The sequence below is a fragment of the Monodelphis domestica genome, chromosome 3 (genome assembly GCF_027887165.1).
Source record: "Monodelphis domestica isolate mMonDom1 chromosome 3, mMonDom1.pri, whole genome shotgun sequence".
Lineage (NCBI taxonomy): Eukaryota > Metazoa > Chordata > Mammalia > Didelphimorphia > Didelphidae > Monodelphis > Monodelphis domestica.
In genome coordinates, this window is record NC_077229.1 from 537,511,416 (window position 1) to 537,633,311 (window position 121,896).

General features: G+C 36.2%; 2 protein-coding genes across 2 annotated transcripts; both read right to left on the minus strand.

The window, feature by feature from the left end:
- Positions 1-56,749: 56,749 nt before the first annotated feature.
- On the minus strand, positions 56,750-70,818 carry LOC100016464 (proteasome subunit beta type-2-like). Its single transcript, XM_056825045.1, has one exon. It carries the CDS (start codon positions 57,433-57,435, stop codon positions 56,884-56,886), a length of 552 nt encoding a protein of 183 aa, XP_056681023.1. The 5' UTR covers positions 57,436-70,818; the 3' UTR covers positions 56,750-56,883.
- Positions 70,819-72,703: 1,885 nt separating this feature from the next.
- FEM1C (fem-1 homolog C) lies at positions 72,704-121,068 on the minus strand. The gene is made up of 3 exons (XM_001364306.4): positions 120,625-121,068; positions 119,085-119,802; positions 72,704-74,261 (listed from the first exon to the last, which is right to left on the minus strand). Exons 2-3 carry the CDS (start codon positions 119,626-119,628, stop codon positions 72,952-72,954), a joined length of 1,854 nt encoding a protein of 617 aa, XP_001364343.1. The 5' UTR covers positions 119,629-119,802; positions 120,625-121,068; the 3' UTR covers positions 72,704-72,951.
- Between the last annotated feature and the right edge of the window lie 828 nt (positions 121,069-121,896).

Genomic DNA, 121,896 nt, shown 5'->3' on the forward strand with positions numbered 1-121,896 from the left:
CAATGCTGGATCAGATGATCAACAAGCATTTCTTAAACTTTTACTATGTGCAAGGCACAGTGTCAAATACTGGAATACAAATACAAGCAGAAAAAAAGGCAGTCCCAACCCTTAAAAAGCTTACATTCTACCACATTAGTCCAAATATGGGGCAATCGTTTTTTTCCCCAATATGTACCTTTGAAAGTCACATTCACACTATATTCAAGCATTTCTAGCTTTGAAGCCATAAGTTGTGTATTGTGCACCTCAGCATATGTATAAAGCATGGCTATCTTCTGGGACAGATGGGAAATGCTGGTCAAACACCTATTTGTTTTGATAGTCTATCAAATGTCACTGTTAATACTAAAGGTGCCCAAACTCCTGGAAATGAGAAAACTAAAATGACTGTGATGCTTGCAGTCACAGCTGTCAGGTGAAGATTGACTCCTTACATATTTTAAGGCATAAAACATTATCTAAGTAAAAGTTACCATCAGGACTGATCTTTTGTGTGCAGGAAAAGGAATGGATGACAAGGGCAACCTGTCCATGTCCAGGGTTTTCAAAACTCTACCACAACATTTTGGTTCCCTAAACCTGGGAATCCTGAGAAGGCTGCTTCTTGACCTAGGATTCATGAAAATCTTTTAGAAATCTGTGTTTGGGCCTCCCGCTATCTCTCCCATCTGGAGCCTAAGGTTGGACTCCACGTCCAGATCATTTCCCTTGCATAGTCAGAAGATGTTTTGACTTGGGAAACATGCCTCAAAGTCAGAAATCAATCTGATTGGTGAGACTAGTTGCCAGGCACCCCCCTTGGATGCAAAGTTGGTGACCCTCAATAAGGTAATTGGCCATTCCTTATCCAAACCATGTGATAGAAGCAGAGAGCAGCAAGAGATTCCCCACTGAGGTGTATAGTTGACAACTGGAAAAATTGGGCCTAGACAGTTTGTATACCCATTTGGGTAGAGGCTGCATTGGACTATCTCCCTATCATGAATTAATCCACCATGAATTTTCAGTGGGAAGACAGAGGGGAAAAGCATTTCACATGCTCTCCTATTGGGATTGGATCAGACCTAGACAACCTGAACAAAATTTCAAATGGGCTTTTTTTTTTCCATGTTGAATGACTCAATAACATCCTGGAAAATGAGAAAATTGGCTTCTTAATGGCACCCTAAATTCTCACATCATGTGGCAATTGGATGCATTTTGCAGGGAAGAGGGCATATGGACAGAAGGCCCTTACATTTTAGGTTTTTAATACCCCTACGCCAGAATCTGAAGTTATTGTACTTCAGCTATAGGCGCCTCATAAAGACACCACTCTCTCCTGTTTCTTTGCCCTGTCCCTAGACTGATTCTCCAAACGCTAACCTTTACTGGGTCTTTTAAGGCAGGGCCCACTCGAAATCCAGAGCAAGATATAGGGAGTTTGGAAATCAAGCAAGACAGAATGGAATTGGAAAGCAGGGCATCTATCATATACCAAAAGAATCTATTTATTCAAGGGGAAAAAAAGATCTGTCCAAATCTCCTTTTCTCTTCTGCTGGCCAGGGGAAAGGAGGGTAGAGTTTGAACAGAAAGAGATATTTTATCTTCTCTCAATTAGATTCTCTCTAACTGATGTTTATTTCAAAGTTAGAACATGTGTGCATGTGGGTTTTGAAAGATAACATCCTAATTTTTAAATTATGCTTGTTGGACTCAGTGAAATTTTAATCTCTATTGAAGCAGAGAAAAACCCACAATTCCAGGCATGCCCAGGAAGCCTGCAGGGAAGGAGACAAAAACCATATTCCCAGGCAGCACCTGCAAGTCTCCTCTGGAAGCTGAAGCTTCCCCAGGGACTCAGACACAGTCCATCCTAGGGTTAAATTTATGACAGGACATGTGCCTCCACTGATAACACTGGAATCCTGAGAAACTGCTAACAGTATAAACAGTCTACCTTTTTGAGTTGTTTGCTACACCTGCAGAATCCCTATATGGACACACTCTCCTGGACACATCCTTCAGATTTCCAAGTCTTCAGGTCCTCAGCTACTAGGACCCAGGCATTCACTGAGGACACACCTGTATGCCCACAGCCCCTCTCTCTCCACCCCCTCTCTCCCTCAGTTATAGCTCTACATCCATTACCAGCTTTGAAGAAGCTACAGAAGATGGCAAATGCCCTTCTCTCCCATAGAATTTAAAGAGGGGAATGAGATGAGGGTATAGGCTTCCCCTAGATAACCCAAAACCTCAGTTTGTGTTCCAGGTCAGAAAGTGACAAAAAGCCTCATTCTTCCTTGTGTATTCCTACAGTGCTAAAGGAAGGCAACTCTGAGCTAGGATGAAGATCACCTCTGGCCTCTCCCCTCATTCTTTTTTTTAAAAAACATTATTTTATTAGGTCATTTCCAAGCATTATTCATTGGAGACAAATATCATTTTCTTCCCCCAACCCCCCCACCTATCCCATAGCCGACGTGCGATTCCACTGGGTATCACAAGTGTTCTTGATTCGAACCCATTTCCATGTTGTTGGTGTTTGCACCAGAGTGTTCATTTAGAGTCTCTCCTCAGTCATATCCCCTCATCCCCTGTAGTCTAGCAGTTGGTTTTCCTCGGTGTTTTTACTTGCACAGTTTGTCCTCTGCTTGTGGATAGTGTTTTTTCTCCTAGATCCCTGCAGATTGTTCAGGGACATTGCATTGACCCTAATGGAGAAGTCCATTACTTTCAATTGTAACACAGTGTATCAGACTCTGTGTACAATGTTTTCCTGGTTCTGCTCCTTTCGCTCTGCATCACTTCCTGGAGGTCGTTCCAGTCTCCATGGAATTCCATCACTTTATTATTCCTTTTAGCATAATAGTATTCCATCACCAACATATACCACAATTTGTTCAGCCATTCCCCAATTGCAGGGCATCCCCTCATTTTCCAATTTTTGGCCACCACAAAGAGCGCTGCTATGAATATTCTTGTACAAGTCTTTTTCCTTATTATCTCTTTGGGGTACAAGCCTAGCAGTGCTATGGCTGGATCATAGGGCAGACAGTCTTTTATTGCCCTTTGGGTATAGTTCCAAATTGCCCTCCAGAATGGTTGGATCATTTCATAACCCCACCAGCAGTGAATTAGTGTCCCTACTTTGCCACATACCCTCCAGCATTCATTACTTTCCTTTGCTGTCATGTTAGCCAATCTGCTAGATGTGAGGTGATATCTCAGAATTGTTTTAATTTGCATCTCTCTGATTATAAGAGATTGAGAACACTTTCTCATTTGCTTATTAATAGTTTTGATTTCTTTATCTGAAAACTGCCTATTCATGTCCCTTACCCATTTTTCAATTGGAGAATGGCTTGAGTTTTTGTACAATTGATTTAGCTCTTTGTAAATTTGAGTAATTAAACCTTTGTCTGAGGTTTTTATGAGGATTCTTTTCCAATTTGTTGCTTTCCTTCTGATTTTAGTTACATTGGTTTTGTTCATACAAAAGCTTTTTAATTTGATGTAGTCCAAATTATTTATTTTGTATTTTGTGACTCTTTCTAAGTCTTGCTTGGTTTAAAATATTTCCCTTCCCAAAGGTCTGACATGTATACTATTTTGTATTCTCCTAATTTACTTCTAGTTTCCTTCTTTATGTTCAAGTCATTCACCCATTTTGATGTTGATCTAAACCTAATCTCTCCCACACTGTCCTCCAATTTTCCCAGCAGTTTTTATGAAATAGTGGATTTTTGTCCCAAAAGCTGGGATCTTTGGGTTTGTCATATACTGTCTTGCTGAGGTCACTTATCCCGAGTCTATTCCACTGATCCTCCTTTCTGTCTCTTAGCCAGTACCAATTTGTTTTGATGACCTCTGCTTTATAATACAATCTGAGATCTGGGACTGCAAGGCCCCCTTCCTTTGTATTTTTTTTTCATTATTTCCCTGGATATCCTTGGTCCTTTGTTCTTCCAAATGAACTTTGTTATGGATTTTTCTAAATCAGTAAAAAATATTTTTTGGAAGTTCCATGGGTATGGCACTAAGTAGATAGATAAGTTTGGGTTGGATGGTCAATTTTATCATATTGGCTCGTCCTATCCATGAGCAGTTAATGTTTTTCTAATTGTTCAAGTCTAGTTTTAGTTGTGTGGAGAGTGTTTTGTAGTTGTGTTCATATAGTTCCTGTGTTTGTCTCGGGAGATAGATTCCTAAGTATTTTATTTTGTCTAATATGATTTTGAATGGGATTTCTCTTTCTAGCTCTTGCTGCTGAGCTGTGTTGGAAATAGATAGAAATGCTGATGACTTATGCGGGTTTATTTTGTATCCTGCAACTTTGCTAAAGTTGTTGATGATTTCAATTAGCTTTTTGGTTGAATCTCTAGGATTCTTTAAGTAGACCATCATGTCATCCGCAAAGAGTGATAACTTGGTCTCCTCCTTGCCTATTTTGATGCCTTCAATTTCTTTTTCTTCTCTAATTGCTACTGCTAGTGTTTCTAGTACAATGTTGAATAATAGAGGTGATAATGGGCATCCTTGTTTCACTCCTGATCTTATTAGGAATGCTTCTAGTTTATCCCCATTGCAGATGATATTAGTTTGATGGTTTCAGATATCTACTGTTTATTATTTTTAGGAATGACCCTTCTATTCCTATGCTTTCTAGTGTTTTTAATAGGAATGGATGTTGTATTTTATCAAAGGCTTTTTCTGTGTTACTGGGTCCAGAGACACAGTAACATGCCATCTTCATCCCATCTCTAGTCACATAGACCCTGTTGTCAAAAGAGTATATAAATCCCAGAACACATCTCCTCCAGGAGGCATCATTCCACCCATTCTGCCTCCCTCAGCCTTCCCATATGACTTAACCATTTGACTTACATTCAAATTAATAAATCTCTTTTATTTTTAAGCTAACTACTGGAAGCTGTCATTCTTGACAAGGACAACCTGTCCAGGTCCACGGTTTTTTCTTAAAGCTCTTCCACAACAGAAGGATATTCAAAGATGTGAATTCCAGAGCTGAAGTGATCTTCTAAGATGAAGAGGTTTCTAGGACATTATGGAGAATTCTGTTGTGTGGTCCAGTGCAAAATGCAAGAGTTGAGGTGAAATGCAAATTGTCTATTCAATAGTGCTCCTCAAAATGGTTTTTGGTTTTTAATGGTTTTGAGGCTCCACCTCCCAATAGAGAATAATAAAAGTTATGTTACTGGTCCTGTTTAAAACCTTTCTGTCAGTGAATGCACATTTTATTTGTATGAATAGCAGTCCCATACCTGATTCATATTCAGTATTTCAACATTTATAAAGCTCTTGATATTTACCAGTCACTGTGCAAAGTTATGCAAATGGATACAAAGAAGTTCAAAAGACAGTTCCTGCCCTCAAGGAGATCACATCCAATGTGGGAGAGGAAATTTAATATTTATTGGCACCCCATTTTGGCAATACAATATAACTTTCCCTTGTAAATCTGAATACAACATGCCCATCCTGCCTGTTAAAAAAACAAAAAGGGGGCCTGATGGCAAGCACCTCTATAGATTCATACAGGATTTGAGGGCTGTGAACAATCACGTTATAAAGAGACACTCCATAGTTTCCAACATCAATACTATTATTTCCAATCCTAAATTGGCCTCTGCCCTGACCAGACCCTGATCACTGTTGCTGCCCCTGCTGGACTAATTGCTGCCACAGAGAAGCTAGGAGTCCTTGGAGTTGCTCCTCAGGGCAGATGGTAAAAAAAACAACCTGGAGTATCTTTTTCCTCAGGCAACAATTAGCCTCCTAACTTCCTCTGGGGAAACTAGCATTTTACCTCAGGAGGGACAAGGAGAAGGAAGAGACTCTTCCAAACAGGAAGTTGATTACAATCATGGCATATTCTATGAAAAAGCACTGCATTACCTATTTCAAACAGCTTCCAGCTTTAGGATGTCTTTTTTTTTTCTTTCTAGCACTGATCCTTTCAATTATCTTGCCTGAGATTCGGGGGAGAAATTCATCCCCCTACAACCCTTTGCCATTTGTGCCCGCCCTGTCTCTAAGATTCATCCAGTTTGAGATTCCTCAAATCCATGTTCTCCCTCCCTATGGGAGATCCCACAGTGCTGACAATAGGGATCTGAATTTTAGAAAAAGGAACATTAAAGGATCTGGAAGTGAAATTTTAAGCCTTTTCAGACTCCATTGTATTATGAAAGTCTCTGTATTTTATTGCATTTTGCTGATTCTTTTGCTTAAAGATTTAATTTTTTTGTTTTGAGTTCATATGTTAATGTATTTGATACTGTTCTGTTACACTGAATCATTTTAATCTACTGTGTTTTAACTATTAGATATATTTTGTTACCTTTTCCTTATGACTACTGAACAAAATATTGTAAAATATTGTTAAGGCCCATAAACAGCCTTTCCCCTCCGCATTTTGCATTTGTTAATTGTCACATAGATGATGGATGGACTCAACCTGGCTAACGACCTTTAGAGAATTTAATAAGCTAAGAATTTAATTGTAACATTAAGGGGTCTTTAGAAATAATTTTAATTAACTAGTGGTTTCTGAATGGATGAGTTTTTTTATATTTATATTTTAAAGAATGTTGTATTAAAGGTAGAGAAACAAAGAAATGTTCCTACCAAGGTATTTCTATGAAGCAGGAAGCCAGAAAGAGCTCCTGCAAAATTCTTCAATGTAATTTACTTTCACCAGAACAATCTAGATTTCTTGGTGATGTTCTAGACCCAAATAAGTCTTACTTAAAAAATATATTTGCCAAGGTTGAAAGATTTGCTACATCTGTAAAAATTGTGACAAATATCCATCAGTTCATACTTGGTTTTTTGTCATAGAGCAACTTATATGAAATATGGTATTGGCTTTGTTTTCTATTATAATTAAATGGGCTATTATAACTCTGGGGATATTGATACTTTTTGAATGTGCATTACATTTTGTACTATTGTTCTTTATAAAAAAAAACTGTTACTTTGTGAAAATCATTTGCTTTGCACTCACAGTGAATCATGGCCAGGTATGAAGAAGAAACGGATCTCATTTTTGGTGAGAAACCTTGTATTCCACATTACTTTAGCTGATACAGTGTGTCAATAATTTTAAGTTATATATTTTTTATTTTAAAACTCTTTTATTATTATTTTTATACTCACCTGCTCTAGCAGCTGTGCTTTGAAGTTAAGTTAGCTGTTTAAAAGACTGACTGACTCGAGCAAGTAATAAAGAGAGAAAGGAAAGAGATTTCACAGAATTTTGAGGGTCCTCATCACACCCTTCGTGGATTAGCCAGACTGTAAGGATAATTTAGGGCCATGACATAATCTAAATTTAATTTTTGGTCGCCAGGGGATATCCCAAATGAAAATACCCAAGTCAGTTTGGAAATATATGGTGGTTTAATCAATATATAGGGAAGAAATCAAGGAGAAAAGAGAGGTAGAGGGATTTCTCCTGCCTGGCCTGTGCCAGGGGGAGTTCAAAATCCTCCACCACAAGATTTCTGAAGATTAGAAACTTCTAAGTGGATAATGTTTGGAAGGTAAAATAAGAAAGAATCAGCCTAAAACTCCGAGAGATCTCAGAGAAGACGCCTCACCGAACTAGTTTACCAGGCTTCCTCCAGTATAGTATCAATGGAAACTCACCACTAAAAACCAGATAATAGCAGCTTCCATACCAAGATGCCAACATGCCCAGCCAGCTGCCGCCAGCCACCTCTCCATCTTCCAAGAGGCCGGAGAGAGGAAGTGATTTGAAATATATAGACAATTTTACATCACTTACCTGCATCTCACATGTACCAATGATATCTTAGGCTTGACGTAGGACAGCCCAGGGGTCTGTCAGTTGCTTCTGATTTGTCATTTGCTAGCACATGTCTGTCTTAGGCCATCCTCTAAAATACTCAATCCTTAAGTAAGGGTATAGACATTCCTGATTTTGTTAAACTAAGTAGGATGGAGTAATCTAAAGTTCACAATTTCCTGATTTTTGTTAGACTAAGTAGGGTAGAATAATCTAAAGTTCACAGATATGGACATGTTCATATGAAAATGTAGGAAATGAACCAGGAGAGAGAGAAAGATTGGATAAACGTGAAAGATTGGGATTACAGATGGGGTAATCCATGGGAGGAGATGAGATGGAATAGGATCCCTTGAACAAATAGAGGGTTTAGGCTTGGTAAGAAGTAAGGCCACTTCATCATGTGAAACAGGAGAAAAGGAGGAGTGATAGGAGATGAGGGAGAGAGGAGAAGAGTGAGTTCATAATGAATGGCCTCAATTTTTTTTCTGTAAGTTCTGAGGCAAGGGTCTCAACTAAGAGAATATGGCAAGGGGGAACCTTGGGAAGTTTAAGAAGGGATAAAAAGGTTTGGAAGAACAGTTGTCGAAATTTGGAAAGTGAATTGATAGGGGAAGTATAGTTGAATTACTTAGTAGCAGTAAGGATCCACTTATGATTATGTATCCGAAATTTGTAGAATTCTTGTCAGAATTGCTGCCTGATTTTTTCCTACCTTCATTCAGCAGCATTTGTCAAGGAGGTAAGGCAATGAATGATGGCAATGATATAGGCAAAGCTTTGGCTGGCAATATCAGCAATATGATAAGGCAGGTAGCGATTCAAAAGAAGAGGTCAATATAGAATTGAATTGGTTCATCAAAAAGTTAAGATGGGGAGAAAAGGAGAGAACAGCTAGTGCAGGGGAGATAGCCTGGGAGAGAATGAGAGGCTTGGATTGGAAGTCATGATATAAATAAAGTGCAGGTTTTATTTAAGGGAAGGCAAAGGGAGTGGTAAAAAGCCAAAAGAATATGATTAAATAAGAGGATTTCTGGATTTTTGAACATTGAGGTGGTACATTTGTGGGTACTGGGCAAGATCAAGCAAGGTTATATTGAAAGCCTTCCAGTAGTCTCTCAAAATGGAGGGTCCCTTCTGGCTAGGTGTAACAATTTAGACAAATGATGAGATGGGAGATGACTTAGTGCTCAGACCTTTATGCTCAGGTGTCACCAAGCTGTTCCACCAGGCACAGAGCTCATGTTTATTATATAGCTTCAGTGAGTACATGCTTTTCTGGCACACAATCGTTTTTCAACATACATAATTTCTAGCAGGTAACTGGATGTGTCACACATTAACAAACTGCCTAATCAGCATTCTGTGGTTACATACCATGTTGCTACAACAGAGATGAATGACATAGCTAGGGTAATCAGGAGTTGGTTCCCTCTGACCTTTGGAATGACCAGCTAAGAGAATCATTGTTGCTTTTGATCAGCTTTCACAATCAATCAGAATTACTTAGAAGGGTAACAAAACATTTCATAGCTAGGAAATTTAATACAGATCATAATCAGGTATCTTTCTAATTTCTAAGTTGCATTTTTCTTTATGTTACTTTCAAGAACTTGGTATTGTTGCTCTGGTTATCGTACACAAATGGATCCAGTGAAGTGTGTTGTAGCAAAGGAGTGATTGATGTGCCTGTGTGTTTGACTTGCAGTGGGTATGGGGAAATTGAGTGTAACTTTGCTAAGAGAGAGAAGGGAGGGGTAGTGGGTAATGATCTTTAGGTTTTATTTCTGTGAATATGGTTTTTGGGGTAAATCTGGGGGGATTAAAGTGGGACATATTGTGTTGACCCTGTAAGTATTTGCTCTCATATTATTTCTCCTGTAGTGGGGAGGGAACAATAGTCATAACAATTCCATTTGTAAAGGAGGTTAGTGGGAGAAGTCACACAGAGGGGAACTGAGTGGGTGCCTCATTTTCTGAAGGCTGCTCTGTAGCCTTCATTTCCCAAACTGCAACTCTGGCTCACCACAAGGGTACAACTATTTTGTGCGTGGTTGAGGTAGGGCAGAGGAATAGTTCATTGGAAATGGGTAAATAGAGGGACTTAGTGGTTAGTGTATTTGAAGAAGAATTCATAGGTATGTTGAAGTCCCTTAGTATGAGGGCAGGAATTGAGGAGGAGAAAAAAATTGTAAGCCAAGTATCAAATTCATTTAGTAAGGAAGAGGAATAACCTAGGAGTCCATAGACAGGATTTTAATTGGGTGATAGATCTGAATAACATGAGCCTTAATGGAAGAGAGACTACTGAATAATGGAGGAAAGGGGTGGCAATGGGGAGCAAGAAGTGGTTCAGCTCCCATTCCCCAACAAGTTAGGCGAAGACAATGAGTGACGCTACAATTAGTATTGGAAAGAGAGGTAAGGTAGGCTGTATAATTAGAAAGAAGTCATGTTTTAGTAAGAGTTAGTAGATGGAGGAGTGGCGAGGAATAGATTTAAGATGAAAGTTTGTTGCCTATGGAACAAACATTCTAGAAGGCACAGTGGAAGGGCTGAGCAGAGTTAGGATGAAACTTTGGAGTAGGAGGATTGCGGGGAATGGGAATGAAGAATTGAGTGTTAGGGGGTGAGGAAAGAGGTTCAAATGATGATCTATAGGAGTTCTGAGTCATGGAATGTGATAGAAATGATCAGGTATAAGAATATTTATCATTGAGTAGAGGACACTATACATGTGCTCTTAAAGGACAAAAGCAACAGGAGATAGGAGGCTTGAAATCAAAGAGAGGGTTGTTCTTTGAACAGAAGACTTTCCACATTTCATTTGAGAGACTGGGCTAGCAGCAAGACGTAGTAGTTTTATGGAAGTGGTTGCATTGGGGTATATGTGAGATGCTCCAATTGGCCCCTACCATCTTTTCCTCAGGGAACACTCTGCACCCAATAAGAGATGAAACAATGAGGGAGTTAGTGAAGGCAGGATCATAGGTTTTCTCACTTGAGGACGCTAGCTATAATTAAGCAGCATAAGTACTGAGAGCTTTCCTCCACAAGTGGAAGATGCCCAACTTGTCCCCTAGAGTCTTTCCTCTAGGGACACACTACACCCTGCAGGAGATTGAAGACTTAGGGTACTAGCACAATCAAACAACTAAGAGACCATTAGTTACTTTGGAGAGAAAGGTTTACATGAAATGATATGATCAGAAGCTAGATTTAAGGATTTAAGAAGAGAGTAAAGAAGAGAAAATGTAGATATAACAATAGTTAGCAGGAAGGATCAAGTGAGAATTTTTACAGAATAAGGGAGACGTAAGCATGTTTTCAGGCAGTAAGGGCTAAGTTGGCAGACAGGAAGAGATTGAAAGTAAGTGGGAGGGTCAACTTCTAGTGGTGAAGCCAAGATGCAGGGGTAGAGCTGAGGTCTCCCAACATTCCTCTCCAAACAACTTTATGTTTCAATGCTTCAAATTGAATTCTGGGGTGGCAAAGCCAAAAGAAAAAAAAAGGTAAAGATGAGCATTTTTTGAGCCTGGGGCAATTTAGGAGATTGGAAGGAGAGGTCTAGTGTTATCAGGGACGGGCCTGACCCAGAACATTTGTGGTGGCAACACAAGCTCTGGGATTTGGTTGGCAACAATAGCAGCAGCAGTTTCAGGAAGTCTCAGCCCCAGAGATGGTAAGGAGATTGAGTAATTGATCAAGTGTAGGATCTGGCACTATTTGGCAACATTTCCCATATCCATTTTCAATCCACAGTTCCAGAGCAGAGAGGTATACTTTAAGTCATAAACAAGCAGGAGCCCTTAAAAAAGTATCATTTATGATCACAAAAGATCAAGGACCCAAAGAAACAGTAGCATTTGAAGTTGCAAAAGATCAGGGGAGGGGCAGAGCTCAGTGGATTGAGAACCAGGCCTAGAGATGAAAGGTTCTAGGTTCAAATCTGGACTCAGACTCTTCCTAGCTGTGTGACCCTGGGCATAACCCCCATTGCCTAGTACTTCCCACTCTTCTGCCTTGGAACCAATACATAGTATTGATAATTCTAAGGTGGAAGGTAAAGGTTTAAAAAAAAAAGATCAGAGGTCCTCCCTGGGGAAGGACCAAAGCCTAGAACAGATGGGCTTTCATTGAATCTCTCCTAAGATCATACCACCTTGAAAGCACTGAAAATTCCCAAACCCACAGAATAAAATCTAAAAATAGGATTATGAAAAAGTTGGAAGCCCCCACTTTCATGCCAGGAATAGGGTCCAATTGTAACATAAAGTAACAACAACAACAAAAAAACAACAACAAGAAATAGTTTGGAAACAAGAACAAACAATTTTTAAAAAGCACTTGACTAGAATAACTACTGTGGTGAGAGAGAAGAACAAAATCAGACTTAGAAGACAGCAATGTTAAAATAGCTACAAGAAAAATATGAAAGGAAAAAATGTGGTTATACATAACTTCAGCAAGAATTCATGGAAGAGTTGAAAAATTGTTTTCAAAATCAAAAAAGCATGGTAAAGGAAAATTGGGAGAAGGAATGAGTATTGTAAGGATAATTTTACAGTTTGACTTGAAAATCTAAATTAATTTGGTCGCCAGGGAAAATCCCAAATGATAAAATACCCAAGTCAGCTGGAAATTATGGTGATTTTAATTAATAGAGAGAGAGGGAATTAAGGAGGAGAGAGAGAGAGTTAATTTAAACTGCTTTGGCTCAGGCTGAGCCAGGCAGTAGTTAAAGGCCTTAGCCAAAGTAGCCTCCCTGAGCCCAAGAGAAAGGGAGTCAGTCTTATCACTCACCACGAGACCACCTCAAGAAAGCTATCTGAGGAAGATCCTCCAGGCTTAGTTCCTCCTCTGAACTGACTCAACTGCTCATCTAGACCTCCTTTTAAAGAACTTTTCTCTTGTGTCACCTCCCCTAAATTTTCATGTCTACCAATCACAGCAGTCACTTTTTTCTCCAGGACTGCCCATTCTTTCGTTCTCACCTTCTTTGATTAGATTTTCTCCAGGACTGTTCACTCTTTAGTTCTCACCTTCTCTGGTTAGATTATATCTTTTGAGCTACTTCACACTTCTTTGTTAAGTTCACCTTTTGTTAGTTACTTGACTTTTTGTGATTAATTTAACCTTTTTAGGTACTTAACATCTTTTTGTATTAAGATAATAAAAATAGACTTAGCTTAAAGTTCTAGCTTCACTATAAGGTATGAGTTAAGTACCTTCATTGTTCAATCAAGAGTTTATAACTTTATCTTCCCCTAAAGTACTGTCTGAGTAGAGGGGAATAATTTTTAAAATTCACAGTATGAGGGAAGTAAACAATGAAAATACAATTAACAGCTTAGTAAAAGAGAGACAAAAAATATTGAAGAAAATAGCATCTTAAAAAACAGAATTGACCAAATGGAAAAAGAAGTACAAAAGCTCATTGAAGAAAATATTTTTTTAATTAAAATTGGGCAAGCAGAAGCTATGAGACATTAAGAAAGGAAGTGTGAACCATCTAATAAAAAAACTAACCTAAGAAATAGATCAAGCACAGATAATTTAAATATTACTGGCCTATCTGAAATCCATGAGCAAAGAAAGAGTCTATATATATTTCAAGAAATTATAAAGAAAAACAACTCATATATCCTAGAACAAAAAAGTAAAATCAAGATTGAAAGCATCTGATTACTATCTGAAACATCTCAATATGAAAACTCCCAGAAATATCATAGTCAAATTTCAGAATTTCCAGGTCAAAGAGAAAATACATCAAGCAGTCAGAAAAATCCATTACAATGCCATTGAACCAGTCAAGATCAAGCAAGATTTAGCAGCTACTGCATTAAAAAACAGTGGAGGCCTTGGAATTAAATATTCCAGAAGGCCAAGAATAATTTACCAAAAAAAAAAAAACTGAATATGATCCTTGGAAGTGGCAGGGAGGGAGCAGCATAGACATTTAAAGAAATTATACAAGCTATTAATGAATTCTTTAAAGGAAAAAAAATCCCCAGAATCAGATGAATTTACAAGTCAAGTCTACCAAGCAATTGCTTTTATGGTACAAATGTGGTTTTAAAATATAAATGAAGGAAAGCAAAAACAGGTAAAGAAAAATATAGACCAATTTTCCTAATGAATATTGATATAACCAAGTGAGATTTATACCAGGAATGAAATACTGGTTCAATATGGGGAGGACAGCTATGATGGCTCAGTGTATAGAATGTTGGTCTTGGACTCTGGAAGACCTGACTTTAAATCTGGCCTCAGACACTCATTAGCTATGTAACCTTGGGCAAGTCACTTAACCTTTATTTGTAACTAGAGAAGGAAGTAGCAAACTACTATAGTATCTTTACAAAGAAAATCTCATGGACAATGTAGTCCACAGGGTCATAAAGAGTTGGACACAATTGAACAACAATCAACATCAGAAAAGCCATCATCATGATTGACCATATCAATGACAAAAAGAATCACATAATTATATCAAAAGGTGCAGAAAATACTTTTGACAAAATACAATGCTCATTCATATTAAAAATGCTAGAAAACATAGGAATCAATGGAGCCTTTCTTAAAATTATAAGCACTATCTAAAACTAAGAGCAAACATTCTCAGTAAGAGAGATAAACTAGAAACCTTCCCAATAAGATTAGAAGTAAGAAAAGATTCTTATTATCACCACTACTATTCAATATTGGATTAGAAATGCTAGCAATAACAATAATATAAGAAAAACAAATGGAAGAAATACAAATAGGGAATAAGGAAATAAAATTATCTTTGCAGAGTATATAGTGGTCTGCTTAGGAAATAAACTAAAAACTAGTTGAAATGATAATTTTAGCAAAGTTGTAGGTTACAAAATAAATCCACATCTGTCAACAGAATTTTTATATATTACCAAAAAATGTTTTTCAAGAATACATAAATTCCACTTAAAATATTTGCCAAGACAAACCTAGGGACCAAATGAACACAATTACAACATACCTTTTCAAACAGATCTGAAGAACTGGAAAAATATGAATTGCTCTTGTATAGACCAAGCCAATATAATAAAAATGACAATTCTTCTTAAGTTAATTTTCTTATTCAGTGACATTCTAGTAAAACTACCAAAGAATTGTTGGGATCACAATACATTTATACGCAATATGCAACAAAACTGTAATATTTATTGGGAAGGAAATTGAGGATTGGAAAAATGGGGGATAAATGGGAGGTGTGTATGGGGTATGGAAGAGAGAGGGGAGAGAGGGTATATTGCTTGGTGATGCAAGGGAGGGAGATGCCCCCTGCTGAAAGGAAGCAGCAGGGGTCAGATAAGGACTGTTTGTATTGGATGACTGAACTGAAGTTCAGCTCCCTCTATGACCAGAAAAGATAATCCACTTATCTGACTGCGAATTCAAATAATATAAAGTTTAATAACCAGTTGGAATTGGAGTTCCATTAGTAAGTGATGATAGTAATATTGTGTTTGATAAACCCAAAGACCCAAGTTTGGCGCAAGAACTAATCATTATTGAACAGGAATTGCTTGGGAAAATGGAAATCAGTTTGACAAAAACTTTCACATTGTATTTTACATTGTATATACTATGATAAAATCAAAATGGGTACATGATTAAGCAGAAAGGGTGATACATAAACAAATTAGGGGAGCATGGAAATATTCATCTGTCAGATCTATGGATAAAGGAAAAGTTTACAATCAAACAAGAGATAGAGAGGATCACAGGGAATAAAATGAATAATTTTTATTATATGAAATAAAAAAACTTGAGTAAACAAAATCAATACTGCCAAAATTAGATGGAAAGAAGGAAACAGGGAAGGGGAAAGTTTTACAGCAAATTACTCTTTATTAAGGGATCATTTCTCAAATATATAGGGAACTGAGTCAAATTTATAAAAGTAGGTGCTATTCCCCAGTTGATGAGTAGCCAAAGGTTATAAATAGGCAGTTTTCAGAAGATGAAATCAAAACCCTCAAAGAACAAAGAAAAAATGTTCTAAATCATTATAGATTATAGAAATGTACATTAAAACAACTCTGAGGTACCACCTCACACCTATCAGATTGGTTAACTTGATAGAAAAGAAAATTGCAAATACTGGAGGAGATGTGGTAAAATAGATACATTAATGCCCTGTTGGTGGAATTATGAACTGATCCAACCATTCTAGAGAAGAAAACAGTTTATACCCTTTGACTCAGCAATTCAACTCGAAGGTCCATATCCCAAAGAAACCAAAGAAAAGAGAATAAAATCTATAAGTACAATAATATTTACAGTTTTACTTTTTCTAAGAGTTGGAGTAAGAATATATTTGCTGGATTTTATTAGGATCTCAGATCTTTTTAATTTCTTATATTAAAATCACAATCACAATAGTGAAATAGATGGGCTTATCATAAGGGCAAGTAGAACTACTGAGGCACAGATGGTGATTTTCCTCCTTTGATGGCAATAAAAATTAAGATTACTGATTTAAGTAACACATTGGTTAGAGGGTTTGCCCAGAACTCATTAGCAAGAAATCAAGCATTAAGAGACTTTTTATCCTGGGCAATTTTTCATTACAATATTCACTTAATAGATCAATGAATAATGGAGTTAGCAAGTTTTTATGAAGCAAATTAACAATAATAGTAATAATGTGTGGCATAACAATTCTCAATTTACCCAAAAAAACCTTTACCCAAAAGATTAACAGAAGATTGAGACATCCATAAAAAGAACTGCATAATTGTAATAGAGCAAATATTGACCTCAAGTGAAAACTGTAGAAGGGTTAATTGATCTATCCTTCTACCCAACCATAGCATTCTCTTCACTATAGTTTCTTTAACTTTGGGAATACTTTTTAAAATAGACAGTGAGACTTCAATCTCAATTAAACAAGCAGATTTCAAAATAAAGATCAAAATTAGGTAAGTATCAATGGGCAAGGCAGGTGAAATCTCAATGGCAATTTCAAAGCCTGTCTGGGATCCTGGCCCTCTCTTGCCCCATCAGGCTTAAGCCACATCCTTAATTTAGGGGTTTCAATTTTTAGCCTGAGTCTTGACCCATGTTACTACATACTTTTCCTCAAAATTCTTTTCTTCAAGATCTTCTTTTTCTTGCAAAAGTATTGGGCATTATGTCCTCTGATTCTGCAATAGTATCCATATCCTGTCAACTATAATCTTGGGGTATTTGTTGGACAGAGGCTAAAACTGTTTTACTTTTAATGATTGCCTTAATTTCCTCTTCATTAGAGGTAAGGTTTCCATTTTCATCTTGGATACTGTCAATTTGGTTTTCTTCTTTCCTTTTTTTAATTAGATTGACCAGTACTTTATCTATTTTATTTATTTTTTCAAAGTACCAGCTTCTAGTCTTATTTATTAAATCAATAGTTCTTTGACTTTCAATTTTTTAAATTTCTCCTTTCATTTTTAGGATCTCTAATTTAGTCTTCATCTGAGGATTTTAAATTTGTTCACTTTCTAGTTTTTTAATATGCATGCCCAATTTATTGACCTCTTCCCTCTCTGATTTGTTAATATATTAACTCAAGGATACAAATTTCTCTAAGTACTGTTTTGGCTGCATCCCATAGATTTTGAAAGGATGACTCACCATTGTCATTTTCTTCAATGAAATTATTAATTCTTTCTATGGCTTGTTCTTTAACTAACTGATTTTGGAGAATCATATTGTTTAATTTACAATTAATTTTTTATTTGCCTCTCCATGTACCCTTACTAATTATTATTTTCATTACATAGTGATCTGAGAAGGTTGCAATTTTTATTTCTGCTCTTTTACACTTGTTTGCAATGTTTTTATGCCCCAGTACATGGTCAATCTTTGTGAATGTACCATGTGCTCCTGAAAAGAAGGTGTATTCTTTTTTGTCCCTATTTATTTTTCTCCACATATCTACTAAATCTAATTTTTCTAAGATTTCATTCACTTCTCTTACCTCTTTATTATTTTTTTTGTTTGATTTATCTAGTTCAGATAGAGAAAGGTTCAGATCTCCCACTAGTATAGTTTTTCTATCTATTTCATCCTTGAGCTCCTCTAGTTTCTCCTTTAGAAATTTGGATGCTATGCCATTTGGTGCATTCATATTGAATACAGATATTTCCTCATTGTCTATACTGCCTTTTATCAGGATGTAATTACCTTCCCTATCTCTTTTAACTAGATCTATTTTTACTTTGACTTTGACAGATATCATGATTGTGACTCCTGCCTTCTTTTTATCAGTTTATGCCCAATAGATTTGGCTCCATCCACTTACTTTTACCCTACGAGTATCTACCTTCCTCATGTGTGTTTTTTGTAGACAGTATATGGTAGGGTTTTGGTTTCTAATCCACTCTGCTATTCACTTGCATTTTATGGGTGAGTTCATTCCATTCACATTCAGAGTCATGATTACTAGCTGTGTATTTCCCAGCATTTTGATTTCTACTCCTAGTCCTGCCTTTTCTTCTTTCACTATTTCCTTCTACACCAAGTTTTGTTTTTAATCAGTCCCCCTAATTCCCATCCTTATTTTATTTCCCTTTCTACCCCCTCCCTTCTTATTCACCTCTTATTTTCTTTACAGTCATTTTATACTACTCCCTACCCTCTCCCTCCCTTGTACTGCTTCCCTCCCCACCTATTCTTTTGTTACCCTTCTACTTCCCTATAGGGCACAAATCAATTCTCTGCCCCAATGTATTTGATTGTTCTTCCCTCTTATTTTTCTGACCCAACTTCATGGTTACTTCCTTCTTTTTCTCCTCATTATCTTTCTCTTCAAATACATACAAGGCAATTACCTTCAATTCACCAATAGGTAAAGCAGAGAGGAGCTAGCTTCTGTTCCTCTTTTTGCTCTTTGCTCTGCTCTTGTCTTGGTTCCTCTTTTCTCTCTTTGCCTGGCTCTCCCGCAGCCTCAAAATAAGAAGAATGGGCTATTGGGGCTGTGGAGGACACAGGCAAAGGATCAGGTAACACTAGATAGATTCCAGTCTTTTCTTGCTTATTTTCTTGGTCAGCTAATCAGCTAATGACAAGGGGAATGGTTTTAGAAAAACCTGGAAACCCTACACCAAGATAAACTCAGACCCTACACCAAGATAAACTCAGAATGGGTCTGAGAAATCCTACACCAAGATAAACTCAGAATGGATCTGAACATAAAGAAGGAAACTATAAGCAAATTAGGCAAACACAGAATAGCATACTTGTCAGATCTTTGGGAAAGAAAGAATTTAAAACCAAGCAAGAGCTAGAAAAAAATCACAAAAAGTAAAATCAATAATTTTGATTACATCAAATTAAAAAGTTTTTGTACAAACAAAATGAATGCATTCAAAATTAGAAGGGAAGCAACAAATTGGGAAACAATCTTCATTACAAAAACATCTGACAAAGGTCTAATTACTCAAATTTATAAAGAGCTAAACCAGTTGTACAAAAAATCAAGCCATTCTCCAATTGAAAAATGGGCAAGGGACATGAATAGGCAGTTTTCAGTTAAAGAAATCAAAACTATTAATAAGCACATGAAAAAGTGCTCTACATCTCTTATAATCAGAGAAATGCAAATCAAAACAATTCTGAGGTATCACCTCACATCTAGCAGATTGGCTAACATGACAGCAAAGGAAAGTAATGAATGTTGGAGAGGATGTGGCAAAGTTGGGACATTAATGAATTGCTGGTGGAGTTGTGAATTGATCCAACCATTCTGGAGGGCAATTTGGAACTATTCCCAAAGGGTGGTAAAAGACTGTCTGCCCTTTGATCCAGACATAGCACTGCTAGGTTTCTACCCCAAAGAGATAATGAGAAAAAAGACATGTAGAAAAATATTCATAGCTACACTCTTTGTGGTGGCAAAAAATTGAAAAATGAGGAGATTCCCTTCAATTGGGGAATGGCTGAACAAATTGTGGTATCTGTTTGTGATGGAATACTATTGTCCTCAAAGGAATAATAAAGTGGAGGAATTCCATGGGGACTGGAACAACCTCCAGGAATTGATGCAGAGTGAAAGGAGCAGAACCAGGAAAACATTGTACACAGAAACTGATACACTGTGGTACAATTGAATGTAATGGACTTCTCCATTAGTGGCAATGCAATGACCCTGAACAACTCGGAGGAACCTACTAGAAAAGCCACTATCCACATCCAGAGGAAACACTGTGGGAATAAAAATACCGAAGAAAAACAACTGCTTGAATACATGGGTTGAAGGCATATTTTTGTGTTTGTAGACTCTAAATGAACATCCTAGTGTAAACAACAACATGGAAATGGGTTTTGATCAAGGATACATGTAATACCCAATGAAATTGCATGTTGGCTGTGGGAAGAATGGGTGAAGGGGAAGGAGGGAAATATTGTGATTATTGTAACCAAGGAATAATGTTCTAAATTGACTAAATAAACTTATTCAAATGGAAAAAAATAAATTAAAAAAAAAGAAAAACCTGGAAAGACTTATATGAACTGATACAACTTAAGGTGAGCAAAACCAGAAAAATACTGTATACATATTGTTATGATGATCAACTGTGACAGATTTAGCTACTCTAGTCAAGACAATGATCCAAGAATTCCAAAGGACCCATGAAATATTCTATTCTCCTCCAGATAGAGAACTGATGAACTCAAAGTATAGATTGATGAACACTATTTTCACTTCATTTTTCTTGCTTTTTTTTTGCAATATGACTAATATGAAAATGTTTTACATAACTTCACATTTAAAATTGTTATCAAACTGCGAAGGGCTGGAGGGAGGGAGTTCATTTTTTTAATGAACATTAAAAATAAGCAAAATTTCAAAAAAAAGAAAGTGTGGTAGTGACAGGGAAAGCAATCTGTTGGAGAGGATGGGATCATCTGAGGAGGCAGAGGAGAACTTCAGATTATTAGATTAGGAAATATAGCTTCAGCATTAGATGTTTGCATAAATTGAAATGTAGTCTAACATTTTTTTTAAGAATTAGAAGGTTCCTTAGAAATTAGTAGGATGTCAGAGAATCTGACTCTAATGCTTAATTTTTTTATTTCAAATTTTAAAATTATATACTTAGTAACCACCACCATCACCACCAAAAAATTTAAATAAGCAAATGCATTAAAAATTATATGCAAAACCAAAAACTTTACATTGTTCACAATTTGTTTTAAAATATGTGAATTATGGTTCTGAGTTCTCTTTGAATTTGTTTTACTTTGATACTTTTTCTCTTGATTTTGTGGCTTTTTTAAAGAAGCCATGGTATATATTATTCTCATTTTCTTTTCATCTCTTCATATATTTCCTTTATTTTCCTTATATTTCCATTATTTGTCATTTTAAATAATATAATATAATCCATTACATTCAAATATCACAATCCATTTAGTAATTTCTCTCAAATACTGCATTTGTGCTATTTTCAGTTATTTTGCTATTATAAAGTTTCCATGAATATTTTCATGCATACACAGCTTTTTATACTCTCAATAATTCTCCTAGGGTCTAATTTTAGTAATGGGATCCCTAGGTCAATGAGCATGAGCAGTTTTATAGTTTTTTGTTTGGTTGGTTTTGTTTTCTTTTTTAGAAACCCTTTTCTTCTATCATATTGGCTCCAAGGCAGAAGACTGGTAAGGGCTAGGCAATGGGGGGGGGTAAAATGACTTGTCCAGGGTCACATAGCTGGGAAAGTCTGAGGCCAGATTTGAACCTAGGATCTCCCATCTCTAGACTTGGCTCTCAACCACTGAGCTATCCAGCTTCGCTCTTAATTATATTTCCATCCCATTTTCTAAAAGACAATTTACAGTTGCTCTAGCAATGTAATATCAGGCCTGTTTCTATCAGCATTTAATTTGGCCAATTTAACCCATCTAGTCCTCAGTTAACATACATAGGGCCTTATTTAACTAGATTGATCCTTAGGCAGCAGACATAATCTGTTGATGGAATCATACTCTTTCCAAAACCAAGTCTTTCTAGCTTAGTCATACCCAGGGGAACTTTTTGCTGCTATTCCATTGCCACAGTCCTTCAAAATGATATATTGCTGCATTTTGTTAAGTTAGTTATGTTAAGTGTTAAAGTAAGACATTTTCAGAATATTTATGCTCTCAAAACCATTGTTGTCCTACCAAAAACTATGTTTGGATTATGTGTATGCTTAGGCTTAGACGGACTACTAGCCTCGTGTAAGTGTGTGTGGGCTCTCCAGATATCTGTCATATTTAATATATCCAAGATCCTTAACTTCTTTCTTATTTATTTTTTGGTTAGATTTGTCCAGTTCTGAGAGGGAAAAATTAATGTTTAATTTTCTATGATTACCTCCCCATTTCTCAGCTTCTTTTAAAATGAAACTGTAGCTTATCTTTTGAGTCCTTTCCAGTTCTAGATGTATCATCCTGTTATCTAATAAAATCCCTTTATTTGACAGATTAGGAGGAAACTGGGACTCAGAAAGGTGAAGTAAATCATTTGAAGCATAACAGGTGATAAATGGCAGAGTCAGGTTTGAAACATTTGTCTTCTAACTCTATAATCTTTGTGTACTCCCATTTGTAACACAGTATTCATCCCCAGATGTAATTAGTAACAAAAGAGCTGTGCTTTCATAGTATTACAAATCTAAGAACCTTGTTAAGGTAGAATTAGTTTTTCCTTGCAAAGTGAAGAATGAACAAAAAGCATTGGCTTATTTCAAATTACTTCCATGAAATGAAAGATTTCTGACAGAGGCATCCTGTTTTTAAATTATGTATTGAACTGCAAATTATTTTTTTAAAGCTGAGCTCCCAAATATTGAAAAAGCTAGAATATACTATTAAATGAGGTATCAAATTATTACTATAAGAATGAGATTACAAAAGATATAGTTTGAAGATAAGCTTTATAGGTTGAGGACTTGGAATGTTGTCTCCAGGAATGCAAAGAGGTACATGCAGGGAATTCTGTGGAAGGCTTAGAATAAAAGGAGAAGGGGGAGGTGTGAGTGGAGCAATGGCAGTTAATCCCTGACTGGAGTTGGGGTTAGCGAGCCTTTTCCATCTCTCTTGGTTTTGAGGAGAAATGAAGAGAAAACTTGAACTATCTTGGTTATTTTCCTTTTGTCCACTTTGGGAAACAACAGGAAGGAAACCAGTTTCTATCTGCTGTTGTGATAACATTTTGTTTAGAAGAAGAATCACAGAAGATCCTGCTTGCTTAGACTCTGAGTCTCATGTCAGAGCCACATTCAGCTCAGTGAGCCTCTGCCATTTTGCTCACTATCTTTACTTACTTGGAGACAACTTTAATATGGAGATAATTGAACTTATATATATATATATAAGAATTTAGTCAGTATATTCAGATAGTGTTTGGGGGGATTTTAGTTACTGAAAATGAGATTTATAGAGAAGCTTAGGTGAATTCCCAAAACCAGAAGAATTTTGTTTTGCGATGAAAGAGGAGTGGTTGGAAATCTAGTTCCCTTAGTTGTTAAGACATCCTTATATTTAACCTTTATAATACAAATAAATATATTTTTTATTATATATAACTGCGCCCAGTGAAGAAAGTTTCACTTTTGGACTTTCCTTCAAGGAGGAGAACTGGGATATTTTGTAGACACAAGGCAAAGTACCTAGTCAGTGTCCATCCTAACACCACATTTTATAATCTTATTATTATATTACCAAAAAAACAAAAGAATACTGTTTTATAACCAATTATGTATCTTGTGTTTTCACTGAACTGAATTGCTGCTATTTTGAGCCCTGCTTTAAACAGCATACCTAATTAATCTGGCTATATTTAAATGGAAAATTAAAAAGGAAAAATTATCTCACTGAATAGTGATGCAAAGATCTGAAGCACAAGACTGAAGACATACTTACTATTTTAAGGACTAGAACTTGAAAGTAACTTGAAGAGCTGGAAATTGTATACTCTGGCACAGCTACAAAAATTTATACTGTGGCACCTTGGGATTAATAGATCAATTTTTCCTTAGAGAGGAAAAAGGAAAATCTTTTTTTTCATTAAAATTTTTATTTATTTTTATTCTGAATTTAAACACCAAATAAATTGAGCATTTCAACAGAAATGTTTTTTAAAATGATTAGACATGAAACTATGATTTCTGTTATATAGAACTTGTATGAAACATTTTTCCTTTATTAAAGTTAATTTAATTAATTAATTAATTAAGAATATTTTTCCATGATTACATGATTCATGTTCTTTCCCTTCCTTCCTCTCACCCCACCCCCACCCCTGCATAGCCAACAAGGAATTCCACTGGATTTTACATGTATCATTGATCAAGACCTATTTTCATATTATTAATATTTGCAATAGAGTGATTATTTAGAGTCTATATCCCCAATCATATCCCCATCAAACCATTTGATCAAGGAGTTGTTTAGGAAAATAATTTTTAATGCATTAAATTTTATATTATCTCTAAGGCAGAAGAGTGGTAAGTGCTAAGCAATGGGGGTTAAGTGACTTTCCCAGTGTCACATAGCTAGGAAGTGTCTGAGGCCAGATCTGAACCTCCCATCTTTGGGCCTGGCTCTCAATCCACTGAGCTACCCAGCTGCCCCCTTCAACCTCCTTCTTGATTCTCTGGTAGCTGATGATGTTTATATGGCAGCTCTGAAGTTTCCCTACATGTATAGTATAAAGAGCTTTGCACTTGGAATCTAAAAATGTAACTCTGAGACTAGATCTGCCATTTTAGTAGCTGCAGGTCCTCAAGAAAGTCATTCAACTTCTTTGAGATTCAGTTTCTTAATTTATGAAATCAATATAATAATACTTGCATTTCCTACTTCACTAGGCTGGCATAAGAAATAAAAGCAGTAATTTATTTAAATAGCTTCACAAAGTGCCATAGAAAATATAAGCGTTTATTATTTTCCAATTTATTTTTGGTCACAACAAAACTGAATTTTCCAGAATACACTCTCTATTCAGCTGCAGATTCCCAGGTATTAGAGGTAAAATAGATTTTGGGTTTTAATTAAGAGTTTGCTAACTGAATCCTAAACAGACTGTCAGACTACCTGGGATGGAACCTTGAGCCCAGTTCCTGTTGGAATTCTGTGGGTCTGTAAAGAGTTGGTTTTTTTCCAACTGTCACTTGGTCTCTGGTGCTGAATAAGGTCCTGGAGGCTGCTTTTCCTGACTCTCTCTGGCAATTCCCTTTGCAAACCTTGCGAATACCAGATTTACAGTTTGAGAAGAGAGAAGTGGTAGTTTGGCAGTGGTTGGAGTAAAGAAGACTGACCGAAAAGAAGCAAGATTTTTTGTCTTTATATCTGTAAGACAGCAGAGTGAAGACAAGGCTTTGGCCTTGCAGGCTGCAATTCTGGTTGACCTGACTCAACTTTGACTAGGCTCAGAGCATAGCAGTGACTGAAGGACTTTGCAGAGCCAGTACATATATAAATTAATAAGGATATTAGAAATGGGTTATTTAGTTAGTATTTTGGGAACTAGATAGTGTAAGGACAGTGAGAGCAGGTCTGGTTTTTACCAGATGGAAGCAGATTCCATGAGGGACCTTGAGTTGGATGTGGTTGAGTTAGTCCCCTTCTTTTTAGACTTAAGGAATCCCTTATCTTTGAATCCTATCAACTATCCTTTAATTCCTTTCCCTTTAAACTATTAAATAGTTTAGAATATATACATCTGTCTCCCAGATCCTTACTGTCAGCCAGGTTTTATTAGGCCCTAAAATCTATCAACTGCTCATCTCTATTCACAAGACCCAATTTCAACAGACAACCAGCTGGCCTTTTTACCAACAAAAATTATCATAACAGTCTGGCGAGCCAGCCAGGAGATCCAGTATATATTAAAAACTTTAACCAGGCTAGTGCAATACAGCCAGCTTGGTAGGGGCCTTACCACACTCTAATGACAACACCTTCAGTAATCAGAGTACAGGAAAAGGCATTGTGGGTCCACTGTTCCCACATGAAGAAAATGACTACAGGTGAAGAGGCTTCTGACAACATGTCTGCAGGTGAAGATTGTAAACCTTAAAATTTCTTAGACTTATGAATGTTGGAAATTTCCCCATTGGGAAATCTCATACTTGAAAAATTTCCTACTGATAGTAAGAACTCTATTGGAATGTGAAAACCCTTGGCATGGGAGGGTCCTTCTCCTCCCTATCTAAGACTACTTTAGGACAGAAACCTTTTGCTGAACAATGGAAAGGGCTTTGACCTATGCTTAAGCATAGAACAGGAAGTTCTTTGAGTCATGATTGATTTTAGAATTGATACAATAGAGATACTTGGAGTGACAGAACCAGGTCTTGAAAATACAATCTTCACCCTACTCAGAGTAAAAGGATTTAGGAAGGGCTGCAGCAAGGATCAAGATTTAATTATTTGAGAATATGACCTTCAACAGACATGTGCAAAGCCACAGACCTCTGGGAGGTCCTGGGTTAAACTAGAGCCACCATTGGCACAGGGGAGACATTGATAGTGATTGGTAGATGTGAGAACTGAGGGGAGGGAACTTAGATGGTTTCCTTAAAGATAGCGGGGTCTGAGGACTGGGGGGAGGTTCAAGAGGTTTTGCTCTGAGACGTTGTGCTCTGAGAAGTTTTGCTCTGAAGGAGGCTGGAGGTGGAGGCTGCTGAGACTGTTTCTCCATTTTGGTCACATGAGTGATAGGGACTGATCTCTTTTCTTTGCCTCAGCTATCTAAGGGCTTGGGCCTTTTGGCCCAGCCTAAAAGAGGGGGTATTTAAGCCCTATTCCCTTCTCTCCCCTTTCTCTCTCTCTCTCTCTCTCTCTCTCTAATACCTTTCTTCTTCCTGTTTGTAATTAAACTCAATAAAAGGTTGACTGCTGACATGAGTTTTCATTTAGGAATTACATAGCTGAATTCCTTGGCAACCTTAAATTAATATATATCAGTCTTTTAAAGTGATTTCCTTGTTACAAGATGTTAATCAAGGGTGAGGAGACAAGGATGAATATACATGTAGGGAAACTTCAGAGCTGCCATCTAAACATCATCAGCTACCAGAGAATCAAGAAGGATGTTGAAGGGGGCAGCTGGGTAGCTCAGTGGATTGAGAGCCAGGCCCAAAGATGGGAGGTTCAGATCTGGCCTCAGACACTTCCCAGCTATGTGACACTGGGAAAGTCACTTAACCCCCATTGCTTAGCACTTACCACTCTTCTGCCTTAGAGATAATATAAAATTAAATGCATTAAAAATTATTTTCCTAAACAATTCCTTGATCAAATGGTTTGATGGGGATATGATTGGGGATATAGACTCTAAATAATCACTCTATTGCAAATATTAATAATATGAAAATAGGTCTTGATCAATGATATATGTAAAATCCAGTGGAATTCCTTGTTGGCTATGCAGGGGTGGGGGTGGGGTGAGAGGAAGGAAGGGAAAGAACATGAATCATGTAACCATGGAAAAATATTCTTAATTAATTAATTAATTAAATTAACTTTAATAAAGGAAAAATGTTTCATACAAGTTCTATATAACAGAAATCATAGTTTCATGTCTAATCATTTTTAAAAACATTTAAGAAAGTGGAGGAATCCAATGGGAACTGGAACAACCTCCAGGAATTGATGCAGAGTAAGAGGAGCAGAACCAGGAGAACATTGTACACAGAGACTGATACTGTGGTACAATCGAATGTAATGAACTTCTCCATTAGTGGCAATGCAATGATCCTGAACAACCTTGAGGGGTCTATGAGAAAGAACACTATCCACATACAGAGGAAAAACTGTGGGAGCAAAAACACAGAAGAAAAACAATTGCTTGATTACATGGGTTGAGGGGGATATGATTGGGAATATACACACTAAAGGAACATCCTAGTGCAAATATCAACAGAATGTAAATAGGTTCTGATCAAGGACACATGTAATACCCAGTGGAATTGTGAGTAGGAAATGGGAAAAGTGGGGGGAGGAGAGGGAGGGAATAGAATATGATTTTTGTAACCAAGGAATAACATTAGAAACTGATCAAATTTAAAAAAATTTAATTGTTATTATAACATGGGTAGCTAGAAGAATTATACTTAGAGGGAACAGTGACACACTGTATAGGATGAAATGCCAAGACATAAATATGTATATAGATATATGTATGCATATATATATATACGTATATATATATAACTAGATGTAAAAAAAGAGGTTAATTCTAAAAGAAATGGGAAAAGAAACAAAATGGGGTAAATTTATATGTCATAAAGAAGTGCATGGCAGGAGAGGGGGAGAACACCAATACCTTGGAATGGTAAAGAGGTTGGAAATACTCCATTCTTACATGCATTGAAATTGAATCAAAGAGGGAAGAACAATCAGATCCATTGGGGCAGAGAACTGATTTGTACCCTACAGAGAAGTAAAAGTGTAACAAATGGGCTGGTGGGGAAGGAAGCAATACAAGGAAGGGAGAGGGTGGGGGGGGGATAAATAAGAGGGGAATAAGAAGGGAGGGGGAGGTAGAAAGGGAAGTAAAATATGGGTAGGAATTAGGAGGACTGATTAAAAACAAAACACTGGTGTAGAAAGAAACAGCGAAAGAAGAAAAGGCAAGACTAGGAGTGGAAATCAAAATGTTGGGAAATACACAGCTAGAAATCATAACTCTGAATGTGAATGGAATGAACTCATCCATAAAATGTAATAAAATAGCAGAGTGGATTAGAAATCCTACCATATGTTTTCTATAAGAAACACATATGAGGAAGGTAGACACTTGTAGGGTAAAAGTAAGTGGATGGAGCCAAATCTATTGGGCATAAACTGATAAAAAGAAGGCAGGAGTCACAATCATGATATCTGACAAAGACAAAGTAAAAATAGATTTAGTCAAGAGATAGGGAAGAGATACATCCTGATAAAAGGCAGTATAGACAATGAGGAAATATCAGTACTCAACATGTATGCACCGAATGGCATAGCATCCATATTTCTAAAAGAGAAACTAGTGGAGTTCAAGGATGAAATAGATAGAAAAACCATACTAGTGGTAGACCTGAACCTTCCTCTATCTGAACTAGATAAATCAAACCAAAAAATAAATAAGACAGAGGTAAGGGAAGTGAATGAAATCTTAGAAAAATTAGAGTTAGTAGATATGTGGAGAAAAATAAATAGGGGAAAAAAAGGAATACACCTTCTTTTCAGCAGCGCATGGTATATTCATAAAGACTGGTCATGCACATGGGCATAAAATCTTTGCAAACAAGTACAAAAGAGCAGAAATAATAAATGCAACCTTTTCAGATTACAATACAATGAAAATAATATTTAGTAAGGGTACATGGAGAGGCAAATACAAAATTAAAAATTAATTGGAAATTAAATAATATGATTCTACAAAATCAGTTACTCAAAGAACAATTCATAGAAACAATAATTTCATTAAAGAAAATGACAATGATGAGACATCCTTTCAAAATCTATGGGATGCAGCCAAAGCAGTACTTAGGGGGAAATTTATATACTTGAGTTCATATATTAAGAAATTAGGGAGGGCAGAGTTCAATGAATTGGGCATGCAAATTTAAAAAAAAACACTAGTAAGGGAACAAATGAAAAATCCTCAAATGAAAACTAAATTAGAGATCCTAACAATCAAAGGAGAAATTAACAAAATTGAAAGACAAAGAACTATTGCCTTAATAAATAAGACTAGAAGCTGGTACTTTGAAAAAACAAATATAATAGACAAAGTACTGGTCAATCTAATTAAAAAAAGGAAAGAAGAAAACCAAATTAACAGTATCAAAGATAAAAAGGGAGACCTCGCCTCTAATGAAGAGGAAATTAAAACAATCATTAAAAACTGTTATGCCCAATTATACAGCAATACATATGGCAATCTAAGTGATATAGATGAATATTTACAAAAAATATAAATTGCCTAGACTAACAAGAAGAAATAGAATACCTAAATAACCCCATATCAGAAAAAGAAACTGAACAAGCCATCAAAGAACTCCCTAAGAAAAAATCCCCAGGACCAGATGGATTCACAAATGAATTCTATTAAATATTCAAAGAACAGCTAATCCCAATATTCTACAAACTATTTGACAGAATAAGCAAAGAAGGATTTCTACCAAATTCCTTTTATGATGCAAATATGGTACTGATACAAAAGGTCAAAAATAGAGAAATAAAACTACAGACCAATCTCCTTAATGAATATAGATGCAAAAATCTTAAATAAAATACTAGCAAAAAGACTCCAGCAAGTGAATGAGGGTTATTAATTATGACCAGGTGGGGTTTATATCAGGAAGGCAAGGATGGTTCAATATTAGGAAAACCATCCAAATAATTGACCATATTAACAGCAAACCAACAAAAATCACATGATTATTTTAATAGATGCAGAAAAAGCCTTTTGACAAAATACAACTCATTCCTATTGAAAACATTAGAAAGCATAGGAATAGAAGGGACTTCCCTAAAAATAATAAATAGTATCTATCTAAAACCATCAGCTAACATCATCTGCAATGGGGATAAACTAGAAGCCTTTCCAATAAAATCAGGTGTAAAACAAGGATGCCCATTATCACCTCTATTATTTAACATTGTACTAGAGACACCAGCAGTAGCAATTAGAGAAGAAAAAGAAATTGAAGGTTTTAAAATAGGCAATGTGGAGACCAAGCTATCACTCTTTGCAGATTATATGATGGTCTACTTAAAGAATTGTAGAGAATCAACTAAAAAGTTAGTCAAAATAATCAACAACTTTAGCAAAGTTGCAGGATACAAAATAAACCCACATAAGTCATCAGCATTTCTATACATTTCCAACACATCACAGCAGCAAGAGTTAGAAAGAGAAATTCCATTTAAAATCACCCTAGACAATATAAAATACTTGGAAGATCTATCTGCCAAGACAAACACAGGAACTATATGAACACAACTACAAAACACTCCACACAATTAAAACTAGATCTAAACAATTAGAAATACATTGATTGCTCATGGGTAGCTAACATAATAAAAATGACAATCCTACCTAAATTAATTTACTTATTTTTTGCCATACACACTAACAAAAAACTTTTTTACTTAATTAGAAAAAAACACAACAAAGTTCATTTGGAAGAATAAAAAAGATCAAGGATATCCAGGGAAATCATGGGGAAAAAAATGTGAAGGAAGGTGGCCTTGCAGTACCACATCTCAAACTATACTATAAAGCAGTGGTCATCAAAACAATATGGTACCGGCTAAGAGACAGAAAGGAGTATCAGTGGAATGGACTTGGGCTAAGTGACCTCAGCAGGATAGTCTATGATAAACCCAAAGATCCCAGCTTTTGGGACAAAAATCCATTATTTGACAAAAACTACTGGGAAAATTGGAAAACAGTATGGGAGAGATTAGGTTTAGATGAACATCTCACACCCTACACCAAAATAAGACTCAGAATGGGTGAATAACTTGAATTTAAACAAGGAAACTATAATTAAATTAGGTGAACACAGAATAACATACATGTCAGATCTTTAAGAAAGGAAAGATTTTAAGACCAAGCAAAAGGTAGAAAAAAATTACAAAATGTAAAATAAAAAATTTTGATTACATTAAATTAAAAAGTTTTTGTACAAACAAAACCAATGGAACCAAAATTAGAAGAAAAACAACAAATTTGGAAAAATCTTCATAACAGAAACCTCTGACAAAGGTCTAATTACTCAAATTTATAAAAAGCTAAACCAATTATACAAAAAATCAATCCATTCTCCAATTGATAAATAGGCAAGGGACACAAATAGGCAATTTTCAAATAAAGAAATTAAAACTATTAATAAGCATATGAAAAAGTTCTAAATCTCTTATTATCAGAGAGATGCAAATCAAAACAACTCTGAGGCATCACCTTACACCTAGCGGATTGGCTAACATGACAGCAAAGGAAAGTAATGAATGCTGGAGGGGATGTGGCAAAGTTGGGACATTAATGAATTGCTGGTGGAGTTGTGAATTGATCCAACCATTCTGGAGGGCAATTTGGAACTATGCCCTTATGCCCAAAGGGTGCTAAAAGTCTGTCTGCCCTTTGATCCATCCATATCTCTGCTGGGTTTATACCTCAAAGGGATAATAAGGAAAAAGACCTGTACAAGAATATTGATAGCTGTGCTCTTTGTGGTGGCAAAAAATTGGAAAATGAGGGGATGCTCTCCAATTGAGGAATGGCTGAAAAAATTATGGCATATGTTGGTGATGAAATACTATTGTGCTCAAAGGAATAATGAACTGGAATAATTCCATGTGAACTGGAATGACCTCCAGGAATTGATGCAGAGTGAGAGGAGCAGAACCAGGAGAACATTATACACCAACACTGTAGTACAATCAAATGGAATGGACTTCTCCATTAGTGGCAATGCAGTGATCCTGAACAATTCAGAGGGATTTACTAGAAAGAACACTATCCTTATTCAGTGGAAAAACTGTGGGAGTAGAAACACAGAAGAAAAACAACTGCTTGATTACAATACAAGGGTTAATGGGGTTATGATTGGGGATGTAGACTCTAAATGATCGTCTTAGTATAAACATCAACAACATGGAAATAGGTTCTGATCAAGGACACATGTAAAACTCAGTGGAATTGCGCATCAACTACGGGAAGGGGGAGGGGGAGGGGAGGGGGAAAATATGATTCTTGTAACCAAGCAGTAATGTTCTAAATTGACTAATTAAATAAAATTTTTTTTTTTAAATAGTGAGTTCTTATCCTGAAAGCTGGGATCTTTGGGTTTATCTAACACCAGAGTGCTAGTCATTTACCCCTAATCTATTCCATTGTTCTACCCTTCTATTTCTTAGTCAGGACCAGATTATTTTTACTGATTATTGCTTTTAAAGTACGGTTTAAGATATGGTACTGTTAGGCTACCAATTCTTCACATTTTTTTATTAATTCCCTTGAATTTTTTATTATTTGTTCTTTCAGATAAATTTTTATTATTTTTTCCTAGTTCTAAAAAAGTTTTTTGGTAGTTTGATTGAAATAGCACTAAATAAGTAAATTAATTTAGGTAGAATTGTCACTTTTATATTAACTCAGCCTGCCCAGGAGAAATTACTGGGGTTTTTTTCTACCTTTATTTTGTAAAGTGTTTTTTAGTTGTGTTTATAAAATTCCCATGTTTGTCTTGGCAAATAGATTCCCAAATATTTTATATTGTCTAATGGGGTTTTAAATGGAATTTCTCTTTCTAACTCTTGCTACTGGGCTTTGTTGAAATCATATAGAAATGCTGATGATTTATGTGGGTTTATTTTGTATCATGCAACTGTGCTAAAATTATTATTACTTTTTTTTTAAACCCTTACCTTCCATCTTGAAATCAATAGGATATATTGATTCCAAGGCAGAAGAGCGGTAAGGGCTAGGCAATGGGGATTAAGTGATTTGCCCAGAGTCACATAGCTGGGAAATGTCTGAGGCCTAGATTTGAACCTAGGACCTCCTGTCTTTAGGCCTGGCTTTCAATCCACTGAGCTACCCAGCTGCCCCCTAAAATTATTTCAACTGGTTTTTAAGTTGATTCTCTAGGATTCTCTAAGTATACCATCAGATCATCCATAAAAAATGATAGTATAATTTCCTCATTGCCTACTTTAACTCCTTCAACTTCACTTATAGCTAAAGCAATTATTTCTAGTAAAATATTAAATAAAAGAGGTGATGATGGGCATCCTAGCTTCATTCCTGATCTTATTAAGAAGTCTTCTAACTCATGCAGATGACACTTGCTGATGGTATTAGATAAATGCTACTTATTATCTTAAGAAAAGGCCTATGAATGGCTTTTAAATTCTGAAAATGGATTGTTTTTTATCCAAGAGGCAAGGAGTTACAAGAACTTCCTGTGCAGGAAAATGAAATGGCACAGACTGTGCTTTAAGAATATCAATGTTATAATAACCACCCTTGACCCTAAAGAAGGGATAAGAAATTTGTTTTCTTTCCCTCTTTGAAGACTACAGATGGATTGGTTGATCTGCAGAACTTATCCCCACCCCCACCCCCCTTCTTTATCGTTTGTTTTTTGTTGTTGTTAACCAAGGATCTAGGGAGGAAACTGAACTCCAAATTCAGGCTGGCTACTGCCCGGAAACTTGGTCCTCCTTTTCCAAAACCACTTGCTGTTGCTCAGTGAGCCAGCTACAGGCAGGGCTGGGATGGAGGAAACCTCCCTGGTATTCCAGGGCTCATCAACGAATCATCTACCCCAACCCTAGTGGTTTTAGATAATGAATATGTATAATTTTAAGAAAAACTCCATTTGTTTTCTCTCTTATATTTTAAAGAGGATGTTACATTTTGTCAAAAGCTTTTTCTGCATCAATTGAGATAATCATGTTTTCTGTTGGTTTTATTATTGATATGGTCAATTATGGTGATCCTTGTGATATATCGTTGTAATTTCCTTCCTAGTATTTTATTTAATATTTTTGCATCAATATTCATTAGGGAAATTGAAGTATATGTTTTTTTATTCTTTTTTCTTCTTTTTTTCCCTTTTACTTCTTTTTCTCTCTTTCTGGTCTAGGTATCAGCACCATATTTTTAAAATAAAATGAATTTGATAAAGCACTCCTTCTTTGGCTATTTTTCAAAATAGTTTATATGATGTTGAGATTAATTGTTCTTTAAATGTCTGGTAGAATTCACTTGTGATTCAGCATAGCCTTGGAGATTTTTTCTTAGGGAGTTCTTTGATAGCTTATTCAAATTCCTTTTATGAGGTGGGGTTATTTAGTTCTAGTTCTTCTTCTGTTAATCTGGGCAATTTAAATATTTTAAATATTCATCCATTTCACATAAGCTGTCAGATTTATTGGCATAATCAATTGAGGAAAATAATTAATGATTACTTTAATTTACTCTTCATGGGTGGTTAATTTTCCTTTTTCATTTTGCCACTAATAATTTGGTTTTCTTTCTTTTTTGTAAAATCCAAATTAAGCAATGGATTATTTTTTTTTTATCATAAAACCAATTCTTAGTCTGATTAGTTAAATGGTTTTCTTATTTTCCATTTCATTAAACTCTACTTTGATTTTAAGGAAGTTTTGGAGTCTAATTGGAAAATTTTAATTTGTTCTCTAAGTTTGTTGTTGTTGTTGCATGCCCAATTCATCAATCTGCACTTCTTCTATTTTGTTGTTGTAACTTTTTCCCTAAAGTACTGCTTTACCGGCATTCCATAAATTTTGTATGTTGTTTTGTTGTCATTCTCTTTAATGAAATTATTATTTCCATGATCTGTTCATTATCCCACTCATCCTTTAGATTAATTTCCAATACATTTTTAGTCTCTTTCCAAAGCCCTTTACTGAATATAATTTTGATTGGATTATGAAAATACATTCAATATTTCTGCTTTTCTGCATTTGGCCTTGAAACTTTTGTCCTAAAATACAGTTAATGTGTGTGTAGGTGTATATATCACTGGGGAAAATGTATATTTCTTTCTATTCCAATTCACTTTTCTCCAGAGAACTACTTTATCTAACTTTTCTAAAATTGTATTCATTTTCTTAACTCCTGTCTTGTTTATTTATTTATTTGGTTAGATATATCTAGTTCTTAGAGAGTCAAGCTAAAGTCCCCTACTAATAGAATTTTACTATTTCCTCCTTAACTCATTTAACTTCTTTAAAAATTTGGATGCAATACCATTTGGTACATATATTTAGTACTTCATTGTCTATGGTACCTTTTTTTCAAGATATAGTTTCCAGCCTTATCTCTTTTAATTAGATCTATTTTGGTCTTTTCTTTGTCTGAGATTATGATTGCTACCTCTGCTTTTTTATTGTTTTATCTTTATTTCAATAAACTTCCATATGAATTTTCCAAGGTTATATGATTCATGTTGTCTTCCTCTCTTCTTTTCTCTTGCCTCCTGAAGCTGACAAGCAATTCAATCTGGGTTATATGTGTATTATCATGCAAAACATATTCTCATATTATTCATTTTTATAAGTGAATAATCTTATAAAACCAAGAGCCCAAGTCATATAACCAAATAAACAAGCAATAAATTATATGTTCTCATTCTCTGGATGTGGATAGCATTCTTTTTCATAAGTCCCTCAGAATTGTCCTGAGTCATTGTATTGCTGTAAGTAGCAAAATCTATCACATTTCACCATTCCACAATATTTTAGTTACTGTGTAAAATATTCTCCTGCTTTTGCTTATTTCATTTTGCATTGGATCACATAGATCTTTCTAGTTCTTTCGGAAATCATCCAGTTCATCATTCCTTATACATCACCATCATATATCAAACTTTGCTCAGACATTCCCCAATTGGACAGCTCTCAATATTTTGATATAAACAGGTCCTTTCCCATTTAAAAAAAAATCTCTTTGGAATACAGTCCTAATAATGGTATTGATGGATTAAAAGATATACATTCTTTTATAGATATTTGAGCATAATTCCAAATTGCCCTCCTGGATGGTTGAATGAATTCACAACTCCACCAGCAATGCATTAGTGTCCCAATTTTGCCACATTCCCTCAAACATTTATTGTTCTCCTTTACTGTCATATTGGCTAATCTGATAGGTATGAGGTGGAATATATATCACTCTCTTCATGTTTAAATCATATATCCACTTTCACCTTATCTTGGCATAGGGTGTTAATACTGATTTAAACCTAATTTTTGCCATACTATTTTCTCATTTTCCAAGCAGTTTTTATCAAATAGTGAGTTCTTTACCCTTGCCTTTTTTTTTAGTACAACTAAAGCAAAATAGATTCTGCTCCTGATCCATACCTTTATTCTATGTGTGTTTCCCTTGTTTAAATGCATTTTTCGTACACAACACATTGTAAGATTCTGGTTTTTAATTCACTTTGTTATCCACTTATGTTTTGTGGGTGTTTATCCCATTCACTTTTACAGTTTTTATTTCCCTCCATCCTACTTTCTCTCACCTTCTCTTTCTCCCTTTTCAGTTTTGCTTTTGACTACCACCTCCCCCAATTCTCCCTCCCTTTTATCTGTCCTTCTCCAACTTCTCTTTTCTCTCTTCCCTCCTTACTTCCCTAAAAGATAAGTGTCTATACTCAACTGAATACAGATATAATTTTCTCTTTGAGTCAATTCTGAAGAAAATAAGTGCCCAAATACTGCCCATCAGACACTCATCTTCCCTTCCACTGCAGTAACTCTTTCATGCCTTTTTGTGTAAGATAATTTACTGCATTCTACCTCTCCTTTCCTCTTCTCCCAAAGCTATCCTCTTCTCACCCTCTAAGGTTTTTTTGGGTATATTATGCCATCATATTCAACTTACTCCTGTGACTTGTCTGTGTATACTCCTTCTAACTGCCCTGAGAGTGATAAACTTCATAATAGTTACTATCAACTTCCCATGTAGGAATATAAAAAGTTTTGTCCACTTGACTCCCTTAAGTTTTCTCTTTCCTATTTATCTTTTTATGCTTTTCTTGAGCATTATATTTGAAAATCAAATTTTCTGTTCAGCTCGTCTTTTCATTAGGAATGCTTGAAATTCTTTTATTTCATTCAATGTTCATTTTTTTCCTTAAATACACTCAGTTCCATTAGGTAAGAAATTCTTGGTTGTAAATTGTAGCTCCTTTGGCTTCTGAATATCATAGTCCAAACTCTCTGGGCCTTTAATGTAGAAGCTGCCACATCCTATGTAATCCTAACTGTGGCTCCACAGTATTTGAATTGTTTCTTGCTGATTGAAGTATTTTTTCCTTGACCTTATAGCTCTGGAACTTGTTTATAATATTCCTGGGAGTTTTTTTTGCAGGGGGAATCTTTTAGGAGATGATTGGTGGATTCTTTCAAGTCTATTTCCCCCTTTTGTTTTCCTTAATCATTTTTTGTAATATGATGTACAGGCTTGCTTTTGGTTCATGGATTTCATAGTCTAATAATTCATAATTATTTCTCTCAGATCTTTTTTTTCCAGTCAGTTCCTTTTTGTTTTGATCTTGTTGACTCATTAGCTTCCACTTGCCCAATTTTATGGTATTATTTTCTTCATTGAACTTTTGTATCTTTTTCCATTTAGCCAGTTCTACTTTTTTAAGACTTTGTTTTCTTTAGTAAGTTTTTGTGTATTTTCTCCATTTTTTCTTTTTCCTTTACCAACCTATTCTTTTTTCATGATTCTCTTGCATTATTCTAATTTCTTTTCCCAGGCTTTCTCCTACTTCTTATTTAATTTTTAAAATTTTTTCAGGTGTCCAGATGTTGGGGCCTGACACCATTCCACATTTTCCTTGAGGAAAATGTTGTCTTCTTGGGTGGTGTTTTGATCTTCCTTGTCACCATAGTAACTTTGTATGGTAAAATTCTTGATTTTGTTTTTTGATCATTTTCCCAAATTTTATGACTTTTAAAGTTGGGCTCTGCTCCTGGGGTGGAGGAGGCACTGGCCTGGTTCTTATTCTGGGGCCTGGATTTGGGGAATGGGGGCATCCAACTGCCATAGAGACCTATACTGGGTAGAAGGTGGCCTGACTGCCTTGGGGTCCTGCACCACAATTTAGGAACAGTCTGGTTACTTTGTGGGCCTGTGTACATGGAAGGTTTAGTTAGTTGCCTTGGTGTGGAAGGATTTGCTGTTGGCTTGTCCAAACAGGTCTGTACTGAATAGTAACCCTCTCTTACTCTGAGACTGATTTTTCCTGCCAACCTTCTATGTTGTATTAAATTAGAAATTTCTTTCAATCCATTCTTTTGGACAATTTGCCACTCTAGACTTTGTTTTGAGGCTTTTAAAAAATAGCTTTGCTAGAAACTAGATGACTTTGTATTGTTAAGAGAAAATGCCTTTTGAAAGGAGGTCCCTCCCAGCTTTAAGGGAGTCGTAGAAGTATGTGCAGTACAAAAGAATTCTGATTTTGAATGATTTCTTGGAAATGACAAGGTGAAAAAACAGAGGGGTAGTATGAGGGACCTCAACAGTAAGAAAATACAACCTGAGACAGGTCTCTGGAATTTCAGAACTGAGTAACAATGTGACTGAAGGAACCATTTGAGGTATAGATGTGGGTGGGTGGGTGTTTTTTTTTTTTAAGGCATTTAAAAAGCAACTGGAACCGTAGCACTTATGGGCTTTTGTAATGATTCTTTGGTATAAATCATTATGGGAAGCACTAGAAAAGACAATGCTAAATTCTCTCTATGGGCCCAGAGACATTTTCAGAATTGTGGATATGAGTAAATGTGTCTGCTGCTCCCATTTAATTAAGTGAAGACAAATCAAGGTGCTGATCAGCTTAAGTTTTATTCTTACTTCAATGAACTGTGAACTGTTTGTTGTTTCCAGTGAGTCAAACCCTTATACTTGTAAAAATGCAACAGAGATGCCTAGAGGAGTCTGTCTTTTTGTACTGTCTTTCTCTCAACATAGACAGGAAATTCTGAGCTGGATATTCTTAGGTTTAATAGCAGCCTTGTGAGTTCTAGACATTAGGACCTCCTGGATCCTTCATTTGGGGCCAACAAGGAAGGATGTCCTAAATTGGAAAGGAATGTTACTAAGAGGAAATGGAACCCAAGCCCTGGTATAATTAGCCAGAATTCTTGGGAGTTGCTTGAGCCATATCATGTGGTAGTTCCTGATGTCATCATCTGTGGTGGTCCAATAAAGGCAATAACACTAGCCTGCAACACTTGTCCCCAGCATAGGAGGTCAGAGTCAGGGCCCAGGTGTAGTAGTACCCATAGCATTCATGCTGAGAACATGAAGGTGGTGGTAGCCCAGATCCACAGCAATATCCTAAAGCCCTATTCCATGTAGGTGAAGTTAGTAATATGTTCCTCAGGATTAAGGCTCAGACTTGTTATAATTTCTTGATCACCCAAGTATAAAGAAAAAAAAGCACAGCCAGGACATTCAGGCCTTTTACTATATATAGACCTTTAACATCTCTGCAAAATTAGAATGCAGTGGGTTTAGATGATTAACTTTTACCCTGCTACCTCAGTGATGCAAACCTGATCACATCTTTCTAAACAGAAAACATCAAATATTTATTACCAAAAGATGAGCATTCCAGTAGCCTCTCTAAATATAGACTAGCTATCAGTTTATGTACCTTATGCAAAGTGTTTATAGCTTGTATTTTTTTAACTTTATACATTTAAAAGGTTATATATTAAATAAAGAGGGCATAAGGCATATGATAAAAAAAAAAAACCTAATGGTATACAAATGATGAAAAGTGATTACTGAACAAGTCACCAGAAAGTGTCATAAAATCTATACCAGAAACCTTTTGACTCAGTTTTGCACTCATGAATTGGTCAAATAATACAAGTACATAAAATAGATCCAACTATAGTTCTAGAGTACTTGATATCTACAATGTTTAGTGAAGCACATCTAAGATCATTCTCCCCCAGAGCCAAACCTGTTATATCTGCCTCTCAGTATTGGAGGGTATAATTCAGAGGAATTGAGAGGTCTATTTTCTATTGTCATCAGTTTTGAGCCTCACAAGCTATATCCTCCCCATTGTTAGGTGCCAATTGTAAGCACCCAAATTTCAGTAAATGATTTAACATAAGTTAACTTATACAAAGTGATATTTATTTCAAATATAAAGCAAGAACAAAGCACACAGTCCCCATTATCATGGGAATAACAATGCTGGGACATCATGTTCCCATTTAAGATATATCTGAGTTCTTTTTCCTAAAACCCCCAAAAAACTTGAATAAGACTAAAATTATTACTGTAATTGACTAAAAGCTATCACATCCAAGACCATTTTTTTTAAAATTTGGGGATCAAAATGCAATTTAATACAAGAAATATTTAAGTCCCACTGTGTGCAGTGCCACATTCAAGGTTCTAGGGGAAAGATAACAGTTTGGATAAAACATGCATGGTCCCTTCCTTCATCGACCTACTAGGGAAACTTACTCTTCCTTGCATACTGATCACCCTTAAACTCTAAAAAGTAAATAAGTCAACAGAAAATGTCATTAGGTTTTCCTAACTCTCTACCCTACCTCCCAGATACAATGCTGGGAATGCAATAGGTGCTGTATGCTTTAAAATTAAATTGAATTTAAATGAAATGAACTTTGAGTCATTCTCATGATGGTGCCTGAGGCCCACCTTTTAAGTAATCAGAGTAAAGTGGTAGATGGTGTCAGGAATGTTAGGACTCTCAAATTAATCCCTTGCTAATATCTCTCATTTATTCCTTAGTTGTCATATTCCCCAAGCCAAGGCCTAGCAGCTGAACATATCTTACCCAATCAAGCTGTACCGAGAGTATGGCAGAACAGTCCTTTGTGCATGTTCACTCGGGCTGAATTCTGCTATCAGTCTGTTACTGTCAAAATTGCTGAACTAGCTCAAATCAAACAGTCCCTAAGGTTGAGCAAACTCAAACTCAAAGCACCTGCAGAACCCACATCTGGATCAAGCAGTCCCGATGTGAATAGACTCTTGGATACTGGGCAAATTCTGTTTTGTCATTGTTACGGCTATACCCTATTGTCTTTTTCTTTGTCTTGTCATAATTACATGTATCAAGAATTCACCTCACTACCTTGGGCTTGGTCATAAACCAAAACCTAACACAGTCATATCTGGCTTTACTTGCTCCAAAGGAATAAAGAAGCTTCTTGCTTATAACCTTTTGTAAGTTCTGTTAATTTATTTTCTAGAGTTCAATAATGGAAAGATGTCAAAAGGCCCACCTGCTCCCAACCTGCCAAGTGCCTTTGCCAATTGTTCCTTTTTGGTTATGCTAAAATCATATACCACAAGATCAATACTTCATAAATCAACATGACAAATTCTCATGATATAAATAAAACCTCCCAAATATACCTTGAGAATTCAGCAAGTAAGCAGTACTAAAATTGATGTATCATTACAGATAAAATTGTTGTCTATAAAGGATAGGACATGATATTGCACAAGAAAAGTCTGAGTCCTTTGTTAGCACCATCTTTAAATGAAACCCAAAGAATGAAACTCACCTAGAATTCAAAAACATTCAAATTTAGGACATTAAAAAGGACTTTAACACTTTGAATTAACATTATAATGGCTAAAAAAATTAACACAGTAGAGTGTGGCCATTCATCCCAACTGTTTTTTCATCTATTCGACCAGTTTCTGAATGGATTATGAATGAATAGATGTATATATTATAGACAAAAACTTAAAATGGGAAGGAAGAAAGGACTTCCCTTTAAAAACAGACACCCTCTAGTATCACATAGAAACCCTGAAAAAACTTACATCATCCTTGGAACCCCACCCCAATACGCACACACACATACACACACACACCTATAACTCAGTATGACATGTAAACTTTGATTAAATATTAAACTGTTATCTTCCAGAAATAAACCAGAGATAAAAGGGAAGGGGAGAGGGAGTTTTATTGTAATATATAAATTTATTCTGTAGGCAAATTCCTCATTATTTTAATTTGGATTTGAAAGAAATCTTAAGATTAAAATGAACTCAAACAATCCAGCTAGTCAAGGAAGGCTAAAGCTATCTAATTTTAATTTACTAGCTGGTAATCAAATGCAAATATACAGGGTAGTCTAAAAGTCTTAGTGCAGTTTTAGGCTTGGGCATGTTAGCAATCATTCATTCACCCTAAGGATTTTTTATATTCATCTAAACATGATATTCATTCTGTCATTTTAATATGCTCAAAACTCTATGACTTCACTGCTTAAAATACCTATATGTAAAAAAGAAAATGTTCAGGCTGGTCCATGTTTCTACAATAGCACCAAATACTAGGACAAGACTAGAAGCCACATTAAGTCGATATTCTTGCATGAGGAATGTATTTTTGTATTTCATCAAGGGAAAAGGTAAATGAGTGAAATTCATTACCCAAAGGAGAGTCAAACAAAACAAGACTTAAATGACCAAAATTCTAACTGGCATTTTAAAAAAGTTAATCTTATTTGCTATGTAAATTTTGCTATTCAGTCATTTTGGACAGGGATGGATGAACCTAAATATGCTAGTTCAGACTTCTGTTGTCAATTTCTTAAAATTAAGAGGAAATCTTGCCATATATACTTAACATCAAGAAATTAAGGAAAGTTTAAACAAAAAACTGAATTTTTTTAAGTCTGAATAATCTCTCTATTCCTCTCCTCTTTGGGAACTGGAATTAGTTTCACTGCAAGTTTTCCTCTGTTCTGATTCACCTTCTTTTATAAAAAGTGAATAAAAATATTAATATGCTGTAACATATATTTTGAGTAAAAGCATGAAAAGATGCTGAATGAAAAAAGCAAAGCCATTGTCACTATGACAATATAAATGGAAAGAAAAACTGTTGCAAACAAAATGAACATAAGTTATAAAATTAAAATGAGCATGACCCCAAAAGTTGTAAGACAACTAACTCCACTCTTTTGTAAAGGTCCACAAGTGTGGAACACTGCATATAAAATATATAAGTTTTAATATGTAAGTTTTTTTATATATTGATAAGTTCCTACTTTTTAAATATATTGATCAGTTTTGCTGATTTTTTTGGTATTATTTTCCCCACTTAGATGTAAAAATATTTTCCCTAACATTTTGAGATTCTTATTCTCTCCATCCCTTCTTCCTGACCCCTCCCTGATGAAGTAAGCAGTTTACTAATAGTTATACAAAAGCATATTGTGGAAGGAGACGTAAAAAAAATGAAAACAGTGAAGAGTGGACTGCTTTATTCAGCATTCAAACTTGCAGTTCTTTTTTTGGAGGTGGATAGCATTTTTCATCAAAAGTCCAGGATTGTCTTCAGCCATTACATTGCTGAAAGTAGCTAAGCCCTTCATAGTACATAGTTCATTGTACTCTTGATATTATTGTGTTCAATGATCTGGTTCTAACTTCCCTTTGCATCAGTTCATTTGTCTTCTTACATTTTTCTGAAATGCTCCTGCTCATCATTTCTAATAGCACAGTAGTATTCTATTACAATACTTTTTCACACATTCCCCAATTGGTGGGCATTCCATCTGTTTACAATTCTTTGTTACCACAGAGGTGCTATAATTATTATTGTACACATAAGTCCTCTCGCCCTGCCCCCTTTTTGAAATTTCTATGGGATTCAGATTTAGTAGTGGATCAAAGGGTATGGGTATGTGTGATTTTATAGTTTGGGGAGCATAGTTCCAAGTTATTCTCCAAGATGGTTAGATCAGTTCACAACATCACCATGTATCTCCATTTCCCCACATGCCCACTAATATTTATCAGTTTCCTTTTCTGTTCTATTAAGCAATCTGCTAGGTGTGAGGTGGTACCTTAGAGTTGTTTTAATTTGCAGCTCAATACTGACTTGAGCCAATTCAGATGAAACTAAGGTCCAAGCTCTGCTTGCAAACCTCCTCCCCACACCAACTTGCCCTCTACTGTATTCTTTTGTGGTTCCTTATGTGAGATATTTATCCTCTTCTATCTCTCCTTCCTTCCCCACCCCCCCCACCCGCATTCCTTTTTCTCACCACTAAATTTTGCTTTTTTTGATATAATCTCATCATATTCAACTTACTCTTGTCCCCTCTGCCTATATATACTCATTCTAGCCACCCTAATAGTGATAATGTTCTTAAGAGTTACAAGTATCGGACTTCCGGTTAAGATGGTGGCTTAGAGAAAGCTGAAGTTCAGATCTCCGGAAAACCCTTCCCGACCGATCTCAAACTAGAAGCTCCTAAGGCGCCGAAATTCAAAACAATCAACAGCACAGACCCTGGGAACCCTCCTCCTGGACCTGGACCCGGTTCAAAAGGTACGGCTCCCCTTAAAAGCCAGAACCCGAGATCCCTCGGACCTCAGGGGTAGGAGCGCAGAGTCCAAGGCTCCCGGAAGCGGCAGCCGTGCTGGGCTCAGAGAGCAGGGTCTGAGGAACAACAACCCTCAGGGTCTTCTACCCAAGTCCCAGTCCGGGTGAAAGTTACTGCCTGGGGCTTCCGCTGCAAAGAGCCGGTAGGTCAAAGAGCCGGTCGGTCCGGGTGAAAGTTACTGCCTGGGGCCTCCGCTGCAGAGAGCTGGTCAAAACAACAGCAACCCTCAGGGCGGGCAAGACAGCCTCACGGGCTGGATCCTGCTATCCAAGTCTCAGTGAAAGTCTGTGCTCTCGGAGCTTGGGGAAGCGGCAGCCCATCCCCCCGCAGGCCGACGAAACAGCCTCACGGCCAGGGATTCTGAAGGCAACTTCCGGAAATCGAGCCAGGGGGAGAGTGTGGCCTCGTGGTCCGACCCTTCCATTCCAGTTCCAGTGAGGCATATTCAGTTTAACCCAGGGAACGCTCATAGAACCAACATCTGCCCAGGACTAAAGCCTCTGATCACCAGACAAAGACAAGAAAAGCCAATCCTCCACGTTCAGAGATGACAAACTCCACAGAAGCACAGAAGCCCCAAAATACCAAGAAAAATAAGAAGAAAGGGGCGACTCTGGACACATTCTATGGAGCCAAAATACAAAATACAGAGCAGATAGAAGAAGATATACAAGAAAATTCTCCAAAATCTTCCAAAGGAAATAGAAACTCTCCACAAACCCATGAAGAATTTGAATCAGAAAGGACCAAAAAGATGGAAGCCCTCTGGGAGGAAAAGTGGGAAATGATGCAAAAGAAATTCACGCATCTACAAAACCAGTTTGACCAAACTGTAAAAGAAAACCAGGCTTTAAAGCAAGAACTAATAAAGCAAAGCCAAAACACCAAGAAATTAGAAGAGAACATAAAATATCTCACCGACAAGGTGATAGATCTGGAAAACAGGGGGAGAAGAGAAAATTTAAGAATAATTGGACTCCCAGAAAAGCCAGAAATAAACACCAAACTGGACATGGTGATACAAGATATAATCAAAGAAAATTGCCCAGAGATTCTAGAACAAGGGGGCAATACAGCCACTGACAGAGCTCACAGAACACCTTCTACACTAAACCCCCAAAAGACAACTCCCAGGAATGTAATTGCCAAATTCCAAAGCTATCAAACAAAAGAAAAAATCCTACAGGAAGCCAGAAAAAGACAATTTAGATATAAAGGAATGCCAATCAGGGTCACACAAGACCTTGCAAGTTCTACGCTGAATGATCGTAAGGCATGGAACATGATCTTCAGAAAGGCAAGAGAGCTGGGTCTCCAACCAAGAATCAGCTACCCAGCAAAACTGACTATATACTTCCAAGGGAAAGTATGGGCATTCAACAAAATAGAAGACTTCCAACTTTTTGCAAAGAAAAGACCAGAGCTCTGTGGAAAGTTTGATACCGAAAATCAAAGAGCAAGGAATACCTGAAAAGGTAAATATTAAGGAAAGGGGAAAAATGTTATCTTCTTTTACTCAAACTCTCTTCTATAAGGACTACATTTATATCAACCTATGTATACTAATATGTGGGGAAAATGTAATGTATAAATAGGGGGTAAAGAAAGACCAAATAGAATAATGGTTCTCACACAAAGATTCACAGGGGAAGGGGAGGGGAAGAAAACTCCTATAAGAAGGAGAGGAAGAGAGGGGGGGGGGTTACTTAAACCTCAATCTCAGGGAAATCAACTCTGAGAGGGAAAAACATCCAGATCCATTGGGATCTTGAATTCTATCTTACCCAACAAGGGTAAGGAGAAGGGAAAACCAAGGGGGGGAGGGGGAGAGGGAGAACAAAAAGGGAGGGAAAGAGAGGGGGGAGGGGGAGGGAACAAAAAGGGAGGGACTAAAAAGGGAAACATCAAGGGAGGGGACAAGGGGGAATGATTCAAAGTAAATCACTGGACTAAAAGGTAGAGCCGAAGAAGAAAAGGTTAGAATTAGGGAAGGCAATCAAAATGCCAGGGAGTCCACAAATGACAATCATAACTTTGAACGTGAATGGGATGAACTCACCCATAAAACGTAGACGAATAGCTGAATGGATTAGAATCCAAAACCCTACCATATGTTGTCTTCAAGAAACACACATGAGGCGGGTTGACACCCACAAGGTCAGAATTAAAGGATGGAGTAAGACCTTCTGGGCCTCAACTGATAGAAAGAAGGCAGGAGTGGTAATCATGATATCTGATAAAGCCAATGCAAAAATAGACCTGATCAAAAGGGATAGGGAAGGTAATTATATTTTGTTAAAAGGGACTCTAGACAATGAGGAAATATCATTAATCAACATGTATGCACCAAATAATATAGCACCCAAATTTCTAATGGAGAAACTAGGAGAATTGAAGGAAGAAATAGACAATAAAACCATACTAGTGGGAGACTTAAACCAACCATTATCAAATTTAGATAAATCAAATAAAAAAATAAATAAGAAAGAGGTAAAAGAAGTGAATGAAATCTTAGAAAAATTAGAATTAATAGACATATGGAGAAAAATAAATAGGGATAAAAAGGAATACACCTTCTTCTCAGCACCACATGGCATATTCACAAAAATTGACCATACATTAGGTCACAGAAACATAGCACACAAATGCAAAAAAGCAGAAATAATGAATGCAGCCTTCTCAGATCACAAGGCAATAAAAATAATGATTAGTAATGGTACATGGAAAACCAAATCTAAAACCAATTGGAAATTAAACAATATGATACTCCAAAACCGTTTAGCTAAAGAAGAAATCATAGAAACAATTAATAATTTCATCAAGGAAAATGACAATGGTGAAACATCCTTTCAAACCTTTTGGGATGCAGCCAAAGCGGTAATCAGAGGCAAATTCATATCCCTGAAAGCTCATATTAACAAACAAGGGAGAGCAGAGATCAATCAATTGGAAATGCAATTGAAAAAACTCGAAAGCAATCAAATTAAAAACCCCCAGCAGAAAACCAAATTAGAAATCCTAAAAATTAAGGGAGAAATTAATAAAATCGAAAGTGATAGAACTATTGATTTAATAAATAAGACAAGAAGCTGGTACTTTGAAAAAACAAACAAAATAGACAAAGTACTGGTCAATCTAATTAAAAAAAGGAAGGAAGAAAAGCAAATTCACAGCATTAAAGATGAAAAGGGGGACAGCACCTCCAATGAGGAGGAAATTAAGGCAATCATTAGAAATTACTTTGCCCAATTATATGGCAATAAATACACCAATTTAGGAGAAATGGATGAATATATACAAAAATACAAACTGCCTAGACTAACAGAAGAGGAAATAGAATTATTAAATAATCCCATATCAGAAATTGAAATCCATCAAGCCATCAAAGAACTTCCTAAGAAAAAATCCCCAGGGCCTGATGGATTCACCTGTGAATTCTATCAAACATTCAGAGAGCAGTTAACCCCAATACTATACAAACTATTTGACATAATAAGCAAAGAGGGAGTTCTACCAAACTCCTTTTACGACACAAACATGGTACTGATTCCAAAACCAGGCAGGTCAAAAACAGAGAAAGAAAACTATAGACCAATCTCCCTAATGAATATAGATGCAAAAATTTTAAATAGGATACTAGCAAAAAGACTCCAGCAAGTGATCAGAAGGATCATTCACCATGATCAAGTAGGATTCATACCAGGGATGCAGGGCTGGTTCAACATTAGGAAAACCATCCACATAATTGACCACATCAACAAGCAAACTAGCAAGAACCACATGATTATCTCAATAGATGCAGAAAAAGCCTTTGATAAAATACAACACCCATTCCTATTAAAAACACTAGAAAGCATAGGAATAGAAGGGTCATTCCTAAAAATAATAAACAGTATATATCTAAAACCAACAGCTAATATCATCTGCAATGGGGATAAACTAGATGCATTCCCAATAAGATCAGGAGTGAAACAAGGATGCCCATTATCACCTCTACTATTTGACATTGTACTAGAAACACTAGCAGTAGCAATTAGAGAAGATAAAGAAATTGAAGGCATCAGAATAGGCAAGGAGGAGACCAAGTTATCACTCTTTGCGGATGACATGATGGTCTACTTAAAGAATCCTAGAGATTCAACCAAAAAGCTAATTGAAATCATCAACAACTTTAGCAAAGTTGCAGGATACAAAATAAACCCACATAAATCATCAGCTTTTCTATATATCTCCAACACAGCTCAGCAGCAAGAACTAGAAAGAGAAATCCCATTCAAAATCACCTTAGACAAAATAAAATACCTAGGAATCTATCTCCCAAGACAAACACAGGAACTATATGAACACAACTACAAAACACTCGCCACACAACTAAAACTAGACTTGAACAATTGGAAAAACATTAACTGCTCATGGATAGGACGAGCCAATATAATAAAAATGACCATCCTACCCAAACTTATTTATCTATTTAGTGCCATACCCATTGAACTACCAAAATACTTCTTCACTGATTTAGAAAAAACCATAACAAAGTTCATTTGGAAGAACAAAAGATCAAGGATATCCAGGGAAATAATGAAAAAAAAACACATATGATGGGGGCCTTGCAGTCCCAGACCTCAAACTATATTACAAAGCAGCAGTCATCAAAACAATTTGGTACTGGCTAAGAAACAGAAAGGAAGATCAGTGGAATAGACTGGGGGAAAACGACCTCAGCAAGACAGTATACGATAAACCCAAAGATCCCAGCTTTTGGGACAAAAATCCACTATTCGATAAAAACTGCTGGGAAAATTGGAAGACAGTGTGGGAGAGACTAGGAATAGATCAACACCTCACACCCTACACCAAGATAAATTCAAAATGGGTGAGTGACTTAAACATAAAGAAGGAAACCATAAGTAAATTGGGTAAACACAGAATAGTATACATGTCAGACCTTTGGGAGGGGAAAGGCTTTAAAACCAAGCAAGATATAGAAAGAATCACAAAATGTAAAATAAATAATTTTGACTACATCAAACTAAAAAGCTTTTGTACAAACAAAACCAATATAACTAAAATCAGAAGGAAAACAACAAATTGGGAAAAAATCTTCATAGAAACCTCTGACAAAGGTTTAATTACTCATATTTATAATGAGCTAAATCAATTGTACAAAAAATCAAGCCATTCTCCAATTGATAAATGGGCAAGGGAAATGGATAGGCAGTTCTCAGATAAAGAAATCAAAACTATTAACAAGCACATGAAGAAGTGTTCTACATCTCTTATAATCAGAGAGATGCAAATCAAAACAACTCTGAGGTATCACCTCACACCTAGCAGATTGGCTAACATAACAGCAAAGGAAAGTAATGAATGCTGGAGGGGATGTGGCAAAGTAGGGACATTGATTCATTGCTGGTGGAGCTGTGAACTGATCCAACCATTCTGGAGGGCAACTTGGAACTATGCCCAAAGGGCGACAAAAGAATATCTACCCTTTGACCCAGCCATAGCACTGCTGGGTCTGTACCCCAAAGAGATAATGGACACAAAGACTTGTACAAAAATATTCATAGCTGCGCTCTTTGTGGTGGCCCAAAACTGGAAAACGAGGGGATGCCCATCAATTGGGGAATGGCTGAACAAACTGTGGTATATGTTGGTGATGGAATACTATTGTGCTCAAAGGAATAATAAAGTGGAGAAGTTCCATGGAGACTGGAACAACCTCCAGGAAGTGATGCAGAGCGAGAGGAGCAGAACCAGGAGAACATTGTACACAGAGACTAATACACTGTGGTATAATCGAACGTAATGGACTTCTACATTAGGGGCGGTGTAATGTCCCTGAACAACTTTCAGGGATCCAGGAGAAAAAAAAAACACCATTCATAAGCAAAGGATAAACTATGGGAGTGGAAACACCGAGAAAAAGCAACTGCCTGAATACAGAGGTTGAGGGGACATGACAGAGGATAGACTTTAAATGAACACTCTAATGCAAATACTAACAACAAAGCAATGGGTTCAAATCAAGAAAACATCTAATGCCCAGTGGACTTACGCGTCGGCTATGGGGGGTGGGGGGAGGAAAAGAAAATGATCTATGTCTTTAACGAATAATGCTTGGAAATGATCAAATAAAATATATTAAAAAAAAAATAAAAAAAAAATAAAAGATCTGAAAAAAAAGAGTTACAAGTATCATCTTTCAATGTAGGAATGTAAACTATTTAATAAGTTTCCTTTCTTGTTTACTTTTTTATGCTTCTCTTACATCTTTTATTTGGACCTCAGACTTTCTGTTCAGTCTGGTCTTTTCATCAGGAGTGCTTGGAAGACCTTTATTTCATTAAATATCAATTTCCCCCCCTTAAGGAATATAGTCTGTTTCACTGGGTAAGAGATTCTTGGTTGTAATCATAGCACCTTTGGCTTCTGAAATATCATATTCCAAGACCTCTGATTCTTTAATGTAGAAACTGCTAAATTTTGTGTAATCTTACCTGTGACTCCAAAATATTTGAATTGTTGGTTTCTGATGGCTTGAAGTATTTTCTCCTTGGCCGGGGTGCTCTGGAATTTGGCTATGATATTTCTGGAAGTTTCTATTTTAGTATCTCTTTTAGGAAGTGATCATTATATTCTTTTCCTTTCTATTTTCCCCTATTATTTGAGAATAACAGAGCAGTTTTCCTTCATCATTTCTTATAATATATTTGGACTTTTTAATTATTTTTTTATCATGGCATTCGGGTAATCCCATAATTCTTAAATTCTTTCTCCTGCATCTATTTTCCAGGACAGATTTTCTTCTATTTTTTTTATTCTTTTGATTATATTATTTCTTGATGTCTCAGGGAGTCATTAGCTTCCACTTGCCTAATTGTAATTTTTAATGGATCTTTTTTTTTTTGTAAATTCTTGTACCTTATTTTTCATTAGGCCAATTCTATTCTTTAAGAAATGGTTTGCATAATTGGGTTTTTGTGTCTCCTTTTCCATTTGGAGAATTCTAGCTTTTAGGGAGTTTTTTCTTCAGTGACTTTTTGTAAATATTTCAACCAAGCTGCTGACTCTTCTATTTCTCTTATTTGATTTTAAAAAATATTTTTCAAATTCCTCCAGTTCTTTTTGAGCATGATACTGCTTCACATTTTCCTTTGAGGCTTCATGTGTAGTCATTTTGGCATTGCTATATTCTTCTAAGTTTGTATTTTGATTTTGCTTATCACTAAAGCAAATTTCTATAATCAGTTTTTTTCTTTTTCTTTTGCTCATTTTTCTAGCCTGTTTGTTGCTTATCAGTTATAGTTATTGTCCCATGCTTGTATTGTGGTCTACTCCAGTGCTCAAGGTGGATTGACTGCTTTTTGGGTTCTGCAGTGCACCATTAAAATATCATTGAGCCACAGTCATGATCAAGCAATATTTAGCAACTACTGCATAAGAAATGAGTGGAGGACTTGGAACAAGATATTCTAGAAGGCAAAGGAGCTTGGATTATAATCAAGAATAATTTATCCAGCAAAACTGAGTATAATCCTGAGTGAAAGAGCATGGCCATTTAAAGAAATTTAATAAACTATTAAGGAACTAAGAAAAAAGTCCCCAGGACCAAATGAATTTACAAGTCAATCTACTAAATAATTCCTTTTACACACAAATGTGGTTTTAAAATGTGAATGAAGAAGAACCACAACAGAGAAAGAATAGACTAAATTCCCTAATGAATACTGATACAAAAATTTAAATAAAATACTATCAAGGAGATTACAGCAACAAATCACAGAGATCATACACTATAACCAGGTAGGATTTGTACCAGAAAAGAAATGCTGGTTCAATATTAGAATGGCTCAGTGGATAGAGTGTGGGTCTGAAATCTGGAAGACCTGAGTTTAAATCCAGCTTCAGATATCTATTATCTGGGTGATATTGGCCAAGCCACTTAACCTCTGTTTGCCTTGGAGGCAGCTAGATGGCTCAGTGGATAGAGAAGGCCAATTTAACTAGACCACAGGGTGTAACAGGGAGAAAAGTATACAATAAAGACAGGTTGGGGGAAGATCATAAAGAGAAAGCTCTTTATGATCTTTATAAGTCAAAGATACTTAATATTTGATTCTACAGAAAATAGTTATGGGGACATGTTTAGATCTGCACTTAAGGCACTAACTTTAATGGTTATGTGTAGGATGGATGGGAGTGAGAAAAGTTTGGGGGCAAGGAAGGCCAATCAGGATACTCTTTCAATGATCTGAGGAAAGATGATGTTGTGTGAATAGAAGGAAGGAGGTTCAGTTCAAGAGATATGGCAGAGGTAAAACTGATTAGATGTATGGGAGAAGTCTTCCAAACTTGCAAGACTGGTAGCAGTGAGTTAGTTCCACTTTGAACATCTTGAGTTTGACATATCTCTGGAAAATGAAGTTAAAATGCCCAATAAGAAATTAGTGATGCAGGATTGAAGCTCAGAAGAAAGATGGAACAAGAATTGTATTCCCATATCTTTTGATTCGGTACCTGCTCATTCAATTACCTGTGGTTAACCAAGGGGGAAAATGAAAAGATTAGAAAATTCCAGAAAAAAAAAAAATAAGTGCATCATAAATTTTAAACCACCCACCAAGCAAGAATAGGCTGTAATATTGTGAAGTCAGCTAGGCCATCAAGATAAATATATTATATTGCAATGATTTAAAAAAAAATGGAGTAGAGAGAAGGAGGGATGCACCAAGAGAAAGGGGAAGGGAGAAGAATGAATTAAGTTTTTTCAAAAAAAGAATCATAGAAGAAAGAGCTTTTATACTGAAAGAGAAAATGGAAGCAGGCAATGTTTGAATCTCAGTCTCATTGGAAATGAATAAAAAATACATATACACTCTCAGGTAGGTACAGAAATCTGTCTTACTATAAAATCTATCTTATCCCTCCTGATAAGGAGAGCAGATTAATGGAAGCATTGATCAGAAGGAAAATAAGACTTCTGAGGAAGGATGAGGATAGAGTGGGAGAGGGAGAGGGAGAGAGGGAGAAAGAGACAGAGATGGAGAAAAAGAGACAGAGACAGAGAGAAAGAGAGAGACAGAAAGGAAGAGAGAAGAAAATAGGATTACTATGTATCTCCTTCTATTCTAACTATGAATGTGAATGGGATGTACTCACCCATAAAACAGAAGTAGAGAGCATAATGGATTAGAAAGTAGAATTGAATAACATGCTTTTTTTTTTTAAAAAAAGGACCATAGACAATGAAGTAATATAAATACAAAACATAAATGTGTCAAATAGCAGAGTATCCCAGTTCTCAAAGGAAAAGTTAAATGAGTTAAAGAAGGAAAGAGTTCCCCCTCGCAGACCTAGATAAATATAACAATAAATAAGAAAGAAGCCAAAGAGATGAATAAAATCTTGGAAAGGTTAGATATACTAAGACCTCAGAAGAAAACTGAATGGGAATCAGGAGTACATGGAACTTTCACAAAAACTGACCATGTATTAGGACATAAAAGACCCATAAAAATGCAAAAAAGTAGAAATGTTAAATGCACCTTTTCAAGACTATAATGCAGTAAGAATTATATCCAATAATGATCCTTAGAAGCAGAGATTAAAAATTAAATGGAAGGGTAGCAAGGTGGTTCAGTGGACTGAGAGCCAGTCCTGGGTTCAAATTTGGCCTCAGACATTTTCTAGCTGTGTGACCCTGGGCAAGTCACTCAACACCAATTGCCTACCCCTTATCACTCTTCTGCCTTAGAACCAATACTTAGCATTGATTCTAGGATGGAAGTTAAGGGTTTAAAAAAAAAATTTAATGGAAACTAATCTAATACTAAAGAACAAGTGGGAACAAATCATAGAAACAACGCTAGATTGTTATAGATAACACCATACCAATATCTGAATGATGCCAAAGCAGTACTTAGGGGAAAATTTATACCTCTAAATGTTTCATTGATAAAAGAAAAGGCATATCAATGAATCTGACATGAAACTAAAAAGAAAAAAACAAAAAAATCTCTGATTAAATACCAAAAGAGAAATCCTAAAAATTTAAGTAGACATTTATAATTTTGAAAGTAAAAAAATTATTGACCTGAAAAATAAATCTAAGAGCTGGTTTTATTAAAAACAAAACAAAACAAAAAGCAGAACAACAATAAACTAAAATATTAATTTGACTTTTAAAAAGACAATAGCCAAATAACTAGTATCAAAGGTAAAAAGGGTGAATGTAACACCAATGAAGAGAAAATCAAAGCAATTATTAAGAGTAATTTTAGTCAATTATATATGAGTAAAATGAAAAACTCTTAGTGAAAAGGATGAATATATACAAAAATACAAATCCCTCAAATTAACAGAAAAGTAAATAGAATACCCAATGAAAGAAATCTACCAAATTCTTCAATGGCACAATTATGGCTTTTATACCTAAATCAGAAAGAGCAAAAGCTGAGAAAGAAAAGAATAGGCTAGTTTCTCTAATGAATATTAAAGCAAAAATTTTAAATAAAATACTAGCAAGGAGATTACAGCACTATATCACAAAAATCATACACTATGACCAGGTCAGATTTATAATAGAAATACAAAGCTAATTTAAATATTATGAAAACTATAAGTATAAATGAACAAATCAATAGCAAAGCAAAACTCAAGATTGTCTCAATAGATGAAGAAAAAGCTTGACAAAATCTATCCCTCATTCCTATTAAAAATATAGAATACATTTTAAAATGGAGATTTTCTTAAAATGATAACTATTAGTTATCTAAAACTAAGAGCAAGCATTATAGATAATGGGGATAGACTTGAAGCCTTTCTCATTGGATCAAGGGTGACTTATTCAACATTGTGTCAGAAATGCTACCTCTAGCAATAAGACAAGTAAGAGAAATTGAGGGAATAAAAATAGATAATAAGGAAACAATATCACTCTGCATATAATAAAATAGGATACTTTAAGAGAATCCTAGAAAATCAACTAAAAATTACTTGAAACAATTCACAACTTGAATAAAGTTCCAAGATAGAAAATAAACTCACAAAATTAACATTTCTATGAGATGGAAAGAGAAATTCTATTGCAGACAATATAAAATACTTGTAAATGCACCTACCAAAGAAAATCCAGGAGCTATATGAATACAATTACAAAACACTTTTCAGACAAATATAGATCTAGACAATTAAATGAATACTAATTGTTCATGGGCAATGCAAAATAATACAAAGAAATGGACAAAGTAATAAAATAAAAATGACAATTTTACCTAAATTAATTTACTTATACAGTGGTATTCCAATTAAACTACCAAAGAATCATTTTATACAGGTGGGAAAAAAATTATTCATCTGGAAAAGTAAAAGGTCAAGAATATCAAGGGAATTAATTTTTAAAAAGTAAAAATTGACTAGCAATACCAGATTTCAAATGATATGACAAATAGTAATCAGCAAAATAATTTGATACTAGTTATGAAATAGAATGGAGGATTTGGTACCCAATAAACAATGACCATAGTGATCTACTTTAATAAATGCAAAGGTGCCTTGGAGGCAAGAACTCAGTATTTTTTTTTTAATTATTGGGAAACCTGGAGAATATTTGGCAGAAGCTACAAACAGGCCAACCTCTCACACCCAATACCAAGATAAAGTCAAAATGAGTACATGATTTAGGTATAAAGGCTGATATAAGCAAATGGGGGAGAACAGAAAATTCATCTCTCAAATCTATGGATAAGGGAAGAATTTATAACCAAACAAGATAGAGGACATGGGAAGTATAATGGACAATTTCAATTACATGAAAATAAAAGATTTTTGCACGAAAGCAAAACAAACAAAATTAGAAGGAAAACAAGAACAAGTGAATAGAAGGTATTTACAGCAAGTTTCTCTGATAAAGGCCTCTTATCTTTAATATGCAGGGAATTGAGCCAAATTTGTTTTTGGTTTTTTATATTTTTTTCCAGTTTGTCAATATCCAGCTTTATTGGAACTACCTAATTCTCTGAGAATTGAGTTTCAGAAGTGTAGAAAACAATAGTGAAAGAGCCTGTCACAAAAAGGTAACTTGGCAGGAGGGATGTTTTGGGGTGGGGGGCGGTTAGGACTTCTTTGAAGGGACGATGATGTCCAGGTCATGGATTCCATCTTTGTCGATGATCCGGACGCTGAAGGAAGGCAAGTTCAAGATGAAGCGCTTCTGGAGCTCTTCCAGACATTTCTTCAGGAGTTCTACTGCCTCCTCACGTGTGATACTTGGTTTATAAAAATGATCTAGGATGCTGAGGGTCAAAAAGGCACCATAACCATGGGCTGCAAATGGAGCTTTGGCCAGTGCTGCCAGGTAACCCATGTAGTACAGTGCAGGGCCTTCATGTTCATCATAGGTAGCCAAAAGGAGGTTGACGTGGTATGGGGTCCGAGTCCGGAGGTAGTAAGCCAGATTGCGGTGTGTGAAGTTAGCTGCTGCTGTGGGGGACAATTCATACCCATTGCGCATCTTGTAGAGCTGTACGTTTTTCTGAATGTATTCAGCAAACTGAACAGTGTCTCCAGCCTCTCCTACACTCATCTGGACAATGTTGCTGGCGGCCACGCAGTCGGAGGCCACCAAAATGTAGTCAGACCCTTGGATGCCGATAAGGTACTCCATAGTGGCGGTGGGGCAAGCCGAGACTCAGCTTCAGCCGGACCTGCCTGCAATTTTTCCTCACTGCCGACTCACGGGTCTGTTTTTGGTTTTTTAAAAGAGGCCATTCCTCAGAAATAAATGGACCATGGATAACGAACAGGCAGATTTCAGAAGAAATCTAACCCATTTATAGTCACACACACAAAAAAAATATGATGTAGGTGGTTCAGTGGAGAGCCAGGCCTATGGTTGGGAGGTTCTGGGTTCAAATCTAGATATGTGACTCTGGGCAATTGTAATAAATAGTAATAAGGGATTTTATTGACTGGTCATTGATAACTAACAGCTCAGGCTGTTACATACTTTCTTCCTCCCTTTTCCTCCCCTCCTCCTTTCCTTCTCTCTTTCTTCTAAATCAACTCGGGATGAGTTTATGATGTTTCAATTACCTAGTCCATTACATTCTTCTGCCTAGTATCAATTCTAAGATAGAAGGTAAGGATTTTTTTAAATGCTCTAAATCATTATAGAAATGCAAATTAAACAACTCTGAAGTACCTCATTTATCAGACTGGTTGTGACAGAAACTGAAAATGACAGATGTTGGTGAGGAATTGAAAAGAAAAAGCCACAATGATGCATTACTGGTGAAATTATGAACTGGTCTAACAATTCTGGAGAGCAATCTGCTATGCCCAAAGTTCTGTAAAACTGCAAATCCTTTGACCCAGCAATACTACAACTAACTCTATATTCCAAAGGGATTAAAAAAAAAAGGAAAATCACTTACCTGTGCAAAAATATTTATAGCAGCTTTTTGTGGTAGCAAAGAATTGGAAATTTAAGGGGATGCCTATCAATTGGAGAGTGGTTGAAAAAAACGTATATGAAAAAAATGGTTGAAATGGAATGCTATTATGTTAGGAATGATAATGGGGCTGGTTTCAGAAAAACCTAGGAATTTTTATATGAACTGATGTCAAGTGAAGTGAACAGAACAAGAATAATAGCAATATTTTAATGATAAACTGTGAAAGATAATTATTCTGATTAGGGCAATGAGCCAAAGCAATTTTTAAGGACACATGATGAAAACTGGGTTCTACCTGCAGAGAACTCTCGAGTGCATTCTTTTCCACTTTATTTTTCTTGCAACATAGCTAACATAGAAATGTTTTGTATGTCTTCATGCATAAAATCAACATATTGTTTGCCTTCTGACAGAGTGACAGGAGGAGAGACAGGAGGGAGGGAAATTGAAGTTTTTAAAAATGAATGTTAAAAATGTTCAATGTAGAGACAGACAGAGACAGAGAAAGGGAGGGAGGGAGGGAGGGAGAGAGAGAGAGAGAGAAAGAGAGAGAGAAGCATCAAAGTCAGAGTCAGGGAATGAATTAAGGGTTCACACTGGTGAGGCAGGTAGATGGTACAGTGGGTAGTTAGATTTGGAGTTTGAATTCTGCCTCTGACATTCACTAGCTATTTGTCTCTGGACAAATCATTTTATATCTCTCTGCCTCTGTTTCACTATCTGCAAAATGGGCACTACCTCACAGGGTTAAGGGGAGAGTCAAATAAGATAATGTATATAAAATTTTAAGTGTTATGTACAATGACCAATATGGAAATGTTTTGCATGATCATATGTATATAATCTAGATCAAACTGCTTAACATCATAGAGAAGATGAAGGGAAGGGAAGGAGAGAGATCATTTGGATCTTATAATTTAGGAAAATATGGTAGAAATTGTTATAATGTGGAATTGGCAAAATAAAGCATTTTTAAAAGAAAAAATGTTTAATGTATTTGGAAAATATTTAATGAAATTAAAAATATATTTTAAGAATAAGAGGAGTGGATTTAAAAAATCTGGGAATACATATGAAAGGATGCAGAGTGAAGTGAGTCTAACCAGGAGAACATAATAACCAGTAATGGTGATACTGTATTGATCAACTGTGAAACGTTTGGCTACTTTGATCAATACAATGATCCAAGACAATCCTGGAAGACCTCATAATGAAAAATGCTAACTTCCTCCAAAGAGTGAACTGATGAACTCTGAGTGAAGATTGAAGGATACTTTTTCTCTTCTACCTTCCTTCCTATCTTTTTTTGCAACATGGATAATATGGACATGTTTTGCATAAATTCACATGTATAATTGATATCAAATTGACTGCCTTGATAATAGGTGGTGGAGGGCTGAATGGAGAGAATTTAATACTAAGAAAAAATTTTAATGAATATTTAAAATAAATAATGTTTAAAAATTATTTTACACAATTAAAAAGAAAAGCTTCTTATAAGTTTCAAAAAGTCATTCTTTCTTGTTCAACGATGTATATGGAAATTCTAATTTTATATGGCATTTGCTAAGTTGAGAATAAAAATAAATTTTAAATAGAAAAAAGGGAGGGGGCAGCTGGGTAGCTCAGTGGTTTGAGAGCCAGGCCCAAAGACGGGAGTTCAAATCTGACATCAGACATTTCCCAGCTGTGTGACCCTGGGCAAGTCACTTGACCCCCATTGCCTAGCAATTACCACTCTTCTGCCTTGGAACCAATACACAGTCTTGATTCTAAGATGGAAGGTAAGGGTTTTCATTTTTTAAAAATGGGAAACAAATTTCATTTAAGTATTACGGTCAGAAGCCATATTATAAAAGGGTTGAGAAATGAAGCAACTTTTTTCTATGAGCCTGAGAAAGGGAGGAGAGATATAATATGGATGATATCAAGTCCCAGTATAGTAGTTCTCAAACTTTTTTTGGTCTCAGGACCCTTTTACACTTTTAAAAATTGAGAAGTTTTCCCCAAGAGCTTTTGATTCAGTGGGTTAATGATACTTACTTTAACCTATAAGAAATGATGCAAAGTGAAGTAAACAGAACTAGAAGAATGTTGTACACAGTGACAGAAATATTATATGAACATTTACGAATGAATTATTTGTTCTTAACAATACAGTGATCCAAGACAATTCTCAGACTCATGATGAAAAACGCCACCTGTTTCCAGAGAAAAAGAGCTGATGGAATCTGAATGCAGATCAAGACTTATTTTGCTTTATTTCGCTTTTCTTTTGTTTACATTCTCTTTCACAAGATGATTAATATGGGAAGACATTTTATACTATCACACATGGAAAATTTATATCAGACTTCTTGCTGCCTGAGAGGGTAAAAATTTGATGCAAAGTTAAAGATTTTAAAATTGTCTTTTCATGTAATTGAAGGAAAATATTATTTAAAAATATTATTTTATTATTAATAATAGCTAATGTTTTCTGTGTGCCACGTACTGTGGTAAGCACTTTACAATTATTATTTTATTTTATCCTCACAACCCTGGGAGGTAGGTGCTATTATTATCTCCATCTTACTGATGTGAAAACTGAGGTAAACAGAGGTTAAATGACTTACCAAGAGTCTTACAATTAGTACATATCTGAAGCCAAATTTGAACTCAGATCTTCCTGGCTCCAGTCCCAACACTATCTCTATCTTGGTATTATTATGAAAACAGTTTTGATCTCAGACTCCCTGAAACGGTCTTGGGGATCTCTGAACAACACTTTGAGAATTGCTGGTTTAGTGAAAATTATTTTTTGAAGAATGGGAAAAACATGTCCATGTTTGAAGGTAGTAGAGAAGGAAAGTTGTAGATACCAAATGGAAAGGGAAAGATTCAAAGGCTCACACAGAGAGTACATGGCAAGGAATAAATGGTAAGAAAACTAGAGGTGGCTTGGTGAGGGGGGAGGGCAGAGTAAATTATGAAGGGCTTTGAGGGCCAAATAGAATTTTGTATTTGATTCTAATAGTGACAAATAATATGGAGTTCATTGAGCAGAGGTGACGTGATCAGACCAGTACTTTAAGAAAACCATTTTGGTGTCTGAATGAAGAATGGAGTGGGGAGAGACGAGATCGGTAGCTCCACCAGCAGGTTATTGCAATAGTCCAGGTGTGAGGTGATGAGGGCTTGCACTAGAGTGAGGCAGCACCAGAGAAGGGGACATAAAGAGATCTTGCAGACATGAAATCAACACATAGGATACTGGGGAGAGGTGGGACGAGGGCGGGGTGAGTCAAATATGACACTTAGGAGCTTGAAGAACTGAAGAATGGTCTCCTCTATAGTAACAAATTAGTTGGAAGGTAGGGGGAATACAGGAAAAAATAGTGAGTTTAGTTTGGGACATGCTGAATTTAGGAGGTCTACTGGACATCTAGTTCAAGATATTTGCAAGGGAAATTGGTGATTAGTAGAGACATCAAGGCAGGACACATAGATTTGAGGATCATAAGCATAGAGATAGTAATTAAAATGATAGAAAAGTGATGACATCACCAAAAGAAGCAGCATAGAGGGAGTGATTTTTATACGGTTTCTGGTTGTAAGAAGTCACAATCCCTGGAAATGCTACAGTCTTTCAGAACTGTGCCTAATATTTTAACATCAGAGTAATATTCCCAAACTGCTTTATGAAAGTTGCTTGTTTATAAAGTGAAATAAAAACTTTATGATACTAATATAGTCCAAAAATTATTTATAAAATACCTACTACATTCAGTTCTCTGAGGAACTAGGGATATAAAAACAAATTGAAAAAGTTATTGCTCTAAAGAAACTTGTATTTTATCTAGTGTTTTCATTACCAAGAGGGCCAATAACATGAGGTGACGTCTTGAGGAGTTGCACAGTCATTAATATCACTCTTTCTTCCAGTCATGAAAGTCCAGTGGCAAGACAAAAGTCAGGATGACTGATGATAGCCTAGGATGCAGCAGACAACTTTGGCATCTTCAATGTCTGACCAGACTTTAAGCATTCCACAGCATGTTTTAGGTACCTTGATGGCCACTGGAACAAATTGTTCTCACCTGCCCATTCTACTGGGGAAGTCTTCATATGCTTGGGGTAGACATCCCCCTAAGTCACTAATGGCTTTTAGACCCTCGACCTGGCTTAGCCCTCCTGCAGAGACAGTTTGACAGGGGCATGGCTGCCCATGCTACAGCTTCTTGGAGCCACAGGTAAGTGGGGTGAAAGGTAGACACAAGGTGGATGAGCAGCCCTAAAAAGAGCTCAACCAGCTCTCATAACAGAGGTGCTAGACCTCTCTGAGTAGCCTATATATCCCAGATAATTTCAGTCCAAAAACATCACTGAAAGCAGGAAGATAACTGGAGTGATATTTATAATTTTAATGATCTAGGTCATTGTCACAATTTCTCACTGTAAACTCTAAAATATTTTGCTTCTATGTGAGCCAGAGGGGCATCTGTAGTTTGGTAAACACAACTGACTTAGAGCATTTGCTTTTATAACTATGTAAACTTGAACTAGGTAATTAACTTCTCAAAATTCCATTTTCTTTTACCAGATCTCTCATAGTATTGTTTGTTAGGTTCAAATAACAAGAATGTATACAAAGCATTTTGTAAACCGTGAAGCATTAATCACTACTAGTATCTGTACCAGTCAAATTAATTCATTTTTTACCCATCCATCCTCTGCTAGGCTTTGTTCCCTGTAGATTCAGTCAATGAAGCAATTGTACACTATGGTGTATATTGCCTAAGAAATAGAACAAAGAAAATCAGAATTTCTATTGATATTAATATAAATTAACAGGAGATATTAATGGAAATTAATAGCTCGAACCAAAAAATTCTAAAGGCAAATTGTCTTGCAGTTTTGAGTAAAATATTTAGTTTGACATTTTCACTAACCAAAAAATATAGGATATGTGATTTTTAAATTTCCTCCATCTTGCTTGGTCTAGCACTCAAGAATGTGCATACCCACACTACACAGGCATGTGCTAGCTAATGACAAATCAGAAACAACTGACTGCCCCCCTGGTCTGTCCTAAGCCAAGCTTGAGCCACCATTGGCACATGTGAGGCACAGGAAGTGAGGTAGAGAACAGCCTCTGGAGTTTGCTCACTTCCTGTGGACAGGGCTAGGCGCCAGTTCGATCCTGGAGTTCAAGCTGGGAAGGAGGCCCACAGACAGCTTTCCTTCAAATCGGTCACATGAGTGAAAGGACTGACTCCCTTCCTTGCCTTGGCCCTCCAAGGCCTAAAACTCCCTCTGGCTCTGCCAGGAGGTTGAGTTAACCTCTTCCTTCTCTCCCTCTAATAATTTAATACTCTCATAATTAAATTACCATAAAACTCCATTCTGACTTGAGTGTTTCATTAGGATTTTCATAAATGATATCCTTGGTGACCAATAATTAATATAATCAGTCTTAAAAAGTGATTTCCATATCACAGATATAGGTAAAGTTTATTATCCATCCTAAAATAATTAGCACCTAATGTGTACAAGGCACTGTTAGCTCCTAGTGGGGAGGCAGTTTATGACATGGATCCTATCATCAGTTCATAATCTAATTACCTTTGAAAGGTAGGTTAATAAAAAAAATAATACATGTAGAGGTAATATATAAATTACATATATATATACACATAATATATATAAGTATATACATCCAGTAGAAACAACATATAGCTAAGAAAAATTGCCTACCATATGAGAAAGCAAAGTGCATATTAATGTTTGATGGACAAAGACTCTCAGGGAAGAGGTGTGTTTCAGGGAAAGAAAGAACATTCCTCCGAGCCCAACTTTTTCTCCACTAGAAACAAAATGAGGAAGTGTATTGAGTGGTGAATGTTTAATTTGGAGTTCTATATTCAGGGATATTAACTTACCAATCAGATAATCTGAAAAAAAAATGTGACATCATTTTCAAGAAGAAAAAAAGTCTTATCATAATGCATTTTTCTAGCAGTCCAAAAAGATAAAAATATTTAAACAATTAGATGGTGCTGCACTTCAAAATGGCAGGAACTAGAGGTCAAAAGATAGTTCAACACATCTAAGTTTTCTATAGATTTGTATTATTGAGAGTTTCAAAACACAAGCAAAAGACAAAGCCTTAATGATACTGGAACCAAATACTCTTATTAATGTGCACTCTGGTGCATTAACAGAACCAAAAAATTCTAAAAAATTGGCTTGGCTTGAAACAAAGGCTCCAATGGAATTTTGGTTTGATGCTTTCACTAACAAAAATTGTTACATTTTAACTTGGATAATGCTTTTACACTGGTTTTAAGTAGCTCTATTAGTACTATGGTCAAGTTCTACTTAATGTTTTTTAGTCTTTATACCTTATAAAGAATACCTTCTACAGTAATGAGAAAAGTAAGGAGTAGAGGGAAAAAATGAGTTCAATTTGGGGTAAGTTTTATACCTAATAAAGAATGGAGGTTGCATGTATTTATAAAATCTGTAACAACATATCCTTAATTTTAAATAGCTTCTCTGTCAAAACATGAAAACATTTGCCTAAAATCTCTAACAAAACCCCAACCACATTAATACTTATTGCAAATTAAAATTAATCTTGAATCAAATTAAAATACATTTGATTACTAAGAAAGAAAGTGGTCATTTTGACAACAAATTCTAATTTTAATTTTAAAAAGTCAAGCATTGTGTGTTGTGCACTGTGCTAACTGCTTGGGTTAGTAAGACAAAATTTTTTAAAATCTTGCATTATAACATATTAAATATCTATGTCATGCAAATCAGATACAAGTTGATCTTGAATCATTGCTAAGGACACATATTTTGACTACTAAATAGAATTGTAGCAAAAGGTGAGAGGCATAGCAAAAGGCTTGGCACAGTTCAATAATCCACTTGATTCACTCCACGGCTTCACAATCAAGGCAGTATGGAAATCCAAAACTGCTTTGTAAGAGGGCAGTGGAAAGAACAAATTTAATGCAAATTCTACCTCTTCATACTTGCAAAGATGCTATCCTGCACTCATAAGTTTACTCTTGTGAGTTGCCATTGAAATAACATGTCTAATTCCTATTCCTAACAAGATTTAGAGTTCTAAAATGAATGAGATTATCAAATCAAAGTTCCTTACTCTAAAGACAGGGGACCCAAAGAATTGCCCAAAGGCAATCAAGTCACTGGAAAAACTAGGCTTGAAGCCTGGTCTTCTGACTATAAACCTCCTCTTTATAAAGGGAATGTTAATTTTTATGTTCTTTTGTATTACTAGAATCTATATTTGTTAGGCTGAAATAATCTACGATGGAGCATTTGCCAAAAGAGGCACTGTTGTGTGCAGAGAAGCCACTGTTATTAATATCCCTACTACTGGCCAAGCTAGAAGGGCCATTGAGTCTAAGGAAACACGGTCCATGTTGCTTTGAAGAGGCTTTGAGGTTAGGAGAGTGACAACTAAAGCTACTTCCTCTCCACCTAAACCTCAAAAGACCAACACCCCCACTTTCTCTTCCCTAAAAGTTTCATTATTTTTGTCTTTTCCCACCAAAAGACAAATGGCAAAAGGCACAAAAGGCAAAAAGGAAGTAAGCTGCTATCATTAAAGATGCATCCAGAGTTATTTGACGCTCTCAAATTTAATAAAAGAATACTGAGCTTCATTCATATCCCTTAGGTCCAATTTAACACTGGCTCCCATTTTCTACCAATGAAGAGCTCATATAACAAACAGCATTGTTCCTCTCTTAAAAAAAACAAAAACATTCATTATCTCAGTTTCCTAGTTTACATTTACTTCACGGAGTTTGGGCTCTGATCTGAGCTTAATAATAGAATCAAATTTTTCATTCTGAAGGCTAAAAAAGGTCTTCAATTTTCTAAATAATAGAGCAAATTTATACTGTAAAATGTAGGAAATAAGAACTTAGGTTAACAGTAAAACAATAATAAAACACTGCAAGGTACATTTCTGAATATATATAAGATTCTCTTAAGCAAAGCATAACTATTTTTCAGTGGCTCAAATCCAACTACCAAGAAAAACAAACGCAGCTACATTTTATTAAAATGTCAAAATACTGCAAAGTTTCCAAACATTTCCTTAAATAGAACAGTTTTTTTTAATTGAAATTTTTCTCAATATACCTGTCACTTGAATGACTGGCATTTTTGCCCTAAACAAGATAGTAAAACTCTTTTCATTTCAAAAAACATTGCTCAACTTTGGCTCTCCAGCTCTCCAGCAACTGTACCATCATACATCATTACTAATGGCACTGTAACAGTAAGTAGCCAACTAACAGTAGCATTTAGAACAGATTCCTAACTTGGAGTCATTGAATGTTTTAAAAACATATTTTCATAATTGGATTTCAATGTAATTAGTTTCCTTTGTAATCCTATGTATTTTTTAAAAAAATATTTTTCTGAGAAGGGGTTCATAATTTTTACTAGATGTATTTCCTGATCACCAGAAGGAAAGCATAACACAGAAAAGGTTAAGGATTGAGACCCTAAGGCATGCTTATACTTTAAGATAGCTAGCTAATGTGAAAGGTACCCAAAGGGGACTAATGCTGCTCTCAATAAAGCAGGGTTCTTAAAGGTAGTGAATTAATCAGCTTTAAATAAATTTTGGGGTTAGAGACAAAAATAGTGCTCTCATTTGCCTAATGTCTATGAAAATATGAGTTTGCATATTAAGAGTGAAAAAAAGTAAGGATATGAAGAAAAAGAAATAAAATTGGAATTGAACTCCTAGGTGTTTTTAAAAAAGAGAATACTTTTCTGATTTTGCACTTCTATGCCTAGGAGAATCCTAGTTATTTCAAATGAAATCATGTTCTCTGAATTTCCAGAAACAAGTTACTGTTTGGTAGGAGGTGAATTATAACTAATTTTATTTGTGACAAACATTAATTTTAATAATAATATCAAAATGGGGGCAGTTTTAAGGCTCAGTGGATAGAGAACCAGGCCTGAAGACCAGAAGTCCTAGGTTCAAATTTGGCCTCACAGACTTCCTAGCTGTGTGATCCTGGGGAAGTCACTTAATCCCTATTGATGGCCCTTACCACTCTTCTGCCTTGGAACCAATATAGTATTTGATTCTAAGATGGAAGGTATTTTTTTAAAAGAATATAAAAATGTAACTTATATAAAAATATATTTCTACAAGTAGTTCCAAAAATGGCATTAAGAAAATCTCCAGATTTAAAAATAAAAGTTGAATTATAACTGTTAGGTAAACAAAGGCAACAAAAGGCAATGCAAATTCTGTAGTGGATACTATCTCTAAAATTGACAAAATATGCAAAAGCCAATACTACTTAGAGGGATCAACAGTGAAATTTTAAAGCAACAGAAGTCATATATTCATATGCTAGTCAGGATTTTCTCAGAAGGTACTGTTGAATGCCTGATCCCTGAAGTTTTAAATACATAAATATTAATTTTGTTGATTTTATGACTAAGTGAAGCCCTCTGGCTTAAGAGTTTTCCCCTATCCCCAAATAGAACTCAAAATGCAGTTTGTCCTTTAACATCTTCCCACTAAAAGTATTTGGACACTATTTCAAAGCAATTTGTTGCACCTGCAATTTCTGGGCAAAAAAAAAAAAGTAAAATCAGCAAAAGTAACTAAAGTAACAAAAATGGTTTCTGACATACTAGGGCAAGATCATATATGGGAGAAATAAATAAGATTTGCAATAGGAAAGATCAAATGTCTATATTCAGGTCTTTAAAAACATTTTTCAAATTTTTCATATGATTTTTACTTTTTCTGATTAAGCCAATATCCTTCAGACAAAAATTTCAACATAATGCTACCCTAAGAGTAATTTTAAGTAACTAGTGACTTATTTAAAAGTCTGTATTAACTTTTCTATTAAGGATTCCTTCATCAGTCAACAGAAACACTATCTTGCAAATAGCCAAAGTGAACAAAAACATAATAAATATATTAAACTATATAATTATGAGATTGTCTTCCATATATCTAAAGAAGGATTTATTGTTCATAGTCATATAACCATTTATGATTTACACATATTACATCATTTGATCCTCACCATAATTTTGAAAATTAGGTGATATTGAGTCTTACTGTTCCCATTTTTTCCGATGGAAACCTGGGGCTTAGGTTGGATATCATATGCCCAATTTCAGAGCCAAATCTAGTGCTCACCTCCCAACTCTTTTAAATACACTTATTATAAATCCATTATTTATCAACCAACCTCTTGAAACTTCATATAGACAACATAGTAAATTTCAGCCTCTACTACCCCATTGTGACTCAGATGTCACAAAGAAATGTGGAAGCTAGGCTTAAGTTCTCTGGCTTAAATTAAGGAAGAAAAGTTTCAAGAAAAGGCTGAATAAAATATAGTAGGTTTGTTGTCCAAGGACCAGTCTAGCAAAACTTATTCCTACCTGATAACATTCTAACATTCTTTAGTCACAGACACTAATTACCCTAATTAAAGGTAAAGAGAGAGGGAAGTCTACATCAGCAAAATATTACTGTTATTGAGGAAATGATAAATCACAGAAGTATTTTAAGTAATAGGTTCCAAGTATTTATTATACATGGTATAAAGTAGAAAGAAATGTACTATTTGTCCTAATACATTTTTCAGTATTCAAAACATACCCCTTTAGTTTAATAACAGTAATAATGGGCATGTATATAATGCTTTAAGGCTTGCAAAGTACTTTAAATAAATTATCTTATTTGACTTTCACAAGTTTTTGAGGTTATTGCTATTAAACTCAGTTTTTAATGAGTTGACTACAGATGAGAAAGACTAAGTGATTTCCTTAGATTGGTCACACAGCTAATGTCTCTGAGTCAGGATTATAATCTATTTCCCAAGTTTCAAGGTCACCATTCTATCTATTATACACTGTATCATACTATCTCAAATATCTTAGTATTTTAGGATTTGGGGGCAAATGTGTGTCTATTTCCTTCATAGTTTTAAAGATTTTAAGCTAACTTTGATAAAATAAGGTGCTTTTTTTCAAAATAGAAGTCTGTTAAGTGCATAGGTTTTAGTGCATGCCTTTATGAAGTTTTATTTTTATTTTAAGAAAGAAAATTCCATGGTTTTAAATATCTTTGGAAAATTCCTAACTTTATGCAATATTTATACTAGTAAATTGACTCAATCAAATTTTTATCAATGTAATCACATTCCCCACTAACTTAGCACTGAAATGTTAGTTTTTACTAAATGTCAATTTCTGAGTAACATTAAAAAATTACAGCATCTTCTAATATTTTAGCTTTAACTGTTTTCTCCCTCCCTAATTATCTAAGAAAGTAATTTAAATATTAATGTACTAGGGAAAATAGTTTCAATAAAAGAATCCTATTGTGAATAAACCTTTTTCTGAGTTTAATGTTTACATTGGGTTTTGAGTAGATATAACCTTGCATAAAGACCAAAAGCAATAAGTAATCCTAAATACCCAGAGAATAAAAAATATACACAAGCAATACTAAAGATTTCTTAAGAATCTATTAAGAATTTACTTTTGAAAACAATAGCAAGTTACACACATGCAAAAATTTCCTTCCCTTAATCCATGAAGTTTTTCTGCAGACAGGGAAATAGTATTAATAATTTGATAAACTACTAAGATTTTTCTTCTACTTATTGATGCAAACACAATACTGATCATCAATAATCCTATATTTCAATATACAATAAAGAAATATTCCCATCCCTAGGACATTAAAAGGGCAAAAATCCTTGCATTTCTGGGTATCATTCTTGGTAGATAGCACAACTTTAAAGAGTTACTGTGCCAAATGCAATTTAAACATTCAAAGTCATAGGAGATGGAGTCCCTGAAATATTCAATGTAGTGTTAAACCAAAAGATATCTATCTTCCTTTAACAATCTGGATTTAAGCCCTTATTGAAACAGAGATGAAAGAAAATGAGTATTTTTTAACTTAAAACCCATTTGTTCATATAAAATAAATTGGCATCTAGTTGATAATGGAAATTTCTACTTTTAAAAAGTGACCAGTAGTAAAACTACCAAAAGGTGAAAAAAAGAGCATAGCAAACACATAATTAACTCATGTTAACTACAGCCTACACTATTTATTTGTACTAGACTTTACACTAAGAATAAGTTTAGTAACTGATAAAAAATAAAGATATCAAGTATTAATTAACTTTTAACAATACCCCACCCAAAAGGCTTTTTTTTCATGTAAAGAGACCTAATTATCAACTCTCAATATAAAATTTTCTCTTATGAAGACACCTCAAAATACCACTTTGATATGTCAAACTAGCTAGTACCTTACTTTAAATAAGGAATTTGCACTGTCACCACTTAAAAATTCAAAATTACCTATCATTAGCAGTAGAGAAATGCTACATTTTAAAGTTAAGAGTTTTTCCTACTGTAGTTTCTCTTTAGAGGATTCTCCGTTGTCCCTTACCTTAGTAAATAAAATAAAGGGGATATGCAAAAAAGGAAAAACAGAATTAATTTCTTTAAAAATCTATTTATGACTTCCAAAAAAGGGATGACTTTAAATATCATTTAACAGCTCAATTTAGATTTATTGTACTTGTCAAGTTTTCTTTTTAAAAAGTCACTCACACACAAAGTAATAACACTAAGTAGTACATGGTTTAAGTGAAAGTTGGCAAAATATCAGTCCTGTATCACAAAAGGCAGTAAACTCAATGGTGGTCTAAAATTTCATCAACTATGCACCAAAGAACACCCCCCCCCATAAATATTCAAATTAGCTAAAAGGTGGGAAAGATATTCCTTACTAGCCAATCCAGGATATTAATGGTTAACTAAATGCACAAAAATAGAATAAGTATTTAAAGGAGGGTGGGGGAGAAAAGGAGAGAATCAAAGAAAAAAAAATTTGAAAATGTGCAGGTGATCTCAATTATGGGCTGCAACAATAACCCATTAAATACATTACATAAACCCTCATAATAAAATATTACCAGTGCCCTAGTACCACAGGTCAACTGATTTTTTCCCCTCAAATCAGTGAGGAACTTTTTATTCAGAACAATTTTATTTTAAGACATCTGCAGTGATAATAAGCTATCAAACTTTATTCTGAATAACAATAAAGTGCTGAACGGTAATTACCTGAATTTTACATGTTTGTATTCTTTATTTATGCTTTACTTATACTTTAAGTCAAAAGAGCCCTTTCTACTTCAATATCAAATTGTTGTGCACACATTATATACATTTATTTTTATATATAGCTTTCAGTAAGGAGCTAAGCAGTACTGCAACCTTCTTGAATGGCTGAAAGATAAAAACAAATCATGCAAGTTATCTTTAGGAGGTGTACTTAAACTTAAGGAAAAAAGGGACACTTACTGAACCTTTTATACCATGAAATTATACCATTTACTAAAATATTATTATACTAGATGCCTAGGTTTAGATTGGCAAGCATCATGCCACTGACATGCTTGTTTCTGGTAACTAAGGAAGGCAATCTTTAAAAATAAGGTGATCTGCAATTTCATACTGTGAACAACTATTTCTCATTAAACTGTGCGATTAAATTTGAGATAACTTTAAGCAAATCCATACACAATCACACAATTAGTACATGCAAAACAGCACTGGTGCAGCATGAAAGGTGTGCCAGTTTTTATCTAAAGACTCTTTCCTTTTGTTTCATGATGCAAGATGGCAGATAAATTTCATCTGGGTCAGTGAGTGAAGAATAGGTCTCCCAAATTGAGCACATAATAATTTCAGAGTTTTAGAGAAAACAACCGCACAAACATCCTAAAGAAAAACCAATCAGAAAATCTTAGGCAACTGACACAGCTCAAGAAAAAAAAAAGGAAAAAAAGAATCATGCTGTGAAGTGTTCTCATAAAATAATTCAACAAACTCTTCAAAACAGTGGTTTGAGTTGAAGTTGGCAAACTGCTGCATAGAAATATGCTAACGTACAACAGTCATGTATAAGCCAGTGCATAGAGAATATAAAGCACTTGTGGTAACTGCAAATGGTAAAAAGTCAATAAAGCTTGTACAACCCAGCAATGAATCCTAAACAAACCCCTCCCCCCCAAAAAACACATACACACACAGAAAAGCTCCCTCTCTGTGGCTACTTCACCTTCTCTAATCCACAAACCACACACACCCCTCTCCCCCCAAAAGGGAAAGACAAGACAAAGCAAGGCAAGAGAAGAGGGAGGGAAGAAAAGAAGAAGGAAGTGATGGGATGGAAGAGATGAAGTAGGAAGAGAGGAAGGGGCAAGCAGGCCTGGCTGGGAAGAAAAGGATAGGGAAAGAGGCAAAAGAAAAAATGGACTTTCAATTGCTTAATACCCACAAACCAAGAATTGAATAAAGAGACCAATAAAAAATAGTAATTCAATCCCAAACACCCACAACAGGCAAATAAAACAAGACAGACAGGGCTTTGGCAGACAATTTTAGGAGTTTGAATATGGCATTACATTTATCAATAATCCACAAAACAATATATGGCATATTTATATTAAATATGGGGCAACCAATTCTGCAAATCTGATGCTCATAATGCTTTAGTCAACAAAAGCACAATGTTATCAAGTTATATGAATGCTGGTGTTATCACAACAGTGCTCAAATATGAAACAACTGTTACGAAATCGTGCTTCAACAGTATGAAGAATTCAGTCAAATTATCATCTATGAAGTAAAACAAAGTTCTCCAGCTTTTCTGGGATATGCCCTTTGTAATATATGCTATGATTCACTATGACACGAGCAGCAAGACACTGCAATGTTGTATGATTTATGGGCTGGATCAAATTTTTAGCTATCTCCTTCTCATCCAACAAGTCACTAGCAGTTTGTTTGTGAGAGTTTGTGGCATCAAAATGTGAACCTGATTTGATAAGGAGGTTCATGATGTCTGGATGGTTGTTAAGTGCAGCAATGTGCAAGGGACTGTTGTCATCAGAGTCTCTGACATTCACATCAGCACCACATTCCACCAGTACTGCAGTAACTTGCAGAGAGGGGAATTTACAAACAGGGTATCGACCTACACATGTGGTATTCTTGTCCACAGCCAGATGAAGAGGGCTAAAGTTATTCTTTCCTCTAGGGTGCAGCTTAAGAAACTTATATATAGTCTGCTTCTTAAAATGATCCTGTTCTGGAGTACAAGGAACTTTTTCTAACAAACAAACTAAGTGCAAAATTATGGAAAGGGCTTTATTCAACTGTATTTGGTCAGGTGGACACTGAGTTTGTTTGATAGCTCTATCTATCTCAAGGACACTTTTGCACAGTATACCCATGAGATCATCAAACGTAACAGTAGTTCCCAATAAGCCTTTTGCCCTATCCTGCAGCATAAAAGAGAACAGCTCTGCAAAAGACAACAAACTACTAGCAGTCATTGGGCTCAAGGGGTCCAAATTGTTCTGCTGCATATCCAAAGCATATTTCCATAGATTGATGCATCTTTTGAAATTTCCAGAGTCTGCATAGACAGCACCTCTGTATCTAATATAATAAGATGTGTCTGGGTGAGAAGGACCAAGAATACGTTCTCTAATTAACAGAGCTTGCATTCTCATCTCATCAGGATCAGCAATAAGGTTTTCTAGTTCTTCTGCACTGTTCACCTCCTTGGCATAGTCATAAGCCATTATTAATGTTTGTGGTACAGGTTTGCTGATGATATTAGTCCTGTCACTGTACCGCATGTCCATTGCTCTTTTCCAATATTTCAAAGCCCCAAGTAGATCTCTTTTTTTGTCTACAAATGTAGCTCCCAAAAGTTCTAAGGCATTAATGCGTTCTGTCTTGCTAGTCTGTGCATGTTGTGTCAGAAAATCCACAATATTTGTGTGACCTGTCACACTTGCTGATAGAAGGGGAGTCATTCCATAGCCATCTTTTTCCATCTTGGCACTATACTTAAGAAGCATTTTCATGATGTCCAAACTTCCAGATTCTGCGCAATCATGCAGTGCAGTGTTTCCTTGGGAAAAAAGACAAAGAAATTACATGTCTTTATGGATAAATAATGCAATACATAACCATACTAAAAGTTTAATGATGAGAAAAACAGTTTGTTTTAGTAGGCCATTTATTAATTAATATCAATTATGCCTAATTGATATTAATTAATTAAAATTAATATCAAATATGTCTAAATCTGATTCTAAACAAGGAAAATTAACTACATATTCTCTAAATATAGCTATACAATGAGATATTGTAAGTACATGCTGAATAAGTTACACAAAATTACTGTGTAAAAATAAATTACTATAAAAGAGTATCCTTTTATAAAGATACTTCCTAATCCAGTTCTCTCCCTCTTGTCTTCATTGCTTTGTGTTTTATTTGTTTTATTTCTTTTATTAAGAGTACAATTATTGCCTGGCCTCAAGCCTGGCAAAATAAAATGAATGGGGGGGAGGGGGGGAGAATTCACATTTGAACCAAGAAAGTAAAGAAAGAATCAAAAGAAAAGTGTATAAAATAGAATTCAGCTCCAGTCTAAGGAGAAAAATAAGCATTATATATAGTGTCTGCTATGTGCCAGGTACTAAGCTAAGCTCTTTACAAATATTGTCTCATTTGTTCCTTACAAATAAGATATAGATGATATTTGTTACCGCCACTTCACAGGTAGTAAATTACCTAAGGTTGACTCTGAACTCAGATCAAGGCCCAGCATTCTATCCACTGTATAATCTTCTGCCGGTATTCAAATAAAGAATTAAATATTCTATATCTCGAGAAATTATGCTTCAATTTAAAAAAAAAGTGGGCTGTTTAATATAAATTTTAAATGAGATTTTGAAATATTTTAACATTTTTCATTAAAGTTATTACTTTTTTTAGATGTGGTATATGTTCCAATACTACCCTGTTTCCCCCCACAAATACTTTAAAACTGATAAAAACAATGGTAATAGTTGGAAAATTTATATGAAACAAAACTAAGTGGGGAGGCCAAGATTATAGTTACCTATACTATATATATAGTACCTGAGTTAATAAACACTTTGTGTAATACAATTTATTGTGTTTTATTTACACTTTTATTTAATAATTTATACTTTAATAATTCTCCTTTTTTTTCCCTCAGAGAATACCAATATTGTATTGTGACAATACATTGTGACAATATTGTATGTCACTTCGGCAATAGTCTTTACAGAAGAAGAAAACCGTCTGATTTTCATGCTGGTTTGAGGTTGCAAAAGTAAACATACACTGAGATGCCCTAGAAACATCTGTGGGTCACCCTAATATTAAGAAAACACAAAAAATTTCTAACATACTCAATCCTCTAAAATGACATTAAAATCTATAACAACACTCCAACAGAATATTTTATTTTCCAACTCATTTATGGGTATATATATAAAACTACAGAGGCAAAAAATATAGCATAATATTATTCCCCTTTCTGATAAAGAAAAATATGGTACACATAGCAAGTCTGAATATTTGTTCTAAGTCCTGTGTTCTAAATACTGTACTAGGTATACAAAAAAAATTAGACTTAGAATGGATCTATGGAAAGTCACACTATTCTCTTAAAGTCTAGCTTCTTAGAATTAAGTAAAAGTTCTACAAGTTATTAGTCACCTAAAAAAGCAATTTAAAATGCCTTCTCCTCTTTCCAAAAAATACCTATAAAAAAGTACTTTCCATTTTATCCTTAAATTAACAACTCTGTATGGTTAAACAAAATTGCTCTTAACACCCCTTCTTCAATTAAGAAATTGATAGAGCTAGAATTAAAACTCATATTTCTTAACTCTGTCTACTGCCCTACCTTTATTTAAAGAGACCGCTGCTCTAAAATAGCAATCCTCAAGCTCTGTGATTTTGGAAACATATGTGAACTTTTTTGAATAAATTATAACTGCCATAATATAAACCTGCTATTCAAGTAGTATTGTATTCATTAAAAAATTCTACTGTGTATGTATAAATATATAAAAAGAAAATGTTGTCTTCAGGATAGAAATGTTTCTAGCTATTATTTCCTCCCTGCATTTTCATGACACTAGTCTCTTGCTTCTCTTTCCTCCTGGAGAAAAGATAAGAGATGAGATTATGCCAAGCAAGTCAAACCACCAACAACTCTTCACACCCCAAAGGAGATAGCCTGAAACCCTGAGCCCAAGAACTTTGATAGTAGTAGTGCCCTCTACACTAGAAGACCTTCCAATCTAGTTCCTATGGCCAGCAGTAGGAAGAAAGCATTGTGGAGAGGATGTCCACCTTCTTTACCACCACCACCAATTGCTGACCATTCAATTACTGTGAGCTCCTAAAAATGAAGGACTGTTTTTTCCCTCTTTTCTTTGTATCCCACACACTTAACAAAATTCTTCACTCACAGTAGACACTTAATGAAAAGGTGATCTGTAATTTCATACTGTGAATATCTATTTCTCATTAAATTGTATGATTAAGTTTGAGATATTTTAAGCAAAGCCATGCACAATGACATAATTAGTTGTTATTAAGGGATGTTACTACATAGTAGTACATCCAAAACAGTACTATTGGTGGTGGTGGTAAAGAAAGTGGGCACTGTCTCCACAATGATTTCTTCCCTAGTGATCTCTATAGGGGTTAGGTTAGAAAAATGCTAGTTTAGATGGTATCAAGGCTCCATCAAGATATCATCAAGGTTCTTGGGCTCAGGGTTTTAGGCTATCTCCATTGGGATCTGAGGAGAGATGGTGGTCAAGGTAGTGGTGGTTTGACCTGCCTGATATAATCCCACTTCTTGTTTCTTCCCCAGAAGAAAAAGGAAGCAAGAGAATAGTGTCATGAAAATACAGGGAAGAAAGAGTAATCATTTGCTAGACAAATTTCTATCTTGAAGTCTCTCTCTCTCTCTCTCTCTCTCTCTCTCTCTCTCTCTCTCTCTCTCTCTCTCTCTCACACACACACACACACACACACACACACACACACACACACACAACTTTTTTAATGAAGGAGAGGTATCAGGAAATACTTCATATAGAAGGTAGTACTTGGGGAAAAATAATTAAAAAAATACTGGAAGATAAAAGAAGGTGACATAGAGGAAAAGCAAAAGTAAAAGAAAGATGGTTGAATCTTAAAATCTGTTTGGAGGATTTTTCCCCCTAAAGAAAAGATAGCTGGACAATGCAGAGGAAACAAGTCCATGTGCTCTAAGAAATAATGTGGATCATTCATCAAAAAGAAATGAGAGTAGTGATGATAAAGGATAGAATTGTATATTTATATACTCATCAGAGGAAATCCAGGAACACAAAACAGGGTATAAGGAAGTATGATATACAGTAAAGGCTTTTATTCTAATCTGTTTTGTATCACTGACCCCTTTGGTAGTCTGAATGCCTCTAGATATCTCAGGTTTTTAAATGGATAAAATAAAATATATAGGATTACAAAAGAAACAAATCAGAATGAAATAAAGACTTTTTTCACTTCCTCTTGGGGTTTAACTAAGATCCCCTGAAACCTATCCACAGACCCGTTAGGGTCTTAAAGCCTTTACAGACTTTGGCTGAAAGTCAGCATTCTGTTGCAGTTGCAATATTTTTATCAATGTACTGCAGATCGTCTGAACAGAAAGAGGTAATAATAGATAAAAAGTTTTAGATAGAGATTATTAGCAATGGTATATACCTGCTCAGTCCTTCAATAGTTGCTACTGGGCAGAACCAATTAGAAATATGTAGGGAACATTTTGGTCTACAAGACAGTTTATGCCCCTTTGAAGAGCACACAAACTGAGAGATGAATGTCTAGTCATAATACTTCAAGTAAGATGGAAGACCACCAGGCTTGCTTTAACTAAGGCCTGCCACTGGGGCCTAAGGAGCATAGCACCCTGCAAATAAACTCCTGTATATCTAATCTCCCTCCATTATAATATGAACTCTAAGAAAGTAAGAATTGTCTCACTTTCCATTTGAATTCCCAGCACTTACAGTTTTCCATTCCATTCCAAGATAGAGTAGTGATAGAAATCTTCAATTATACAATTTAAGTGCACTGGCTATTGATGTGGGGAAGTCAAGCACTTCAAGGATCATTCAAGACCACAATGAAAAAGGTTTAAGTCACACCAAAGCACAAAAGAAACGTTTAGATCAAAACAAAAGGAGCTATGCAACAATAGCTTAATTATCCTTTAAAATCAAAGATAGTCAGAAGGACCTGGCAGCTAGAGGGAAAGCACTGTGCCTGAAGTCAAGAATATATGATTTAAAACAAAAGTACAAATCTCCATTAATATTATATATGACCATCAATTCAGTCCATAATTTCAAGATATAGAAATGAAGTCTTATATTCAGTTGATCTGTTTAGAAGGTTTATTAATAGTACAATACAAATACTTACCTCCTAGAAAAAAGTATATACTTTGCTTTCTCATGCCCACCCCGATCCTGATAACAGTTCTGGTTTAAAGTGATGAAGAGGCAATTGTAAAAGGTGGCTTGGTTGATAGAGGGCTGGGCATGGAAGAAGATCTGAGTTTCATGTGGCTTAAGATGCTTGCTAGCTATGTAACCCTGGGCAAATCATGTAACTTCTGCTTACCTCAGTTTCCTCATTTGTAATTTGGGTGTAATTCTAGCACCTACCTCCCAGGATTGTAATAACTGTAAAGCAGTTCATCTGGAAGAACAAGAGTCCAAGAATATCAAGGGAAATAATAGAAAAAAAAATGTGGAGGATGGAGGCCTAGCAGTACCAGATCTTAGACTGTACTATAAAGCAGGGGTTATCAAAACAATCTGGTTCTGGCTAAGAGACAGAAGGGTGGATCAATGGAATAGATTAAGGGTAAATAAATAAACCCAAAGATAAACCCAAAAATATTTCATTTTCCTCAATAAGCTAAAAAGTTGAAATGTATTCCTCAAGTTCATTTGCCTTCTCTTCTGAAAAGGAACCTGACCTGCACTTCAGCAATTATAACAATTATAACAATTTTCGATAAACCCAAAGATTCCAGCTTTTGGGACAGGAACTCGATATTTGACAAAAACTGCTGGGAAAATTGGAAAACAGTATGGGAAAAATTAGGTTTAGATCAACATCTTACACCCTATTCCAATATAAATTCAAAATGGATATATGATTTAAATATAAAGAGTGAAATCATAAATAAATTAGGTGAACATAGAATAGTATACCTGTCAGATCTGTGGGAAAGGAAGGAGTTTAAGATCAAGCAAGAGATAAGAGATTACAAAATGTAAACTGACAATGATCATATCAAATTAAAAAAGATTTTGTACAAACAAAACCAATGCAACCAAAATTAGAAGGAAAGCAACAAACTGGGAGGACATTTTTATAACAAAACTCTCTGACAACGGTTTAATTTCCCAAATATATAAGGAACTGAGTCAAATTCACAAAAAAAAATCAAGCCATTCCCCAATCAACAAATGGTCAAGGGACATGAATAGGCAGTTTTCACATGATGAAATCAAAACTATCAATAAGCACATGAAAAAGTGTTCTAAGTCACTCCTAATTAAGAAATGTATATTAAAAAAACTTTGAGTACCACCTTACAACTATCAGACTAGTCAACATGGCAGCAAAGGAAGTGATAAATGTTGGAGAGGATATGGCAAAATTGGGACACTCATACTCTTTTGGTGGAGTTGTGAATTGGTCCAACCATTCTGGAGGGCAATTTGGAACTATGTACAAAAGACTTTAAAAGAATGCTTTCCATGCTACTGCTGCGTTTGTACCCCAAAGAGATAATAGGTGGAAATACTTGTACAAAAATATTTATAGCTGCGCTCTTTGTGATAGCAAAAAATTGGAAAATGAGGGGTTGCCCTTCAATTGGGGAATAGCTGAACAAATTGTGGTATCTGATGGTGATGGAATACTACTGTATTGAAAGGAATAATGAACTGAAGGAATTCCATGTGAAATGGAAAGACCTCCAGGATGCAGAGCAAAAGGAGCAGAACCAGGAGAACATTGTTCACAGAGACTGATACATTATGGCACAATTGAATGTAATGGATTTTTCTACTAGCAGTAATGCAATGACCCAGGACAATCCAGAGGAACTTATGAGAAAGAATGCTATCCACATCCAGAGAAAGAACTGTGAGAACAAAAATGCAGAAGAAAAACATGTGGTTCAATAGGGATATGATTAGGGTTTTAATGTTAAAAGATAACTCTACTACAAATATGAAAAACATGGAAAGAGGTTTTAAACAATGATACATATATAACCCAGTGGAATTGTTTGTCAGCTCCAGGATGGGGGAGGAAATCATGAATCATGTAACCATGGGAAAATATTCTAAATTAAAAAAAAAAGAAAGAAAGGAAATAACTGTAAAGCAATCAGCACAATGCCTGGCACATAGTAAGTGCTATATGAATGTTAGTAATTATTATTATTGACTCTTTAAATTCTTTTGGTTCTTTATTTTTCACATTAAAGCCCTTTTTTTAAAAGAAATATTTCATTTTCCTCAATGAGCTAAAAAGTTGAAATGTATTCCTCAAATTCATTTGCCTTCTCTTCTGAAAAGGAACCTGACCTGCACTTCAGCAATTATAACAATGACTTGGCTATTGTGAAAGGGAATTTCTTTATCTTAACTTAATCAAGTACTTTGGAGTGCTCCACCCTTTTAACTCAATCAGTCAGGAATTTATGAATCCTTTTGATAAGTTTATACCTCCAAAGGCCACATGCACTGCCCCACCTTGGGCAGTGACAAGTAAAGTGGGAGGCTGTGATTGGTTCGTGTGAAGTGGAAGAGAGACAGGAAGTGACCTGGAAAAAAAGACTATAAAAGGCAAGACTGAAGGACAAAATTGACTCTTGGCTTCCTTGGTTCTTTGGCAAGGAGACCCTCTCTCAGTTGGTGCTTCAGTGGGACACTCTTCAGCATGAGCTCTGGTGAGATTCTTGGAGATCTTTTTCTGGAATCGTTCTGGACTGGATATTTCTGCTCTGGAGAGGCTCCCTGGGTAAGTGACTGGAACTTTCTGCTATGGAGAGGCTTGCTGGGTGAATGACTGGTGCTGAAGGAAGAGGCTTGCGTTGGTGGACCACTGGATGAAGACTCCACCAGGACTTCCACGTGGCGATCGGGACTTGAGGGAGCCCCTGTTGGGGGCTAAGCTGGACTTCACCGGAGCAGCACTTAGGGTGGTATGCTCTGTCTCCTTCCTACATTTCCCACTTTCAATATCTCTACCTTGTTGTAAAATAAAAGCTGCTAACAGTTTTTCTGACTTATGGGCTAATATTTTATAAACAGAGACCACAATCTCACTTTTATAACTTTCATATTTAGTCAAATCCAATTTTAAATCTTACACAATGGCGGAAAGACTAAATCTCACTCTCACACTGCAAAATTCTCCCTCTGCCCTATATCCTTCATTCTTCCCAAATTCCTATCTCTGGCTTTATTTTTAAATATTTTAAACCATAAAAATCTTCTTTATAATTGCTTCATACATCATTGAATTAATTTCATTCACTTTTGGTGAAAATGAAAAATGAGAAATCCTTCCTCTAAAAAATAATCTAGCATAGCACAACAAAACCAATGTAGCTAAAATATGAAGAGCACTGTAGCCCCCAGTAGTAAGAGTGAACCCTAGAATGCAAGGCCTCTGGGTAGCCATTAACTTAGACGCCTTAAGACATGTACCTTTTCCCCTCAGCATGAACTCAATCCATTTTTCACCCAAGTTACCAGATATCCTGTCAGGAATCAATGACACAAGAATTCCATGAGAGACCTAACTAAGGAGTCACCCATCGACATACTGATCTATTACCTATAAAAACTCCTGTTGAGAATCACTGAAGTGGTTCATACACATTTATCCTTATCTTGTATAAGAATGATGTTAGAAATTAATTCTGTTACATTAGTTTAGAGGTAAGAAGTGGAGAAGCTGAGAAAGAAATGGAGTTTGAAACAGATCTGAAGGAGTGTCAGTTTCAAATGTTGATGGTGCATGGGAGAGGGGTAACGGTTTTTCTGTGGCAGTTGCTCTCTCTCTGAGTGTTGGGAGCAAGTGACATCTTCTTTTCTCTCTTTCCTCACTGTCTTAAGTTAGAAGGAAATGAGGGAAAAGCCTGAAGAAGCTAAGTGTTTTCCTTTTCCAACCTGAGAAATACTAGTGACCGTCTATTGCTGTTTCATAGATTGTTTTATCTCTGAGAGGACAAAAGAAAAACGTGGTCTTTGGTTTGGACTCTCTGCTAAGGTCTAGAGTCTTAACTTGGTTCTTGCTGAGGCTCAGTCAGTTAGCCTGTTATTTTTATAACTTGGAGTCAAAGTTAAGAATTATATACTTCATATAAGGATAATAGTGTTAGTTTATTGTAGAATAGGACAAATTTGGGTTAGTCAGACCAAAAAGGATCAGTGTAACCTGTGGAAACAGGAGGAGTGGTTCTTTGCAGAACCAGGGAGTTTTATTTGGGTGGAGTTAGAATCCCTTAGAGTTAGAATCCTTTTATATCCTCATATTCTCAATAAGTAGTTTAATTTTGTATAATAAGAGTCTCCTTAGCATTCTTGCACTTGACCCTGAAGAGTTCACTTATGAGTTTCACTTCACTGATATAAACTGAAGATACTTTGTAAGCACAGCAGAGTATCTAATCAGTTTATATCGATAATCAATTTATTGAGATATTATTTTTACATTTGTGAATCATTACTTCTATATGAAGCTTACTCAATCCCTTTACCTATGTCATCTGCCCAATAAATTATAGACCCCAACCTACCTATTAAACTTTGTCACCACTCTGAGAAGCTATCGACTTAGTTCTGAAGTTGGCACAGACCCTCCTGTAAGCCCAATATACATGCTTCTCACCCCAGCTCCATGACCCATGAAGCTATTTCCAGAGTCAGACTCTGTCAAAGAGCTAATCATGAGGTAAAAAAATCTTCTCAGAAAATACCTGATAAGACTACTATCCAAAATACATAGGGAATTGATACAAATTCCTTAAAGCCATTCCTTACAGATAAGGACTTAAAGGATACAAAAGCAGGCAGTTTTCAAAAGAAGAAATGCAAGCTACATAAATCACTAATGGGAGAAACAGAACTAAAAACTTTGAGGCTTTCTCTCACACCCATCAGAGTAGCCAAGAGGGGAAGACAGAAATAGTAAATACAGAAAGGACTGTGAAAAACAACTACCAGGAAAAGTTGTAAATTGATATCAACTATTCTGGATAACAGTTTGAAATTATACAAAAGCCATTAAATTGTATCCTTTGTTCCAGCACTTCTATCAGGCATATAGCTTAAGGTCAAAGAGATGTTATTACATACACAAAAAGTACCTGTAGCAGGACTTTTCACAGTAATCAAATAAGTGGTTACTGATCAAAGAAATGGGGGGTGTCATATAAATATAGTAGGATAGCTGCAATGTAAAAAATGATAAATATGAAAATTCAGAAACATAGAACTGATATAGCAGAGTAAGAAGAATGAAGAATAATATATATGATCACAATACAAAGAAATATCAGACAAGGCCAATGTATTTATTCGCTTTGCTTAACTGTACTTTTCTGTGGGAAATGACAAGGATAAAAAAAGTCAATAAAAATTTGTAAATAAACTGCCAATACACCAAATGGTCAAATTTTAAAAAGCATAGTAATCTAACAATGTTTCAAGTTCCATCTTTGCCTAGTTTACCTTTATACTCATACTGGCATATTCCTTAGCTTGTTTTAGGTTTGTTTTAGGTTCTTATTTTAGGCTTGTTTTAGGTTCTTGCTTTTCAGGAAAATTGGTCCTTTTATTCTAAGCAGTATCTCAGCCTCAAGTACACCTAATTCATAATGTCAGGGTTTCTCAGCCATTTTTGTCCTGAATTGCCTTTGATGTCTCAGAATGACTTTTTTAATGTATAAAATAAAACATACAAGAATCCAATTCTATTGCAATATAGTTCTTAAGAAAAGAAACTTTGCTCTATATGATTCCATCATTTTAAAGTCCTACACCTTCCCTTGGTACCCTCTCTAGTTCTCAGAAAGGACAATGTAATCTTTGAAGGTATCAAAACTGGCACCCTATCAGACACTACTTGTCAAATTCTGACCATAAGGGACTTTCATCAGTGAGGCAGTTAAGTGGCACAGTAGATAAGAGCAATGGACTTGTCAAGAAGATGGGAAGACCTGAACTCAAATCTAACCCCAAATATCTAATAGTTGTTTGGGTAAAATCAATTAATCTCTGCTCAGTTTTCTCAACTAAAAAATGAGGAATAAGCATCTACTTCTCAGGATTGTTGTAAGGAAAAATTTTGGTAATATTTGCTTAGTATAATGCCTGACATATAGTAGGGATTTAATAAATGTTTATTTCCTTCCTTTTTATAAGTAAAATCGGTTAGTTTTAGAGGCTGCATTAATTCAATTCAGTTAAGGAAACACTTATGAGTCTAGGTGGTAGCTGGGTGGCTCAGTGGATTGAGAGCCAGGCCTAGAGATAGGAGGTCCTAGGTTCAAATCTGGCCCCAGCTGTGTGACCCTAGGCAAATCACTTAACCCCCATTGTCTAGCCCTTACCACTCTTCTGCCTTAGAATCAATACACAGTATTGATTTCAAGACAGAAGGTAAGGGTTTTTAAAAAAAAGTCTACTATGTGATACTATACATTTATTCTTTCAGTTCTGTAAGTTAGTATTTAAAAGGATAATTAAGAGCACTGAACTAGGAATCAGGAAACTCAAGTTTTAATCTTGGCTCTGCCAATGTTGGTTACATATCCATGGATACACATCCTATACTCATGCTATCTTAACAATAAATCACAAGACTTAGAATTGGAAGAGGCCTTAGAAATAACGTAGTTAAAAATGTTTACTTTACAGAAGAGGAAACTAAGGCTCAGAGAGGTAGTTATTTGCTCAAGGACATAGAGTGTAAAATTGGAAGAGACAGGATTTAAAGTGAGGTCCTCTGATTCCAAATCTTTTGCATTTAGGTACTTAGTAAACTTTTTTCCTTCCTCATCCCATTTGAGGTACAGTTAAAATAATATCCCAGAAATCTAATAATCATGTCCAGGTTCATCAATTGCTGATTATTCTATCCTTCTCTTCATTAATTTCTCAAGAAGAAAAGTCTTTTTAAATGATCTCATTCTTATTTCATAGCCCTTTCCTGGAATGAAATTCTATATACAAGAAATTATAATACTTTATACATGTAATGATAATAAAAATTTCCACCTAGAAGAATAGACTTCATCACTCATTCTTCTCAAATATTCACCATGCTTCAACTTCCTGCTTTTGATATTATGTCTTCTCCAGACTTAACATCCATAGCTCCCTAACCAGTTTTGCAGCAAATACTTTCACCATCTGAACCACTTCTTGTTTGTGAATATCCTATTTAAAATAAGGCATTCAGAACTGAACATCTCATATAGTTTTAAGAGCACAAAGTAGAATAAAACTAACTGCTTTGGTCTGAATACTCTTCTTTCTCTTTCTGTCTCTCTGTCTCTGTCTCTGTCTCTGTCTCTCTCACTCACACACACACATTTATTCACATAATTTAAAACTATTCTTTTGGGGGGCAACAAAGTGGACTGAGCACCTGGTCTGGAGACTGGAGGTCCTGGATTCAAATTTGGCCTCAAACTCTTCCTAGCTGTGTGATCCTGGCCATGGCACTTAATCTCAATTGCCCAATCCTTTATAGTTCTTCTGTCTTAGAATCAACTGATTCTAAAACAGAATGTAAGGGTTTAAAAAAAGACAATTAGTTTTGGTAGTCACTTGTACTGTAGACTTCAAGAATCTTATTCTGGTGTGGTTATAAGAGCTAGCAGTCAACCTTGATTTGCAATATCCACAATATTCATTACCCAGAGGCCATCCTGATGAAGAACTTCTCCAAATTAAGAACATCAAATGGCAGTTGATCTAAAAGGTTTTTGAAAAGACCTAATCTCTACTAAATTACCCTCCAAAAAACAATGACATCATGCTTCAAAAAGAATTTTGGAGCAGCATAATCCACAAAAAGGCATGATAAAATAATCTTTCAGTCCAGAACGACTTGGAAGACCAGCACAAAAAACCTAGTGCACCAGAGTAGAAGTAAAGTGCAATATGCCAAGGCAGGGTCCATGGTGGCAACATACCTTAAGCACTGCTAAATCGGCAACAAAGGTTTCCAGAGCTCTCAGCCACAGACAGTAAAGAGGGTTGTACAATTGCTCAGAAGGAGATTAGGGGAGGTCATTTGGTTGCACTGGGTGTAAGATTCTTGTTACATTATCCATACACAGATCCAGGTAGCAGTCCTGGGCTGACACAAACTCAGGGTGAAGAAGGGCAATATTACATACCAATGCTTGCAGTCACAGGGGGGCAATGGACCCTGGTCACAGTTCCAAGGAGGGAAAGAGTACTTTTCATCACCCCCGCACTATGGCATAGGCCTAGTGAGTATTAAACATACATCTCTTTACAATATACCACCTTGAAATAACTAAAAGCAAATAGATCCCCAGTGCCAGTATTCTATCCATTGCCCTATTTAGCTACCTTTAGGTTAGTAATAAAAGTATTTACAACTCTATTTTTAAAATAAGGACAGAGTTTCTGAGAGTTAAAATCACTTTCCCAGGTTCAAAAAGCAGGCAAATGTCAAGGAATCTTTATTTCCAAGACCAACATTTCCCCCCTCTATATCTGAAAGCCATGATCCAGAAAAGAACTTAGACGTCACCTTTCAAGAAAGCATCAAGGAAAACTGCCCTATATGGCAAACCTATGCCACAGGTGCCAAAGATGACACACAGAGCACTCTCCACTCTGCCCTCCCCCACCCCTACAGAGTTCATTACTAAAAAGGCAGAGGGATTTGAGCAAACTGCTCCCTTCCCCTTCTCCATTAAGCCTGATGACATTTTTTCACATCACCCTCCCCTCTTCCCAGCTGTCCAATGGGAGTACACAGGAGGGTAAGGTGGGTAGCTCACAGGTAGCAGAGCTAGAGGGGAACTGAGCCCTCAGGTCCCTCCATTCCCCCTCTCTATACTCACTGAGGATATTCCTCACTTTACCCACCCCTTTGTCCAGCAGCCCAATGGGAGTGCTTCCTCCCTCCTCTGTGTGGGATAAATGGGGGAGGGAGGGGAGGGCACACTTGGCACTTAATGGTGGAGAGGGGCATCCCACTTGTTTGGGGGGTGTTGGGGGTCACATGCATCTGGTACTCCATCTCTATAAGTCTTTATATAACGCATATATATATATATGTATATATATATATATACGTATATATATATATATATATATATATATATATATATATATATATATATATAACATCTCTATAACGCCATCACTGTTCTAGAAAATTCACATGCTGAAAGAGATTCCCAAAAGGATAACTCCCAGGAATATTAAAGCCAAATTCCAAAACTCCCAGGTCAAGGAGAAAATAATGTAAACAGCCAAAAAGAAACAATTCAAATATTGTGGAGCCATAGTCAGGGTAATACAACACTTAGAAGCTTCTATATTTAAAGGATCAGAGAACCTGGAATATGATATTCCAGAGGGCAAGGAGCTAGGACTTCAGCCAAGAATCACTTATCCCGGAAAACTGAGCCTCATCTTTCGGGGGAAAATGGGAAACAGAGGATTTTCAAACATACTTGATGGAAAGACTAGATGGAAAATCTGACTCTCAAATACAAGACTCAAAGAAGCATAAAAAGGTAAACAGGAAGGAAAAATCTAAAGTCATTCAATATTTTTTACTTACCTACAGGGGAAGATGATTCTTATAGCTCGTGAGACCTTTATTATTAGGTCAGTTAGGAATATACATAGAGAAAGGGAAACGGTATAAGTTGAATATAATGCAATAATATAAAAATAAAAGGTATGAGAACAAAGAATGTATTGGGAGAAGGGAAAATTAGAATGGGGTAAATTACTGTACTTAAAAGATGCACAAAGAGCTTTCCCAGGTGAGGGGAAGATGGGGAGGTGGAAAGAAGAACACATGAACCTTATGTGTATCAGAATTGGCTCAATGAGGGAAGAACATACACAATCAATTGGATATAGAAATCTATCTTACACTACAGGAAAGTAGGAGGGGAGGAGGATAAGAAAAGGGTATGAAGCTAATAGAAAAGAGGGAAAATTGGGGAAGTGGTGATCAGAAATGAAAAAGGGAGAAATAGGGTGAAGAGTAATACACAGTAAACATAACTGCACACAAAAAAAATTAAGTCTCTCTAATAAAGGCTTATATCTCAAAGACATAAATGAGTTGAATATACATGTCATTCCCCAACTGATAAATGGTCAAAGGCGATGAAGAAACAATTCTCAAAGTAATTAAAGCTCTCTATAGTCATGCTAAAATATATTCTAAATCACTATTAATTAGAGAAATGCAAATGAAAGCAACTTTGAGGTACCACACCACACGTATCAAATTGGCTATTTTGACAGAAAAGGAAAATAACAAAACTTGGAGGGGATATGGGAAAATTGAGACACTGTTGGAAGAGTTGTGAACTGATTCATCCATTCTAGAGAGCAATATGGACCTATATCCAAAGGGCTATAAAACAGAATATAACCTTTGACCCAGCAATACCATTACTAGATTTGTATCCCAAAGAAAATTTTTAAAGGGGGGGAGGGGTTATTTATATGTTAAAAAATATGTAAAGCTGCTCTTTTTGTGGGGGTAAAGAACTGGAAAGTGAAGGGATACCCATCAACTGGGGAATTGCTGACTAAGTATTGTGTTGTAAGAAATGAGTAGCAGGAAGAATTCAGAAAAAAGATTAAGACTTAAATGAACTGAAGAAGAGTGAAATAAACAGAACTGTACATATTATCTAAATACTGTACAATGAAAGACTGTGAATAACTTAGCTATTCTCAGCAATACAGTGATCCAAAGGACTCATGCTAAGAAATGCCATCTGCTTCCAGAGAAAGAACTGATGGCATCTGAAACCAGCCCCAAGTAAACTTTTTTCCTTTCTTAAAAAAAATTTTTTTGTTCAGTATTCTTCCACAAAAGAAAATGGGGAAATGATTTCATGTGCAAAATCTATGTGAAATTGCTCACCATCTCAAGGGAGAGGGAAAGGGAGAGAGGGAAGAAAATTTGATACTCAATATTCTTTGGAAATTTTTGGAAACTTTTACTATATAATTTTAGGAGAAAACATAATAAAATTCATTTGAAAAGGAAAAGAAAAGACATGGAATGCCTTCATATCACAATGGTGCTGAAGAGCACAACTGTTCTGCTAACCACAACTTATTTTGACTTTTATTGAGCTTGTTGTAAATTAAAACTCACAAACTACTACCAAATCAGGTTCATACCACTCTATTTTTGGTAACTTAAGAGTAGGTCTTTAAATAAATTTATCGCTACACCCTGTAGATCTGTACTTATCTTTTCAACTACTGTCAAAGATTGATCACTATGAATCCATTTGACTTACTACAATAACTATTTCACTATCTTGTTCATAAGTGTATTATGATACATTGCTAAAATCCTAATGCATAGTTATGTCTATAGCATTTTCCCAACCAATTAGTATATTAACACTATTAAAAACCTACCATAAGCACTTACTAATTACCGGGCAAATTACTTAATCTGGGCCGCTGATTCCTTATATAAACTGAGGACTTTAACATGACCTACCTTTCAGAGTTATATGTTCATTGCCTGAATAGAAGAATCAAATAAAAATTATGTGAATCAATTTGGAAACTGTAAAATATATAAATGGGAAATACTTTTCAGCAAATGTATACTAATACTAATACTTAGTGATTATTTGCTCTTCTAACTGTTCAAAAATGATTAGTTCTAATTTTGCCAGGTATCTATTATCGATCATTCTTAGAGAAAAAATTTAAATCTTTTAAGTTAATATGTTACAAAAAATTTTTTCATTATACACATTTATTGCATAAACAACATTTAAAATGCATATGCAAAGATGGCAGCTTAGAGGCAGCAAAAATTCAGACCTCCATAAACCCTTCCTCACTGATCAAAAACACAGCGCTTCCAAGGTACTGAAAACCAAATCGAACAGGACAGAGCTAGGGAACCCTCTTCCTGGACCCAAATTAAAAGGTACACCTCCAAGAGACAGAAAGGAGAATCAGTGGAATAGACTTGGGGTAAATGACCTCAGTAAGACAGTCTTTGACAAACCCAAAGACCCCAGCTTTTGGGACAAAAATCCATTATTTGATACAACCTGCTGGGAAAAGTGGAAGACAGTGTGGGAGAGATTAGGTTTGGATCAACACCTCAGATACACCAAGATACACCAAGATAAATTCAGAATGGGTGAATGACTTGAACATAAAGAAGGAAACTATAAGGAAATTAGGTGAACACAGAATAGGATACATGTCAGACCTTTGGGAAGGGAAAGATTTTAAAACCAAGCAAGACTTAGAAAGAGTCACAAAATGTAAAATAAATAATTTTGACTACATCAAATTAAAAAGTTTTTGTACAAACAAAACCAATGTAACTAAAATCAGAAGGGAAGCAACAAATTGGGAAACAATCTTCATAAAAACCTCTGACAAGGTTTAATTACTCAAATTTACAAAGAGCTAAATCAATTGAACAAAAAATCAAGCCATTCTCCAATTGAAAAATGGGCAATGGACATGAATAGGCAATTTTCAGTAAAGAAATCAAGACTATTAATAAGCACATGAAAAAGTGTTCTAGATCTCTTATAATCAGAGAGATGCAAATCAGAACAACTGTGAGGTATCACCTCACAACTAGCAGATTGGCTAACATGACAGCAGAGGCAAGTAGTGAATGCTGGAGGGAACGTGGCAAAGTAGGGACATTAATTCATTGTTGGTGGAATTGTGAATTGATCCAACCATTCTGGAGGGCAATTTGGAACTATGCCCAAAGGGCGCTAAAAGACTGTCTGCCCTTTGATCCAGACATAGCACTGCTAGGTTTGTACCCCAAAGAGATAATAAGGAAAAAGACTTGTACAAGAATATTCATAGCTGTGCTCTTTGTGGTGGACAAAAATTGGAAAATGAGGGGATGCCCTTCAATTGGAGAATGGCTGAACAAATTGTGGTATATGTTGGTGATGGAATACTATTGTGCTAAAAGGAATAAATAATAAGGTGGAGGAATTCCATGGAGACTGGAACAACCTCCAGGAAGTGATGCAGAGGGAAAGGAGCAGAACCAAGAGAACATTGTACACAGAGACTGACACATTGTGGTACAAGAGAACATAATGGACTTCTCCAGTAATGGCTTTACAATGTTCCTGAACAACCTGCAGCGATCTACGAGAAAAAGCAACTGCTTGACTACAGAGGTTGAGGGAACATGATTGAGGAGAGACGCTAAATGAGCACCCTAATGCAAATACCAACAACAAGGAAATAGGTTCAGAGCAAGGACACATGTGATACCCAGACGAATCGCCTGTCGGCTAGGGAAGGGGTGGCAGGGTGGGGGAGGTTTGGGGGGGGGGGGGGGGGTTTGAATGAAATGATCTGTTTCCAATGAACAATGTATGAAAATGACCAAATAAAATAATGTTTAAAAAATAAATAAAAGGTACACCTCCCCAAAAGCCTGAACTCTACAACAAACAGGTTTAAGGGGAAGGAAGAAGGAAGGTCCCAGGACGTCTTCCCCACCAACAGCGCTGAGCCTCCAGAGGTGGATGGAATCTCTGGGTGGGCAAGGGTGCTAGTCGGGAGAGAGAATCTTACTGGCAAAGTTGTGCCAGGTTCAGGGCCTAGAACACAGGCAGCAAAGAGGCAACTGGAGGAAAAGCCCAGAGCAGGCAGCCCAGTCTCAGCTGAACTGCTTCATCTTGTCCGCCCTCCCTTCCCCCCCCATAGGTCTTTGCCTCAGGGCACAGCCTGCTTTACAGATCAACTCTTCCTCCCTAGCTGAATCTCATCAATAAGGGCAGATAAGAAGGCAGAGAAATTCAAGCTCCAAGACCCTTCCCCCACAGTTTCATCTGAGAGCCTCACTAACTGAGCTCCAAGGGGAAAAAGCAGCAAAACACTATAGGCAACAACCTTGATGACAAGGCGAGAAGCCCAGTCCCTTCTCAGTTTCAGGGGTCAGCAGGGGAAGATCAGACCACCTCATCAAACAGAAGAACAGCCCAAACTCACAGATCCAACACAAAATGAGAAGAGCAAGACTACAGGCAACTACAGAGAGGAAAAAAAGAGGAAAATATGAGTAAACAACAGAAAAAGAAAACAGAAATTACAATCGACAGCTTCTATCCAGACAATGAACAGACAGCAAATAAAACAAAGGAGCATCAAGGAACACCAAGCAAAAACACAGAAACTCCAGCAAATTGGACACAGGCTTTGGAAGAACTCAAAATATAATTCAAAAAATAAGAGAGGCTGAAGAAAACTGGGAAAATTACTTAAAAAGCAAAATAAACCATCTGTAAACAGAAAATACTGTCTTGAAAGCCAAAATTAATCAGCTTGAAAATACAGCAAAGGAGATGAAATATGTGGCAAAGATGATGAAAGATGACCTCCAAAGAAAATCAGACCAGAAGGAGAAGGATGACCAAAAAGCCAGGGATGAAATTCAGTCTTTAAAAACTAGATCACAACAACTAGAAGCAAACGACTTCACAAGGCAGCAGGAAACTATAAAGCAAATTCAAAAAAGGAATGAAAAAAATGAGGAAAATATGAAACACCTCATCCACAAAACAGAAGATTTAGGAAACAGGTCCAGGAGAGACAACTTAAGCATCATTGGTCTACAGGAAGATCATGACAAAAGAAAAAGCCTAGGCATCATTCTAAAGGAAATTATCCAATAAAATTGCCCCAAAATTCTAGAGCAAGAGGGAAAAGTGGAGACTGAAAGAATCCACAGATCACCTCCTGTACTTAATCCCCAACTGACAACACACAGGGATGTTATAGCCAAATTCAAGAACAACCAAACCAAGGAAAATATAATACAAGCTGCTAAGAAGAAGTCATTCAGATACCATGGAACTACAGGGGATAACACAGGATCTGGCTACATCTACACTGAAGGACCAAAAGGCATGGAATATATTCCGGAAAACATGGGAAGTAGGTCTACAACCTAGAATCAATTACCCAGCAAAACTGACTATATTGTTACAGGGGAAAATATGGTCATTTAATAAATAGAATAGAAGACTTCCAAGCATTCATAAAGAAAAGACCAGACTTGAACAGAAAATTTGATACCCAAACACAGAACCCAAGAGAATCACCAAAAGGTAATTAAGAAAGGGGGAAAAAACAAAAAAACAAACAAAAAAAGCTTTTTTTTAAAGGACACAATAAGTTAAAATGATTGGTAAGAAAATAGTATATTAGTAACTCTTAAAAATTGTTATTATTACCTGGGTACTGTGAACCTTAACATTTCCCAGACCCTACTTTATAAGACTGGATTAAGACCATTCCCCATTTGGGCAGTGAACTCTACTTAAAGCAGGAATGTGAGAACTCTACTTCACCTACTTGGGTCTGCCCTAGGGGAAGATAAGGTTGTAAACTCTTTTCTGAACAATGAAAAGTACTTAAACCCATACTTTTCTTAAGCTAAGTACCTATAAAGGTCAGACAACTTGTGAACTTACAAGGAGCAAAGAGGTGAAAACTTACTCAGAGCTTTCCTGATGTGAATTACTCAGAAGTTTTAGTCTACCCAGAAAAGGTGAGAGCAAGATGTGAATTAAGGTGATAACAAAATGTGAATTCAGAATGGGCTGTCCTTTGGAAAACATCTACTGTGATTGGTAGATGGAAGAACTTAGGGGAGGTGACATAGGAGAAAACCCCCTATATAAGAAAAAGAGGATCGCTCCTGAGGAATCTCTCTGGGGAGACAGGCTCTAAGGAGGTCTCTCAAGGGAGGCTGACTCTGGCTGGAACTCCCTCTGGGGAGACTTTGTCCCCCAGAATCCTCGCTTGAACAGATCTTATGGTGAGTGATAACTGACTGACTGATCTTTTCTTTTAGGACTTAGGCCTGGGTCGGCCAGGGCTACCCTGGGCCGGTCTATCCTTTTCTCATTATTTCCTTTTTCTCTCTTTCTTTTATTCTTCATTGTATTATTTAATTAAATCTCTATAAAACCCAGTTGACTTGGGTATATTCATAATTGGGGCTATTTCCCTGGCGACCACCTTATATTTGACTTAAAATAAGACACTTTAGTGAAAACATATTTTTCAGCAGTCACAATTTACTCACCCACTCTTTTAGCAGGCACAAATTAAGTCTTCCACCATTTTAACTCACTACAGTTTACAACTTCAACCATTTTAACTCTTACATTTTATGTCTCCCACTCATTTTAGCTATTACAGTTTATGGTATCCACTCTTTTAAATGCCACAATACCTAGAAGAACTATACTTAGAGGGAACAGTGATGAACTGTATAGGATGAAATGCCAAGACATAAATATGTATATAGTGTGAACTTAAGATTACTTCACCCTACTTAGTCTAATAAAATTAGGAATGTCTACACCCTTACTTAAGGATTAAGTATTTAGGAGGATGGCCTTCAACAAACATGTGCTAACAAATGACAAATCAGAAACAGCTGACAGACCCCCCTGGGATGTCCTAAGTCATGCTTAAGCTACCATTGGTACAGAAGAGACGGAGGAAAGTGATGTAAAACCATCTATATATTTGGCATCACTTCCTCTCTCGGGGCTCTTTCCCCGGAGAGGTGGCTCTAGCTGGCGGTGTGCTGAGCTTTTTGACATCTTGGTGTGGCGGCAGCTATTGTCCAGTTTAGCGGTGAGTTTTCCTTGATACTATACTGGGAGAAGCTGAGTAGCTAGTTCAGCTTCAGGCATCTTAGCTGAGCCCTCTTGGAGTTTAGGCCGATACTTTCTCCTAGATCTAGTCAAAAGTGATAGGGAAGGTAATTACATCCTGATGAAAGGCAGTATAGACAATGAGGAAATATCAGTACTCAACATGTATGCACCGAATGGCATAGCATCCATATTTCTAAAGGAGAAACTAGTGGAACTCAAGGATGAAATAGATTGAAAAACTATACTAGTGGAAGACCTGAACCTTCCTCTATCAGAACTAGATAAATCAAACCAAAAAATAAATAAGAAAGAGGTAAGAGAAGGGAATGAAATCTTAGAAAAATAATTCATAGATATGTGGAGAAAAATGAATAGGGAAAAAAACGAATACATCTTTTCAGCAGCACATGGTACATTCACAAAGATTGACCATGTACTAGGGCATAAAAGAATTGCAAACAAGTGTAAAAGAACAGAAATAATAAATGCAACCCTTTCAGATCACAATGCAATGAAAATAATAATTAGTAAGGGTAAATGGAGAGGCGAATCAAAAACTAATTGGAAATTAAATAATATAACTCTACAAAATCTGTTAAAGAACAAATCAGAGAAACGATAATTTCATTGAAGAAAATGACAATGATAAGACATCCTTTCAAAATCAATGGGATGCAGCCAAAGCAGTACTTAGGAGGAAATTTATATCCTTGAGTTCATATATTAAGAAATTAGGGAGGGCAGAGGACAATAAATTGGACATGCAAATTAAAAAAAACTAGGAAGTGAACAAATGAAAAATCCTCAGATGAAAACTAAATTAGAGATCCTAAAAATGAAAGGAGAAATTAATAAAACTTAAAGTCAAAGAACTATTGATTTAATAAATAAGAAAATATGACTAGAAGCTGGTACTTTGAAAAAACAAATAAAATAGGCAAAGTACTGGTCAATCTAATTTAAAAAAGGAAAGATGGAAACCAAATTAACAGTATATAGATAAAAAGGGAGAGCTCACCTCTAATGAAGAGGAAATTAAGGCAATCATTAAAAACTATTATGCCCAATTATATAGCAATAAATATGGCAATCTAGGTGATATGGATGAATATTTAGAAAAATATAAATTGCCTAGATTAACAGAAGAAGAAATAGAATACCTAAATAACCCCAAATCAGAAAAAGAAATTGAACAAGCCATCAAAGAATTCCCTAAGAAAAAATCCCCAGGACCAGATGGATTCACAAATCAATTCTATCAAACATTCAAAGAACAACTAATCCCAATATTCTACAAACTATTTGACAGAATAAGCAAAGAAGTTCTACCAAATTCCTTTTACAACACAAATATGGTTCTGATTCCAAAGCCAGGCAGGTCAAAAACAGAGAACGAAAACTATAGACCAAACTCCTTAATGAATACAGATGCAAAAATCTTAAATAGGATACTAGCAAAAAGACTCCAGTAAGTTATTACGAGGGCTAACACTCATTCCTATTGAAATCACTAGAAAGGACAGGAATAAAAGGGCCTTTCCTAAAAATAATAAACAGTATAAAACCATCAGCAAACATCATCTGCAATGGGGATAAACTAGAAGCCTTCCCAATAAGATCAGGAGTGAAACAAGGATGCCCATTATCACCTCTTTTATTTAATATTGTACTAGAAACACTAGTAGTAGCAATTAGAGAAGAAAAAGAAATTGAAAGTATTAAAATTGGCAATGAAGAGACCAAGCTATCACTCTTTGCAGATATGATGGTCTACTTAAAGAATCCTAGAGAATCAACTAAAAGGCTAGTAAAAATAATCAACAACTTTAGCAAAGTTGCAGGATAAAAAAATAAACCCACACAAGTCATCAGCATTTCTATATATTTTCAACACACCTCAGCAACAAGAATTAGAAAGAGAAATTCCATTTAAAACCAACCTAGACAATATAAAATAATTAGGAATCTGAGGGCAGCTGGGTAACTCAATGGATTGAGAGCCAAGCCTAGAGACAGGAGGTCCTAGGTTCAAATCTGGCCTCAGGCACTTCCCAGTTATATGACCTTAGACAAGTCACTTGACCTCCATTGCCTAGCTCTTACCACTCTTCTGCCTTGGAACCAATACACAATATTGATTCCAAGTTGGAAGAAAAGGGTTTAAAAAAAATACTTTTAGGAATCTATCTGCAAAGACCAACACAGGAACTATATGAACACAACTACAAAATACTCTTCACACAACTAAAACTAGCTAAACAACTGGAAAAATATTGATTGCTCATGGGTAGGACAAGCTAACATCATAAAAATGACAATCTTACCCAAACTAATTTGCTTATTTAGTGCCATTCCCATTGAACTACCAAAAAAACTTTTTTACTGAATTAGAAGAAACCATAACAAAGTTCATTTGGAAGAACAAAAGATCAAGGATATCCAGGGAAATAATGAAAAAAAAAATACAAAGGAAGGTGGTCTTGCAGTCCCAGATTTCAAACTATACTATAAAGCAGTGGTTATCAAAACAATATGGTACTGGCTAAGAGACAGAAAGGAGGATCAGTGGAATAGACTTGGGGTAAGTGACCTCAGCAAAGACAGTAGATGACAAACCCAAAGACCCCAGCTTTTGGGACAAAAATCTGCTATTTGATAAAAACTGCTGGGAAAATTTGAAGACAGTGTGGGATCAACACCTCATACCCTACACCAAGATAAATTCAGAATGGGTGAATGACTTTGAACATAAAGAAGGAAACTATAAGCAAATTATGTGAACACCGACTAGTATACCTATCAGACCTTTGGGAAAGGAAAGATTTTAAAACCAAGCAAGACATAGAAAGAGTCACAAAATGTAAAATAAATAATTTTGACTACATCAAATTAAAAAGGTTTTGTACAAACAAAACCAATGTAATTAAAATCAGAAGGGAAGCAACAAATCGGGAAACAATCTTCATAAAAACCTCTGACAAAGGTTTAATTACTCAAATTTACAAAGAGCTAAATCAATTGTATAAAAAATTAAGCCATTCTCCAATTGATAAATGGGCAATGGATATGAGTAGGCAGTTCTCAGATAAAGAAATCAAAACTATTAATAAGCACATGAAAAAGTGTTCTAAATCTCTTATAATCAGAGGGATGCAAATCAAAACAACTCTGAGGTATCACCTCACACCTAGCAGATTGGCTAACATGACAGCAGAGGAAAGTAGTGAATGCTGGAGGGGATGTGGCAAAGTAGGGACATTAATTCATTGTTGGTGGAATTGTGAATTGATCCAACCATTCTGGAGGGCAATTTGGAACTATGCCCAAAGGGCGCTAAAAGACTGTCTGCCCTTTGATCCAGACATAGCACTGCTGGGTTTGTACCCCAAAGAGATAATAAGGAAAAATACATGTAAGAATATTCATAGCTGCGCTCTTTGTGGTGGCCAAAAATTGGAAAATGAGGGGATGCCCTTCAATTGGGGAATGGCTCAATAAATTATGGTATATGTTGGTGATGGAATACTATTGTGCTCAAAGGAATAATAAAATGGAGGAATTCCATGTAAACTGGAACGACCTCCAAGAAGTGATGCAGAGTGAGAGGAGCAGAACCAAGAGAACATTGTACACAGAGACTGATATGCTGTGGCACAATTGAATGTAATGGACTTCTCCATTAGTGGCAATGCAATGATCCTGAACAATTCAGAGGGGACTTACGAGAAAGAACACTATTCACATTCAGAGGAAAAACTGTGGGAGCAAAAACACAAAAGAAAAACAACTGCTTGATTACATGGGTTAATAGGGATATGACTGGAGATGTTGACTCTATCCTAGTGTAAACAGCAACAACATGAAAAAAGTTTCTGGCCAAAGACCATGTAAAACTCAGTGAAATTACAAGTCAGTTACAGGAAGGGGTGGGGAGAGAGGAGGGAAAGAATATGATTCTTGTAACCAAGGAATAATGTTCTAACTTGACCAATTCAATAAAACTAAAAAAAAAAATGCATATGCTCTTGGAAGTCTATTTGCCAAGATTCACAGTAACTATATAAATATATTTACCAAAATCTCCAGTAATTGTGTTACAAATTGACAGTAACTTATGTGAAAATTGGAAAGCAGTTTGGTAGAAACCAGGTATGTAACATTTCATTCCATATGCTAAGACTTTAAATGTCAAAAGGGTACCTAACTTAAATATAAAGAGGATCATGGAGGAAATTATCAAATCTATGGAAAGGGGAAGGATACATGATCAAATAAAGGATAGAGGATATCACAGAAGGTAAAATAGGCAATTTTGATTTAATATTTTATTTGCTTCTCCTAATCTTTCCCACTTTCCATTCTTCATATTCATTCAATTTCCAAAACCTATCATTCTACTGCCAAATCATCTATGTTCATTCCTTTCTATTCCTTCATCCAGTTAATACACTTTCTTGGTAGCTTCTTGAATGCTATCCCTGACACAAGTCCCTTTACCCCCACACCAATCTATCTTCCTTCCCCTCAACTGCTAAACTGATATTCCTAGATATAGCGACCCCCCACAGGAGTCCTATAATATTTATCTGTGGGTAATAACCTGAGGTGGGGAGAGGAGGCTAAGGAAATGGGAGAATAATAATGACTCAAAGGCAAAAGTTGAAACACATGGGGAGTAACATGAACTCCGAGGAAATAAGAGGAATAAAAGAATAGGTGGGGAGTACCAACCCCTTGATACTCCTATAGACAAGAGAATCTGAACCTTAATAGGAAGCTTCAGGGGCAACGCTGTTGCCAAAAAAGGGGGGAGTCTCAACTCCTTGGTGCCTCTTATAGACAATAGAGTCTAAGCCTTAGTAGGAGGCACCAGGGGCATCAGCGTTGCTAGGAAAGAGATACAGTGAAGCAAGAGAGGTAAGAGGAGAGGAGGGGAAGAGAGAGAAAGAGAGAGAGTAAGAGTAAAAGTGAGAGCTAGCAAGAGAGCTTGAAAGAGATGAGGAGGGAACAGAGGGAGAGAGGAAGTGAAGGGGGAGAGAACTAGTTAGAGACCAAGCCAGAGAGAGCTAGTAAAGGGCAAGTAAGAGTGCTGGTAAGAGAGAGTTTCACGCTAATTCCCCAAGTATTTATTGAAGTTTTTTAGGAATGTGGATCAACGAATACATAACATGACATAGGTTTTAACATTGGTTGAATTGACAATGACGAGATCAAAGAGATGGAGATTAATCCAACGGGTGTGGTTTGCAAATGAGTGTAGTCCAAGCAGAGCAATAGAACCTAATAGAACCGCCCTATGCTAATGAAAGTACTCCAAGCTGAGGCAGTGTGGCCACTAAGACTCAGCTCATGAATTTGCCAGTCCTTTGCTAGTGCTTCCGCCTGTCCCTTACCATACAATGACCATCAAGAGGTCTGACCATGTGTCTGGTAATACAATGTCAATACATCAATCATCCTTCCCAGAAGCTAACATGCCTGGTATGCTACGCTAAAGGACATGTCTAAGACACTATCTTGCTTAAAAAGCTAAGGGGCCCTTCTATTGCCTCTAAGGTCAAATATAAATTCCTACTTATCATTCAAGTCCTTTTCTATTTGGCTCCATCTCATCTTTCCAGTGAAACTAACCTACCTGCTATTCCTGGCACTGAATACATAAATGATATTGAATTTGGACTTAAGAACTTGGTGCCTATCCAGCCTCTAAAACTTTCTAGCTGGTATGACCCCAGGAAAGTCATTCAAACTCTCGAGTTTCAATTTTTTCACCTGTAAAATAGGGATAACACCACCATATTTTTTATAAGAAGTAATGAGGATAATATATAAAACTTTAAGCACTATATAAATACATAAGCTATTATTAAACACAACATTCCACTTCCAATTTCCTTGATTCCCATGCCTGAAATGTACTCCATTAACTCCTCTAATTTTCTTCAACACTCACCTCAAAACCTGCCTTCCACATTTTGTCTTTTCTGAAGCCTCTAGGTAGTAGTGTCTCTCTTCCTTTTAATGACAGTCAACATTATTTTGTTTCTGGCTTTTTATGTATTCTGTATTTTCTTATATGTGTATATGCTGTTTCCCAAAGTAGGAATTAAAATCTGAGGGTAGGGATTGTTTTATTTTTGACTTTGTATTCCTGTAACAGTTAAAATTTTGGGGGAAACTGAGGCAGGTAGAAATTAGTTTCTCTCTAGAAGTATTATATATATATATGTATATATATATATATATATATATATATTTTTTTTTTTTAAGGTTTATTTAAGATAAGGAATTTAGGAAAATACAAGTAAAAAAGACACGCGCTAGGCCCAGGGAGCCTATTCACGGCCACTCACATCTTGCCTGCTAGGTGGAGAGCTGCATGTTCTCTGAAGCGGAAGTAGGAAAAGACCCAGTAGCCTTTACAGCCAGGTTAAATAGAAATTTTTGACCTCGCCCAGGTGGAAATCTCAGTGGGATTAGAGGGCATTCTGTGAGCTAGCAAGGACTCCTGGGGATTGGAGTCCTGGATTCAAATCTCCATTTTTACATTCCCAGTACCTAGAAAATTAAAAGACACTTAAATAATACTAGCTAAATGACTTCTAAAATCAAAGGCTTTATCCTATCTACATCTATCACAGAAAAAGGTTATCCAAAACTGAATACTTAGGAGAAAAGAGCAATAAGGAAAACTAACAATAAAACAGTTAAAAGTTAAAGAAAAACATATTAATTTAAAAAAATTAATTAAATGTTATTCATTGACAAAAGTTATGCAATTACACTCGGACATCTCATGCTCACAATGAGAATTTTTTCTAAGCTCACATAAACTACTCATATAGTTTATCTTTGAAAGGGTCTGTGTTTACTGAATATTCATCATGGTGAATATTATTAAGAGAGAAAGAGATGTACAATACGGCTTCCCTTACTTGAAGAGCAAATCCTGAGATCATTTATTACCCTGCAATAATTTTCACATTTAATTTTTAAACAGAACTTCAAATTATCCTTTCAGTATAATCTTTTAAAGTGATTTTTAAGAGTTCTACTACTTTTAATCATAGCAGACAACACAGGGAAGATTAAGGAGAGCAAGGAGAAGAAAAAAATAGATCATTTTAAGATAAAGATAGAAGAATATAGAAGTCATAAGAAGCTATACAAGCTAATGAGGAAAATCAAGATATGTAATGATAATGTCAATGAAAGTAATTATAAAGACCAAACTGGACCCCAAAGAAAAACGAATGAATCCTCTTCTCTGCAAGGGTAGGAGTACCAAACTGTAAGACTCAGTTGATATACTGATTTAGTTTTGCTGAATGCTTTTTCCTTTGTTACTGAGGCTGTATCTCTGGGAAGCAAGTGCACGCACACACATCTATAGGGTCAGGTAAGTGGCAGAGTAGATAGAACTCTGGGCCTGGAGTAATTTAGACCCAAATTCAAATCCTACCTCTGACACTAAGTGTGTCACCATGAACGCCATTTAATTTTTGTTTGCCTCAGTTTTGTAAACCTTAAAATTCCTTAGACTTATAAATGTTGGAAATTTCACCACTGGGAAATTGTCATACTTGGAAAATTTCTTACTGATAGTCTATTGGAATGGGAACCCCATTGGCATGGGAGGTTCCTTCTCCTCCCTACTTAAGATTACTTTAGGACAGAAACCTTTTGCTGAACAATGGAAAGGACTTTGACCTATGCTTAAGCATAGAACAGGAATTTCTTTGAGTCATGATTGATTTTAGAATTGATACAATGGAGATACTTGGAATCAATCTCCACCCTACTCAGTCCTAACAGGATTGAGGAAGGGCTGCAGCATAGATCAAAATTTAATTATTCCAATCTCTACCCTACTCAGGTTAACAGGATTTAGGAAGGGCTGTAGCAAAGGATCAAAGATTTAATTATTTGAAAATATGACCTTCAACAGACATGTGCAAAGCCAGAGACCTCTGGGCGGTCCTGGGTTAAGCTAGAGCCTCCATTGGCACAGGGAAATTGATGGACAGTGATTGGTAGATGTGAGAACTGAGGGGAGGGAACTTGGATGGTTTCCTTAAAGATAGAGGGGTCTGAAGACTCAGGGGGTGGAGTTGAGGAGTTTGTCTGAGTGGTTGGAGTGTGCTCTGAGAAGCTTGCTCTGAAGGAAGCTGAAGGTGGGGCCCTTTGAGACTGTTTCTCCATTTTGGTCACGTGAGTAATAGGGACTGATCTCTTTTCTTTGCCCCAGCTATCTAAGGGCTTGGGCCTTTTGGCCCAGCCTAAACAGAGGGGGTATTTAAGCCCTATTCCCTTCTCTCCCCTTTCACGCTCTCTCTCTCTCTCTCTCTCTCTCTCTCTCTCTCTCTCTCTCTAATTCCTTTCTTCCTCCTGTTTGTAATTAAACTCTATAAAAGGCTGACAGCTGATTTGAGTTTTCATTTAGGAATTACATAGCTGAATTCCTTGGCGACCTTAAATTAATATATATATCAGTCTTTTAAAGTGATTTCCTTGTCACAGTTTCCAACTGTAAAATGGGGGTAACAGCACGTACTTCCTGAGGGAGAGTCAAATGAGATAATCTCTGTAAAGGGCTTAGCATAGTGGTTCTACATAGTAGATGCTATATAAATGTTTGCTATTATTACATGTTATTATATGTGTATGTATACAGGCACTTATATGTTCATGTATAAATGTGCATAAGGAGATATAGACAAAAGACAGTATTCTTGATAGGAAGAATAGTACATTTTTTTAAAGGAAGGAAACAGACCATTTTACCTACTTAAGAAAAGGAATCCTCAGAAACTTCCAGGACATGTGACCCACAAGATAAGATGGAGGACTAGAAATTTTCTCCAGGTCACAGGAACTCTCAAAACTCCCTGAAATAAGAATTATGTGCTAGAGTATTCATATGATATGACACAAAGAAGTCAAACAAAGTGACAACCTGATAAATTACTTGCCAGCAAAAAAGCTTAATCACTAACCTGCTCACTCAGTACTCCCTTGCACTGACAGTGGTACAACCCGACCCAAAAGCTTATGCTCTGGAATCCATTCATATGTGGCACAGTAACTTCCTTGCTGCTGCTGTAGCTTGGGACAGAATACCTGCCCCTGCCCTTACCTTACTGTCATTCTGTGGCAACAAACAGCAAACCCTGAATTCTTCCAAACCTTCCTCCAAACTCCCAGATACAGGAAAGCTCTATTTTATTTTATGCTCTAACTTATTTTATGCTCTATTATTATGCTCTAACTTAGGGCAACTGCCCATTTACAAAAGTGCTCAGAGTAAAGCCAATAGGAAATTAAAGTGGGGGCAAGGCCAGCACATAATTGGAGTTCTTTCAACTATTCTAAACCCTACCTTCTCATTTCAAATTTAATGAGTAAAACATGAAAAATTGTTAAGTTTATTTATATGTGCTTATTAGATATTATAATTTTTTTTCTTCAAAGAGTCACTGGGGCAGCTTTGTGAAAGATAGGAAAAAGAATATTTCTTAATGGCCTCACAAAAGACTAGTTGGAGTTTCATCCAAAGACCCAGCACCCTTGAGCACTAAGAAACTTTTCCATCAGGTCCACACTTTCAGCACCAAATCCTTTAAAGTAACAGAAATGTTCAAAAATGCACTCCAATCACATTTAGTTAGTTATCAAAGAAGTACACTGATATTATAACCTTTTAATTTTTATTTTTGCAACTAAACTTCAACTACTTTCAAAAATCATTCCTGAGACTTCACAGGTGTTTCCTACATCTTTTATTATGCAACATAAAACAATTCACATTTAGAATATGGAATAATACTGTGAAGATTGGATTTAGCTATTTTCTGATTGTAACAACGAAGATACTTAGTTTAACAAAATCAGGAATGTCTTGGAAACTCTAAATTACTCCACCCTACTTAGACTGTACTTTAGAGGAAGATAAAGTTGTAATCTCCTGATTGAACAATGAAGTTACTTAACTCTTACCTTATAGTGAAGCTAGAACTTTAAGTTAAGTCTATTTTAAGATCTTAATACAAAAAGGTGGGGTGTATGGGGTGTTCAGGGAGGAGTAATATCTTTGGTATGGAGGGCTTGTCGTGCCCTCCTAGGGAAGCTCTCCAGCCTCTGACCCTCACCTGACACCCAGCTCTCACTTGTGGCTCCTAGTAGCTGCTAGAATGTGGCAGTGGCCACACCCCAGGCAACAGCTTCGACAGTTCGGCTAAACCTTGTGAGGGTAGCCATCGGGTCGTCATGGACCCCTGGTGAACTAGGGCTTTGCTCACCCAGCATGTGAAGACTGTTTCGGCGGAACAGGTGGAAGAAACCAACAAGAAGGTTCAACAGCTGAGATGGCAATGCAGCAAGGCACTGTGGAGTGCTTAGGGCGTGTTGGAGCACAAAAGACAACACGGCCATCCATTGCAGCTGAGGAAGTCTCCAGGTGTAACGATTTTTTGTGCCACTGGACCCAGGCTTCCAACGCCGAGAGAGTGGGACTGTCTCTGTGCATCGACTTTTCCACTTAAATCTTCATGCACAAGTGTCTTTGTGCACAAAAACGCACAAAGACAATCGTCATCCTCGGTTACTGAGAGACTACTACCACCAATACAAAAAGGTGTTAAGTAACTATAAAGGTTAAATTAATCACAAAATGGTTAAGTAACTCACAAAAGGTGAACTTAACAAAGAAGTATTAAATAACTCTAAAGATATAATCTAATCAAATATGAGAACTCTAAAAGATATGGGCATTTAGAGGAGGAGACACAAGAGTGAAAGGTCTATATATTTGGCTCACTTCCTCTCTCCAACACCTTTCTGGCGGCAGAGAGTTGGCTGGTGGCAGCGTGCTGGGCCTTTCGGCATCTTAGCGTGGCTACAAGCTATTGTCTGGTTCGGTGGTGAGTTTCTGGCTGAGTTTTCCTCCTTTACTTTCCAACTTTATCCTCTTAGAAGCCTCTAATCTTCTTCAGAGACCTAGAGGTGGGGATTTAAAACTCCCCCTGGCACAGGCCAGGCAAGAGAAATCCTATATCCTCTTCACTCCTTCTCCTTAAATTCCTTCCCTCTATATTAATTAAATTACTATAAATTTCCAGACTGACTTGGGTATTTTATTTGAGATTTCCCTTGGTGACCAATTAAATCTAGATTTAAGTCATAACCCTAAAATTATCTTTACAATACACAGGCTCAGGGGTGAAGAGACAGCACCATACCATTGTGCTTTGCTAGACTCTTGCTTGGGCTCCATAACCATTCTGCCAGGCAAATTTCCTGACTGGTCTCAATGATGCCTGCTATCTCCAACCTCCATCAGAAAAAGAAAAGAAGACCCAATACCATCATGTCACACATATTTCCTGATTCATCTACAGTCTCCTTGGAAAAAGAACAGCCATTCTAGTCTCCTGCTAATATGGTGAAGGGAAAGGACACCATTCTTGGCAATTTCAATCTCCTACTGATGAGACAGTATCATTCCATCAAGCCTGATCTCCTGTTGTAGGGAAAGGAGGGTGGTAACACCATACCTTTGGCTCCAAGAACTTCCTTCCTCCCCTGAATGGCCTAAGACTTTGAAAGGACTCCATCTAATATCACTCTATTATCATTCTACTCTTCTTCAGTCTGGCAACTCCCAAATCATATACTTCATCAGTATTGTGACCTCCAATCCATCACCTCCTCAGTTCTTTCCCAGGCTATGGCTACACAATCCTTTCCCCATCCAGACTCCTTGGTGAATCAGTTCAACTCTACATTGTCTTCTCCCAAATCCCTTGACCAATCTTGCTTTGCCAAGCAATAGATTTAGAACACTCCTATCACCTTTTCTTCAACACTTTTGCTGCTGAATAAAAGTAGAGAAAAATCCCACAATAATGCTGAGTGGGACATTACAAATTGGCTCTCACACTTAACTGCAAGAAAATCCTTTTACACCTCCCTACAGACCCTGTTCATTCTTAAGTTTTACTTACAAGTCTTACTATAACTATTTCTAGCCTAGTCTCTAACGCTGATACAGATCTCATAATTTTCCATGGACTAACCCTATTCTATACTTATGCAGTTTATTAGTTGTACCATTCATTCAGTACTCAAATACTGTTCTCTCATATTTTAACTTTTATGTGTACTTCTAAATCTTCCTAAACAGAATTTCCCCCATCTATTCACCTTTCTCTCATTGCAGCCCAAATTGTTTGTCTAAAAAATGCATTATTCTCTACTACCTAAAGTGAGGATTCTTAACCTTGGGTGTGAGAACATTTTTAAAAATTTGATAACTATATTCCAACATAATTGATTTCCTTCATAATCCTAGCTATTTTATTTGAGAAAGGGTCCAAGTCACAAAAAAGTTTAAGAACTCCTCACTGAAGGAATAAAATACAAATTAATTTTTCTGGCATGCAATGTTCTTTGAAATTTTTCTTCCCTCTAATATGATGATGATGATGAAGATGATAATAACAACTTGTATTTACATAACACTTACTATGTGCCAGGCATTGTTCTAAGCACCTTACAATAGAATCCCCACAACAACCCTGGGGCTAGTATAATCCCCTTTTTAAAACCGATGAAACTGAGGCAAAAACTAATGGATGTCTTAAGCCATCTTAACTCAGGCCTTTCTGACTCCAGGCAGAGAAGTCATATGCATTGTGCCAGTTCTTTTACCTTTTAAGTATTCTGTCTTTTATCTTTGCTTAAAGTTCTATGAGAATTAAGAACATTATCTACCCAAAAAAGATAAAACAGTGCCAGGCTTGAAATAATCTGTGAAGCCGTCCCATGGAGCCACATCACACATGAACATCAAAGCAGGTTTTTTCTATCTTCTTTGCACAAAAAGTTCACTTTGATGGAAGCTCAAAATATCATAAGCCAAAGTTTGTAATTTTGTAGCTTTGTCATATCACACATGAGAATGACCTCTAATTTGTTAAACCATAGGAACTTCCTTTATCAACATTTAACAGCCTATCTATAACATCTCTGCTATGTTCAATAAAATACAAGTTTCTTAAGGATTGTAACTTGTAAGCCTTTGTATCTGTGGCACTTGGGCACTTAATAAAAGCTGATGATTGACCCTTCTGAGGTTACATGGGGATAGCAGTCAGGATTTGAACACATATTCTAAGATCTAAGCCTACTCTCTTTCAATTTCTTTCTCTTCTCTTTTTTAATCTTGCTAGCATTTCTAATACAGTATTGAATAACATTAGTGATAATGGATATCCTTGTTTCACCTCTGATTTTATTGGGAAGGCTTATAAGTTTATCCCTATTGCTGATGGTTTTAGTTAGATGTTGCTTATCATTTTAAAGAAAAATACATTTTTACCTATGCTTTCAAGTGATTTTTTATTTTTATTTATATTATTTTTTATTATTATTTTATTTTATTTAGTCAATTTAGAACATTATTCCTTGGTTACAAGAATCATATTCTTTCCTTCCCTCCCCTCCCCCACTCTTCCCGTAGCCAATGCGCAATTCCACTGGGTATTACATATCTCCTTGATCCATGTTGTTGATGTTTGCACTAGGATCAAGTGTTTTTAATTGGAATGAATTTCTTTTTTTGTCAAAAGCTTTTTCTGCATCTATTGATATAACCAGGATTTTTGTTACTTTTGTTATTGATATAATCAATATATAATCAATATAATTGATATAATCAATTATGTTAATAGTTTTCATTAAAAGCACAGTATTCAAATCTCAAACCAGCAACAAATGTACCTCAATGAGTCTGGCATTTAATAGATGCTTTTAAAAGTATGCTGGATTGAACTGAAAGGGTTCTTGTCAATAAACATTCCAAGGAATCAGAAAACCCCTAGGTTGACTGATCTGGTCTTGGATTTTGATAAAATCCTCATAGCCTTCCATGCATTAACCAATATACCCGTGATGGTGAACCTATGGCACACATAGACCTCTCTTTGGGCACACATGCCCAGGACCCAGTGCCCCAGTCCCTTCAGCACAGTTTGCCAGAGTTCCTAACTGAATGAAGCGCAGCTGGGCTGCTCCCCTCCCTCTCTCCCCAGTAGGAGTTAGTAGGCAAATCTCTTCAAGACAGCATCCCTTGCAGGACAAGATTGCCCCACCCCATTCAGAATACCAAGGATTCTCTTAATTACCTTTGGTCTAAGTTAGACAGAAACAACTTGTTTCATATCAGAAGCAACCAGTATCTTTACTATAGAAAGTATTTTGGGGACCTGGGGAGGTGTCTTTTGAATTTTTACTTTAAGCCTGGATCATGATGGGGTAAATGTGTCAGGATGATGTCATTTAACCTGAGGATTATATTTTCCTATAAATAAAGGGTTTTCCTGTAAGCTGGGGCTTTTTTTTCTGGCCATTTTTTCTCTCTCTTTTTCAATAAAGCCTTGCCTTTGAAATGGCTCCTGGTTCCTTGAATAGTGGCTAAAGAAGGTATATTTTGAAATTTTCAATGTCCCCTCAATTTCCACTTTGGAGAGTGGCTAGGTTTGAAGGGAACATAGCTCATATAACTAGAGGGGAGCAGAGTAAAGTGCTTGCACCCCTCACCTCTCCCTCTCCTCAAGCCTGACTACATCACCTGCCCAGCAGTCCAATGAGAGTGCTTCCTCCCTCCCCTGAGTGGAGTAAAGGGGAGGTGGGGGACAATGTGAGCCCAGCACTCAGTGGGGGAGGAACACAGAATGGGGGGGGGGGCGCATAGGCACAGCACTTGGGAGGGGGTGGGGGGTCATCTCTAAAAGGTTGTCCATCTCTGCTATATACCCTCAAATGTTTTTAAGACATCAATATTTATTGTTGTTGCATTGCAGTCATTTTAAGAGGCCCCCAAAAGAACACTGTTACAAAAAATAACCAAAAATACCAGTAGAGACCCCATAAAATGTTTCATTTAATATTCTACCTTCGTAGTATTCCTCCCCTCTGCACTAAGGCAAGAGATGTTTATCTTCTTTGGCACCATCATTATCTGTTTTTTTTTAACTGCTCAGCATTCAGTCTGCTCAAATCTTTTAATTTACACTATTTAGGTCAATATGTATGTCAATTTGGATTTGTTCATTTCATTCTGTATCAGTTCATACATATCTCACCATGTTTCTTTGAACTTTTCATATTCACTTCTTCCTGCACAGTATACCATGGTAGTCATATGTCATAATTTTTTCTGTTGCTCCTCAACTAATGGCCACACTTTTGTTTCCTATTCTTTGCTGCCATAAGGAGTAATGCTATGAAGACTCTGGTATATGTTAGATCTTTGTAAAGAGGTAAAACTCCCAGCGTCATAAACTCAGTAATGGGACTACTGGGTCTAGGACAGGGGTCCACAAACTGCGGCCCCCTGAGGCCATTTATCTGGCCCCCACCGTACTTCCAGAAGGGGAACCTCTTTCATTGGTGGTCAGTGAGAGGAGCACTGTATGTGGAGGCACCGCAAAGCCTGTCATCACTCATGTCCAGTACTACTTCCAGTGACATAATCCTTTGCGTGGCACCTTGTTACAAAAGATTATGTGGCTGCACAATGGAAGATGTCAGCATGATGAACCGCAATCTGGGGGAGGGGATTCTGCACTGTGTATACTGCTGCCCAGTATAGTGGTGCCAGTGATGGGCCTGTGAATGGTGTGACAGGCCCATCCCAGCCAGTGCTGCAGCCTCCACTATCCCAGACAGCGGAATATAGGTTTGTTCATAGTTTTTTTTTTTAATAGTCTGGCCCTCCAACGGTCTGAGGGGCAGTGAACTGGCCCCCTGTGTAATAGGGGACCTCTGCTCTAGGGGATGAGATATTTTAGTCAATACTGTAGTGTTGTAGAAAGGAAAGAGAGAAATGGGTGGAAATATAAGTGAGAGGTTGGTTTCCTTTCTACACTATAATAGCAGAGTCTGAGTTTTCTTATGTAAGAACTTGTTCATAACAATATCCCTGTGTTTGGCTTTTGTATATAGCATTTCTCTCATCCTTTCTATTATAGTCTTATTTACCAATATCTCAAGGCTACTGCCTATGTACTACCTCCCCCATGGACAACCTTCTCTAACCATCTTACCCCACACTGATCTTTATATTCTCTAAAATTCTTATAGTATTTACTGTCTATATCATGTACTTTGTGTTATGTTAATAAACCTCATATTGTCCCAATTTACATAATAAATATACATTGAGGGTAGCCAACTTTTATACCTTCCAGTGTCTATGAATAAGCTGATTTCTTTTTTTTTTCTTTCACCTCCCACACTGTTGGCCCATAGTGGGTAGTCAAAAAATATTGAATTTTATAAAATAGGAAGTCATGTAAATAAATCACCCTGTTTCCACAGACACTTAAATATAGGACCTAGGATACTCAGTGACTTGTTGACTGATTGTGGGTCCAAGAATGTGTAGTCATAACTTTATATTTTAAAGTAGACATGCCAGTCTCCAAATATAACTGAGCTATACATGTTAAAAACAGCCAGAAAATTCCATTTCATAGCTTTGGAAAATATGATTTCTTTCTAAGGTTAACTGATAATTAGCCCCAGCTCCAGAGAACACAAAACCCAACAACACCTCTCTCCTTTTGCTATTAATGAAAGAAGAAAACATCAGTCCCTCCAGGTAAATCAAAATTAGTTGGATGCAGGAACATAGATCTGCTTACAGAAAATGTTTTCCTATCTACAACAGAAAATATACGTCAATTTCTACTCTAAGTTTAAAAAGGTAAACAAATGTCAATAGCCAATTCAGCTAATTAAAAAATGACAAATTATAACTATTTTAAACCTGAAAGCAGATAAGCACAATTCACTGTTTTTCCTTTAGAAATATAACTCAGTTCACATTTTAAAAGATATCTAAAACAAAGCACCATGTTTCTTTTTCATCTTAATAAATTCTTATTTCCTGTCCCTAGACTCTTTTTCTTTATCAGCACCTTCAAAATAATTTGTCAAATCATATACAAGAGAAACTATGAACCCCAACTCAGAAAAAAAAAATTAACAAGCCATCAATTACTCCAGATGGATACTGCAATAATCCAGGATAATTCTGAGGGACTTATGAGAAAGAATGCTATTCACATCCAGAGAAAGAACTGTAGAATTAGAAATACAGAAGAAAAACAACTGCTTGATCACATGGGTCGATGTTATGATTGGAGATGTAGACTCCAAGTGATCAACCTAATGCAAATATTAATAATATGGAAATAGGTCTTGATCAATGACACATGTAAAACTCAGTGGAATTGCTAGTTGGCTATGGGGGGGGGGGAGGGAAAGCATATGAATCATCTAAACATGGAAAAATATTCTAAATTAACTAATTAAATAAAAATTTTCAATTAAAAAATCTAGATGGAGTCACAAGTGATTTCTACTAATCATTTAAAGAAAAGTTAATTCCAATACTATATAAACTATCTGAGGAAAAAAAGCTGAAGAAAGAATTCTACCAAATTCCTTTTTATGATATAAATATAGTATTGATACCTAAACCAGGGAAAAGAAAAAGCAGAATAAGAAAACTATAGACCAATCTCCCTAATGAATATCAGGGCCAAAATCTTAAATAAAATACTAGCAAGGAAAATATAGCAATATATCACAAAAATCATACAACTATGACTGGGTGGGTTTTATGCTATAAATATAACGCTGGTTTTCAATACTAGGAAAATAATCAGCACAACTAACCAAATCAATAACAAAACCAACAAAAATCATATGATTATCTCAATAGATGCAGAAAAAGCTTTTGATAAAATACAGTACCCATTCCTATAAAAAATACTAATGAAACAGTCCTTAAAAATCACAAATAGCATTTATCTGAAACCATGAGCAAAATCTGAATTGGGGATAAGTTAGTAGCCTTTCCAATAAGATCAGGAATAAAGCAAAAGTGCCCATTATCACTACTATTACTCAGTATTTTTCTAGAAATACTAGGATAGCAATAAGAGGAGAAGAAATTAAAGAACTGAATAGTAAATGAGGAAATAAAGCTATGACTCGTGGCAGATAATGATAATATACTTAAGAGAATCAACCAAAAACTACTAAAAATACCTAATAACTTTAATAAAGTGTCAGGGCATAAAATAAATCATCATAAATTATCATCAGCAATAGCATAAATCATAAGCATTTCTTTATACTACAATTAAGTTCAACAACAAGTGATAGAAAGATAAATACTATTCAAAATAACTGTAGACAAAATAAAATACCTGGGAGTCTACCTTGCCAAGCCAAATTCAGGAACTATATGAACACAACTACAAAACACTTTTTAGACAAATAAAGTCAGATCTAAACAACTGGAAAAACATTAATTTCTCATGGGTAGTCCAAATCAATGTAATAAAAATGGCAACTCTTAACCTAACTTAATTTACCTATTCAGTGCCACACCAAACTACCCAAAAATTATTTCATAGAGCAGAAAAGAATTATAATAAAATTCAACTGAAAGAACAAAAAGCCAAAAATATCAAGGGAATTAATAAAAAGAAATATGAAGGAAGGTGGCCTAGGTATACCAAATCTCAAACTATATGTATTATAAAGCAGTAACTATCACAACAATCTGGCACAGGCCTCAACCAGTAGTAGTAGACCAACAGAATAAATCAGGTATTCAAAACACAGTCCTCAATGACCTAGTAACTTAGTGTTTGATAACCCCAAAGACCCACACTTCTGAAAGAAAAATTCAATATTCAACAAAAACTGCTAGGAAAAATTGGAAAACAGTATAGCAGAAATCAGGCATAGGTCAACATTTCACACAATATACTAAGATGAAGTCAAAATGAATACATAATTTAGAAATAAAGGATCCTATCATAAACAAATTAGTGGAGCGCAAAACAGTTTATCTGTCAGAACTATGGATAAGGAAAGCATCAAAGATAAAAATAGATAACTTTGCATTAAATGTAAAAGGTTTTGCACAAACAAAACCAATGCAACCAAGATTAGAAACAAATGGGAAAAAAATCTTTGTATCAAATATCTAATAAAGTCCTCAATTCTCAAATATAGAGAACCAAGTTAATTTTACAAAAATGTCATTCCCAATTAATAAATGATCAAAAGATATGAACAAGCAGTTCTCAGATAAAGAGATTAAAACTATGTTTAGTCATATTAAAAAAACACTCCAAATCACTATTGATTAGATATGGTAATTAAAACTCTGAGGGTACCATTTCACACTTATCAGATTGGCTAGTATGACAAAAATGGATTATAAATGTTGGAGAGGATGTGGGAAAATTGAGATATTAATATATCTTCAGTGGAGCTGTAAATTGATACAACAATTCTGGAAAACAATTTGGAGCCATGCCCAAAGGGGCATAAAACTGCATGCCCTTTGACCCAGCTATACTACTAGTTCTGTATCCCAAAGAGACCAAAGATAAGGGGAAAGGACCACCATGTACAAAAATATTTATGGCAGCTCTTTCTGTGACGGCAAAAAATTACAAACTAAAGGGATCCAACAATTGGGGAATGGTTAAACAAGTTGTGGTATATGATTGTAATGGAATACTATTGTGCCATAAAAACTGAAGAACAGGCAGGATGACCACAAAAACAAAAAAACAAAAAAAACCTGGACTTGTATGAAGTGATGCAAAGTGAAGTGTGTGAAGAAGTGATGCAAAGTGAAGTGTGTGAAGCTGGGAGAATGCTATATGTACACAGTAACAGCAATAATATTCAATGATCAGTTGTGAATGAAGTGCTATCAGCAATGCAAGCATCCAAAACAACTCCAAGAGAATGAAGATGAAAGACTATCCACTGCTATATAAAGAACTGATGGAATCTAAATGAAGATTGAAGTATATAATTTTTCATTTATTTCCTTCATGAGTTTTTTCTTGTGTAAGTGGCATGTATATTCTTTCATGATGAACATGAAAATGTTTTGCATGTATAACCTATATCATGTTCCCTTCCATCTTAGGGACAGGTAAGGAGAGGAAGGGTAGGAACATGAATCAAAAAATGTTAGAAAACTATCATTAAAAATTGTATCTACATGTAATCTGAAAAATATGATAAAAATTTCAAAGCAAAAAATACTTAATTTTTTAAAAACCTAATTCATATTTCCTTAACATATTCCACTTAATTCCCCAATGCTAAATTAATCTCAATTATATCATAAATGAAGTTCCTATGCACCCTTGATCCCATCCCTTCAGCATTATTGTGCCATTATACTCAATGTTTCAACTTCCTCTCCTTTCTCTTAAACTCCTTTAATCTGACTTTCAACAACTCATTCCAAAATTACCAATGACTTCCTCACCACCAAATTTATGGCCATTTCCCAATCCTCATCATCCCAGCCCTCTCTGCTGCCTTTGACACTGACTACTCTTCTCTCTGGGTCTTCACAGGCATTGCATTTTCCTGGTTCTCTTATCAGGCCAACTATTCCTCAATCTCCATTGCTGGATCTCTATCCATGTCATTCCCACTCACTGTAAATGTTCCCAAAGTTTTTTATTCCCCTTTTCACACTGTGGTAGCCATTATGATCTACTTATTGTTCATAACATGCTAAGCTCTGTAGTTGCTTGCCTCAGAGTATTTGCAATAGCTTGTCCTCACTGCCTAAAACTTACATCCATCTCACTTCCAATTCTTGAAATTCTTGGTTTCCTCCAAGACTCAGTTCAAGCTTAACCTTATTTAAGAAGCTATCCCAGTCCTTGTAGCTACCAGGACACTCCATCCCATAACAACCTTGTATCTATTTTGAATAAATTAGATACATACATGCTGACTTTCCCATAATAATGTAAGCAACATCAAGCGAAGAAATGTTTCACTTTTTTCTCTGTATCCCCAGCACTAAATAGAATGTGTCAAGTACATGAAAACCTTAACAAATGCTTGATAAATGTTGATTGATTGTTCCTAAGTGTCTTTTTACTCTAAATGACTTAGCTTATTGGCTTTTCTAAGAAATTGCTCAATTCTACCTTTACTTTCTATGACTGCAACATCTCTTTCTTAATCTGGGACTTTTTGGTGAAAACAAAATTAAAAATTAAGCAATGCTGAAATAGCTTCTACCTACCTGCTCCCTTCCTACTGTCAAAGATAGTTTCAAATGGTCTAAATTCTCCCATTATCTGTTACCCCCCACAAAAAAAAATTGACTACACTTGGAAGTTGTGAATTAGAGAATACTTTTTTGAAAAGGGAGTAGCTTTGTTAGGTGGATGGTAAGGCAGTGCACATGATATTTTTATAAACCTACTATTCTTGTAAAGCAGTGATGACCGTTTAGAGACAGTGTTGTGCTGACCCCCCACAAAATGCCATGCCCCCCCCACCAAGTGCCAGGCAAGTCCTGCCCCCCCCTTACCCCACACAAGGGAAGAAGAAAGCCCTCACATTGGGCTGCTGGGCAAAGGGAAGAGTAAGGTGAGGAATGTCCTCAGGAAGTATAGGGAGGTGGAGGGGAAAGTGGCCTGAGCACTTCACTTCCCTCCAGCTCAACAGCCTGTGAGCTGCTCACCTTACCCCCTGTGTACTCCCACTGAGCTGCTGGGCAGAGGGGCAAGAGATGTGAAAAAAATGTTATCAGGCACAATGGATAGGAGGAGGGGAGCAGCTCTGCCTGAGTTCCTCTGCATTTCTAGTAATGAATTTGGGAGAGGGGCAGCCGCATGCCCACGTAGTGCTCGGCATGCCATCTTTGGCACCTGTACTATAGGTTCGCTATCACTGTTCTAAAGACTATTAATTGCTATTTTAAAGACAGTAAAGGTAAAGTCAACTTTTGGAAGAATGGAAATAGAAACAGACTTTAAACATCAGGTAACCTAAGGCCTTCCTTATTCAGAAGCTCTGAGTGCCTTAAAGTTTTTTCACCTAAAACAATATTTGCCCTACTTTCCCCATGTCTAGCTTTGTATGTACCTAAATATGAACATTTGATGGAAAGGAAAATAATGTGCTAGATCTGCAAAAACTGAATTCTACAAGATGAAAAATTGTTTATGTAGTACATGCTTTCCAGCAGAAATAAAAATTACCATTTCCAATGCTATTGTTTGAGGAAAATTTAATTTCTGAAAACAACAAACAAGTGCAAATTGCAAAAATGTTCAGGGACACGAGCCCTCAAGGGTCTAAAAGGAAAATAACCCTTTTAACATAAAGATCTGTAAAATGTTAAGACAATAAAAGGAAAGAAATGGAGAAGTAAGCAGTGATAAAACAAAAACCACAAGCCAGAGTTAAATGTTGCTTAATATCACTCATAATTTAACAGAGAAAAATTCTAAAACAAGCTATTTATATTAATGGCACTTGTATATTTGTATTATTGATGTAACTGATCCATAAAGTGACTGTAAAAAAACAATGAAAAATGGTGTTAGATACCATATTATTAAAATGATCTACCAAAACGTAAGATATTTTATCAAGAGCCTATGGTGACTCATTTAAACATTTTGTATTACTAGAATGTTACAAAAAAATCCATAATGAGTCATCATAGATTCTTGTATTCCTAGAGTGTTACACCGGGCAGCTAGGTGATGCAGTGAATAGAGCACCAGACCTGGTGTCGGGAAAAGTGATTTTTCTGAGTTCAAATCTGGCTTCAAACACTAGCTGTGTGACCTGGGAAAGTCACTTAACCCTGTCTGTCTCAATTCCTAATCTGTAAAACAGCTAGAGAAGAAAATGGCCAATGACTCCAGTATCTTTACTAAGAAAACCCCAAGTGGGTCTTCACGGAATTAGACACAACTGAAGAACAATGTTACAGATTATACTGATGAATCCCGCAAAAAACATGCCCCTAACTCACATTTCTTTCATTTAAGATTTCAAACTTTAATATCAATTCATATAACTTTTCATAACATCAATATAGTGCACAAGTAAGCAAGGATAATCTCTTACTATTATTGATCTTCAACTAAAAAGAATAGTAATATTATGACCAAACATTTTTATGTTCAAAGCACTCATTATATGAAGTCAGAAACAACTGTCACTATTACACATTTTGTTAGGGGGAAAAGAAATAATTGTCAAAATGACTTACAGGTTTTCTGGAGTAGTAAAAGAAAATGCACTTCAGGGTTAATTGCTTATTTAAAAAGTAATCTATATATAAATGCAAAAAAAAAAGCCATACTCCTCTGAAAAAATCAGTGGTATTGATAATTTCAGTGCACCCTTCCCTCTTATTTTTAAATTGAATACATAACAGAAAAAGGCATTTTAAGATCTTTCTAGCTTGCTACATTTAATAAATATTGTACAGAAAAGCATTTAAAAATAGACATACAATAAAAATGTCTTAAAGGAAAAGATTCTTTCTTTTTCTTTTCTTCCATTTATAGAAATTCTCCAATAAGATGACTTTACTAAGCACAATTACCTGACAAAAGAACAAATTCTTTTTCTAGCTGGGCAAAAGTAAACTTAAACATTTTATATATAAGCAAAGATATAACTTTTTAAAAGCTACTTTTGGTACATTTACAAATAAAAAGGGATAACTCATCTAAGTAGATTAAATAAAAACTGTATCTTATGACCTATAGCCATGGACAAGTCATTTCACATCTCTGTACAAATTTACCCAAACTATAAATTAAAAGATAATGCTTATCCTACAGGTATTTCAAGGCAGTTTTACAAGAAAATGTAAGAACAGCAAACAAAGGTACACCTGGTAGTCAACAGTAATTATTACTTTCAGAAATGGTCTAAATAGTAGCCATTTAAAAATGATAAAAATGCATACCTTGAACTTACCTTTAACACTTTTTCTATTAACATCGGCCCCCTTTTCAAGTAAATATTGAGCAATTTCTTTATGTCCTTTGTAACATGAAATCATTAAGCATGTATGTCCATGACGATTTGAAACTTCCAAATCAGCTTTGTGTTCCACAAGGTATTTTACTATTTCCAGATGACCATCAAAACAGGCAGCCCTAAGAGGAGTTGAATTAGTCAAAGTTGTATTGTTGACAGATGCTCCATGGTCTAACAAAGACTGGACTACCTTCAAATGTCCTGCTGCAGAAGCTGCCCATAAAGGTGGAGCCCCTTCAATGGTCTCACCATCAAAATTCACAGACCCTCCAATCTCTATGGAGGCACTGCACTGCTCCAGAAGGTATTCCACCATGTCAAGGTGCCCATATCGGGCTGCCATCAAAAGTGGAGTGGCACCATTTGTTTTTTCTGAGATCAACAAGGCCACTTCCTCTTTTGATTTGTTTGCCAACAACTTGGCAAGAAGGCGCAGCTTGCCATCCCTAGCTGCATTAAACACTGCTGTCTTTAGATCCATTTATGTCCAATTGTGTCTGTGTCTTGTTTATCCTTCAGGAACAAGTTCCTGCTTAACTTTATGGGCAGGGCCAACAGCTACAGGAATCAAGAGTTCAATGACAATCACTGCAACCCAGTATGTATACAACCATGAAAAATGTCCGTTGTCCTACTGCTTTCCAATATCTGGCACCTAAGATCACCAAATAGAAAAGAAAAATATAAGGTTACTATATTTTGAATTTTCCACAAGTAAGTTTAAATGTAATTTTTAGGTTCCTCCCCCAACAAAATGGCTTCTGTGACAATTAAGAGAAGTTCTAATCTTTTAGGAGTGACTTGATTTTCTTTTAAAAATCTTCGTAGAAGTTCTTGTTGGAGACAAGACGTATAACCCAAGCACTAACCTAGTTATTACCTGTATTTTATTGTTTCTGCTTTCAGCAATAAGCCTCCAAACTTCTAATTTTCCCGTGCATTGATCCATAGCACAGAACAGAGAAAGGCAACAGTTGGGGTACAGATGAACTTTCTACTTTTATCTCCTGGCAAGAATCGCCAAGGACACCAACTCCCATGTGGGAGGCAGAGATCACAGTAAAGAGAAAACAAAAGGTCCGAAGCAAACGTGGCCAATTCCCGAAACACAAACCAAAAAGTCTCTCATTCCTTTCAACTTCTCCATACACTTCCTTAACTCCCGCCGCCCCGAAAACCCTAACTTCCGCTCCCTCGGGTCCCTTAAAAGCTCCACCCATTCCCCATCTCCCCCAACAGATTCCCCAAAGCCCTGGGGGTTTTCCAACCAGACCGGTACGTCCCCTGTTCCCCAAGGCCAGCTACGCCTCACCCGCCCTCCAAAGGCCCCACGGCCTTGCCAGTTCCCCCTCCTCTGGCTCCGTTCCCTGCGCCCCGAAACTTTGACTTTCTCAGCTTTTATCCCCAGTCCTGAATTCCCCAGGAACTAGTCCAAGTCAAACCTCCAAGACCGAGTGGTGTCCCAGCTGCCACCTACCTGTCCAGGCCGGCTTCACGCCTCTCACCACCGTAGCTGGGTCAGGTCTCCGGCCGCTCCAGCTCGGGCCGCCGCCTCCCCCTTCAAATGATAACCGTCGCCGCCTCGGCCAACGCTGCCTGGGCTGCCCTGGTCTCCTGCTCGGCGTCCAGCTCCTCCATGACCCGCACCAGAGGAATTCTAGCCGCCCCGCCACCGCCAAAGCGAACTGGGCTAAGCCACCTTCTTTGACTCCTCAAGAAGCCGCCTCAGCAGCAGCCATGGCGGATGTTGTAATAGGCTTCAGGCGGGGGAAGCCTAAAGTGCTGGCTCACAGCGCTGACGCGATAGCCGCGCCATTGGGTTAGGAGAGGGCGGCGGCCGCCGCGAGCAACCGCCCTGGGGCGGGCCAAGCGTGATGCGTGGTGCGCCAGCCCAGGCTCTAGGGAAGGGGGGAGGAGGGGAAAGGAGGAAAGGCGAGGAGGAGGCGGAGCAATGGGAGGCGGGGCTGACGAGCGCGCCCTAGCTCCAGAGTCAGCTAGTGGAGACCACGTGCTCAAATAGGTCTAGTCTCGCGGGTTCTCTCGGCTAAGGGCACGAGGAGAAAAAGGAGGAAGGGAAAGCTGGTTGGTAGAAGAAGGCCTTTGGCCTTGGTGGATTTCTTTGGTCGGTGTGGTGGCTCATCCCAACCGCATGAAAATTACTGTATATATCGTTTCTCCCACAGAATGCCCCAGAAAAGAGAGACTTTTTTCTCCCTGGTACCCAGTACTTATTGATTAGGGAACTCCTAGTATGGAAATTCATTAATGCAGTCAGCAATCCTTCTGTAACTTATGGCCATAAAACTAGAGTTGGAAGAGTTGTTAGGTTCTGTTATCTTATTTTACAGATAAAAAAACCGAAGCCCAGAAAGATTAAGTGACTTGCCTGAAATAGTACTTTAGCATTCAACCTCGGAGATGGGGTTTGAATTGAGGTCCTTATATTTCCAGTCAGTGACCATGAAGTATATATAAGGATTCCCTCAACCTGTTAGTATAGTAATGCTATCAATCCTACCAGAAATAAGTTACTTTGTCAATAATGGTAAAGAGGTAGGTAGTAAAATAGATTTAGTTTTATAAACTCTACTACTTGGTTTCAAAGCCATTAGAATATCAATGTGACCTGATTGCCAATTAACTTCTTTTCCTTTCTCTTAGTCCCTTAGTGAACCACTAGTTCAATGCCATTCTGTCTTCTCACAAGTCACTTGTCCTCTTAATGAAGACCTTGCCTTAGTCTTAGGTT

What these genes read in the sequence shown, in the direction of transcription:
- FEM1C (XM_001364306.4), bottom strand. Translation starts at nt 119,628, where the DNA reads ATGGATCTAAAGACAGCAGTGTTTAATGCAGCTAGGGATGGCAAGCTG. An exon ending in TAATAGAAAAAGTGTTAAAG is followed by an intron (nt 74,262 to 119,084) that starts GTAAGTTCAAGG and finishes TTTTTTCCCAAG; the next exon opens with GAAACACTGCACTGCATGAT.
- LOC100016464 (XM_056825045.1), bottom strand. Translation starts at nt 57,435, where the DNA reads ATGGAGTACCTTATCGGCATCCAAGGGTCTGACTACATTTTGGTGGCC.